This window comes from Spodoptera frugiperda, chromosome 30 (assembly GCF_023101765.2).
Source record: "Spodoptera frugiperda isolate SF20-4 chromosome 30, AGI-APGP_CSIRO_Sfru_2.0, whole genome shotgun sequence".
In the NCBI taxonomy this organism is placed as follows: Eukaryota; Metazoa; Arthropoda; class Insecta; order Lepidoptera; family Noctuidae; genus Spodoptera; species Spodoptera frugiperda.
In genome coordinates this window covers 262,016-406,194 of record NC_064241.1, presented here as the reverse complement: position 1 = coordinate 406,194, position 144,179 = coordinate 262,016, and the positions used below count along the sequence as shown (strand labels likewise).

At 36.4% G+C, this 144,179-nt stretch overlaps 6 protein-coding genes and 1 non-coding gene across 10 annotated transcripts in view; 5 read left to right on the top strand and 2 right to left on the bottom strand.

The window, feature by feature from the left end:
• The window catches only part of LOC118270140 (facilitated trehalose transporter Tret1), a 3,825-nt gene extending 2,775 nt beyond the window's left edge, over window positions 1–1,050 (bottom strand). The window contains exon 1 of the mRNA XM_035585598.2: window positions 615–1,050. Coding sequence (XP_035441491.2) covers window positions 615–707 — 93 coding nt within the window. The 5' untranslated portion in view covers window positions 708–1,050. The remainder of the gene's footprint in view (window positions 1–614) is intronic.
• Window positions 1,051–3,929: 2,879 nt separating this feature from the next.
• Window positions 3,930–8,113, top strand: LOC118270022 (facilitated trehalose transporter Tret1-like). The gene is made up of 3 exons (XM_035585436.2): window positions 3,930–4,105; window positions 6,446–6,584; window positions 6,717–8,113. The coding sequence occupies exons 1-3, from the start codon at window positions 4,013–4,015 to the stop codon at window positions 7,994–7,996; spliced, it is 1,512 nt and encodes a 503-aa protein (XP_035441329.2). The 5' UTR covers window positions 3,930–4,012; the 3' UTR covers window positions 7,997–8,113.
• Window positions 8,114–26,987: 18,874 nt separating this feature from the next.
• LOC118269941 (cadherin-89D) lies at window positions 26,988–88,697 on the bottom strand. 2 transcript variants are annotated; one of them, XM_050706951.1, is made up of 22 exons: window positions 88,472–88,697; window positions 78,586–78,723; window positions 58,910–59,009; window positions 43,239–43,425; window positions 39,882–39,990; window positions 38,935–39,137; window positions 38,551–38,679; window positions 37,830–38,022; window positions 37,583–37,741; window positions 37,363–37,496; window positions 36,655–37,252; window positions 36,420–36,578; window positions 36,152–36,332; window positions 35,903–36,066; window positions 33,667–35,822; window positions 33,216–33,425; window positions 32,873–33,042; window positions 32,721–32,789; window positions 32,110–32,313; window positions 30,705–31,013; window positions 28,509–28,628; window positions 26,988–28,171 (listed from the first exon to the last, which is right to left on the bottom strand). In XM_050706951.1, the coding sequence occupies exons 2-22, from the start codon at window positions 78,656–78,658 to the stop codon at window positions 27,649–27,651; spliced, it is 6,150 nt and encodes a 2,049-aa protein (XP_050562908.1). In that variant the 5' UTR covers window positions 78,659–78,723; window positions 88,472–88,697; the 3' UTR covers window positions 26,988–27,648. The 2 variants fall into 2 exon arrangements, with proteins under 2 accessions (XP_050562908.1, XP_050562909.1); XM_050706952.1 differs by having other exon boundaries at window positions 26,988–28,165.
• LOC126912823 (uncharacterized) lies at window positions 51,389–52,216 on the top strand. The gene has a single exon (XM_050706967.1). The coding sequence runs from the start codon at window positions 51,389–51,391 to the stop codon at window positions 52,214–52,216; it is 828 nt and encodes a 275-aa protein (XP_050562924.1).
• Window positions 60,121–60,255, top strand: LOC126912857 (small nucleolar RNA SNORA36 family). The gene has a single exon (XR_007707489.1). It is a non-coding gene; the product is annotated as a small nucleolar RNA SNORA36 family (small nucleolar RNA).
• Window positions 88,698–111,223: 22,526 nt separating the features above from the next.
• Window positions 111,224–115,018, top strand: LOC118270077 (uncharacterized). Its single transcript, XM_035585521.2, has 2 exons — window positions 111,224–111,330; window positions 111,769–115,018. The coding sequence occupies exons 1-2, from the start codon at window positions 111,298–111,300 to the stop codon at window positions 112,648–112,650; spliced, it is 915 nt and encodes a 304-aa protein (XP_035441414.2). The 5' UTR covers window positions 111,224–111,297; the 3' UTR covers window positions 112,651–115,018.
• Window positions 115,019–127,540: 12,522 nt separating this feature from the next.
• The window catches only part of LOC118270120 (collagen alpha chain CG42342), a 219,263-nt gene continuing 202,624 nt past the window's right edge, over window positions 127,541–144,179 (top strand). The window contains exon 1 of one of the 3 annotated variants that reach the window (XM_050706962.1): window positions 127,541–127,980. In XM_050706962.1, coding sequence (XP_050562919.1) covers window positions 127,722–127,980 — 259 coding nt within the window. In that variant the 5' untranslated portion in view covers window positions 127,541–127,721. The remainder of the gene's footprint in view (window positions 127,981–144,179) is intronic. The other 2 variants (XM_050706964.1, XM_050706963.1) reach the window with 2 other exon arrangements.

The following is a 144,179-nucleotide window of genomic DNA, read 5'->3' as shown; positions in this document are numbered from 1 at the left end:
AATTATTTAATTTATAGTTTGCAATTTGAAATTAATTGCGAGGGTTTTTTTGCTTTTTAGTTAGCTATAAGACTTGAACATAGCACTATAAATAGAATAGAAAAAGAATTTATATTTAGTACAGAAATCACTTTATATAGGTATGATACGTTTCGAGTAGTGACACATTTTATAACCCGGCCACTGCGCTAAGAGTGTCATTATCAAGATGTCCCCTGGTTTTTCAATATACATCATACATCAGTAACATTGACTTTATACCACGACGGCAGCAATAAGGCCCACGGTCCACCTGATGGTAAGTGGTTACCGTGGCCTATGAACGCATGCAATACTTGGGGCATTAAATGCGCTTTGGCTACCATTAAGAAACCTTTTCACTTCCTTTTTGAAGTATCCTACATTGTAGCCTACTGGGAAAACCTCAACAGGAAGCTCATTCCATAACCGGTGGGTCTATGGGAGGAAATTCCTTTGAATCCGAATTGTACGGGATCATTTGGGCTCCAATGTTTGAGCGTGAACTCTCTGTCGATGACGAGCGTTGCGAGCCTTTTTGTTCCCATTCGGTACCAAAGTAAGTAAATAATTATGCCAAATATAGAAAGACGCACCTGTTTCAAAAACGGTTTCCATGTAATTGTATTACTTAGCACTTCACTATCACAGTTGTTGGGTGGAGCTGCTTCATAATTGCGCTTCTCCATTATTTTAGGTGTATAATTTCACTTTATTAAATATTTATGTTATTAGATAATATCATCACTAATTTTGTTTATTATTTATTTATTATAATTGTTATGATATGTGAGATGCAGGCGCACAGTTTCGTGTGTACCCGCCCGGCGCTTGTTACGCGAGTATTTACCTGAGACCACCGTAACACATTGTTGTCATTTATTTTATATACATGTGTAGGTACAGTACATTTGTTTATATTGCAATAATTTTATATTATTTGCCAAACATATTATACAAATTATATCGTTAATTTATTGTTGTGTATCCTTGTAATTTGGATGTAGATCAGTAAAATGGTGGATCGCAGAAGACAAAATATGATTCAATAAATAATTTATCTGGACGATTCGTAATCTCCATGACATGACCTCTTATAATGTTTACAATGATATGTATTTTTTTCTTTTAATTAATCAGTTTATATTAATTTTATCTTAGAATAATACCTAGTTAGCAACGTAGGTGAACATCAACTTTGACATTTAAACGAATAGCGAATACTTTATTGTTTACCCTGTAAATATTTTGTACACAGCCTCCAGCTGGGATTGTTGTGATAAGCAGTGGCTAATAAGACAGCGATACAATTCATTTCATTTTTTAAATTTAATTTTATCCGGGTTAAATTCACCAAATGTTATCATGTAAATGATAAATAAAAGCTTTTTAAGCCAATTTTTGTTAAATATATACTTACTGATTGTTACTTGGAAGAAAATATCGATTAGGCTTGAACAGCGATTTATTTTAGAAATAATTATCATTGCTGTTAGGTAATAATGTCGTCTACTTTTATGATCATCGCCTATGAATAATTAACAATTATTAGTATCTAGAACTACTTGAGTTATTTCGAAAAACGCAGTTTTAATGTCCACACACAGATCAATGCAAACCTCAATTTGTTTTCATTACAACTGTTTTAATATCAGTAATTCATTCGACAACACTGATTAACATTAACCTTGTTATATATTTACTTATTGGAACCCGCGACTTTACCTGAAAAATGGCTTATACATGAATACTTATATGGCTTATACATAATCAAACATCTCAAGAACTCTGTTACTATGCGAAAGAACGTTAGTGAAATTCTCTTTCAGATTTATCATTTGAAGTGTAAGTGGCAGATAAACTAAATTGAACATGTTTAAGTATAGATAGGTCCAGAGCTGCGGGCAACCTAGCGGGTTACCGGGGCTCAGGCTCAAAGCAGGAGTAGGAACGGGGTAGATTTTAGTCAGTAAGAGTCTGGCATTCCCTCTCAATGATTTACCCCTTAAAAAAAGTAAATATGTCTACTAGTTAAACTTACAATCTACTTAATAAATTTTATCCGTTGCCATTTTTTCATGTTTTCTTTTGTACTCGTATATCGAGACTGAAAACTTCAGATAATAAAACGTATTATTTTTTTACTTTCACTGCTTTTAATTTTGGCCTTGATCCGACAAGATGTAAATTATAATGAACAGTTCAATAAACGGATAACCAATATGCATAATAATATCTCGTGTTATTATGATAAAATTATAGGTTCAAGTCCAATTTTAAAACATTTCACTTAAGTACGTACATCGATTAAGTTATCTCTATACGTGTAATATTTTACTTGTAAATTACTTATTTTAGTGTTAAGTGATCACGAATGTGAAGGGAATGTCTTCTTCTTAGAAATTACAAGCCCAAACTTCCTCATGATGTTTTCCTTCACCGTTTGTCATTGCTATATATAACTCGTAAAAAGTTAATGGCGTGATACTAGCTGCTAATTTCCTATATCGCCATTTTTTGAGCAAAAATACGACATTTAGTTTTAAATCAAAAATGCCTTAACTTATCTGAATCAGGCCATACAAAGCAATCTATCACCCCCAGGCTCACTACGGAACATTCCTCTAACAGTGAGGACATTAAATAGCCTATTAGGGATGTCATAAAATATTTCGCTTCCCACACTAAAAGAAAATAGAGCGTGAATCGTTCGCACGGCTTTAGGAAACACTTTAGGGGTTATATTTAAGTCGCTCCCATTAAGTGATAGTAGTAAACTATTGATAATATTGTGTATTTTTGTCAAAGGATTTATTGAGACTAATAATAGACCAATGACATCGACAGAGTCGCGGGGAGCCAAGGGAAACAGGAGGCGAGCTGTTGTTCAGCTTGGAGGACTGCTTTCATCCATCCTTGCTACATGTCCAAACCATCATAACATTCCATTTACAATCGTTGTCACTACATCGTCTTACAATGATAATTTATGTCCTAATAATCTAAACATACGACCTCCATGTGTAAAAATTTTCCGTCCATAAACGTCAAAAGAAATATCAATAATAGACCAGTTAAATACATTACTAAGCATCAGGTCACTCCCCCAGACAATATTTGCATGTTAATCCGTAGCCTCCGCCACCCACACTGCGTTCCACCTAAGCACGTGTAATCAGTGAATATTAAACATTTCACTATTTATTCACTCATTCACAGAATTCTGCACTTTAAAAGGAACTTTATTAATTTTCTTTTCCAACAATTTTTGTACGTTTTCTTTTCTTTGACCAATCATGCTTCCAATAAGAATTAATAAAATGTTTAGATTTTTCAAAGGATGTTGAAGGGTCTCGTGATATTATAAATATGTTGAGAACATGTATACAGCGATAAAACAATGAGTTGACCAATACGCTTTGGTTATAACCACGGCATAAGGCATCGACATTTTGTTTATGACGTCCAACAAAATCTTTTAGAATATTTTCTGCATGACTGGTGCAGTGGCTGGGCAACCGGTTGCCACGCAACGTGTAGAGGGTTCGATACACACACGAAACAGCTTTATGTGTGATCCACAAATTGTTGTTTTGGGTCGGGGTATCGTGTGTATATGACCTTATATGTTTGTAAACGCACCCGAAGAAAATACTAGTGTGGCGAAACGTTTTTTTTTTTTAATTCTTTGCGTTGTTTTGCAGTTTTCAGCAATCTTAAACTTATTTCATTACAAGTGTACTTGATAACTTAACTACAATATAAAATTATAAATTATCCCATGATCCATTGGTTCTTAAAATATTCAACTGGTATACTCAAACAGAGGTCAGTACGGTTCCTTGTAAACCAGTTGATATCATTTAAATGTATCCTTAGATAATATAATGTTCACTTAGATCTTACCAGTCTTTGAATGAGACGGGAGTCAGGGGAAATATATTTTCTTTTAATTGTATAAAAATTAATTGTATAACAAACTAATTTGTCAATCATGGATAAATGTAATTATAAAGAGATTCCAAACAACAATGAGCGGTTTGTTAAATTGAAAGGACAATCGGATTGGAAACCGTTTTTGAAACAGGTAAATAAGACTTATTTAATTATCTCTTTATAGTTGTAATAAAAAGTCTTTCTGCCTATCAATTACCTATTTAAAACAGTTCCAATAATACAGTTTTCACCTGATTTTGAAAGTACCTACATTTACATATACATAATATTATAGGGACCACCAATGCTTTAAACAAGTACACTCATTTGTTTATAATTCTTTATCTGTATTATTTCGATACCGTACTTCACTCAATTTCACTTCAAAAGTATGCTTAGTGAAGAAAATTAAGCCTGTATATATAATTATCTGTAAGCCTATATTATTAAAATTTCCAAAGTATTCTTCACGCTCTAATTATTTCACATCGATGCAGCCATACTTGCTTTAGTTGTGTGTTCAATAAGCATTCGTACTGTCACTGTCATAAGATATCAATTTCGATCTAGTTAATGTTATTGATTTACAACATTTAGTGGTAATTTATTTCCCATTTTAATACTGAAAGCGTGACAAAGAACGCCACCACCAACCAGCCGGTTGGTTTCATTATATGGTATTTAAAAATCCCGGACTCCCTAGTATTTCTCCCCAAAAAGCTAGCCGCCCATTGGAGGTTTCTTTACTTCTGTTAATTTAAATTTTGTAATCCCTAGCGTAGTTTGTGTGCATCACTATTTTCTTCATGATTCTAATCCACAAAAAATCATCTAGAAGTAATGTCTGTATCCGTGTGCGGAAAAAGTGATGATTTTGTTCCGAAAACAATTGCTAAGACCTGGTTTAAGTCACCATTAAATGACTCTGGGTACAATGGTAAGCCACTGATTTGTTATTGATGTAGTCAAACTGTAGTATCATCCACATTATTATTAACAGCCTATTTCCGTCCACTGCTGGACATAGGCTAACTAGGCCTATATTTTATCCTTTCTTTTTCATTTTCGATAAATCTGGTTTTGTATGCTAGCTCACTTTGTTTACTTCGAAATTGTCACCATTTACATAACGACACCCGCTAAGTATAAGTATGTATCTGCCAGATACACGAAATGGTTTTTATTGCATTTTTAGCTTCAACGTACCTGTATCTATCCAATAAAAAAATATCAAAAAAATTGTAACAGCCGAACATGGTTTTTTTTCAGACGCATAAGTATTTATCTGAATTAGCTAGGAAATAAATACAACGTACAAATATGGAAGTACCAGTTAAATAGTAGTACGCGGGGGGATCGAGACGCGGGGTGCGGGCATCTGCCGCTCGCTCAGTTCTTCGCGGTAACAGCGAGCGGCACGCGCGAGCGGTGCGTTATATTTTATTAATATAGTGAACGCTATAAATTCTTAGTATCGTTAAAGCAAAATGCAATTAAAAGGCGACAGAATCTCACCATGTCACCACCAAATGAGATTTAATCGTCACCTAGACAAGGTAAGTCCTAATGATAATTATTATGGAATTTTAGCCATTCCCGGTGCATAAGTGTGTATCTACGTAGTTACACATTTATACACTGGATTCAATTTTAATTGTAAAATGTATCTAGGCACTTAACTACTTATTCCATGGATATCGCGTAAAATATTCGATAAATATTCCATTGAAAAAGTGTGGATGTGGCAGTTAGAGTATTTTGATACATTCTAAGACCGGAGTAAAATTATCTATGTGTTATAAAACAAAACCATAAACCTTTACAAACAAAATTTCCTTGTAAACATAAACTGTACTTAATTTTAAACTCAGTTACCAAATTTCAAACCATAAATCCTTAAAATGACAAAGATATGACAATTTATAATTTTTGCAATCTTAAATTCGCTCTCCTGTAAAATTTAACTTTTTCAGTTACTTACTTATACTTAGGACGTGTCGATAATCACCACTTATTACCATAAAACCGATAACAAGTTTGTTGCGAACTTGTACTAATAATGTGTTTTTTGCTAGTACGAGTGAATTCAATAGATGACTAATTTTGGTACTTTCCATATTCTTACAGAGGTTTTGGTTGGGTAATATATTTTGTAACATTGGTAACCTTGAATCTGCTGTTATCTAAAAGAAAGTTTTATTTCTTGTTTGTGAATCTTTTCTGTAGATCTGTCGAAACATTATTTTACAAATGATGTGACATTTTGGCAGTTATTATTAAAATTCTAAGATAGAGCGGCTGAGCCTATTAATTACCATAAACTGGGCACACGAACACGTGCTAATATTTTTTTTTTTTATATAAGAAATCCAACAATCTAAAAATTATTATTTTTTTCACTTCAAAATTATAATTTAAACTAACGACTCATATCGACTTCATACGTAAAACTAATATGTAAAACAAATAAAGGTATTTTGTAAATTTCCAGCTGTTAATATGCAGTGGAGTATGGACGTCTGTGTTTCTGTACGGACTGTCGGTGGGCGCTCCCACTGTCTTCATCCCTCAGATCAGACGAGAGGCCAACAGCACTGAAGTTATCACAACCAACATGGCTTCTTGGTTGAGTAAGTTGTGCTTATTGTAAATATTCTTACTCAATTTTAACTTCTCCTTTTTAAATTACACATTGGTGTACCTAATCTCTATATGAAGTTGGTTCTTTCTCAATAATGTAATAATAATATTTTATTCCTCAGCTTCTGCGTTTGGGTTCAGCGGGTTCCCCTTCGTCCTGATCCTCTCGATACTCACCAAGTTCGTCGGCAGGAAGATACCCTTCGTGATCGCAGTCCTGGACTCCCTGGCTGCCTTCATCGTCCTCTACTGCAGCACCAGCGTCACACACATACTGATCAGCCAGATCATGCAAGGATTGTTCTGCGCCTCGCACACCACCATCACAATAATGATCATGACTGAATACATCTCACCAAAGTACAGAGGAATATTCCTCACAGCCAAAACTGCTACCTTCTACTGGGGAGTTTGGGCTTCCAATACTATAGGAACATTTTTTCACTGGAAAAATATCCCATTGTTTGGTATAATATGTTCAATGTACACTTTGCTGACATTAATGATCTGGCCGGAGTCTCCGTACTGGCTGGCTAGTAGAGGACGGTTCGAAGAGTGTGCAGCCTCACATAGATCACTAAAAGGTTGCGATGAAGAATCTGAGAAAGAATTAGAAGTGCTGATCAATTCTCAAAGGCAATATCTTGCTGGGTCCTTAGCAAACAAACAATCAGTAACAAAACGTATCTCTGGGTTCTTTAAAACAATTACTTCTAAGGGCTTTTGTAAACCTACAGCTTTATCTATTTTAACGGCTCTTCTATCATTTTGCTCCGGGAAATTAATATTTGCTTTGTATGCTGTGGATATTTTAAAGAAAGTTACAAATAGTGAGTCCACGGCTTACATTGCAATGTTGATCATTGACGGGTTTACTGTAGTCAGTATGTACGCAGGGTGTGCTTTAGCAAAACATTTGAAGAGACGTACTTTGTTGTTAGGAGCCTCTACTATAGGGGCAGCATTTCTATTTATTTTGTCAATTTACTTATACTGTATCAAATTACAACTGATTCCAGAAAACCAGTATGTTACAATAGCTTTATTTATTGCTTTCACTATTGCTGTCAGTTGTGGGCCATTGTCCGTGTCGATATCAGTGTACGGGGAATTGATTCCTATCAGATCGAGAAATTTATCAGTATGTATCATTGCACTGACTGGAAAATTAGTCACAGGACTGTCACTAAAATTGGCACCATTAATATTTAAAAACTTTGGTGTCCATGGAACTTGTCTTACGTTTGCCATTATCTCTGTAGTCACAATTGTGACATTGTATAAGTACTTGCCTGAAACTAAGGACAAGACGTTACAACAAATAAATGATTTAATAATGGGAGTGAAACCAAATACAGGACAAACAACTGTAAAATTGATAGTCGATGATAAAGATGTTTAAATGAAAATCGTATTAAGTAGTCATCCTGTAAATAATAAATAATTTATGAGACTTATCTTAATTAATATATTAATCATATTCAAGTAGTTTTGTTAATGCACCATTTATTTAGTTTATAGGGTTACTGGATTTCTATATAAAAAAGCAAATCTCCTTATTTTTAGTGACACGCAAAATAAATTAAAATGCTCATCACATTAAAAATTAGAAAAAATACTCGGAAGTATTTTATTACTAATATCAACCTGTTCTTGTTATTTTATACCTTTTTTAAGGATTTTATTAGTCGTATAATGTCACTTACAATACCTGCATACTAGGCAACAGCATTATTATTATTGAAGAATTGTTTAATTTTATTCACTCGTCACCAAAACATTTTCCTTGATATAATAACCAAATAAAAATATCTTCGTATCTAAATTAACTAAAAATCGCGGTTTACTCACATACATTAATGGAGAAAAGCTCTACTAGTTTCGAGTCACAGAGGGACTCTTCATTATGAGCAGGGTGCGCAGACGCGGCGACGTCGCGCAGCCTACTCATCTTTGCTCTACTGGCAAAATTGATAGTCCAACTAGTAAGGCTTTTCTCCATTAATGTACGTAAGTAAACCGTGATTTTTATTTAATTTAGTATGTCTCACGATAGTTATTATAAAAATATATCTTGTATCTATCAAACATAGAATAAGTAGGACATCAATACAACTGACCTAGGCCAAGGTATTCAGTATTAAGACATAATAACCGGGTCGGTTGGGGTCAACCCTGGCTAGGCCCCCAAAGGAAATAGCGCGGTGATACGGCCACGTGCTTCTGCTATCTGTTACCGGACACGCCGCCATCTTGGAATGTCGTCTGCAAACGCTCGCCACAACTGTTTTGTATACGATATTACCTTAGCTAGGTATAACTATGTAGGTGTTAATAATTAGGTTAAGTTATGTGTGTGGTAATGAAACTTATATGTATAAATATTTTTATCGACACTCTATTTTGTTGATGAGTTCTGTTTCTTTTCCTAAAGATTAGGCGACCTAGGCGTTACTTAACTGTACCAATGCATTTTGTATTATCTTTATGTCATTTGTTTATTACATAAGCAATTAATTAGTGTATTGAATGTGAAACCCAAATAAAATATAGAATTCAAAGATCAATACATTTCATTGCCCTTATCCCCCAAAAACCAAAAGAAGACACAATGGTGTCACAGAGTAAAAGAAACCGTCACGTTCCTAAAGACAAGTAAAAGAAAAGGCGACAAAAAGATAATTGTCTCGATACTTATGACCCGTTCGTTGTCTGTTTCCGATTGGATTCACAGCGATCCAGAATTACCCCACAGCCATCCATCATAAACGTTTTGGGGTAACGTCACGCAGGTCATTGTCCTTTGCCGAACATTCGCGTATCAGTTGTCACTGTTATACAGGGACGGACTCGGGATTAAAGGATGCATTTCTTGCAATCTCTGGTTGAGATTGTTTTTTGTAATCTTCTTTAAGAAATTTTCATCACGTCTTTTATCCCCGAAGGGATAGGAAGAGGTGCATATTACGGCACGTAATGCCGCAACATTGCCGTAACATTTTTGTGCAATAAAACCTGTACCTGAGTACCTGTACATTAACCAACTATTCAAAGTCTTATTACTGTAAATTAAATCAAAATTTGAATAGGAACTTAATTAATTCATACAATAAATAAAGTATGTACAAAAATATTAATGACTAGAAGAAATAAAATATGCAATTACTACATAAAGCAGACAATTTTAAAGAGAAGAGTCAAGAAAAGTCGTATAAAAGCTAAAAATAAACCGCTTTCCGATGAAAAATGACTTAAAGAACTCTTGGGACCTAAAAAAACCGGTTAAATCCGTCTCTTGGCAGGCCATCGTCGATTTTAATAAAGTCACTTGAGTCGTTAACCCCAGTAGAAGTTTAAATAAGGGCCACCAATGCCATCTTTGTTTCCACAAGTACTCCAACTAATTACCACTCGAGCTCACAGCGTTATGCTCGTTTACATTACAAATTGATAATAATGGATCTACAAAAACATTATAACTTTTGAATGGAAGTTTAGTTTCCGTAATTACCATTAGTGATTAGAGATATATATGTATATGTCGGATTTGAGTGGGATGGCAAATGATTAAGTAGATGTTGTTGACTTATTTTATTGTTTTAGTTGTTGCAAGTACCACCCTGTAGTTTTAGGGTCCTGACTGCAATTCTGAGTTTAGTATAATTTTATTGGAGCTACCAATTAATGAGTACACAGTAGTTATAGGTACGATGTGATGACTATTAACTATTTTAATGACAAGGAAAGGTTCATTAAAATGTAGGTAACCCATATTTTCCCAATTAAAACCTAAGTTCCACATTACGGAATCTTATACAGCTATTTATTTATATGAAACCGCAAAAATAGGCCTTGGAAAATATCACATATCTAATTAAAAACTCCTATAAATACAATGCAAAACACATTGAACTGTCCTGGGTGATTACCCTTGAGGTAAACAAAGAGGTTCCGGCCCTCTGAGAGTGACGACCTTATCATAATTATCTCGTATTGATATGCAAGCCGATGTTTTCACTCAACTTTTAATAGCGTTTACGCCTTTTCGTGGAAGCTACTGAACTAATTTAATGAAACTTGGCGCATACGCAATACTTTTGTTTCTTTACACATTTAACACTTAGATGGTAATCCAAAAGTTGCTTACGGACATTTTCGAAAAAGAGTAAAGAAAGACAGATATAGACAATTTAATGTTTCAACAGCCCATAAGTGATGTTGCGCAGAGAACACTGATAAAAGCTGCGGACAGCCTATCAGGTAACCTAGGCTTCGGCTCGAAAAGCAGGAGTTGGAACGGGGTGGCTTTTAGTCAGTAAGAGTCTGATGCTAGCTCTCGCCTCGTCTAAGGCGGGAGTAGTCATTGGATGATTTCCCTCCCTTATAATCCCATGAGTGGTCACTGCTAACCAAAGGCCTCTTCTTGCACGGAGAAGGTTTCAGCATTGATAACTACGCTCGCAACTACTAATGCGGTAACTGCTCAATTATAGAAAATTTTCGTGAGTGACTTTTTACATTTTGTGTAATTGTATTTTTTATTTTTTCTTATAAACTTTTTTGATAGTTCGTGCCATATACTAAAGGCTCTTAACAACATACTATAGTTTCCGCGTCTCGTTAGGTTTGTGTTACACTGACAATATGTCGATAATCTTTTGACCTTTAAAACAAAAGGTACTGTGATCCAAGATCCATTTCCTAGAGATGGCACAATAAAGCATTATTTTCCTAGTAAAGGAAATATAAACTTCTTACCGGAGCTAAGAGATAAACTGTTCGATTTGAAATTTTCCATAAATATTGGAAAGTTCCATTCTTAATTGGAAAAGGGTGAATTTATTAAATTATTAACTGGTTTTTCTTCTCTCTTAAGTTATTGTATACCTGATTGGTAGAGCAGTGTGAACGCCTACAAACGTGAAACATATCTGTAACGACGGAGTCACAATAAAAAAGCTTTGACTTTGATTTCATCATTTTTGTATACACTATTTCTACGCGCTACTCTTTGGAACGAGCACCTAGCTTCATTGACAGACAGACGGACGGACAACAATTTGACGTTGCAAAAGTGCCTAGTGTCTTTGACTTTTTCGGCTGTTAATAAGTAGAAGCTTGGATATAAGTGTGTGTCTAATTCTAATACTCACGAAATAATATTTTTTTCAGCCAGGGTATCTGTTATAACAAAGTATTGCTTGTACAAGATTCTGCTGCTGAACATAGGCCTCCCCCAATGACTTCCAGATATGCCGGTTATCTAACCGTATTTCATAAGCATCTGCTTATGAAATACTAATATTTAGTAAAATGAAAGTAAGAATAAAAGCTCTTCTATCCACCCTAACAAAAAGATTTCAACACAATATTAATTTTTGTATCTATTTTTAGTAGGTACCTAGTGAATGATTACGTACTAAAAGGTTTTTAAATTAATTATAAATTCTAAACATACATACGTTAGGGGTCTAGGAAAGGTGCGCCACCTGTCGGGAGCACTGGACATAAATCAGACGGTAAAGGTTTTATATCATGCGTGGGGTACTTGATAACGTCATTTCTGTATCCCTGGGAACACATTAGGTAAAATATTGAGTTTGCTAGAGAATTTTGGATAATATTGCTTGGTGAAGTATATTTACTTAGATACATACATAAGCAACTATAAACAGCTTCGTTGAGAGGACACAGAAATAACATTTTTTTTACCGCTGCTAAGCAAAAATTAGATTTTGTATTCTCTGCAACACAAAACTAAGAAACCCTAAAGAAGTAAATATTATAGCCATGAAGTAGCTTCTATTGCATGTTTCTAATAAATTAGAAAACAGAATCTTAGTAATATTATATATGCGAGTTTGTGTGTATTTTGTTACTCAACCACGTCAAAATGAATGAAGGGAAGAAATTAGGAACAGTGGTAGATTATGGTCTAGCTAGAATAACTCATGGGAAGAAGCTAGTTTATAATAATTAATTAACGATTGTAAGTTTACAACATGTTCAAATACTGTACAGGTAAATACAGGTATCAGGTTAATGAAAGTGGTTCAATTTTTTTTTTAAGTTAACACTATATATGTACGATTTTCAAACCTTCTAAATATTGCAAAAAATGCCTTAGTAACGTGAGGCTATTGACCTGCTAGCGAGGGTCCAAAATACCCGCGTTCATGCCTGACCGAATTATTCGACAAACAAAATGATATAGCCCTTTAATGGTTGAGAAAAAGTGCCGACATAGTTTTTACATTAGTCGCACGTGGATTATTTTTGTAAGAAAACAGTATTGTATTTATTTATACGAAAATTTTATTATTATTTTAGTTTGGGAAACAAACAGATATTATATATAGCCAACACTCAATCCGAAACAGTTTCCACACTTTTTTTGAGGGGGAAAATCATCCAATGACTTCTCCCGCCTTGAGCGAGGCGAGAGGGAGTGTCAGACTCTTACTGACTAAAAACCACCCCGTTCCTTCTCCTGCTTTTCGAGCCGGAGCCCCGGTAAACCCGCTAGGTAGTCCGCAGCTCCGGATCAGGCATCAGCCCTACTGGGCCCCATCTGTGGTGGTCTGATGGCTCTTTGAGTCTCGCACGGAACGCTACGCGCCGCACACACGGTTCTGGTTCTGTTCGGGCGGTGAGCTACCCTTGCTCACCGTCATATACATTTGCGCCAAGAACAAGGCTTAAACAGGTATGAAAAAAGGACAATATGTAAGTATCAAAAATAAAACAGTTATATCCATCTAATGCGTAGGACTAAATATAAAAATGTTTAAAAATAGTTTTGAAATGTCTAATGCAAGCTATCTCTATTAATAATTACCGTATCCAATTACAGATAACTCAACAACCCTGTTCAAAATAAATCTCCACTATAATACATGAAACCTCATAGTATAATTAACTCCTGAATGAAACTAGATAATGAGCGAAAAATAGAATTTTAATAACCTCGTCGGTCATCGCCCTTGGCTGTCCAAATACAAGTGGTTGGTCGGATGCAAGCCCTCGGCAAATTGAAAGTACATTTTTGGCATAATCCTCAACAAATTTCATGTTGCTGTAGACAACAACTGTCAATAAGAATGTGGTGCAAGATAGAAGAGTATTCGTTCTTTCAATTCTGAATAATATAAAAGTGTAGTTATAATGGGATAAGTGATCAACTAACACTTGTGACACCAGAGGGAGATTCCATCTTGTTGCGTTACGTTCTTGGCGATTACAACGTGAGTTTTATTTCACGCTGATTTTCTGTGAGGACGTGGTATCACTCCGATTTAGCTGGCCCATTCATGTCTGAGCATGGTACTCTTCTACCCATGCTTGGTTGGTATACAAAGACTTTTGAAATTCTCAATGTCATTTACTGGTGTTTCGAATTGCGATTTATAACGTCGTTTCTTATGTCTTACACCATATACAAATACAGTGTAAGTCCAGTAAGTCCAGATCAAACAACATCCTATCGAGCAGTGGCCATCACGGGCCACGGCGCACTATTTGCCCAGAGTACACACAACACAGCCTCTTATTAAATTTTCTCATAACTAGAGACACTCTTTTATTTTGTTAAGTTGGGCGAATAATTTTATCGAGGATGCTATACGAGATTGAATACTCCATTTAGTCGATTTATGTGAGGAACATGGCTTTTTAATTTTATCACTTTTTAAGAAAGTTAAGGTTTTTGTTAACTCTTTTTAAAAAACAGTTCGTCATTCTATGTTACATATTGACAAATAAAATGTACCTACCTATCTGCTATTTTCTCTTCATGTGGATAGAAATATCAAAGGCAAACAGCAGTACGTATAGAAAAGGGCAGGTATCTTCTTTGAAAGCAATACCTTACTCTATAACGATTGTTACTGTTTCCACGTTGTGTATGTTTATCGTTGAAAACAATATTTTGGTTCGAATTCTCGGAAACAGTGCTGCGATTTCTTTTTAACAGTCACATCAGTGTCAACAGCCCGTAAAGTTCACTGTTGGGCTATGACCCACCCTATTATGAGGGTTTGACAAAATCTTCACGCTTGACAAGCGAGTGAAGATTGCAGTTCAAAAAGAACTGGTTTATAAATTACTGCCGTGCTTTACTGACCGGTATCTGTCAATGTGTAGACCCTTAGTCACCGCTTAATATACGGACGTTCTTATGAACGTAAATTTCTGAAAGAAAATATTACGTAAAAGATCTTTTATAGAACCAAACACCAGCTAATAACTCGGGTTAAATTACAAGTGCTAAAGTAATTAATGAGTAGATTAGACCGCTGCCCAAATTATAATTATATTCTTCACAAAAAGCCCCAGAATAATATTACAAGGGAATGTAATTGGTTGCTGACATAGGATTACTCAGTGTTTGCCAATCTCCAGAGATGGCAGGCTCGCCTACAATTATAACACCAAATAAACGCTATCCCTAAAAAGATTCGCTTCCTTCGTCATAAAAAATTGGAGATTTAGGGTCGTCAACCTCGGCGGATTCGGTGATTGATTCAATTCTAGTGTCTGTTGTTGTTGTTGATAGAAAATTTGTTATTTTTAGAATGTTCTAGATGCCTGTAATGTTGGTAGTATGCTTAAAATATTTTTACTAATAGTACGTCAATTGTAATGTAGTTATTGTTAGCTCTACCTTGGAGTCTTAATCTCACGGCGACCTCTTGCGTCCGGCATCGGTTCAGGCTATGGTGCGAAATAAGGGGGAATGGAATGCGCTCTCCTAAAAATATACCACAAATATGTATGAAACATTTCCTTAAGTTTACTGATTGTTTTCTTATAATTAAACTGTAAAAACAATGATTTAAAATGGAATTAAGTTTTCATTCCGCGCCATTGGTACGAGTAAAACAATGTTCATTCAATGCTACCAACATGGCGGTTCCATTTTCTAAGTGTTTATTTACTCCCAGCGTCCAGTAGTTCCACTCAGTTCCAGTTTACCGCACACAAACCAAAAGTAATTAGAATTCATTCAAATAACATTTTTAATTAACACTTTTAGTTTTTACTGGAAAAAAAGTTGAATGTCACAGAGTAAAATATATTGGTAACCGTCTTCTCTACTTATGGATATCGTAAGACTTCAGTGAAGGCTTATTATTTAACAAATCACGGTCAAACAATTTACGGTCAGTAGTGATCTAGTAGTATCTGGTGGTTTCTGAAAATGTTGATCTTATCTTATTGAAGTACTCGTTTGCCAGGCGTAAAGATTATTGCATATTCTTCTTATGTGCAGTACCCTTAGTACGAGTTTGCTTTGCTACTATATGACTCATACTAAGGGTACTAGAGGTCTATAGTACGTAATACAAAGAGCGTTCATGAAATAATTTTGATTCCTGGAAATATATTATAAGGTCTATAGGCCTTAGTATCAAAGTATAAGTATTTATATAACATTACTTTGAACTAATTTTCTTTCGACTGTGTCGTTTTTTGGCACTTTCAATAGAATTAAAGGAACGGTCCCAGGTAACGGAATCCAAATTATTATAAATAAAGTCACCCAACAACTAGGCCCGCGGTCCTAGTTTATTCTGGGCCCACGCTACCTCTCATATTTTCTCGTGACTGTTCACATGAGAGTTGAATGAAATTTTCCTAATATTTTATGATAAACCATTTTCCGGTTTTGTAAACAAAATTCAACAGTTACCAAAACAGTAAGTTTTCGTTGACCCAAAGGTCAGTTACTGCTTACAGTAAGTTCTATCGATGGCGCCTACATACATAAATAAATGTGTCCTAAATAAACATGACTTTTCTGGAAACTGATCAAAGGGAACTGTTTAGTTACTAAGGACTTAAAAAATTGAGTCTTTTTTTGATGACAAATAATAATATTTCAGTATATAAATTTAGTTTCTCAATTTTGTTTTCTTATAATAAATAATAAAATATAACAATAAAAGAAACACCTTACACAATATTAATTACTGCAGGGAATTTTGGTACGGTACTTAATCACCCGAATAATTTATTATCGATAATATTTTGTGTGTGTTCCATCTTTGGCCACATCTTCGTTTTGCCGTTCTGGCAGTAGGCGGTTTAATGACCGAACACAGACTTATCAACGCTAAAAATAAATCTTTAAAGATAAATAAACAAAAAAATCTGTAAGAGATAGTAAAGAGAATAATTTGAACTCTGAACCATAAGTACCTTTTTTTAAGGGGGACTTCTCCCGCTTTGGTTAAGACGAGAAGGAGTGTCAAACTCATTCTACAAAGAAATAAAACCATCCCGTTCCTACTTCTGCATTTCGACCCGGAGCACCGATAACCTGCTAGGCAGTTCGTAGCAACCCTAAGTAGGTACCTTGCAGTCGTTGTTCTCAGACATTAAGTACGGTACTAATTTAGCGTTAAAGCCTTAATAGTCTTTATTACAATTAAATTTTGAATAGTTAGCCACAGATGTGTCTCAAACCAGACATATCATTAAATGACAGGAGTGTGAGAGTGCCTGCGACATATTTTGTTGTGAATTTCTTGCTGTGTCGGATTGTGGCTGTCGTTGATAGATGCCCATCTCTTGGAACTTATCACCTTCTACTGTTTGGAAGTTTGTAAAAGTTGTGTTTATTTTTAGCTACAGCTTTGAAAGTGACTCGAGGAATTGCTAAAATCCTATGTTTAATAGGTTTCGTGTCTTTATGGCTCTAGGTTGCTACATGTAGCACCTTACCTCTATAAAAAAGTCTTTATTTAGACTTTTTTATATACAAGTTTGTATAAAAAATAGTAGCCAACTGCCACACTCAGAGCCATTTGATACTTACTTAAACTATTCCTTAGTAATGATTTTGTTCTGAAATCAATAGCTAAGGATTGGGTTAAGCAATAATTAAATAACTCTGAGTACGGCAGTATGATTTTGTGTGAAAAATATGTAACGGGTAAGAAAAATATACCAAAATTGTTTTTCATACTTCTGAGTTGTTGATTGTTATTTTACTAAATAATAATAAATATCCAATGCTAGAAACTGCATCAACATCTCGTTTCCGTAAAGTATTGAATTCAAGCCAAAGTACTCACTTTCATTAGCATATTTATTTTTATGCAAACAGAAGTAGTTTTACCCTATTTCTTATCCAAAAATATGGTTTTATTTTTTAAATTGCAAACTCGTTTTTAACTGAGTTTTAAGTATTTTGAAGGTCAATTTGTTCAATGAGAACTAATCCAAAATTTGATTCACAACGGGTCACCTATATCTAAATTGTATAAATACTTGTTGTTGACTGCATGGTTGGCTGGGCAACCGGCTGCCGCGCAACGTGCAGCGGGTTCGATCCTTACAACTTTTGTGTGATCCACTAATAGTTTTTTTAAACGTTGCCCCACATTAGGATTTTCTCCTGTGTCGTGAGTGCGTTTACAAACATACAAGTTCACATACACATGACACCCAGACCCGAAACAACAATTTGTGGATCACACAAAGAGTTGCTCCGTGCAGGAATCGAACCCGCTACCCGTTCTGCGCGGCAGTCAGTTGCCCAGCCACCGCACCAACCGTGCAATCAATGCAATAGTTGTTTCGGGTCTGGGTGTCATGTGTATGTGAACGTGTATTTTTGTAAACGCACCCACGATACAGGAGAAAATCCTAGTGTGGGGCAACGTCTTACAAATAACTTTATAGTAAAAATATAAGTGTCTAGCGTAGAAAACTAATATATAATAGCTAGCTACTGAAGGTTATAGGCCATGATATTATACTCCGTATTAAATATATAAAAAATAAATAAAAGACATTGTTTTCACACCTCAAAGCTCGCTCACACTATTGACTGCGTGCTGTGTTAAGCGTAAAAAAGGGCAACAAAGGCGACACTTGATGCAGAAGAATTTCATACTTTTATTACTTTATAATAAAAGCGTATATTGCATGATATAAATATTGTTCTGGGCAAACCTGGTGATAATAGCAGAGAAAAATACTTTTGTCACCAATACTTCTACTCTTTGCGCGGTTGCTACAAGAGAGCAGGATTTATTGAAGGTAGAAAATCCTCCAATGACTTCTTCCGCCTTAGGTGAAGCGAAGGGGAGTGTCAGACTCTTACTCATTAAAAACCATCCCGTTCCTACTCCTTTTCAAGCCGGAGCCCTGGTACCCTGTTAGACAATCCGCAGCCAGAGACCAGGCTAGTGTGGTGAAGCTTTTAAATTGTAATCCCTAACCCGCCTCCAAGTGTGGAGATTATGGCCCATCCTCTTTTGTGGAGGAGACCCATTAGTCTACCAGTAAATTGGTACAAGATGTTGATAAAAACATAACAGTTTGTATATAATATGTTACCTACGTCAATGATATTTTTCTCGAACTGGAAAAGTAACTTTCTAACTGAGCAATTCTATTCTGTACATAAAATATTTATTTCATACAGGTAATAAATTACTTGAAAACATAATATTACTCATGAAATAACTGAAACTCGTAAAACAGGAACGTGGGCTGTGTTGACGTATGTCGACTAGACGCAACCTACAGCTTGTAATAAAGGAGTACGGTACCTATGTACCTATAGTGTGACGATGCTCACGATATTTTCGATAGTATATAAAAATAACCCCTCGTTGGTCGAGTGATCGCAAGTGCGATTGCAAAGGGGCGGTCTCGGGTTCGATTCCCGGGTCAGGAAAAGTATTACTAGATTTTTTTGCCGGGTTTTCGAAAAAAAATCAGTTGCACTGAGTTTGGAATTGTGCCCGGTACATGGTAATAGGCTCACCCCTTACATGGGTCTTATAACACAAATGGTAAAAAGTGGGTGTACATAAAAAACCTAATCTAAACCTTCGGGAATTAAAGGCGTGACGTTGCATAATATATAAAAATAAATTAAATACTAAACGAGAAGTACATATTGTTACACGAATACCAATATTAAGAAAGAAAACAATAACTTTTCCATAGTGGGCCGTAGCCCTAAATCCATTATAATGAACGAACACACACAAATTACAAGTAATATTCACTACTTAATACACGAAAATTAATTAAGAAGAACTTTATGTATCAGACAATAAGGACTCAAGATTTATCTTTACACAAACTTACACCTTAGCGTAATAAAACTACCGTATAAAAGTTTTCTAGTATTCCTATAAAGTGTGAACGTGTTACCAAACTCATAAACTAAGTTTGCGGTAACCGGGAAATAATATTGTGAGAATACCCACCATAGCGCACTACTGCTTCTATTGTTTCCAATGACACTTATGGACATAAGTGTCATTGGATTAGGAGAATAGATCTCATGTGGATCTCTGATTTTTTGCTGTCTGATAATTTTTCCCTATATTTACCGTACTCAGAGGCATGTGATGGTTACTTATCCCAATCCTTAGCAATTGTTTGCCAAGGCCATAGTTTAAGTAACCATTATATGTCTCTGAGCGCGGCAGTAAGTGTTTAACACAAATAAGCCTGTTAACTGGTATAGCGTCAATAAAAACGAGCTCCTTACCAATTACAAAAAAAAAAAACAAGCAAACTTCTGTGTCCTCTGGTCCAAGAGCGACGATAAATCGCTTATAGGAAATTGCTAAACTCATTTGTCCCTATCCCATAAAAAAAAAACATGACAGAGTGCACCTTACTACATATTTTGTAATACGGTAAATACATATATTAAGTAAAAAATATCCTAAAATATGAATTCCCTGCACAGAACAAACTTATTAACCAGTTGAGTGCTTCCCCGTCACATATTGACAGTAGCTCTACTCTAGTACAAACCCGTAATTCCGTAATCCGTACGAAACGGATGTTTGAGACGCGAGGCATCGAACCCGCGACAGTTTATTACACCCTGTGACCTCTCCGAGTGTTTTCCTGCCTTCATATTTACCTACATTTTGAGGAACTGTCTATTTTTTCTTTGGACCTTGTGTTAAAGGGTTACTGAAATACTGGAGTGCTTTCTTTTATCTGGTTGTGGGGATGATTTGTAGTTAATATTTGTGGATACTACCTAACCAAGAAATAATTACCTGGATATTTTATGTTTATAAACGCACCCACGATACAAGTAAATATCCTGGGGTTGGGTAACATTTTCACAAAAAAAGGGTCCTATATAATCGTCATTTTATAACTGTAAAAGTATACGGAAACAAAGCAAGCAAAATTAAACGGCAATAAAAATAAAAAACAAACGACACAGTCCCTTGTAAACCCGTGTGGGTAACAAGTGAGTTTAATTCTGAAGTGTGCGACGTGACGCTGGTCGTAGACAGCGGGACAGGGACGGGACAGAGACGTGACAAACAGCTGATGTCCGGCATAAAGTAGGGAAGGTTGTTCACCCCGAGACCATGGGGGTGACGTCACAGATCTCTGCTATTGGGGCACTGAGCTAGTGATATAAGATAGGCAATAGGTTTGGGGTTGATTTTTTATTAGTCTAGTCTAGGTGGTTTAGGAATTATTATGTGTTATAGTGTAGACTATGAATTTTAGATCGTTTTTCAAGTTAATTATTTAAAATTTAGACACCGCTTTTTTCTAATAATAGCATTTATTAGTGTTTCAGTGGTATTTCTGAACCGATACGATCTTCAAAACTTCAAGAAAAGAAATATTCCTTTTTAAAAGACCGACAACGCACCTGTGTCTCCTCTAGTGTTCCGGGTGTCAATGGGCACCCGTGGTTTCGTTTTTCCCCTATTCCATAAAAATGTTTCCAAACGATTGCAACACGTTACAAACATACATAAGTGTCTGATATTTTTTTATTATATTACAGACCCACAAAATACGTATATAATTGGCCCCTTTTTAGATATTATTAATATCGTCTGAGACTGTAGTAATGAAAGAATCCAATAACACAATAGAGTCCTAGAACGACAACCTGTCATGTCTATCAGTCTGCTCCACTTATAACGCGTCACAACACACAATGCTGATACATTCCAATAATAATGACAAGAGAACTGATGCGTGAAAATATGGTACCTATATTATTTTACGTATGTATGTACGTCAGGGAAAACGAAAAATGTATTAATCCTCCGGGCCAAGAATAGTTTTTTATCAATTCGAATGTAATTATTTTATCAATAAACTAAATGTGCACACAAGTTGACTGCCTCATTGGTCGAGTGGTCGCAAGTGCAATTGACGGAAAAGGAGAGTCTCCTTCGAAGGGTTCGATTCCCCGGTTGGGCAAAGTATTGCTAGGCTTTTTTCGGATTTTTGTAAATTTCTCAAAAGTAGCACGGAGTCTAGAATTGTACCTTGTATATAGCAATTACATAGGACTAATAACACAAATGGTGAAAAATGGGTGTACATTGTACAATGACATTAAGTGCACCACTGCCTACCCCTTCGGGGATAAAAGTCGTGACGTAGCGTGCCTAAGTGCACATGAGTTCTGTTATTAATTAGATGCATTTATCTTACTTTTCGTTTGATCCTTACATGTACACATCATGATCTATTTTCAGCATTGTAAACACGACATTGGCCTCATATATTGCATTCATCTCCTTTATGAAACCTGTGGGTGGATCTATTTTTATATCTCTCTCAATAGAACCGCCCACGATAATGCATCCTTTATTCTTCCTAACGGTGACAATGTATTTCCTTAGACTAGACAATCTATGTCGTATCAGTAAAGGTAAATGTTGGCCTTTGATGTGACATCATTCTCTGCTAGCTTTTAATGGATCTATTAATAGACTTGCATGCATGCACTTGCGTATATTTTACACTAGCATTTTTTTTCTAATTCAAGATTTAGGGCAAGGTTTATTCACTTTACGTTTACTTTTTTAACCCCCGACGCAAAAAGAGGGGTGTTATAAGTTTGACGTGTCTGTCTGTCTGTCTGTCTGTCTGTCTGTCTGTCTGTCTGTGGCATCATAACTCCCAAACGGATGCAGTGATTTCAATTACGTTTTTTTCGTATGAAAGGGGACTTACATGCGAGTGTTCTTAGACATGTTTGAGGAAAATCGGTTAAGCCGTTTTAAAGTTATGGGCGGTGAAAGTGAGGAGATTAGCCGAAGGTCTGCAAATATACTGGGATGAGGTCTCAAATTAAACCGCAATGAAAGAAGTTATTGAAAGATATTATTTTGTCTTATTAACATAAATAAAAAATTTAATAAAAATTAAAAAAAAAATTATTAAATTAAAAATTTAATAACAAAAATATAAAATTTTTAATCTAACGTTTTATTATAAACAAAAAATCTTGCACCAATGTAATCTTTAGCCTACTTATATGCAGAAACAAAAATTAGTAATTAATAAGTCAAAAAAAAAGCGAACGAGCTTGACCTCGAATGTAATCTTTACCTTAACAAGAATCGAAATTATAGTAAGTATATGTAATATACTAAGCCTAACTTAACCTAACCTACCTATAAAAAGTATAAAATAAAAAATTAAATTAAAAATTTAAAAAACCCCCGACATAAAAACTTAATTTCCCTTTAAAAAGTAAAAAATAATAAAAGAAACTTAATCTTAAAGTACCTAAGAATGTACTAATAATTCTAAAAAAAAAATACGTCTCGTTGGGGCACCGCATTCATACGGACTGTACACCGCCGCCGCGCCGCTATATTTCTATTTTCTGCCTTATAGTTAAGTACTTAAACATTAACACAAAGCATGTGATACTTATGAACAAATCTTAGATAAGTAAGAAATAATTAGGAGCGGTCCCCCAACGAGACGTATTTTTTTTTTAGAATTATTAGTACATTCTTAGGTACTTTAAGATTAAGTTTCTTTTATTATTTTTTACTTTTTCAGAATACCTAACAATTTCTTGGAAAAAAAGAACCTCAAGGATTCTTTAACCAAAATTATGTTGCTGAGCAATTTTGGTTGTGACTTGCCTTCCTTCTTTCGCTTCGATTCCCGAGTCGGGCAAAGTATTACTGAGCTTTGGCATTATGCCCATTTGACTTTTAATACGAATGGTGAAAAGTGGGTGTACATTGGCCTCTGCCTACCCCTTTGAAGATAAAAGGCGTGAGGATACAATCAATGTTTACAAAGCTCCCACATAAAACTCAAATCACAAAGCATTTCCAGCATTCAAATCTCATGAATGCAACATTCAATAGTTATTCTTTGCAAAGGAACCACGTTCAAGTACAAAAGTGCCAGCCAGTGCTCGGGTTGCGATAACACGAACACAGAAACTGCACCACACTCGGATGGGCACACACAATGACACCTGGGTATTATACACAATAGTCAATGCTGGTATTATTTTAAAAAGCCGTTTTCCTTTTAAACTATTGTGAGGAGCTGACTTGTCATAACCAGATTCGCTTTGCACCCAGACAAATTATTTATCTCTATTTTAGGTGTCCTTGAATGACCTCTCCGATTTGTATAGTCCTTATTCATTCACTTGACTAAAGTTTTTATAATAACTGTCGTGAAACATACTTACTAAATCCACTACAAAAATCTTTGCGGTGTACTCACTTAAATACATATTATAATGAAAAAAGCTCTACTAATTTCGCGTCTTATGACGCGACTCTTCGTCATGGTAAGCTGTGCGACGTTGTCGCGTCCACGAAAGCTGCTCGTGAGAGAGATTCCGATTTTTTTTTTAGTTAATTGCATAGAGTTGTAATTTAATTGACTTCTGGAGACATTTAGTGTCATAGTCCTGGTAATATTGATCACACACTTGAATTTCATATGAATTTAAATACAATTATTCCTTGATCAGACGCTTAAATTTCTCCAAGACATTGGTGTCGGTATCTACATCTTCCCTCGGGAGAAATAGACTTTATCATACGCTCGTTTGAATATTCTATGACCTTGAACACTTCGACATTGACATAACTTATTATCTAAGTAGGCCATGTTCCATCGCAGCAAAAATTTTATTCCTTTTACTAATGCGCTAAACTTTAGAAAAGTTTTTCTGCATCAGAAAGGCCATCGTGAAGTTTTTCATGTTTTTTCCTCTTAACAATTTTTATGTTTTAGCTATTATTTTATTTGAATGAACTGCCTCCTTGGCTGATTAGTTGCAAGTGCCACTGCCAGCTAGGGGTCTCGGGTTCGATTCCCGGGTCGGGCGACGTATTGCTGGGCTTTTTTCGGTTTTTCGAAAATACCGGGCACCATTACGTGGGACTTACAACATAAGTTGTGAAAAGTGGGCGCTATACATTTTACAGTGGCATAACGTGCCATAATGTGCACCTCTGCCTACCCCTACAGGCATGACGATATAAAAAAATGAATGAAAGTCCATCTAAGTATGTATTTACATATGTATGTAGGTAAAATGGTTCTTGTATTTCGAGATCCACCGTTCTATAATCATAAATCACTTGTTTAAATTAATTTTAAATTGCAAATATTTCGTAACTAAAACACTATGATTTGAAACTATGTTAGACAAACAGTAAAAGTTTAAATGTCAGGGAGTGAAGTTATTTTAGACAAGTAGTTATAGTTTGTAGTTTCAGTGCCTAACAACCACAGCTACGACTGTAACTATCTAGGAGTCAAAATAATGACTAATTGGCCCAGTTTTATACTCCTCCTAGGTAAGGCAGACAATTGATTGGTCTTGAAAGGAATTTGAAATGTATGTCAACTGAGATCTGGGGATTAATTTAAAGTTTAGAACTTAATTAAATAGATATAAAATTTGAAATCCTGTGTAGTCTGGTTATTTATTTGGTGAGGGCGAGACAAATTATCGTTTTGGGCTTACAATTTATAATTGTAAGTTTGAAATCGCCAACCCACAGTGAACGAGGGTGGTGATTAATGCTCATACCTTCACCGTGTGAGTTGAGGTTTTTGGTCATCAGTGGCCACTTATGGGCTGTTGGTGTCGATACACTAATAAGATCTTTTCACGTTTCCCACTTAGTAAGACAAAGAAACAATACTAGCTATTTAATCTTCACTTCTCAAGTAGTAATCTGCTTTGAAACAAACAATAAGTCGACACATCAATCCGTCATTCTAAAAATATCCCGAAACTGATACTAAAAAGTGGCATTAAAGTCGCGAGTCCAAATAAAATAACAAGTTCGTTGCCCCACCCGGGCGCGAGCATGAATGGACTGGGGTGACCACACGCCGGGATGTTCCGGCCTCACTTTGAACCGGGATTAACTTCTAGACGTAGATTAATTACGTCCAACGTCACCTATTTTGAATAAAATTTTCAAGTGAAAGTTACAAAGTCAAACTGCTGTTGAAAAGTCAATTATGTTGTGTTCTGAATGGCTGATGCGGGTTTCTTTGCTAAAAGATTGTAAAGAGCAAATGAAAATATATGTTTAAACAAATATGATTTGAGGATCCTTTATCTCAAAGGATTTTAATCTGATGCAAGGTAGGCTCTCAAAGTTTTAATATTAAATAATTTTTTTTTATGGAACACGCCTGTAACCCTGTCGCCTGATGGTAAGCAATCGCCGCCGCCCATACGAGATAGGATGGCTTTCTATATAGTATTTGAATATGTATCTAAAAGCCTATAATAATACATTTATACACACACGATCTGTCTACCATGGGGGTAAGCAGAGACAATGGAACGCCAAATACTACGAATCTTACATACCTCTTTCCCTTCAACAACAGTTATCAGTCTTTTCATGCATGCTCTTCAGTTAGGGGAATAATTACAATATTAAAAAAAATGTATATTCTAAGCTAAAAAATAAACCACAACATTAGTTACTCAGACAATTATATGTCCCAAAAAAAAACCTATAGAAAATTCCGTACAATACGCAGCCACCCTACCCACAAAGTATTACAATAACATTCAAGCAATACGTTTTCCTTTTGTTTTCTGAGTTTTTATTTATGTGCCAACATATTTCGCATGTTTTTCAAAGGGATCCGTTTACAGAGGGGGCACTTGTTATATTTCTGCAAGTATTGACATATTGCTGTCTATTGTATTTATCAAACTACATACACCAACTTAAGCTGACCTCTCTTGCCTTTCTCTTTATTTTAGACGGGAGGTCAATGTAGTCTGGTTGTATAGTTTAATGTGCAGTTGTCTGCTATCTGTGGACTTTGCCATTTTGTAAGAGGGTAACATCCGATTTATAGGTCTCGTGAAAAAACTTTTATAGTACGTAGTGTAGAATTGATTGTTCCAGTGATTTGGGATTGACAGTATTACATATTGATGTGGTTTGTTCGCAGTTTCCACTCACAAAAGTGCTGAGGGAAAATCGTCACTTCAGTAACTTTTCTTCTGGAAAAATACTTACTCGTTTTTATGTCTTTTACTATATCTATTCACAGATAAATGAAAGTCATCATAATTACTTAGATTTAGCGTCTAAAATAAAATGTGCAAGTAATTTTTTCAATCATTTATTTCTTACATCCTACGAGTATTTACAAAAATACAAATCGTCACTTTCGCAACACGACGTAACATCTTTATAAGGTGGTTACACAATAATCTTAGCAGACAGTAACAAACTCTACATTTCATAATCTCTACAAATGTGGAGACGTTCCCAAATGGCACTTAATATCAATCTACGTATTCTTTGGACACACCAAACTGTAAAGCTGACGAAGGCAAGATAATACAAAAATGTCCAAAATATTTTTAAACCCTACCTGTACGTATTTACATAAAATATACACTTAATTACATTTATAAATACAAATTGCACATTCATAAGTTAAGGATTGTTTTACATCTTATCACTCAATCATAATTTGTTATCATGATTGTATATATAGATATTATTATACAATGTTATCACTAATTATATTTTTGATGGTAATAGGAAGTTCGTAATAATTTTGTTTAAGTAAAATATCATAATAGACTGAGTATTTTGTAAACTTGAGCAATGTAATGACCATGATTAAAAACATACAAAAAATATTTCGTCTAAGTTTTGTTCAACGTTCATCCATCAAAGAATAAATTGATGAGAAATTTTCAATTAGATATTTTAAACCTACAAGAAAAACTAAGGGTTAATTTTAAAATGGCTTCTACTATAACGGTCTAGCGAACATAAGTCTCTCACTGCCCTGCCTCCTCATGATCTCAGCTGCTGCAGGAGTTGCCACGAACACAGCGGCTTGTCCTCCCAGCTCCATAAACTTCCCTCTCTTATGATTCCTCGCACTTGCCCTCCTCTCCATCCTGTGCGAGGTATCAAACACATCCTCTCCCTCACTATGATCATAGTCTATCATAGGTTCATTAAGAACCTCTTTTCTTCTAGCTTCCAATCGCTTCTTGCCAGTTAAAAAGTACGATTGTGTCACATTGGAGACATTTGGAGTGGAAATCTGTCTGGTGATCCTCGCTCCTGAACCGATTCTCTCAATGGGTGGGAAGTGCCTCTGCATGTTCTCTGAGAAGGATTGGCGTCTGAAGTTGAACTGCCGGGAGTCCAGGGGCTGGTGAGTGAAAGACGCTCGTCTAAGGAACCGAGGCTCAGTGTCCATCTGATACGGCTTGCTTCGACCGTCAGGGTTGCGTGTAGACTTCAGAGAATCTTCGTAACTGCACCTGGGAATTGGAATCTAGTTTTAAATTGTTTTTATTTTATAGGACGTAGATTTTTAACTGTTTTATGGTTAAATAGGGTGAGTGAGTTCCCAATCACTAATGGGACGGCAACGCATTTGTAAATCCTCTGGTGTTATTGGTGCATCATCATATAGGTAAACCGTATACACGTTGGTCACGCAACGTCATAAAAAAGTAGTTTACATATTAATGTGAGTTAAATATCTAAGAGGTGTTTAGTAACACTACGTTCGTTTACTGTTAAGTTTAATAGTCCATAGTACCCTAAGAAATCCCTCACCGATAGCCAAGAACCAGGTGTTCAGAGGATACCCACCCACTGCTTTCCTCAGACGTGTGGAGGCTGGACTGGCCGCAGGGACACCTGGTGGCCTCCGCGATGCCCGAGTCTTGTCCGCTGGAATTCACTGACGTTATCGATGTGTCCTGCCCCTTCCTATACGGTAAAGTGTTTTAGATGTGGCTCATGTGCTGTCAGTGTTAGTAAATCGGTGGAGTGTTAGTACGGAAGGAGCTGGAACAGGGTGTCTGACCCGTGTTGAGGGTCCAGGCTTGTGGTGAATGGATTGGTACATTATAATTAAAAACATATCAAAAACAATAAATAAAATTATTCATTTAGTGTCTAGAGGAAAATAGATATGAAGGTGTTGTCAGTCAGTCCTTAAACATAAAGACAAGGAAAAATATAAGTCTAAATATTACGGAATTTCATAAATTGACATCAGATTAATCTTTCCAATAAATTGATAGACGGTACCAAGTCATCGTTTGGAGGACTTTCTCACGTCACTGGCCAACGAAGCGTTTTTATAAAAAGTTTTATTTGAACAAACAAAAAAATCCAAGATCCTTCAACTCTCAGTGATTGATGGTCAGCGGACCGAAGTACAAGCCATTATTTTTACAAAGAGATTATTCTCTAAAGTAAATAAAGAAATATAATTTAATATAGTGAAGAAATATACACGTTGTAAGGACAATGGCCTCAACTCATGAGAGAATTGAAATTTCACAAGCATTTTGTTCCTCTTATTTAGTAACTACTTAATGTTTAGCGTTGTTGGATAAACCTTGATTTCCCAAGTTGAATTAAGTAAGGATAAGCTTAATTTCATATTGAGTTATTAAGCTTTATTATACTGTATACAAATTGTTGGGTTAAAAATATCTTATATATCTTTTCTGGCTGAAAAAAAATCTTACGATACAAATTATCCTCTAATCTGGATCAATTATGAGTAAAAGGAATGTTTATTATAAATAAACATGGACGATATTATTTCGAAAATCTCTTTAAGATATGATTCGCAGAAATGTTTATTTAGAAACAACGAATTTCCTTGTCTACGGTATATAAGGAAAACATGAAAATTATCTGATTCAACATTTCACATGAAACAGCAAAATGTATTCATTGTTACTTGTTTGTGTTAAAAGTCGTTAACAATCACTAATTTCTGAGTAATTTGTGTTTGTGCCAGTACTTCTGAGAATTATCTAAAATGTGGAATATTTAATTTTGTCAACTTGTGAGGCTAAATAGAAGTATTTCAAGTTTCAAGGTCACCGGTATCTCTTGTTTATTCGAAGTTGACATTTCATTTCGTATTGTTCCCAAATGTTTGTCATCCCTGTCTGTGTACAGGTGATACCGCCGTGTTTAGGCTTTATATGGAAGTTGGGAGGTGTTTATTGCTAACTTTATTCATTTGTCTAGGTTTTGCAAGACGTTGTTACATTTTGGGATAAAATAGGATCAGCTGAATAAACTATAATCAGTAATCTAAAATCTACCTACATTTTTAATACTTGTAAATCAAGTAAAGCTTTTTACCATAATTTCTTTTTACTATAACTAGTAAAGATGTTGGTAAATAATAAGTGGTTCATAGTGAAAAACTATTGGAAGAACAATTCTAATTTAAACAAATTTCCAATATTCTGAGCTATTAAATAAATAATCCTGTTCGGGACCTCAAATATAAATTAGATTTGAAGTCAATTTTCTGGAATAAGTACCTATCATCAATTTTTGTGTCTACCGTTATTGACTAGAGAGCAATTTGTGAGCTCCCAACCTGACCTTTGAATATTCCTGTTGACATAATGACACATTACCTGTAATATGTAATCTAATGTAATAATATTTTCAGGCATTATTTCTTTAGAGAGAGTTTAGTATGTAATGGCCTAAACAGATTTCATTCAAAATTACTAGACTTTTTAAAATTACTTATAACAACAACATGAAGCTTTAGCAAACTTTTTCTGAATTGATGATGAATTATCAAATATATCAAATGTTCCAAATCATGTCTGGATGTGTATCCAGAATCAGTATCTGAATTACATGAATAGCGGTTGGTACGGGAGATGAACCATTGACACATTGCGTAGCACTTTTAAGGGCGAAGTTGCTTCACTTGCACTCTTCGTAGCGCCTAGCAGTTTGCTGCTAAGCCATACGTAAAGTCAGATAAAACAAGCACAATTTTTAAAACACCCTCACCTCTTCTGCAACGGCCGCTGGTTAAACTTGATGCACATCCTCTCATGTTTCTGATTGAACATGTCATCTCCGAACTGCGTCTTCACACACTTCTGGTGTGCCTTCCCAAACTCCTCGACAGTGTTGCCGTGAGGGCAGATCTTCTTGCCATTGTGGTTGATCACGTCGATGTAGGAGTCAGCCTCGCTGTAGGACTGGTTCAGCTCCTGGCACTGGTTGCCGCCCGATGGGAAGAGGCCGCCGAATTTGGTTAGGTGCTCAGTTGAGAAAGCGTTAAGTCGTTGCTGGGAGTATGGCTTTTGGTGTCGTCTGTTAGGGCAAAAGTTTGAAGTGAGTGGTGTGTTAATGTGAGTGAGTGCCGCTTGGAATGGTACTTGTAATTTTTTATTGAGTATGAATTGTACTGATTTTGGTATTACATAACGAAACTGAGCCAATTTTTTTTTATTAAGTCATTTGCAGATCAGGCTTCAACGAATATAGTTCAGTCATGTCTTTTATTTAATCAAAACTGATTTCTATATAAGTTAGGAAACTCACAGAAATTAAAAATGTGGTAAATGTTCCGTTTTAAGTTCTAATGATATAACTTCTGTATGACATCCAACATTGATTTTCGTATACGGAAAGTTAAAACTGTTATCAAGGTCAGCATTATTGAGCTTTATTAAAATAGAAACATAAGTACTTCACGTACGTACTTCAACTTGAGTTCGTACAAATTGTGTGGTTTTACAACCTCAGCTTATATCAAAACTTCAACACAGAAAGTTATAAAAAGTTAAATTAAAAATACCAAAACCAGCGGCGGCGTACCAAAAGTAAAAATATACTCACTACGATACAATACTAAAAGTAAGGAGAAAACTAAGTTAAGTGCCAGGAAACGCTACGATTTTGATAGATTTCTTTATTTTTTCTAACAAATAGTATAAATACAAAGTATACAACAATTCTACAACATGCAAGAGAGAGGCCTCATATGAAGTAATGGATCATATGCTTTCGCCTGTGGTGATGGTGTTTTCTGAAAATGATAAGCGAAAACATATTGCTTACCATCTGATGTTAGACACAATACTAAATCTACAAAATATTTTTTTAAGAGGATAAAGATCTTCGAAAACATTCAATCTTAAGTACGCTGAAGTTTGAATGTTTAAGTAAAATGAAAATGAAAATAACAATAGTAATTTATTTATAATTTAATTTAACTTGTTTCTTTGATGTATTAGCTAGTACGTAGTAGCTTTGGTTAAAGTAATTACACTTTTTCTTTTTCGGCAGATTTTTAAAGTAATAAGAAAAATAACAAAACCTCATGAAATGATTGAATGAATGATTTGAAATACATGTTTAAATGAAATTGGTTAAAGTTTAAAAAGAATATAAAATAGATTATTACCTCCTACTCCTCCTAACGCACAGTATGCAGACGGCAGTGGTGCAGGCTCCGATGAAGACGATGCAGCCCAGAGCCACGACGCTGATCTCCATGGTGCTGAGCAGCCGGCCACTCCTCGCCTGCACCATGGCCGTGTCTCCCACCTCCAGCACTCGGAACCCGGCCAGGTCGTGCCGCAAGTCCGTGTCACGTTTCATTAGGGACCTGTTGAATTAGATAATGTTTATATAGTAACTTCTTCTCGTGTCTCAAATATTAAAAAAAGTTTCAACGTGACAATAAAGCCAGTTTCTCTAATGATGCGAAGCGGGCGAATTTTTGAATGCTTTTTTAAATAGTCAATATTTTTTAGTTGTCTTTTATTTTCTACTATTTTAGTTTACTTGTAGAATTGATTTATAAATAAAAAATGACAACTAAATACACTAACGAATAAATAAATATAACGGTTTATGAAAATATTTTAATGACTATCAGTTACTTACCAATAAAGGCCTAGCCTAACAATGAAGTACTGAGTTTTCAAAGATTACAATTAATATTAAAGAATGTTAAAATGTATATCGAATTCTGTTGTGTTAGATACTAATTACGTAAAAGGTGTTACTTACTTTTGAAGCACCTCCATGTCAATGATAGCATTCGACAGCGGATCGACACCGTAGATGTATAAGTCAGTCCTGGAAAGGGCAAGAAAAACATTAAATATATTACGTCCTATTGCATCTTTAAACCATATTAGAAAAAGTATTAACTATCTTACGCATATCCGTCCAAAGAAGCCTTGTTGTGCGCTTCTAGTCTTCTAACTCTGATGTCGTAGCCTGTCATGGCGGTCAGGGATTTGGTGATGTTTTCTACTTCTTTCTCCACCTCCATGGGTTTAGCTCCAACGACCAGCACCAGTTGCTTGTGCTCATCCAAGACGTACACCTACATCAAAACGATAAGGAAAAAATTAGATATGAAATCAAAAAGGCCTCTTTATTTTTCAGAATTAAAAGTTGATTATAATGCCAAAACTTACTTAACTCTCAACAAAAATTACAACACTAACAAACCCACGTAATTACTTATTCGTGCGTTTCAAAAGCTTTCATACTTACGAAAACGTTAGCAATGGCCGACTTCCCATCATCAGCCCCACGTTTGTCTGTCGCCTTGACATCGAACCCGAACACACGACCCGCGTCGCGAGTCAGAGCCGACACGACGCGGACCCGACCCGACACCGGGTCGATGGCGAATCGTGGCGCCTGCTCGTTTATGATCTGGTAACGGATGTCCGCGTTGATCCCAACATCCGCATCCGTCGCCTGCACGAATTAATGTTGCTTATTATTGTTTCAAGACAATAAAATGTAAATGTAATTTAAATTACGTTAATGTAACAACTGTGCCGGGTAGAATTTTGTGAAGCAAATAATTTGTTGATACAGTAAGGTTCACAAAGACTAATAATAGTTGTCAAATACACGAGTACGACGCTCTCATTGGTTGGTTCATTTGAGCCAGCCTATTACAGCGCTAAACGTAGTTGAAGTATTTTTGACTCACCTTTAATTGTATAACTTGGTACCCAAATGGAGCAGTCGTTGGAATAGCCGTGACCAATGGCCGTCCACCATTTGTGAATTTTGGAGCATTGTCATTCACATCCCTAATTCTCACGATAACTTTGACATCGTATTTAGTAAGTCCCTCCATCACATCATCAGCTACAGGATATATCATATGCGGTAGCTCTCTACTTATCTTCTGTCTTTCAGCTCTTACTACAATCTCATACACATCTCTCACTTCTCTGTCCGGACTCCTCACTAAGTACAATGTACCATTTCTAGGATCGATCACGAAAGTCTTCTTCACATCTTCATCATTCTCATTCAAAATGAAGTACTTCATCTTAAAGTTCTCATAATGTTCTGTTAAATTCAACGTAACCATCTCTACAGGCGTTTGCACATTCTCTTCAATCTCTAATTCATAATATCTTGAAATAAATACTGGTTTATCAGACACTTCTACGTCATCAGGAACATCTGTTACAGTCAACATTAGAATGGCTGTAGAACTCAAACTTGGAGATCCTAAGTCAGAAGCCACAATTGTGACATTGTGAACTGTCTGACTTTCATAATCAAGTCTTCCCGTTGTCGTAATTATACCTTCTTTAGAATCGATGGCGAAAAGATTCATTTGATTTTTACGTTGAGGTAGACTGTACAAAATGAGACCATTACCATTACCAACGAAATCGGAATCATTAGCAAAAACTTTTGTGACGACTGTCCCAACAGGAGCGTTTTCTTTTAGTGTGGCCTTGTAAATTGGCATCATCATAACCGATTCGAAGTTATGATTTGAAATTTCATCAGCTTCGGGGTGTTTCCACTCAAGTAACTCGTCATAAGCATAAAATTTAGGAGCGTTATCATTTACATCCAAAACTTGTACTTCGACACTGACAGAGGAGGAAAGTTTCTTATCATAGCCATTATCCTGTGCCACAACTGTTATCACATACTTGTCTTCCTTTTCTCTGTCCAATTCTCCATTAACACTGAATACTCCAGTCAATGGTGATATTTCAAAAGGCAAGTCTTCTGATTGAGGCTGGATAGAATATGTCAAGTTAGCATTTTGTCCAAAGTCGGCATCAGTAGCGTCTACTTTTCCTAAAACTCTTCTAGAGTACTGAGCTTCCTCTACATTGAAGCTATACCAGGACTTTTTGAACATCGGGAAATGATCATTTATATCTTTGATGAAGAATCTAATTGATAAGTGATCGCTTAATTCACCGCCATCTACTGCAGTAATGTTAAGTCTAAATTCTGCTTCTGGGGGTAATGTTCTTGCAACAATTACGTGACCATGTCTTTCATTGATGACAAAATATCGTTTTACCTGCATGCCTTTCGAAGACATACTATGAGGAGGAATAAAAACTTCAGAAACAAACTCGTATCTCACTTGACCGTTAATGCCAATATCCATATCCACAGCATTCACTTTCAATATTGTTGAGCCAATAGCAACATTTTCTGGTACCATAAACAGTGGTCCAGGTGCCTCTGTGCTCAAAGCGAATTTATTTTTCGGTATTGCTTCCGAATTCGATATACCCGTGGTGGAGTTATTTCTCCTTTCGCGATATATTTTTACTGGTGCCTTTTCATCTGCTTCAAGAAGTTCTATATTTTCTCCCAAGGGTATAACAATTTGATTAAATTTAGGAAGATTATCATTTTCATCTAATACTGTGATTGTTAGTTTTGCTTCTGAACTAAGTCCACCTCTGTCTCTTGCAACAATCTTTAATAAGTAGGAACTTTTCTCTTCTCTATCTAATCTGTTTCCTATGAAAGTAACAACTCCAGTGTTTTCGTCAACGTGGAACATCTCACGTCCATCACCAAATAGAGTGTACGTAAAGGAAGCGTTTGGTCCTACGTCAGCATCTTTAGCAATTATTTTATTTGTCATTTTAACCTCAGTATCCTGGGGTGAATTTTCAGCAATGAATCCTTCGTACATGGGATATTCAAAAAGAGGCGGGTTATCATTTTCATCCTCAACATGTATCGTCACTTGATATATGCCAGCTCCAGATATCACACCTTTAGTAAATTCAGCGATCACTGTCATTCGGTAGGTGTCCCGTTTTTCTCTGTCTAAAGGCTTCTGAGCGAAAATGGTACCGTCTTGTCCTGCAAAGTAAAGATGAATATTATTGTATGAACTATAATTTAAAAACGAATGAAATATTAGTAGGAGATATAGATCTTACCTATCGCAATGTCATCGGTAACATCTTGTTGATTTGCGATTATGAACCTTATATTTCCAGTGTTGTTAACGTGCAGTGTAGTAACATTAATTGGAAATATTTGACCTACTGTTGCACCTGCGACATTTTCTTTAACATAAAATTCTAATGGTGAATGTGCACCTCTGTAAGAAAAGCCAACAATAGCGTTAATAAAAAAATCTCTCATACTATATTTTCTACATATTGCAGAATTTTGTTTAGTTTTACCTCAACAGCACGCCTCTTTCATCATTCACATCAACCACGTGGACCGTTGCGTTTGTAGTTATACTGACGTTTGCATTTTCTTGTATTGCTACAGCTTCAAAATCATACATGGGTCTATTATATTTTGTAAGTTCATCAACCACTGTTATCACTCCTGATCTTTCTTCAACAGCAAATGGCACTGCAACAATCATAAACATACATCAATAAAAATATCCTCAGTTTGCTTACAATACCAAATTATGTATTAAAATCAAATTCTACGAACCTCCTTCTTCGTAACTATGCAATAGGTCATAAGATACATCGTTCTTTTCCATTGCATCATTTATTCTAATTTGACCAACACTAGTTCCAATTCCTACATTAGCTCCAACCCAAAATTCATATGGAGCACCAATGAAACCGGGCTTGTCTGCTTTGGAACCTGTAAGAAGATAAGTATAATTATTATCATTTAAGCATCCTGAAGTATCTTACTTAAGGCTTGTAAGCCAACTCACCTTTACTAGGACTGGTCACATCAATAGTAACAACAGCTAAGGAATATCTCCTCTCACTAGGATTGGCCGGTTGGTCTGAAGCCTCAATAAACAAGGCATGTCTCCCTTCAACAATAGGTGACTCAGCAACACTCACAACTCCAGTTTTAGCGTCAATTTGGAATGGTGATGTTATAGTCAAATTACTTGTTCTTTGCAGATCGTATAGCACCATACCATTTCTTCCCAAGTCAGGATCTACAGCTTTCACTTTACCAATAGACGTACCAATTTTAGCATTTGATTTGATTGTGAATTCGTACAAATTACTTGGTATGAAAACTGGGTTGTTGTCATTGGCGTCCAGGAGTGTGACTTCAACGTTGACGTAGGACATTAGCTGTTCGTCGACATATTCCATATTCTCACTTTTAGTACCTAACTTATCAGGGAAAATGTATGTCGTTCTATCTTTGACTGGTGTTCTAGGCGTAGTAGGAGTTCTGCGCCATTTAGATATCCGATTTTTGTCTAAGAACGTACCAACCACACTTGGATTCTTTTCTTTGGCATATACTTTCATTTTCAGTGAAGAATGTTCTTCTCTGTCCAGAATTGTCTGGAAATAAATGTCATAACGGTTATATTAGCTTTAGAACTAATTAATATTCATTTCATAGCATGGTAGCTATCTTAAGTGCAGTACTATAAATGAAACCAAACATGTACCTGATTTCTGACAGTAAGCCATCCAGTTCTAGGGTCAATGGTGAAAGCACCTTCGGGATCTTTCAACTGATACGTGAACTCTCCATTGTCTCCCTGATCTTTGTCTGTTGCCATCACTTGCAGAACACTGAAACCTGAGACCATCAAGTATGAGATTAGAAGATATTACTTAGAATCATCAGTGTAAGTGCTATAGACTTGAGACTTATTAAATGCGTACCATTTGGTAAATTCTCCACAATACTAATGTTGTAGAAGTCTACTTCAAACTCTGGAAGATTGTCATTCAGATCCAGTAATTCTATTTCAACTCTTGCCTGGGCTGTTTTCAATGGATTATCCAGTTGAGATGCCTGCACTTGGAGCACGAACGTATTGCCTGGAAATCCAGAATTGATTACATTGGTATGGTCTTTATTTTAAAAATCCGCTTGTATTTCATCAACTTAAATAATAAAGATTAATACCTGGTAAATTAGCCTCAGCATCCAAATCAATTTCTTTTTCTAGGAACAAAGTGCCATTTTGAGGGTCTAAAAAGAATAACTTCCTCTCATTTCCAGCTACCAGCTCATACTTCAAATCAGCATTTACTCCAATATCTTGATCAAATGCCTTGATTGGTTCCGGGAAGAGTAGCTCCTTGTGTATTCGCTTTCCCTAGAATTTCAAATGAAGTAATTTAAAGAATAAAATGTTGTAGTAATTTGTTATTTTATGTTCTTTATCTAAACTTTGACCGCAATTTTATAATTTTCACGTGTCTGCCAATCAAAGTTAGTCCCCAATTAAGGTCAACCCTTTTTATCACCTGGGTTCAGAGAGATTACTGGCTTAATTATTTAAGTCGGCCGATTTTGTTGATGTAAGCCTTGTAGGTAATATTTTACAAGTAACAATCTTAAAAGTGATAGAAATAAAAAGGGTTGAACGATAATAGGCTTAAAGTTCAAGTGTCAAGAACTACAATCCTGTCTATCTGAATAAAAGGTTTTATTTGCTTGAGGTCTTGTAAAATTGAGAGTTATCGATGTTCATTTTTATGATTTGCAGTTTAAATGTGGAGAAAGAATATCTTCTAGTAATATCTTGTAAGTTGAATAGTGCAAGTTCTCGTTTCATTTTTTATTTGATTTTACATCGTCTCTTTTAAGTGATATAATTTTATTTATCCATGATAATACTTACAAGTAACGGGTAGAACTCTGGTATTTGTGTTCGGTAGACGTCTGCAGTAAACTTGGGAGGCAGGTCATCATTGTCTTGCACCTCAACGTAAACTGTCGCGTTGGAGCTGCGTGGTGGGGAGCCACGATCCTGTAACATTTAGTAGCAAAATAAACTTTCAGTTTCAACATGGATTTTGGATACAATCTTATTAGAATCAAGTATTCTTTGTATAACAAGTATCAAATTAGTGTTTTAATTCACGCTTATGTTGAAGTGAGAGATTCTTAAGTGGCTCTTATTTAGGAACTAATTACATTTAAGACAATAATAGATCTTGTTTATTTCATTAAACACTTCTCACCTCATTTGAAGTACCTCATCTTATTGGAAAATGTTACTTACCGAAGCAGTAACAACCAAGGAAAAGTCTTTGTCTCCAGCGTCGTAATCCAGAGGTTTCTTCAGTATAAGGATTGGTTTGTGTGAGCTCTCCAGACCGAAGTGACCGTCGGGATCTCCTGAGATGATGCTGTACTGGACATCGGAATTAGGGGTGTTCGGCTTGTCACGGTCGAAGGCGTGGATCCCCTTGAATATAGTCAGCCCTGTAAAATTAAAGTAGTAATTTAACACCCACAAAATATTAGACGCATCAGTCTTCTTAGACATGAAAAAGGTCTTGAATGTTATTCTAAAAATAGTTGAAGATATTTTAAGTAAAGAAATAATGTAGAAAATGTTTCGTTAAAATTAATTTCGCGCAAAACATTTTTCAACAAACCTTTGACCATCTCGTTAAAATATCCATTGGACGGTCTATTGAATATGTGGCGTCGATATAAAATTGTTGAATTTCTTGAAGATCTATGAGAAAATATAATATTTGTTGGACGGCCGCAGACAACAATGTCTTTGACCTTTGTTTATATTGCAGGAGAAACTTCCTTTGAAGAGCACATTGTGAGGAGACACTTTGTGAGGACTTTTGTTCACAAAGCTATCATATTGGTCTCGAGAAATCTTTGCCCTAAGACATAGATCAGGCGCTGCCATTAATATTAAGTGCTTGGATAACTTTTTCATTACGGACAAAATGTTTACCAACTGAGACGAAACAATCTTCTGCAAAACAAATGCGAACAGTTTACGAACTACTTTTATAGTTCAACCGTAAGTATACGGCAACACATCGAGCTACCATAACTATTTTATCATGGTCTTGTTTTATATGATCTTTCTACACATTCGACAGTCAGTTTATAGTGGTTTTCCAGCTTATAGTAAAGCCATGTGTAAAGTGGCACTTTAGCATCTGAAGTAGATACACTCGTGTGTGGAGTGGTACCCACCTGTTGGTGTCAGTTCGTCCACGGTGACATGATACGGCGTGTTGAGGAACTTCGGCACGTTGTCGTTCACATCCTCTATGTACACTGTCACCGACAGGTAGGCTGATATCTGAAATTATTTAATAAGGATTTTATTATAGTTTGTTCATAAAAGCTTTCGTGCATACCGAAGGTTAGGTAGGAAGGTCATTAGGCTTATAAGTTTAGGAATCGAACCCAAGTTTCCTTGTAAAGTAGTCTGCTATATTACTTAATAATCTTAATAAATTCTCAACAACCCCAAAATTCCTAAGACCGAAAAGGCCGGCAACGCACTTGTTTCGAGTGTCTATTGATGGCGGCGATTGCTTGCTATCAGGTGATCAGTGTATGCTCGTTTACCGACTTATACAAAAAAAACCTATCTCGAAAAATGGACAATAGCAACTTAACTCCAGAAATCACACACATAAAATAGTTTAGATACCACTCGTTCAGAGTACTTTAGATATATTATTTCCAACTTTTTCCAACCGTAGAAAGAAAAACCTAGTACCTACCTATAAAAAAATGAAGTTCAACCACTCATACAATTTGATATGACTGTCATGTGTATGAATGTAGTTGTTTGTAATCCAATACATGACACGTCTCACGAAATATGTTGAGTACTTGTCTTACTTGTATGATTTGATGCGTACATTTGTTATTCAGATGTGAACATCTTCTACCTTCACGACGAGTCATCTGGCTCAGTACACTTAATATGAGTTTGCTTTACGCTGAACGGAAACGAAACGAGAGCGAGTTCGGCGCTGTGATTGGCTGGCTCGAATAAACCAACCAATCAGAGCGCCGAACACACTCTAGTTTCTATTACTTTAAACATAAAGCAAACTCGTATTAAGATAACTGAAAACATATTCCTTGTAAATAGCTAGCTATGTTCGTTTGTTTCGGTTTAATTATTTTATACCAATTTACGATAGTTGCCTTATCTTCACGCGGAAAAACGAATTGTGTGATACATAGACTGTTGTTTTGAACCTTTGTTTAGAAAAAAGACTTTGATACAGAAAATTTAGTAATGTATTTTTTTAATTAATACATGGAAATTAAATCGGTATGTTCTATTTTAGATTATTTTTATAGTTTCTGAACGGTGAATAAATTAAAAAAAATGGTGTAAATCCATACTTAAAGTAGGTATATCAAAATAAACCATAATACATTTTTTTATAAACACTAAAAAACCCATTCAATGACATAAAACAACACATTCTAAATAAAAAATACATAGAAAACGAATACGTCTCCAAGTGGTTCACGTTCCTTCACTTACTACTGGGGAACATTTCTACGTTTACTTTTACTATCTAACATCGTTAACGTGAAACATGTGTTGAGGTGTCAATGAACTGAATACAGGAAAAAAATATTTGAAACATATTCAGTACCCTTAGTACGAGTTTGCTTTACGTTGAATGAGATCGAAACGAGAGCGGGTTCAGCGCTCAAATTTGGTTGGTTGGTTCATTCGAGCCGGCCAATCAGAGCACTAGTCGCGCTCTCGTTTCAATCTTGTTGAACGTAAAGCAAACTCGTAGTAAGGGTATAGAGGTTCGATTGTAACGAGTTACTATCTGAGGTTAAGGCAAGTTAATATTATCAAAGGAAATATTATTAAAGGAAAAACCAAATAACCCATTCAATAGGTAATCTTATTTCATTCATGGTAATAAGTGTATTCTTGCCATTCAAAGAGATTTTTTATTCATAAATACATTTTGAACCCATTCATTAATCACCCGTCAAAAGTGTTAACAGCGCCACGATAAAAACAAATACCAAACCACGATGTTAACTCGATACAGTTAAGTAAACAAGCCTAAACTCTCCCAGATGACTTCCAAAAATGGAGGAATAAGATTAAAAACGTTATTTTATCTCCATGGCTAAATTAAGGCCGGATCGCGATCCCGAGGGTGGGATCCCATCACAAGTATGGGAAGTGATCCGTCGGCAACTGGGTGAAGGACGAACGTCTATTGGAGGTGACTGGCTTAACCCTGACAACTTCCAGCCGCATTGTTCCATAGGCATTTTTAATATGCACCCAAAACAATCCTTAACCTCATCACAATAAGAACCATTTTCCCTATTTCAGCTGCAAGTGTAAGTTTGCAATAACGCTGCAAATCTTTCGAAAATCCTTGCAAGCTTGGGTTTAAATTCAAAGCAGGGTAAGTCTCCATTAATTTCTCTTTTAACGTCTCATTAAAATTGAGTTTTGTGAAATGAGAAAAATTATTCCTTCGACTTGTAACTTTGTGACCTTGTTGTGTCATGAGTTATACTTATTTCAGTTTTGAAGTTGTAATCTCCTTTCACTGTCCTTGGAAGGTTGGAAACTTTTAAGGAGTCGGGTTTATTCCGCAGGTCAAGAAAAGCTAAATATATCTGCTATTTTAGGTTTTTAGATTTCAAACTAACTTTATGGAACATTATTTTAGATTTCAGAGTGCGCAGAGAGCTTAGAACGATAGTATTTAGACAAAATACCCATCTTCAATTATAATTTAACTAAACACGTGATCCTGTACTAAACAGCTATTATATTCTATTCCTAGTACACCATCCATGAAACTAACCTTGCTACAAGGTTAGTTCCACAAAATTATTGTTACTATAAAATTAATATCTAAATTGTGTACCAAAGCTCTCGTGAAATATTCCAACACAATTCGGAGTGACAAGCGAGTGAGATATTAAATGTAGTCAAAGGGCCACATACACATGCGGCTCATTACTGGCCTACTTTGGATTGTTACATAAAGTGAAATGTTTTGAGGCACCTCTTTGTGGGGAAATGAGGAAATTAAATATACGGTATGTACGCAGTAAGGGTGTAATGTGTTGGGTTCGTGAATAAGCATAATAATTTAGGTTCGGTCTTTTTGATTGACTTGGAACCGATATTTGCTGTTTGTGTGTTTTAAATGAATTAAAAGTGATACTTAAATTAGGATCTCAATAATTATGCTGCCTCGTTTGTCGAGTGGTCGCAGACATGAGGTCTTGGGTTCGATTCCCGGGTCGGGCAAAGCATTACTGTGCATTTTTCGTTTTTTTTTTTTCGGAAATTTCTCAGTAGTAACACGGATTCTGGAATTGTACCCAGTATATGGCAATAGGTTCACCCCCTATTACATGGGTCTTATAATACAAATGGTGAAAAGTGGGTGTACATTGTATAACAGCATTACGCGCTATAATGTGCAGCTTTGTCAACCCTTTCGGGGATAAAAGGCATGACGTTACTATAATTAAAGGTTAGATACAATTAAATGTACCATCTTTATAAATTGTCAGACTTACCAAGTCATCCCCGGCATCGAAGTCGCACCCCAGTCGGAACTTGACGACGTTCTGTGGCGAGTCGCTGTCGACCAGCGCGTCCACACTCTGCGCCAGCACGACCGACACGTGTGTGCGGTTCACGTCCCGGTACGTGAACAGGTGGGCGTCTTCTTCCCGGTCTACTGGCTGCAGGCTTAGGTTCTTTCTGGAAAGAATGGAAAGTGAGAGTGAGTATGGGTTTAAGAAGTAACTTAGTTTTTTATCATAGCATTGCGTCTTTTAATCCCCAATCAGTTAGACAGAGATGAACATATTATGTTCGTATATTAGTACAATTTTGAACTTTTGCTTTGATTCAATAACTAAGCAGAAATCTTAAATAAAATACATGAAGGATAGTAAAAATTAAATAAGATTTGTATAAGAGTATTGGTAAAAGCGACATCTACGTGTTCATCACAAAACCCGGTCACAATCGAGCCTCGAGGCAGAACCTATTGCTTCTAAAGGCTTCTTTAGATTTCGCGATGTTTCACAATGATGCCACTAGATGGCATTTAACTATATTCGAAATTAATTTAGACAAAATGTTAATTCTGTCTTAAAGCTAAATGTTATTAAAACATTCTCCTAATAGTTTGAGTAACAAAATATTTAAGTTAATGACGTAATAAAAACGGTAATGTCTTTTAATCTAGTGTTTCCGCGTCTAAAACTGAGATAAACTAACTAATAGTCCAAATAACAGCCCGAAAAGTGTTATAATGACATAATAAATGAGAAAATAACATTAATTCGTGTAATTATGAGTGAATTAGTGTAAATTCTCACGGCGTGCGTCCGGAAGCACAATGGCGGATGTAAAGATATAAATCTTCTTTAAACTGTGCCACCCATTGTGTTAAAATGTTATTTACTATAATTAGTGATGCAATCGATATTCATGTTTGTTTAAAAGCTTTTTGATCGTGAGAAGCCATCTTGTGTTAGACGAATATGGTTTGGATGGAAGGTAGCCAATTCTGAGAGATGCAGATAGGTATATTTAATTAATGGTAGTTTTTGCATGGTTGGCGTTTTTAATTAATGTTACGTATTGTTTTAAAGTTCTGAATGAATGGAATCGTTAAATTTCTCTGCTTCAGCACTTTAAGATAGTAAGAAATAAATTTTATTGTAAAACAATAACAATGCAGTATGGCTTTTGGCTTATACAACGAATACTTTTGCAGACGGTAAGCAATCGCTGCCGCCCATAGACAACCGCAACATCAGAGGCGTTACAAAAGCGCTGCCGGCCTTTTGGAGGTTTTAGGAATTTAGGGCTTTTTGAGGGAATGGGGATTGGGCAGATAGGGAAGGGGGTATTGGACCTTGTGTTAAGTACATGTATTTCATAATAATATAATATTTGGTCCCTACTCACACGTTCTCATAAGTTCTTTTAAATAGTAAGGAAGTTTGAGTCTGGACTGATTTATAACTATCTAATATCTAAATTGATTTTGAAGCTTTTATAGATACCTTGACATACAAATATTCAATTTAACTATTTGTATAGACAGATTTGTGCCATGAACTGTCATAATGATGAATTCAGAGCAATCAATACCTAATCAGTTATGCATAGAATTGTTCTCAAAATTTGCAACTTAGTAATTATTTTGTAATTCTATGGATTAAACTTATTTGTACGATGGTTAGTTGTTATCCTTGAATTGTATTTATATCCTGTCGATATTGTAAATATATTTCAGCTGATCGTTATATGACTGTATTGACATTGTGATGATAGCCAATTGAATACCTATCGTATTACATAAGTGATTTATGATAACGCGACCTTACAAGCTTGCCAAGATCCTGCCCATTCACTAGGATTTTTGACTGACACTGACACTAAAATTAAAACGAAATAACTTTAACTTATTGAAATTAATTTGTGGTAGTGTAGTAAGTGGTAGTAAGTGTGGGAGTGCCATGCTTTGGCACGAATCGGTCGGCTCGACCAGAGTGATACCACGGTCTCACAGAAAACTGTCGTGAAACAACCCTTGCGTTGTGGGAGTGAAGTTACCGGATGCCCATTAACCCCTCTTTCCAATCATTCCAATTCTCGATTCCCCAAAAACACCTTAATTCCTAACCCCCAAAAGGCCGGCAACCCACGCCGCACATGGACACCCGTTACGCCTCTCTCTGGTGTTTGGGGTGTCCAAGTGCGGCGGCGGTTGCTTACCATCAAGTGATCCGTTTGCTCGTTTACCAGCTTATACCGTAAATAATACTTTATTGTATTACATATCAAATTAATAAATGCTAAATATTACAATCCTTTTATCAGATAGCATTTCTATTTACTAAAGACATTTTATGACGATAACTTAAAGATAGTTAAACAGTTTACTAAACTACAAACCTTCATCTAATAATTTAAACCTAAGCATGCAAGTGGCATCGTAACTCTCCTATAATGTATAGAATCAGCCATGAACCGGTGTTCCTGACCGACTAGCGAAGAACTCGTCTCCAGCGGCCACCAGCTGCCGCGGCCAGGAAGATTACCATGCAACGGTACTTGAAATGGATCACTCGACTGATGTGTCTGTATGTATAGTGATTTAAAAAAATGTCGATGTTTATAGTGATATTGTAGAATAATAAATAGTTCTTTATTTTGAGGTGGTCACTGATTCCTTCAGAGCCTTTTCATCTGTGTAGTCTTGCTGTTGTCTGCAGCGCCATTATATTTAATTTCGACAACGTCATTTTTTTTTTGAGAAAAAGAAAAATATTGTCGTTTGCTATTCTTACCACATCTATAGAATAGCTAATTCCATATGCTTAGATCATCAATATACCTAATTTTTAATAAACGCACAGTTTATAATTAAACACTACATACTACATAAAAACTACATTACTGGACTCCATACTATTATTGAAAATTCTAAAATCTTGAATTAAACTTTATCTGGATATCCAGGAATATTACCCGTTTCACGAGGTTGTCAAAGAAAACCGTACTTCATTTGCTATCAATTACGAGAAAAACTACCGGTACAGTCACGAAGAAGACTTCCTTACTGTTAACGGTGAAAGAATTACGTAAAACGGACGAGCAGTTTAGTAGATCACAACATAATGTTTGACGTATACATACAAACACGCAACACTTGTGAAATTAGCAAAATGTTGCCAGATTAAAATTAATACTAAATAATAAATACTAATGACTGTATTTAAATAAGATGATCTTTCTAAATTGATCTAAAACTATAAACCTAGTTTCATAGGCAATTCTAGATGTTTAGTATTCCTAAATATTGCAAAAAATCTCGTGCGTCAATATTTTATATAAGAAATCGTTAAATATTATGAGATTTGGGTTAATTAATATTTGTTTTCCTTTCACTCATAATAAATATTAGTATTATTTTATTATGAAATAAGTATTTCAAGTATAAATTATTAATTTATTGCATATACAAAACAATGGTTTACACACGTAGGTCAATATATTGAAAAACGCTTTACTAGATTCGCGTCACAAAAAGGCCCTTTATCATGTGACGTCACGTAGGCAAAATATCGTAGAGTTTTTCTCAATATTTTTAGATCAGTAACTCGTTTTTTTTTTTGTTATTTCTTAACATAACATAACATCAAAAAAAATAAAATTTTAAAATAAGAGTTAATACAATTTTCAAAATCAAAATCAGTCAAATTCATTATCTTTAGTTTACAGAAAAATGCAGGCCATTTTAAAATCAGCACATATAATAATTTCCTTCCACACATATTGACCCAGTAACGCGCAAACTATTGTTGAACCAGCTGTCAGGTCCCACGTGGTAAAAGTCGAGCTTGGGAACCGAACCGCGGCATTCATACACCGCTGCTAATCTGTCATTACCACTGCGGCACTGCGATCTTTATCCTTTTATGGTTTATAGCTGGGAATTATATTCTCGTTGATAAGGTGGTTTTATGTGTTAGTGTATTAATCGGAGAGGACAGGGGGCGCTTGGAGGAGGGTCGTAGATCAAGTGACGCATGCACCAGACTAGACACGATACCAAGTAGGAATGAGTTCAATTTGGCATATAATTATTAATTTCATCTTTTGAAAATGAACCTGGCTGTAGTCTTAGATTCATATACGATGCCAACGGCTTTGCTCGCAGTTCCATGGGATAAAAAGTATTATTCCAGACCATACCCATCACCTATATCTACCCCTGTTCCAAATTTTATCCCGATCCCTTCAGCCATTTTGACGTGATTGAGTAACAAACATACATACAAACTCACAAGCCTTCGCATTTGTGATATTAGTAAGATACTATGTTACAATAGCCTACAAACATAAATAAAGTCTAGTATTAGCAATACAAATTATGCTAATCAGAATAACATTAGCCCATTCAGAACATTAGTTCATCTGCAGTCGATTGCTATAATATTACTGCTACTGCTAAACTGAAATAAATATTAGAATGTGTTGTCCTTGCGACATTACTGCTCACCTGTCTTCATTATGTCGTTACGATGATATGTAAATTGCAGCTGTCGACAGCAGCGGCAATTATTTCGTTAGTGAAAGATGATCTGAGTGTGGTCTCGTTTCTTGTGTTATTACTATTTAGAAACGTTTAATCTTCGAAAATGAGATTGGTTCAAAATTAGTTTGACGAATGGTGTTTTAAAAACATTGACTAATTAGGTTATGTATAATTCTGACAATAGGTGGTGATTTATGAATTTGAAGACATTTTCAGAAATTATCAAGAAAATTCATGACATTCAAAAGGTAAGACTAAACAATCAGGCACACCTTCAGTAAATCATACGTAATACATTTTATTTGCATGCAAAATGTTTTATTTTGTATTAACAAAAGTATTTTATATATACCATACCCAAAAACACTATCCACGTAGTTATCTAATCGAACTCAACATTCACCAAAATGTACCTAAATTATCGTAATAATCACTAACATGATATAAGTACGTATTAAATAATAGATACCTAATACATAAACTCAAAAAAGTCACACATGCAAACATACCTCACGCGATATCCTCACAAACAACACTTTTTATTATAAACGGAAATATACACATAATGACGCAAAACAAATTGATTACCAACTGTTTAAAGATAATGGAAAAATAGCGAATCCTTAGTAAATAGACATTATTTAACAAACCTCTAAACTTATATAAGAATATCGAATAGAAAGTAATAGAGAAGGCATTAGAACTTACTTTTATTACCTACAGATAGATTTCCCTTGGAAAATTACTTAAACGCGAAACCGCAGACTCCGGGCTTATCCTACTTTACAAGTTAATAGTTAATGCTGATGACAAAACGATAAAGGTTTTGTTTATATAACTTCAATGGAAACTTAGAATTCTGTGTCGCCGTTTCCATTCCCGCTGGAATTATTTGTGAGAGAAAAGTAATCAAACGTTTCATTCAATATTTCTAATAAAATAAATTGGTACTGAAAATCTTCAAAACATTTTATTGATACTATATAATGTATGTTTTAATCGATAAATGGTTGGGTAAGTATTAAACTGGCAAATAAAAAAGTATGATCAGTTTATTTGGTAAGTTATCGACCTATTGGCATTTATTTTATCTTCGACATCTATAACTGAATTAAGAATTAAGAAAAGAATTATATTTCAAATTTTATTCCATTTATGGGACAAAAATTATTCATTGACTTTTCTCGCCTTGGGTGAGTCAAGAGGGATGGTCAGACTCTTACTGACTAAAAACCACCCCGTTCCTATTCCTGCTTTTGAGCCGCAGCCCGGGTAATCCGCTAGGCAGTCTACAGCTCAACGTTACTTATGCAGTCTTATGACATGTTTAGTTAAACGTTAAACAAACATTTTTTTGTCGAAACCTATCTACTGCTTGATCAACGCAAAAATACAATCTCTTTAGCTTTATTCTTCAGACTTTTATTGCCAAAACTTTGCAAGCTTTTGTATTACAAAATTAGCAAAAGATGTAATTTATTGATACACGTAATACTGTTTACGTAACCTCAAACTAAACTTTTACTAAGATGCAGTTTGTAGCAACGAAATGGTGACTATGGATAGATTCATATCTTCTTTATAAAATATTATGGATAAGATTATCGATTTATATCTTTTTTCTGATATTTGACCTCTTAGAGATTATTAGAAACGTAAGGATCATAGTTCACTATAAATAATTTTTTTTTCAAATCAGATGCTTTCGTGAGATGACATAACATTTTTAATTTCATTATAGTCATTTATTTATTTATGAAATGTCATGTCATTAAGTATGTATAAATTAATTCATTTCATAACCCGTTGTATGCCGGAACGCAGATCTTTTTTTTTTAAGAAAAACGTTGCTCTAGGATTTTCTCCTGTGTCGTGGGTGCGTTTACAAATACAAGTTCAAATACACATCACACCCAGATCCGAAACATCAATTTGTGGATCGAACAAACAGTTGCTCCGCGCGGGAATCGCATGATATCAGCATCCTTAGACTATACGCTTCGTGTGCATTAGTTTTTAAGTTATTTTTATATAAAACTAGCAAACCTGGCGAACTCCGTTTCGCCACCAATGATTATTCCTGTTTTCCTATTTTTCTCTTGAATTTTTTCCTGTTTTTTTTTGCTATAAACCTCACGGAGCTTGAGACCTTTCCAACGAATGCAAAATCGTGCAAATCGGTTCGTGCGTTCTGGAGTTATAGCGTCAGGAAGGAAAACCCGACTTATTTTTATATAATAGACTAGCAAACCTGGCGAACTCCGTTTCGCCACCAATGATTATTCCTGTTTTCCTATTTTTCTCTTGAATTTTTTCCTGTTTTTTTTTTGCTATAAACCTCACGGAGCTTGAGACCTTTCCAACGAATGTAAAATCGTGCAAATCGGTTCGTGCGTTCTGGAGTTATAGCGTCAGGAAGGAAAACCCGACTTATTTTTATATAATAGATAAGTATTAGTATATAATTCAATTGTATGTAATATTTATGTATAGTATTTTTCTATGGGCCTTAGATGCCTGAAGCAAATAAATAAATAAATAAAATATCCAGTTTAAAAGATCAAACTTGGTTACATACACAAGTAGTATAAAGAAATCTACTCTAAAAAATCTTAAATTTTTATAACATGGAAAGATACGATTATCTGCAGATACTTAACCCGACAAGTGAAGGTCACGCCATCATCACACCTCCACACAAATCTAATACTTTCACTATAATTCATTCCTTTTGTCATAACTATCTTTTTCCTACATTCAGTGTGAAATATTCGCTAAACTGTCGATGTAACTAGCAGTTTAACCTTATTCCATTATCATTTTAACTATGGTAGACTTGTACTTAGTTAGCTGACTCATCTCTCTAAGTAATGAGTTTGTACTGTTTTTTTTTTTCGAAGTACGCGTGCCTTCTCTTAGAGTACACGAGCGGTTGGAACGCTGGCGTTTAAACGCTGATCTTTGACCTCTGTTAAATTCAGTAACATGTATGTATGTTATTTTTTAAGGGCTGTCTAACTGTCGCACTCATAAACATTGAATGATTTCTTAAACTATTCTTTAGTAACGATATTGTTCCGGAAACAATTGCTAAGGACTGGGTTAAGTAACAATTAAATCACTCTGAGTACGGCGGTAATAGACGTTACTACCAATTAAATATGATCTTAATTAATTTAACATAAATATTGGGGTTTGTTAAAGCATTGAACTTTAAAGCTCCAGCTTTCAATAGAAATTACATTCATTTTCATTGCCAAGTAAAAGTTGTACAAATATCAAAACGTTCAGATAATAAAATTCTAATAAAGTGAAATTATTCATAGCACACCATGTTATATCAGATAGAAAACTGTCTGACTGTTGTGCCGTGGGCACATAACTATCTATTGTATTAGTCTATGCGAATGTATCGATTCTTAACTATCGCATCTATAATGTATCTACTCATTGTCTCTAACGCCATATAATAAATAGTGTTAATCGTACCAATTAAGCCAGTGTGTATCAGTACTTCACAATAAATGGTTGACATATCGGAGTTTCATTAATTATACAACCCTGACGGAACAAGTGGTGACCCCTACGTGATTCTGAAGTACAATGGCCACTCAACCAAAGCCGCAACCTGAGGTCGTGGAACTAGCCACTGTGACTGTATCATCCAGAATCCCTGAATTTTGGAGCGACCAGCCTCGCCTTTGGTTTGTGCAGTGTGAGGCAGTCCTAGGCCCACAGAAACTTAGCGACGAAGCACGTTTCAACCTCGTTGTTACAAAACTCGGGAAGGAAGTAGTGCAACAAGTCAGTGACATTCTGTTGAAACCACCTGAAACAAAAAAGTTCGAAGCGCTGAAGACCCGTCTTTTGTCTGTGTATGAGGAGTCTGAAACACGGCAATTCCAGAAGCTTCTCGGTGAGATGGAGTTAGGCGACCAGAAGCCTTCGCAGCTTTTGCGCCGCATGAAAGATCTCGCGCGTGACAAAGTTCCGGATGAGACGCTGCGTTTGATGTGGCAAGGTCATCTTCCATCACCAGTCAGAGCCGTACTCGCTGTCACCGAGGTCACAAATTTGGATAATCTCGCCGTGATTGCCGATAAGGTAATAGAAACTTCAAAACCGCTGCAAGTATCGGAAGTTCAAACTGCGTCCAATACGAACAATGACCAATCTTATATTATAGCTGAATTAGCTAAACTCAGCATGAAGATCAGGGACATGGAGAGAGGCAGAAATAGAGTTCGAAATTTTAATAGACCATTTAATCGGAGACAGTCTCGATCAATGTCACGCGGACGTAACCTGAGCCGTCGTACACCTGACTCGCCGGATTGGTTGTGTTATTATCATTTTAAATTTCATAATCGAGCAAGGAAATGCGTAGAGCCGTGCGCATGGAAAAAGAATGAACAAAACAAGGGAAACTGAAACAGGCACAACTGCAGGCGGAAGTATGTGCTATCAATCCAGTTAGCCGCCTATGTATTATGGACAATAACAGCGGGATGCAATTTTTAGTAGACACTGGTGCTAATATATCTGTGCTACCCGTGACAAAAAGACCATATTATCACGTTAAGTGTAGTGAATATAAACTTTACGCTGCAAATGGTAGCGAAATTCGGACATACGGTACTAAAACACTGGTATTAGACTTTAAATTACGCCGACCGTACAGCTGGTCATTCGTAATTGCGGATGTACAACAACCGATCCTCGGTGCGGACTTTTTAACTCACCACAGAATACTAGTTGACATATATAATAAGAAACTTATAGACTCAGTGACAAATATGTGTTCCGTAGCTTCACTATCGGTATCAAATCAGCCATCAGTTCGGACAATAGATCTCAATAGTGAATATAGTGACCTTTTAACACAATTTCCGAACATTACCAAGCCGTTGTGTTTTAAAGACTCTCCACGCCACTCTATAGTCCATCATATCGAAACGACGGGTGCTCCCGTACACGCGCGACCTAGACCTTTACCGCCGGATAAGTACAAGAAAGTAAAGGCCGAATTTCATCGCATGCAGGAGATGGGTATATGCCGACCATCGAAAAGTTGCTGGGCAAGTCCACTGCATGTCGTAAATAAGAAAAACGGGGAGATTAGACCCTGTGGTGACTATCGTCGCCTCAACGCTATAACAACGCCCGATAGATATCCAATGCCTCGAATACAGGATTGCACTTATTTGTTGTGTGGAAAAACCATGTTTTCGCGCATTGATCTTCAACGTGCATACCACAATATCGCTATCGCGGAAGAAGATATAGAGAAAACCGCCATAACGACTCCTTTTGGCCTATACGAGTTCACTAGAATGACATTCGGTTTGAGAAACGCAGGACAAACATTCCAACGTTTTCTCAACGATGTTGTCCTACGAGACATGGATTTTATTTACGTGTATGTCGATGACGTAATAATTGCTACGTCAGGTGATGCCGACGACCATAAAGAGCATGTAAAGAAAGTATTCGAGCGCCTGAATGAATTTGGAATCACAATTAATTTAGCTAAATGCGAATTCGGCAAGTGTGAACTAGATTTTCTAGGGTTTCATGTATCCCAGGCAGGGCTACGACCCTTAGACAAGCAACTTAAAGTAATATCAGAATTCCCGAGACCGAAAACCGTCGACGAGCTACGACGTTTTCTCGGCATGGCTAATTTTTATCGAAGACATCTCCCGCGAGCAGCAGATATTTTTAGAACCTTAAATGCGCATTTGATCAACGCCAAGAAAAAAGACAAGAGTTTAATTCAATGGACTGAAGAGAGTATCGAAGCTTTCGAACAAAGTAAACAGTGCCTGCTAAAAGCAGTTACTTTGTCATTCCCGTCGACCGAGGCGCCTATTGCCATGATGACTGACTGTTCCAATACATGCGCTGGCGCAGTCCTACAACAACGAGAAGGTGATACCTGGAAACCCTTAGGGTTCTTTTCTACTAAATTAAGCGAAGCACAACAACGGTACAGTACTTTTGATCGAGAACTATTGGCAATATACATGGCAATTAAACACTTTAGATACCTGATTGAAGGGAGACCTCTAACGATCTATACCGACCATAAACCTATAGTACATGCGTTGAAGAAAAATACCATCGGCAAAAATGACACTCCAAGACGCATTCGACACCTCGATTTTATCATGCAATTCTGTACAGAAATCCAGCACATAAGCGGCGCAGATAACATAGTGGCGGATACTTTATCCCGGATCTCAACAGTAAAGGCGTTGTCACCTCTTGACTATGAGAGGATAGCAACAGCACAACAAAATGACATAGAATTGAAAGAGCTGATGCAGACGAAAACATTGGTATTCAAAAAGATATACCTACCACATTGTAACATACCCATATATTGCGAGATGTCACGGGGCACAGCCAGGCCTTATTTGCCCGAAGAATTTCGCGTATCAGCTTTCAAAGCTATACACGAAATTAGTCATCCGAGCATACGCGCAACCCGAAATATGATTCGAGAGCGATTCTTTTGGAAATGTATGAATAAGGACGTTACCATCTGGACTAAGACTTGCCTTAATTGTCAGAAGTCCAAAGTGCAACGACATACAATCGCGCCACATGGAAAGTTCATTAACAGCAACAGATTTGAACATCTACATATGGACATAGTAGGTCCTTTGAGCTACTGTGAAGGGTATCGATACGTTGTAACCATGATGGACAGAAGTACAGGTTGGCCAGAAGCGTATCCAGTAAAAGACATCACATCCGAAACGATAGCAGATATCATTTACACTGGGTGGATATGTAGATTCGGATGTCCTGTTCGATTAACAACTGACCAAGGTCGTCAATTCGAGTCTAACCTATTTAGTCATCTTACAAAGAAAATGGGTATTTCAAGAATAAGAACCTGCGCCTATCATCCTCAATCTAATGGGTTAATAGAAAGATGGCATCGTACACTAAAGTCAGCTCTAATGTGCAGAGGTAACACTACGAAATGGGTTTCGGAATTACCATCTGTACTACTCGGTTTAAGGGCAAGCCTACGAGATGACACACAAGTAAGCGCCGCAGAGCTAGTTTATGGAGAAGTAATAAGATTACCGAGCGATTTCTTTCAACCGACCACGGAAACCACTTCAGATAGCGAGTTATTTGTTCAAGGGTTGCGAAAAAGAATACAAAAATTAGCCGCCGTGCCTCGGAGGGACGCAAGACAAGGCAATATTTTTATCCATGCAGATTTGAAGAGTTGCACTCATGTGTTTATACGTGATGACAAGGTAAAGAAACCTTTGTCGCCACCCTATTTGGGTCCATTCAAGGTGATAGAAAGAAATGAAAAATATTTCAAAATATTAAAGACAGATACAGAAAAATATGTTAGTATAGATCGCCTTAAGCCGGCCTATATATTAACCGACGAAGAATGCAAAGAAGCGCCTAATAAGGAATCAGCGAATGTAAACAACGGGCCGATAGTAACGAGATCGGGACGCGTTGTCAAACCTGTTGTGCGCTTCACAGTATAATTACGTATCTATCACCTCAATTAATTTAATAACGTTATCTAAATTCAATCAAAATGGGAAAGTCACAAAGCACCTTGAATAAAGAAACCGTCGTGGTCGCTCAAAATGGTGCTGGTAACAGCGCCACTGCATCAGCTGCGGTGGAATGGAGAGACAGAGTCGAAACTTACTCTTTACTAATTCTGTCATGTATCCTGGCAATCGCGGTTTACTTTCTCTGGAAGAGCTGTAAGACTAGATATGGCCGATACATGAGAAGAGAACTACAGGAGCTACCAACAATGGCTGTGTATCGCCGGGGCGATCAGGGTCCTAACGGCCCGACCACCCAGCAAATCATCGCTTAAGTGTTATTGTGTACCACTGGTAAAAAAAGTGCATATATAATCAGTGATATGTAAAGTATTAAGTAACAAAGTGACCGTATCGTTTCAATGGACTGTTCAATACTTATGGACCGTTTTATAGTTACCGTATACACTGTGTAATTCTTTAGTGAGAAATACCTAGATTTTTGGTTTGTTGTCACGAGATTTTTTTTTACTAATGTTTAATATTATATTTTGTATATACCTTTTATTTTATATACCTTTTATATTTCACTTTATATACCTTTTTATATCTCAGTAGATGAATTTTATTACATTTTTTTATTTTTTTGAAGGGGAAGTAATGTGCCGTAGGCACATAACTATCTATTGTATTAGTCTATGCGAATGTATCGATTCTTAACTATCGCATCTATAATGTATCTACTCATTGTCTCTAACGCCATATAATAAATAGTGTTAATCGTACCAATTAAGCCAGTGTGTATCAGTACTTCACAATAAATGGTTGACATATCGGAGTTTCATTAATTATACAACCCTGACGGAACACTGTCTTCTATGGAAAAGTTTATAGATTCTGAAATTACATGCATATTCATAAACTTTCAATAGTGTTACGATTACAGATTGACATTTTACGAAAATTTTAATTATTTAGTAATGTATTGAGACAGCTGCATTTTATGTAATTTTCTTACTTAATTAGTAAAATTATCATACGATTAGTGAAACGATAGGTTCAATGAAGCCTGACATTTGGCACTAGAGTTAGTTTGACCTAATTAGTAATGCATTAATTTGCGTGCAAATGTCAAACGCTACGTGTTAGGTCACAGCATCGATACTAATGACTTAAGTAAACCTTTCCTAATAAAAAAGGCTGTTTTTTTTCTAATTTACATAGGTACTTAAAAGTTTTATTGTTCTGTAAGCATCATTAAACATCGCATGATATTCTTGGAGTTTTATAATCAAATAAATAAACAAAAAACATTGCTCAATAAAGTCAGACAAAGTCATCTTTTTCCACTGATTATATTCCTGGTTATGCTGCTTTCAGATTAGTTGTGATGATATTGTGTGCTTTTCACAAAATTAACCGTTATGGTACTACAAATAGGACTGTCGAGCACCTAAAGCGTGATATGAATTAAATAAAAAAATGGGAAAGTCTAATTTAAAGTTATCAACGGTTGAGAACAAGGGTCGATAATATAGACATCTTTATCTCAGTACCACTGACCCTCTTATTACAAAATCCATTAAAATCTCTACACACAAATATATTACTACGATATACTTATAGGCATATAATATATGCCTATATTTAATATATAATATAACACATTCAGAAGACACATAGGACGCTTCACTAAAACCGCTCGCCTGTAACGGTACTCAGAAGTCGGCGCAGCACTTTTACTGCATTGCGCAACATAGCACCTTGTTCGTTATAACATAAAGTGTATAATATAATGCACCCAATAAATTCTTTATTCACCACTTATGTAACGCGAATGATGTGTCTCATTAAAATTATATTCCGATCAATGATCTGTCTGTTTGTTATTTCCGGAAAAGTCTTGGATTTTGAGACGGATATTGGAATTAGTAAGCTTGAAGTCTTGGATTAAAAAGTCTTGGATTTTGAGACGGATATTGGAATTAGTTAGGCCTTATCAGCATCAACATCTACGAGACCACTCAGGTCTCGTAGATGTTAGTTCTGATAAGGCTTGTCTAACAAGTTTTATTACATGTTTGATTTTCATTGAAAACGGAGTCTCTATTATGTATTAATTACATGACACGTGTTACTTCTCGACCACCCTGTCAGGTGATGATATAGATAGCAATTTCATTATTTAATATTATTTAAAAACCACTGACACTTTATTAACTAAATATCACGGTATTAATAGAGAAAAAATGTCTGCGCACGCTGCTCATGATGAAGAGTCCTTCTGTGACTTGGAACAATTAGAACTCTTTTCATTAATGTACGTGAGTATACCGTGTGTTTTTAGTTAATTTAGTATGTCTCACAATAGTTATTATAAAAATACTAATAAACGCGTAAGTACTCAATAAAAGCATAATAAAACACTTTACCTAAGAAAACAATAGCAATGCATTACTGAATATAATTGTACGAGTATTAAGTCATATTACTTAAGTTAAAAATCTTCTTTTTAAGTTACACGTAACATATTATTGGGCTAAGACATACTTTCTTTTAATTCACAGTTTTTGTAAAAAAAATGACCCTAATTCAAAAATTGCTGGTAAACGTCGCAACTAATGTACTTCACATACTTTTTACAAGTGGATATTACAAAAAAATTATCGATATGACCGGTCGGTTATACAACATTACATTACTCGATTATTATCAATCGATTCGCGCTATTTCACCGACACACGATACTTTACACACGAATGTGGGGAATGGGTTGAGTTATTGTAGAGTTTTTAACCACAGAACATAAAGTATTAGGAGCCTACAGATATACCTACATACAAATATCGGATGCCTTACTTGTCTACATTAACCAAATTAAATTTATGTTATTAATAAAAAAAACCTTTTGGGCAATTTCATTTTAAACTCTCCGAATCTCAATTTAAATCTCATTCTGTTCACAACCTAAATAAATACATACCTACACATACATGTCATAAAATTATTGAGAAATCAAATAATAGACACTCACAGAGCTAAAGATACAATTTAGTCAACATTTTCAATAAAAACAAACATAAACGTTCGATATTGACAGTAATAAATAACTTGAGGACAGCTGCACAGGCTAATATTGCAATAAATCGTGTTTGATTAATTGTATCTATCGAGTGGTGCAGGTCACAATAAATCTCATTCACGCGTCACCCTGTTTATGCATCGTCTCCTTGCTAATTGATTGAGAACTAGTTTTAACATAAGTAGGTAACTGTCGTAAGCAGATCGCTTAATAATATTCGTGTAGTTTTAGTTTAATAAACACGTAGTTTAGTTCTGAAATTATTCATGTGAATTTGTAACTTTTATACCAAACGTTGACCCGCACTAGTATTTTCTCCTGTATCATGCGTGCGTTTACAAACATACAAGTTCACATACACATGACATCCAGACCCGAAACAATAATTTTTGAATCGCACAAAGAGTTGATCTGTATGACAATCGATCTCGCTACACAATGCACAGTAGCGAACAGTCATTAAAATGTTTATTGTACAATGAAAAAAAAAAGTTTTCTTACCTTGGATGTACTTCTACTCTGAGCACTTCATCACCAACTTGCAGGTTCTCTGGTATCCTCACGAATCTTAAGTATTCACCCACTGGATAGAAATTACAACCTAAAACAAACAAATACAAATTTAATTATTGTTGACACCTGAAACTATTGATATAAAAATTTAAAGAATCCCCTGCTATTTAAACAATCTAATGATTATGTACAGTCATGCATACTATTCAAAACAATTCACAACAAACGCATATTATTAGAATGCCAGTAGATCCAACAATAGATCCTAACCATTATGCGCAAATATTTTAAACATAGCTCCGAAACAATAAAGCAAAAAGCAGACAGACTCCCGAAGACAATCAGACTAGTGGCAAGACTAATTATTCTGCTTACGACATTGTCCCACAAGTGGACCCTATTCAATATGTGGCGAGCTATTGTTGGGAAGGGAAAAACTGTCTGTGATAGCTGATCAACTGATACTATTTGGTAATCTCGGATTTGTAATAGTGCCTTTGGAAATGGGATCAAAATATTTCCACTCGGATTAACGAGGGATCAAATTATTACAAAATTAAAAGTATTGCAATATAAGTTTGCCATGCGTATAATGGGATCTTATTGTATTGTAAACAAAGGAAAGTCATGGTTAAACATAGATAAAAAACAATAACCTCGAAAATCTACTTAATTCATAGCTAAAAAAATCTCAAAGGATTGCGAACTGTTTTAGACATTACCCAAGCTGTAACAAACTGATCCAAAAAACTTCATCATTGATTTCCATCAGATCGACAATGAAGTTGCGACTCCGCGACAAATCGCATCTTGCAGCTGTTATGGAGTATTTTCCCATAGATCGACAGTTTCACAATCGCATCGCTTGAGTAGAAACTGATGGCTTACAATCCACCCGTGAAATCCGCAATCTTTTGTCGCATGTGATTTGAAATATATTTTTTATGGTTTGTCTGTCTGTTCGAGTCCATTGTATGTCGTAATGTGATTGGTGTTTATTTGTCATGACCCATTTTCCTTTGATAAGGGTTATTTAAGAAGAATATATTAGATATAGGTTTTGAAGATGTAGTCTGAGCTTTAAGTGACAATGGTTATTTTTTTATTGGAATTGGGAGCAAACGAGCAGATTGGTCACACCAGAGTAGCCACAAGTGTGTTGCCCGTCTTTTAAGAAGGAATACGCTCTTTTCTTGAAGGTTATGGGTATAACTAACAGAGCACGGGTATAAACCCGTGCTCTGTTAGTTATACCCATATATATAGATTTTGGCAGAAGTTAAAATAAAAAAAAACTTTATAGTTTTTTTTTATTTTAACTTCTGTCAAAAACTCTCTACCAAGTTACAAGAGCGTGAAATATCGTACCTAACATAAAACCATAACATTTACTCTTACTTTACTCGCAGTTTTTGTTCTATTTTTATTTAAATCCACCCAGTACACGTGAAAGGCGTCTGTGCGTCAAAAAGCAAAAAACAACAATCTCACGGCTAATAAAACGCATTAAGTGATAACTTACATAACTGCGGCTAATCCATTAAAACCACTTTGACAAGTATCCCACTAAGGTGAGGGAAATTACATTGAAATTCAATTGTTTTGCTCATGTTTTAACTAGACTCGTGACATTGCCTTGCATTTGATAGAATTACTTAAAACATAAATAATCACCTATCACCCAAATCAGCTCATGCCAATTTTCATTATAATCCATTCAGTAGTTTCAGCGTGATCGACGGATACACATTCAAACAAACTTTCACATTTATAATATTAGTATGATAATATTTATCCGTGTAGTGTAGGTTTTTAAGAGACAAGGCCAATTAAACAGATAATATGTATTTATAAAATGCATGATCATCTTGTTCTTGTAAATATCATAATATTATGTTTATGAGATTAACATCCTACAATGTTATTGATTCACAGATTCACAGGCTACAATTAGCCACTCGTCAATGAAGCGTGTGATCGCCATATCGCAGCTTGTTCTCATACGTGCAGAGTGTATAGATCTTCCGATAAAACACCGTAAACTATGGGACCCGGCGGCTAGCGGGACCAAATTGGGTCCCTAACAATGTGCCTTAGGGTTTATTATCATAACTATGTGTATACATTGTGGTTTTAGTACAAAAACTGAGACATCAAACAAGTCTCGGGCGGTGCTGATCGCTTACCATTAGGTGACACGTCTGCTCGTTTGTGCTCTATTCCATAAAAATGGTATAAACTTTGTGTATATCTATTAATTACCCGACTGCCAAGGAAGGATGGGAAGGGAAGTTATGTTTTTCGCGCGTATCTTGTATGTATGAGCCTAATATTCTTTATTACCTCATTTTTTGTTCTATAAACATTTTATTCCAAAAAATATATTAAATGTGTATCCCTCGTGACCTAATAGGACCGTAAAATACTTTTTTATTTCATACGAAATACAAATTAAACAAATCAGATCGTAAACAAACCAGGCGATTTGTTTATGTTTACAAAGAGTCATTAAACTCGTCCGAGGCAGTCATCCACAACAATCAGAGACAGGCCACCATCTTAACTCACGCAAAAAATCAAACAATAATATGCAATTTGGTTCGATTCCGATCTAAATAACTTCTGTGGGAACCCAGTTATGACTGCCATTGAGGAGATGAGACAGAAGAATCATCTCGAATATACATATTATATTATAACTGCAAACTAAAGCATAAAATAATCTTGCTAACATTATAAATGCAAATGTTTGTGTGTGTTTGTTACTCAATCACGTCACAATGTAGAGATCCGATCTCTACGACCGATCTCTACGATACACATAAGATACTTTTTATGCCATAAGCTAGTTAGAGAATAATGGTTAGTTTAGTGTATGTATTCTTATCGCAGTCCTAGTAACCAAGGGATACTGGTTTTTTTGCATATATTATAAGGAAAACTTTGAAAAGAAAACACAATGATTAGTAATCACAGATACCCTTTCCACAATACTCTTTATTTGATTAAAAAAATATTGTACTATAATAACATTTCGTTATTCTGTAAGCCTTCTGTATACAAGTGCATAGTGCTTTCAATACAAAGTCAGTCAATCTCTCAAGGTGGCGGAACATCTTACTTCCTCGCCCATTGTTTCTTTATGGGTTAAAATAGCGGGTTTTAGTGTTCCTATGTATTAAACATCGTCATTTTTCTGATACTAAATTGCATGGGAATTCTTGTTAAAATGATGTACAATGATCCTTTGAAACGTGATGATCAGTAGATAAGTGATACAAAACATGAGATGGATAAGTAACCGCTAATTTGAGTCGTTAACTTCCATGTTTTTCTTTGTAAAGCTCATTATAAGTTCGTTAACTTTTTGATGAAGTCATATTTCTCTTTATGGTTTAATGTTTAAGTATTAAATTACTACATAGTATCACTAATTAATTGACTACTAAAACAGCACTAAAGCAGTGATTTCAATGCTAATTGCGCACATTAAATTGTCTACACTAAAATAAATTGAAGAAAAATTTACTTCAATGCGAGATGGTACCTATCATAATTTCTATTTCTACCAAAAAAGGTACCGAAAACAAAACATTAGTATATTACAAAATAAGCTAAACATAACATAACTTTCTCAACGTAACTACGATACACATCGGACCCTAAAACAATGACATAGGATAAAGAACTCAGATAACTTTATATCATCATCAAATCTTCCAAATAGGGTGCTACCACATCTACAGCTACTACAGCGTTGCGTGTGTCCGTCTGTCCGTACTACAGTTAGCATTCTTCACGCATTACAACATAATGGCGGCATTCTTAAAGATATCATCGCTCACAGCACAATACTGGATAGTGAATACTTATAAATAGTTGTCGTGCGAGATTGTGATCGCGGTGAATGATCCGCTTGCTACTTCTAGGTACCTACTGTTGGCTAGCTTGACCATTTTTGGTTGAAATATTCTTTATATTTTGGTGACTGAAACTATGATCCTTTAGTCGTATGCGGAATTATGGCGAACTCAATCTTAAGAGAGAGTTCTATGATCATTTGTCAGAATCAAGCGGGTATCAAGCTGATATTAATTTTAAAAACATCACACATCACATCAACAGCCTATAAGTGGCCACTGATGTCCAAACTTTCAGTGAATAGGGTTGACCTTTAATCAATTTTAAACTCATAATTAAAAATTATTAACCCAGGTTTCCTCACGATGTTTTCAGTATGGCAATACTGTAACAATGAAACTAAAGAGTATTTGAAGCTCAGTGTACAACATAAACAACAAAAAATAACAAATGAGTGCATCTTCTCATCTTGATCACGAGTAATGAGACAGAATTACAGAACCTTGAATCGAATTGACACAAATCAAGTTACATACAATTTGTCGAATTATTTCGCAATCCAACACTACAATTGTACTTATGTTCATTGCAACGTTTAAATCGAATGTGCAGTTGCAACATCTAGTGTTTGGTTTGGAAGAAATTGGTACTTAACACAGGAGCACTATTTTGTAACTAATTTGATCTAAGCAATAGCGGATATGTGGTCAGATTATGTCCATTTTTTTGTATTACTTATCCTGTTAATATTATAATCGCGAAGTTTTGTGATAATTTACTTTGTTATTGATGAAGCGAAAGAGGTATGAAAGATTCGAAGCAATTGACATTCCATAGCGTGACATTTCACAGGCGTGAGATTATGTATGTATGTATTTTTTTAGTATATACGCCGTCGCAGAAACTACTGTCTTGCACGGAAATAGAGTAGAGTCTGAAATAATATAAAGGTTAGTTTCCTCCAGCCTTACGTGCGAAGTAACATAATTAACTTGTTGGATCAAAAAGTAAAAATAATAATAATCATAATTATTATAATGGGTAGATGTTAAACCGAGCAGCAATGCCCGATTAATTGTCAGTCCCTGGCGAGAGCTAACTAATTCTGACATGACGTGACTACTGACTTCCACCAACTCCGACAGTTCTCAGGGAAACACACGTTACTATTTATTTACCTTTTACAGAAACCATGTTACTTTGTAACACGACATGTTTTTTCTTGACATGTACGAGTAACATTGTAAATAACATCAACAAAAAGGTGGTGTTCGGCAATCGTAACTAGTTACCATTCTAGATTTGTGTAATCGTGTGATTGCCCTACCCATGTAGTAACAAATGACTCCTTAATAAAAGTTAAATAATTTATTTCAATTAGACCAAAAAAGCATTTTTGAATATCTAGCAATCTAAAAGTGTATACCGATCATTCAGTCTCCTAGTGAAGCTAAATATATAGAATAGAATAAAGCATTACTTTGCTGAAATCCATGTTACACTAACAATACAATAAATATTTAGTTTTCATTCCGCTTGTTGATGCATTTTCAGCATACGCCCTTCCACCCGCAATTAAATTCTCATGCAGCAGAGGTGCAATACAAAACACACTCACGACATGCAATATACCACTCGACATATGTTTCGCTCCTCCACGGAGTATCCTCAGGAGGTGTTGACTCGGTTGCTCCCGCAGCTCGAAACATTCGAACATCTATTCTATTGTTAGTGTACATAGTATCTATAGCCAATATAATACATTATACAGAAAACACTAGCCCATAATTGCGAGTACGGTACTAAATTGAAAAACCTTCGCCAATAAACCTGCAGTACTTGTCCTATATTTAAGATCACAGTGTTGTCCCATACAATCAGTTAAATAGAGCCTTAGCATTATAACAGGCTTAGTCTAGTCTAACGGAGAGTAAAGGGAGGCTTTCACTCATTCATTATAGATGGCTATCGGAGAATCAGTTACTTTCATGTCCTTTCCAATACAGATCCGTTAGTTTTTTAGTTATAGTTCTATCAATGGATGCTTTGTTCTTTTCTAGTAATTGAGTAATGAGTTTGAGTTGATTAAAGTCTTTAATTCTGTCTTTTGATAGGATATTATAATTTCAAAAAACCTATTTATGGTTTAATTGGAATAAATGATTTGACTTTGACTTTAGTGTTGAGGTGAATGAGTTTTCGCACTGTACGGTCATATAAACGTAATTTTCATTTTATGAGTTATAAGATTTTAATTGAAATGTCGCTAATGTCACTAACTTGTATGAAATATTGGTTGTAGGGAACTAGCCACGTTTAAACTAACCTCTAAAGATACATATGTTAACGTTTAAGAATCTGACCGTACTAAATGCACAGAACTCTAAAGCAATAATTAAAATAAAATTTATCAACCTTAATCAGGAAAATTATTTATACATTCAACCATGTAATACATTTCATCTGCACGGTTGTAAGTAAGTACGGCCGCGCGGCGCTTCGGCTCGGTCCGGTCAAGTCACTTTCGTTTTTTCTCGGTTCTCTGTGTAATTAACGATAGCTCTGCTAATTTCCGTTATTATGTCACCGATGTGTGTTTTTCTTCCGACCTGACGTGCGTACACACGTGCTTCCTTCACAACCAGTTGCGGCAGGATTCCTGTATGCCACTCTTATCTTAAAATAGCTGGTCGTATGTTTTATGGCTGATTGAACGTCGTGGGAGTTGATGTGGTTTTATAACTTATCAATACTAATTACTTATTAATATTAAACTGTCTTTAGTCGCACGTCCGACTGCTAGGCAAGAGGTTTCGGTTTAGATTACCGGGTCGGACAAAGTATTACCGGGCTTTTTTCGATTTTTGGAAAATTTATCAGTATAGCACGGATTCTGCTATTCTGTCCGATATATGACAATAGACTCACCCCCTTTACATTGAACTTGTAACAGATTGGTTAAAAGTGGGTGTACGTTATACAGTGGTATTACGTGTCGTAACAGGCAGAGGCCTACCCCTTCGGGGATAAAAAGGCGTGACAATACAATACAATACCGAAGGTTAATTGTATTTGTATTGTAAATAAATTGTGCTACAAATTCAACAATTGTGTTTATAGTTCACACTATTAAGTTTGTACCAATATAAACTCTTTTGTTTTATATAATAAGAACAGTTTATTGTAATAAAGTAATTATTAGGAATGCGGAAAGATAATAATGTATTTTAAAGACATGGAATTTACGCATAAACTACAAACATTCATTATATGAATTAAATTCCAATCAAATAAACAAACAGATTGACATTTTTCAAATAGATACGGAACTATTGATCCGTGTAAACTGGGAAATGACTTGAAATACCTCGGATTACGGTCTGCTGGTCTGCGATGTTCCATCACCAATCACAGTGGTTTATGGACGACAGTTATAATAAACAAATTGTGGTTTACTTTGATACTTCGTCTTTCTTACATAAAAATACGTACATATATACAAATCCGATCTCACTCGCGCTATGTGGTCTGCATCTTGATCAACTACCTCGTCAACTGAATCGCATATTTCCGCTATTTGTGCAAATCTGCTCATTTCATATACTTCCTTGGACCAATAATATCTAGCATTACTGTAATGACACTAGAAATGTAATATAATGTAAAACATTTGAAATGAAAAGTAATCAAGGCGGTGATCAAGAGTTTGGTATAACGGGTTCCGGTAGAAATCGAAACGTAGGTCACCTCCGTTATTATATCATCATGAGGTTCTTGACCTTGTGTCAGCGCTCGAGAAGTCATCAGGGAAATGTAACATACTGTACTTTTACTTTTTTTTCTGAGGTTTTCATTTGTGTTGCTTTAATGATGTGGTGGTGATCTTTATAAAAATTGTATATTATGTACTTTGAAAATTATCTTTTCAATTTGTCATTACAGTTAGTGTGTTAACTGACTTAAAAAAAGGAGCGTATGTTTAAACACGATTATCTCACGTTTGACTGAAAAGATTTTGATGCAAATTCAGACCTGAGAAAAGGTTTTAGGAATATTACTTGGGTTTACAAAACTGGAAACGGTAATGAAATTTGAAGGCGGTTCCCCTTTTTTTTAAGTTATTAGTATTTCTATTAGTATAGGAATGCTATAGATAACTATGATTACATGTAGATAGGTAGTAGTTGGAGGCATGGCATTGCCCCAGCGAAGTTAAGTCTAAGATTTCTTATAAAAAAATATAAAATTATTTGATGAAATGAGAAATATGACGTTACTTTTTGCAGATATTTTTATATTGTTCCAAACCTGTTCCTTAGGTAACAGGTTGCTGGCATAAATAACGCGACTCGGCTCACTAGTGATGTAGCTGTACATTTCTTTACACTTACATTTAGAAAAGTCGCAAGTCACAAAGCTTACAGTATTGCCATTATTATGCAATAGTTTTGACCTGGGTTCAATAGTCAATACTGCTAATATTAGGGAGGTACAAACCTAATATTATTGTAAGAATGGTGTGAGGAAATTATAGAGTAATACTTTATGTTGTAGTATTATTGTTTTCACACAATAGAATGGTGATAGATTTAAGTTGTCAAAATATAACGTTATTTTTTTACAGATAAACAGAAATGAAATTATAACTAAAGTTAAGATTTTACAGCTAGTTTCAACAAATAGTTGATTGATTTTTCTAGAGACTTTGAATATATTTCAGGTGTCGCTTAGTAGAATTTTTGTGTTTTAAGCAGCCAAAATTATTTAGATTTCCTTCATTAAAATTATTAAAAGTATATAAAGCAAGTATCTTCTAACAAAGACTTTGATTTGTATAACAGCCAAGATGGGAAAGTATTTAGTAATAAATGTTGCCATTGCAATAACTGCCGATGTATAAATTATGGATTCTAGTCGAGGAACTCAATATTTTTTTGTTTTGCTGTAAGAGTTTCACACGCTTTCTCAAAGGCTTTCGTTTGCATATTTCGCCATTAATTCACTTCGGCAGGCATAAAACTCTTCTGAATTTCCTGATTTTTTCTAAGTTTAGTGTTTGATTAAAATTAACTTAACTCAATTTTGATGGAAATAGCTATTTAGTATCTATTTAAAATAATACTATATTTTAAAATTCTCATAAATAGTACGAAACATCGAGTCTTTTCATGTCTCCTTAGAGGTAAACAGACAATAAATCTTACTGTCTATTGCTATCCATTTTTGCAAAACGGAAAATGCATCACCCCGACAAGAAATCGAATCTGACCCCTTTGGGCCCTGTAGCTAAAACAATAACTTTCGAAATGCCTCCCATCCTCTCCTACTCATTGAACATAGCCGAAACACATAACTTATGGTGTCAAAGGCCATAAAGAAGCTGTAATGATACCCCATCAAGACCAACACTGAGTCATGATCCCGCGCAGGTTGGCAACAACTCTTGCGCAATAGATCTTGAACTTTCAACCAGTTTGATGCGCATGCGATTACCTGCCGCTTTCTTTGGAAATCAGTAGATTATATTATCGTTGTCAAATGAGGGAAAAGTTTTCATTAATAGAATATTTTATCTGAATATGAGCCTATAGCGTGGCTTGAAACTAGTCGAGTTTCTCGTCAAATAGTTACGTGAATAAGGTGGAAAACATAATAATTAATTTACTATGTCTCACGAAAGTTATAATGTAAACATAAAATATTTAAGTGGATAACTGTGTAAATTGAGTGCTTTTCATAATTTTATATAGCAATATGTATTTATTTGAATGGTATTATCATGGAAAGGACGAGGGCGACCAAAGAAATCATGTATTGATGGTATATGAATAACTGATATGAAGGAAAGATACGTTTGTGATAGTATAAAGTTCAGATAAGGCAGATGTTAAAAGGAGACATTTTGTACTGAGTTGACCACTCTATTCTTATGTTGTGAGAGTACATTTTACACTAAATATTTTTTTCATCCAGCTTCGCCTTTTATTCTACAGGATTCTTTCATCCCGCAGAAAGCTTGTGAGATAAAAGTCAACTCGTACCCTGTATACCAAATTTCATCAAAACCTTTCAGTAGTTTCAGCGTAATTGACGGACATACTTACATCCAAACTTTAACATTAATAATATTAATGTGATCATTGTATTACATAAACCATCTTTCATCTTTCAAATTGTATCATTTAGCATCCGACATTCCAATGTGTAAAACAGTTCACGATCAGTATTACAGCACACGCTACATGACCGCATGACGTGCGCCGGAGCAGTATCGTCACGGTTCCGATCCGATGTTCCGATGAATGTATAATCGTATAATCGTACGTCCACGGTTCAATACGATAGCATCGCAAGAACAAAGTGCTCGTACTTTGTCAGATTATATTGTGGTGATGTTGCTATTGTTACTAAGTTGTTACTACATTGCAACGCATACACGTTTTAAAGTTAACATATTTATATTATAGAATAGAGTCTGGAGTTACTTTGCGGAAATCCATGCTACACTAACTATAGGTACAATACATTTTTAGTTTTAATTTAGGTTGTAGATGTAATTTCAGCATGGGTGCTGCACCACTTTCCCGCCCAATACAATGCAACGGATGCAATGGTGCAACACAATAAACATACGAAAATTTTGTATTATTCGTGACTATTTATAAATTTATTAGTCCGTCATTAGAACTCAAAATGGGATATTTTAGTTTTTTCGAGTTTCCGATATTTCGGCACTGTTGCAAGCGCCATGGTCACGGATGAATATCCCGTTTATACGTTTATATTTTAAAACTAAAAAAACATGGTAAATGTCCCGTTTTGAGTTTTAATAATGTTACTAGTGACCATGTCAGTTTAAAAAAATATGACTCACACACACACTCTATCATTTTAAATTTCGATGATCCTTAAATCTTCCCAACAAAACAAACAAACAAATAAGCACTATTAAAAGTACGGCACGCACTCAATCAGTTCGGGAATGCGGACGTTTCGTACTTTTTCATCACAATCAGCTGTTTCTCAAGTTATTACGAGCACACGCTCGCGCCTGCGCACTGCAGGTGTATTTCCTCAGTTTTTGCGACGCACCGTAGATGCCATCGACCTGATCGAGTGCTCCCTTGAGCTTTGCACACACTACTGCACTCGGATGCAATTGATACATATTTACTAGGGGTTATGATGTTTCACATAATATGGAGTTTTAAAAGTGTGGTTTGTTGTAGCAGTCCACACGAGTCAAGCTCACAGAATCACAATTAGGTCATGGACATTGTGTTATCTGTCCATTAGTGATTGTCTGAAGTTCTACCTTCCCTCATATATGTTGGTGATGATTTAGAAATACTTCTCTTGATGCCTGCCCTTACACAATACGCACGAGATTGAGGAAATGTGACAAAGTGCCACCTACTGGGAAACTAGAGTTACGACCATCTGTCGCCATGATTGATGAGCCCATTGACACGTCACGTCACTGCCGCGCCTCGCATCGTGCATGAGGAAGTGCAACACTAGGGAATTTCTATCTCCGGGCTTCGTGTTTTGTAAGAGGACAATATTTGCATGTATATTTTATGTATGTGTAGTATTAAATTTATTATAGATCCTGGCGTACAGGTGGTCTGAGAAGCTGAGATGGTCTTGTCCCAACTTGTCCAGAAATATATTTTTTTGTGGCGATGTGTCGCAAAAAGCATTCATCTGAAGTAGTTTTATGTGTATCTTTTCATAATTTTAAGTACAATTACTTTACAAACATAAATGCTTGCTCCCGTTGTAGGTATATATTATGAAGATACGAGTATTTTTGGTTCTTGGTTTTACAACAAAAAGTAAAAGTCAAAGTTGTCATTACCACATTTCTCTTTCTTATAGGAAATTGCTTGATTTAATATACTTACATGAGTATGTTTTAGGAAATGAACCCAACAAAGACGCTATAAGCGTTTGGAATGTAGTATTTCCGATGAATGTATTAAATATTTATTTTAAATTTACTTTCATCTTCGTTAGAATATGTATGTAATAAGTACCTATTTGATTATGTATCACAAGTTTTCTTGTTTGATAAATAGTACCTACTAGGCTTTTATTGATACGAAAATTGATTAAGACAATAGAATGTTTATAATAATAAAATTAGTGACAGGTCTGAAAGTAAACTGTCACCATAGCCTTTGTACACTTGCAACATCTTATGTTATTCTTTACATGACAAAAGTACAACACCATTAGGACTCGTATAACAATCTCTTAGTCTTAAACACAACACATGCAAACAATGGGTATCGACTCCAAACAAGATTTACAACGACTAACAAAAACGATATAATAACTATAAAGATAATAAATATCTTAAACCGTTGCGGTTCCCAACCTCGTTTACTCGACAACTTGACAAACAAATTGCAGTTGTGTATTAATATGTATATGCATACATATTGGGAACAGGTCACTAACACCATGCTACCGTATAAACGTAGATTAAAAGCGTTTACGTGAAGATTTCATACAAAAATTCAAGTCAAGAATCATGGAAACTACTAAAGCGATATTAATGAAACTTACTTACAATGGTACTTAAATATTCTTTAAGGGAACACTTATACGTGGTTTAATGTTATAACCTGAATGTCTTCAAGGCCCGAGTGAATAGTTCGCTTATGGGCAGACGTGCTCCATCGTAGGCTGCATCATCACTTACCATCAGGTGTGATAGCGGCCAATCGTCGACCCATTAAATGTAAAAAAAGTTAGTACGGAAACAGAAATCTGGCTTTCTTTCTCTTTCTGTCCGTCCACCTCTCTAAACTATTTTTCGAAAATGTCAGATGATCCAATGAACAATGGATATCCAGAATTCAGAGTCTTTATTAACAACATTTTTTGCATGTAAGTATCAAATTTCATTCAGCAGTTTCAACGATTCTTTACTTGGCAGATTGTATAAAAACTCGTGCCGCGTATATAATCTTAACTTGGCAACACGTTCTAACCCAATGTTTAAGATTAATGAATAGTTTTTTGTCACGAAGTCTCTCGTTAAGCTAACAACTTGACTTTTCCTCGCTAAGGCGGCTAATGTGTTTATGCGACATGTTTTAATTGTTTATTGTGTATTACTTAGTTAAAAACTATTTATGTATGTAGTAGTGAATACATATAGACCAGGACATAAATACGTTTTGCTTGAGGCATTCAAGTTACATTAATGAGCAAAATTTAACCTGAAACCACGTGCTTGGCACTTGGGTAGGTCACATGAAATAATTGTTGCAAATTTATAAAATGTTCAACAGACATCATATTGTAACAATATTAGACTGTTTCAATGAGTAGTACTGTAGACATGTCAATTAATAGAATACATTTCTATCAATGAGAAGATAGTTGTTTTGCACGTGTCATTCGTAATAATGAACTTATGAATGTCTAGAACTTTTTCAACCATCTGCGCTCTATAGTAAGTAGATTTCTATGCGATGCCGATGTTTAACATACACACGTGTTAAATGCTTATTTAGTTGAAACATTATGTCGCAAATTAGTACAACGTCTTCGAGTTAATGGGCGAAGAGTAAAGTCATTATAATTAACTTAATCACTGTAGTACTGCAGAAGGTTCCCTCGAGTGACATCAATAAAAATATTAAATGTCCATCTCACAACTTTATGAACTTACGATGAGGCATTAGGTGTTAAGTAAGAGCCTTCTGAAAGATGACACTTCCCTACTTCCAGTAGGAAATGTTTGTACAACAAAACAAACGTAAAATGCTTGAAACGGAACAATAACTAGACGGCATTTCTATATTGTTATACGCTAAGTAAGCCGTGTCCCACGAGTGTGCAACCACTTTCATTTTACCACCAACACAATCTTTATATCAACTGCATAAGATTGAAAATCATTAATATCGACTGCATTCTATCTTATTAGAGTTGGACAATTTATCTTGCGGTCACTGTCGTTTGTATCTCAAGGGTGTAAGGTTGAAAATGGCCAGTTCGGATAATAAGTGTAACATGGCAAATTCATAGCCCACTTTTGTTTAGCTTATGGCATAATGGCGATGACACGCCGCCTCCTTTCTTTGCTAATTAATTTGCTGAGCTTAGAGAAATCTATGGGAGTGGATGAGGTATTTTTCCTCAGAATTAGAGCTATGTTGTAGGTAAGGGCATTGAAATTAATAAATTTAATTAAGCCCCAATTACACCTTAAACTCCCATACTTTTTTCTAAATAGAAAACAAACAATTAAATGTTTGACAATAAAAATTGGACCTTAATTCTTATGTAATAGAGATTTTCTCACGGATTTTAGTCGTTTTTTGGATTATCCCGCAGACTGGTGTAGACCGTCACGGTTTTAAGATTATCGTGATGGGGTAATTAGACCTTGAAGAAGTAAGACAGACACTCAGACAGACAAGCTGTAGACAATTGTAGTCGAGTGGGTTAAGCATATTGTTGGAGACGAAGATTATAGTAATGAGATTATGGTCTAGTTATGGAGTTAAGGTCAACACTTTTGTTTGAATATTGATGAATTGGGTGAACATGATTGTCGTGGAAAGCAAAAGATAAAAATCCCCAAATTTCATTACTAATTCTATCATCGATTACTTTTTCTTTTTTAAAAAACGTTGCGTCACACTAGGGACTTTTTCATGTCCATTTTCATGGGTGCTTTTACAAACATACAAATTCAATACACATGACATCCAGACCCGAAACAACAATTTGTGGATCACAAAAGAGTTGCTCCGTGTGGAGCCGAACTCACCAACCACCGCACCAACCGTGCAGACAAATAATTCGTTAATAAATATCTTATGTTTATAGTATTATGTGCCAGGATACTATTAACTAGTTAAGAATGAACGTAGTAAACATGAGTAAATGTAATATTTATAGTTTATAGAATATTAACTTTCTCTAACGGAGTTTGTTCCTTCCTGTGGCCGAGAACCTCTCATTACGGTGGACAACCAGCTCCGTAGTTAATATGAAAAGGATTGTGGTCGTTTCCTCTTTAAATGGTGACTAGATGTAAAAGTGAATGTGGAATATTAATTATTTTGCGAATTGTTATGGATATAGCCGTCGTCGGTTTTAGCAATTGGTGGAAGAATTTCAATGCGATCAATAAATTTTTTAATGTTTTTATTTTATAGTTTTTGTATGATGATTTATGATGAGACAGGTGATTCCATTTAAAAAAAAAAAAACACATAAGTTGCATTTTTTTAACATATTAAAAAGTTTTAAAGAATAAGACGAGGCCGTCTTTCTATTTTCTTTTCCGACTCATTTTTTTTTAAGTCAGGCAACATCCCTAAAATCGCCCGCTAAGTCTCAAAAACATTATGCTGAAAACCTAGAAAAATCACGCACTAACATCAAACTGTGAACCTCCTTTTTTAAAGTTGGCTAAAAATTGCAAATCCAAATCAAAGCCGTTAACAGCATAACAAGCGTAGCATAATGTTAAGTAACATCACCAAAATTACAAAAAAAGATCATTTTGTTCTGACCTAACATGAAAATCATTGATCAACAGCCTGTCAAATTATATCGACCATCGATTACGATGATAATTTTGCGGCAACCGCCCTGAACGTTACCTCGTTGTTTTACAGTCCTCTACAGTTTCACAATAACTTCTTACACAAGGGCTGAGCCGACTAAGGCATAAATAATTATCTGATGAAACTATGATTAACTTTTTGTTTGTAAGGGATTATGTTTACTCGGACGTTGGTGTATTTTTAATAGAATCTGTTCGTTCGTTCGTTCGTTTGTTTGTTTCTGATATTTGAAGCGTTAATAATGATTTAATTAGATTTTGAGGTCAATAGATTTAATGTAACATTTAGATTGTTTTTTTTTTGTTCATCACATGTTTCGAGATAAAATATTAGGTACGTCTTTTTTGCAATAATGCGATTTTTTTTCACTGAACAATATTAAAATGTCATGACTGATGACGTAGTTGGGCAAGTGACGCGAAACATATAGGTTCGATTACCGGGAGAAATATTTCTTTCCACAAATTTGTATCCTGCATCTCAGTGTGATGTGTTTGTTAACTCATGTCGTGAATCGTGACGCAGGAGAACATCCTAGTGTGTGGTTAACGTTTTTATTTTTTAAATCCTTCATCTTCTAATTACCTCACGCGTCATTATATTTCTCTTCACATTAAACGTCTTTCGTAATTTCCTCGTAAGGTTAGTAATATAAATGTTGGAAAGTATTCGTTTAAATGGTTTACATCTCAGTCGAGGCATGTGGAGTAATTTAATTAAGGGTAAGTATCTGATTGCGTGGTCTAAGTGAATTTCCTGTATTGCACGTCTTGTCAACGTTCTCGAAATATACAGCTTAAGGCTCTATGCAGTCGGCAGGCTGTAGTAACACAGGAACTGGGAGTGTTCGAGGTATTATGAATCGAGTAGATTGGATTCAGATTATCTTGTCATACTGGTCTAGGAATAAATTTCAATAATTAATAGATAATATTATCTGGTAGGGAATGCCCATGACATTACATTTAGCATGCCATGTGTAATAATAATATAATAAATAACACTATTATATAATAGTAGATAATTACCGAAATACTTTCATTAAAAATAAATCAAAGTCCTCAATTCTATACTGAATCCAATACTCGACAGAAGCTTAGTCATTAGATTACAAAACCCACCAAATTCAGTTCAAACCTAATCCAAACGAACTCTGACATTCAGTTTACTTTCCCATCGGACAACTGACAAACAAAATAGATTGGAGAACGGTTAGCCAGTTACATTTTACGACATTGGACGCGTAATTTTATTAAGACGTTCTTTATATTACGACAGCAGTTATGACTTATTGTTATTACTCATTTAATTGTATATTATAAAACTGTTTGTTGAGTTTCAATCGATGCTCGTAAATTGGTCAAATGTCAGATTGTCTAATCGATAAACGTGTAAAGGATGTTGCTCAATTGACAATGTAACTAGAATTGAATAGTACTTATGTGGCTCTGTGTGGTCGCTCTAGTGCTAATATTAACAGTTCAGGTTTATTAGAGAGCGCTGCTGCCCAGTTTCTGTTAAATGTGTCTTCCTCAGGTACTAAAGACATCCGTGGGAAGAGTAGGACCTTTTTACGCATTGGATGAGGCAGGAGGAAGTGTCAAACTCTTACAGAGTAAAAACCACCCCGTTCGGAGCTCCGGTTACCCCCAGGCAGTCTACAAATTACTTGTGTTTTATTTGTTTCATAAACATGACTCATGTTGCTGACATCTGACTTAAAGCGTTCATACAGTTCACAGGTTAATTTGCTAACACGCTGTTAACTTTTAAGGCTTTAGAGCTATTAAGGTTATAACCAAGAACATAGGAGTTTCTTGAGGCATATTTTATTTTGGTGCTATTTTTGTGTAGAATTTGCATTATTATGTTAGTACTGTTATTAGTTATTCAACATTTCATAATAAATAGTTTTACAGAATATTAACGCCAAATTGTAATTTATTAATTTCATGTAAGTAATGAATTAGCACATGTTATAAAAGTCTAATTTTATCGTCCTGATAACATAACAGTAATACATTACGATGTTGTTATACTTGTTGTAATTGAGTTTTATGTTTATTTTTAGAAATTGACGTAATTAGCAAGTAAGTTGACAGGTTTATTGTTTCGTTCGTTTACAACATAAATCACTTTTATTAATGTTTTCACTAATCAGATTATCAGTGAAGTTGTAATTTACTGCTCGTTGGTATATTTACTGCGATTTTAACGTTGCTTTTTTTTCATTTAGCACAACTTTTTTGTTTTATTTTTTCACTAAACCTACTTAATCCGTCATTTATTTGAATAAAATCCCAATAAAAAAACCCATTCACAAAACCACACGACAAAAAAAAGTTCATCATTCACAGATGCACAAAACATTTCTACGAAATATAATTCATTTCTATTGAGCGTATTCTCACACAAGTTGTAGGAAAACAATAGTTTGGGCATTAAAACAACTTTCGTTTTCACCTTGACAGAGTGGCCCAGATCCAGTGGCTGGCTGGTGCACGAGATCAGATCTGGTCGTGCTCCACATGTTTCTGATAGCCAGCGAGCAGTACTGTACACAAGGGAACATATCAAGCTATAACAAACCAGTATAAACTGACCCTTGAATGTGCGACAATATTATGCAAAGCGAGATCATGATAAACTGGTTTTGTATCGGTTGACGTGTAGTGTAGCAGATGTGTGTAGTGTAATGTGTGCAATTTACTTTCAATCTGTTTTGACTGAGGAGCGACTGTACGGGCTACGTGATGTGACGGATGGAAGTAGATTATTAGAATGAGGTGATTTACTTTTGAGAATGTTGTAGAAATTACGAATGTATTTGTTGTATTATTTTGGAATTGTATGATAATTTGGTTTAATTATCTATGAAATGGGAATCATCAAAGAAAGGTCTCGCTCTTGGTAATAACTTCAATCTAAAATCTAATTTTAATTTAAAATCTTAAGGCAAACATGTACGGTACCGTATTATTCAACCTGCGCGTTTACAAATTCCTTTGACCGACTTACTCTACGATACCATTCAACTGTGCAAATTTTTCTTTTTCTATCTTGTTTCGGTATTTCATTCAAGTCCAACTTCAAAACAAACTGATGGCTGAGCACGTTTTACTCAAGTCACAGATCAAATCAAATTAACTAAATATAATCTTATTTAGAGCAGCACCGACACGGTCGGTTGCCGCATTAGTTTATCGATAAGATCGTGAACTGCACCGAAATTGTACGAGCAAGGTGTACACTACTCAGTAGTAAAGATAATTTATTGTTGGTGAGTTTGTTTATTTTTGTAATGGAAACAAACAAAGGAAATTGTTTATCGTAGTTCTTTCATGTAAATAGATGTTACTACATGAATGTAATAGGAAGAGGAGGCGGAGGAGGTATAAGGACGCACGTGCTAATTTTGCTTGTTATTGGTTTACGTATGTATGTATGTATAGACTGATATGTTTTTGCCTCATGAAAATTTACTTAAACTACATTATTGTACCAATGAGTATAATCCTAACATATTCATTTCATATCCTATTCTGGTCTCATATTTCTCCTACATCTTTCTCACATGGGGATACGCAGAGGTTTTAGAACGCTTTCTCCTCATTTTTATTATCATCCTTATTCCTCCACTTTGAAATTATTTTATCTTCTAAAAAAATCTACTCTAATAGGTCTATTATTACAAAACAATATATTCCATCTACTCTATCAGCGGATCCGACGAAGGCTCGAGATTTATCGCAAAGTAAATCGTTTTAAAACAAAATCGCCGCGAAGAGAAAGTTGGAAAGCGGCCAAACAAACTTTGTTTGTAATTAAGCGAATAATTTTGTCATAAAAATAACTATTTAGTTTTAGTTACGTGCGCTATGGAGTTATGATTTTATATTATTAAAGTTATTGTCAGTGGTAAGTTATGGTGTAACTCTGTGTGCCATTGTGTGATGGAAAGATGTGGAAAGTTCGTGACTGAACCATAAAATTGTAGATACATAAATATTCACTCATAAAATGGTAGTAGCGTAGCATATAATGGAGACTTGACACCCACTAAAGTTCAATTTTCTTTACCGTAGGAAATAATACCTCTATAAACAATATAAGGGTAGACTAGCATTAGCTAATCTATTCGGTCATTTAGGCTTCCCATATGTCATAAAGTTTCAATAAATAAACAAAAGCATCGGTACTTACAGGTCGTCTGCCTCGCCAGCACGGCGACGGCCGCCACGAACAGAACAGTCTTGGTATACATGGTGGTCACCATCACACACTGCCTACCATCTTGTCACTAGTCACGCACTGATACACCCTCACTGGCTCATTGTTCACCTGCAAACAAAATTATACATTGTTTATTCAGAATATACAGCATAACCCTATTGTCTAAAGTAACATTTTCAATCATTTCTAAATATAAAGTTGTTCTCAAGCGAGTATCGTAAACGCCGATTAATTTAACTCCAATTTACTACTTTCTTATTCGAAATTACCAAGCTATCAGATCGATGTAACTATCTTTTAATAATTGATGTACAATAAGGCGAGTAATTGATTAATCAAACAAATTGATTTTCTTTTAAATCTTTAATGATGTAATGATTCAACAACGAAAGGCAACAGTGGTGGTGCGCGTTGATGTCTTTTGTTCAGAAAATTTTGTTCGCAACAAGCCTACAGGTAATAACTGTTTTACAAATGGTGAATGTATGAATAAAGGAACGTAATACTTAAAACAAACAATAAATAACTTAAATGCGTTATGTATACCTAAAATTCTGTGAAAAAGACGGTTCCTTTGAAAACGCCGCATAATACTAAAATAAGAAATTACATGAGTTTCAGTCATTCTAAGATTTACAGTTAAAACTAATTTAGTATGTACTTAACCGCTAAGTTCATGGCCATTAGAATATAATATGGAGCCGAGAAAGTTAGCAGCAAAGCCTCCCGCAGGCTTACAAATGTGGCATACCGTTACCAACTGTACGTGGTGCAGCCGTGGCCGTGGGGGAACCACTCGTGGGAGATGGTATCAGGGAGGCTCTATTTATATGAACTAGTTCAGGTGAAATATTATAGACGTATGACTCTTGATTCAGTCTGTTTAGCAGGTGCACAATAAAGATATAAATAAGCTTGAACATACTTTACCTCAAGCTAATATCGAACTTAGTATAGCTCAGTACACATTTTCGAGTAAGTCACTATACATAAAATTATTAGATTTCGTGTTCATGAGCACTGAATATGCATTTGTACAATATATTATTGCAAAATGACGTAACCGATATATTTGTGTGTAAATGCCCGAAGGAGGCTTTAACGGCACGCAGTATGGAGCGCGTGCGTTGAACGGTACTGAGACGCGGTTCATCAAGGATTGATTATACGATGCTTATAATATCGATCTATTTCAACTGACTTTAAACAAGGAGGTTCTGTATTCGATAAGCTTGAAGGACATTGTTTGTATGTGTGTGTGTGTGGGGGGGGAGGGGGGTATTTTCAAAAACTACCGGTCTAGCTTTGATCACGTTTCGTTTATTAAATGTATAGTTTTTAAATCTTTAGAATTGAAATTCAGTACATACCGTAAGTATTAGAAAACAAACTAGTCCTAATAACGAGGTTCCTCTCGTGTCTCTATCAGTTTAAGTTATGATAAGTTAGTTGATCCCACAAGTTAACTAGCAAGTTAAAGTAACTGCACTTGGATCTGAACCGCTCGCTCGCAGTTATTAATGTTATCGTGTTAAAGCTAAAACTTGATTTACTCGGTTCTGGTTACTGCTAGATATTATGATGTCCTAACTCTAAACATATTTTCTGCAAAGATCTTTATTATGACCATCTTGTTAGTTAACGTGCAATTACCGAGCTTTGTGTCGAGAGGTCCAATTCCCGGGTCAGACAAATGATAATGAGGTTTTTGGTTTTTCTAAAATTACTCTGTAATGCCCCAGGTTCGAATTGACATCGGTGTATACCTATTACACTTGAAAAGAATTTTCGTTGGATTTATATTACACCTTGTCAGTGGCTCAACCGACCGATTATTAATTACTAAAAGTATATCTGTGCAGACAGACTTTTAGTAATTAATAAAAAAATACAAATTATAGAAATTTGTACAAATTAATAATAAACTTTATTAAGTACACACTTGAATCAGTACGGTACCTATTAGTATAAATTACCTTACAAATCTCCTTACTAGCGTGTGGCGGAAATGATTACAATGAACAAATATTTCTTTCATTTCTATGTAAGGAGTACGGACAAACAATGGGTTGGACAGCGGTTGATTGTTTAATTTTGTATGTGTTAGAGTTCTTTAACTCTTCTTTATATTTTAATTAACTAAATAAAAAATATGGTGCATGTGGTTATGATTTGCTATACACAAAGGCAAATATTAATTTTAAGTAAACGAACTTAAAATAAAATAATCGCTTTAGCAAATAAGTGTATGTAAAAAATATTATCGTCCTCTCTTTGAAAAAATGTAGAGGGATTTAAAGGCGTTTCCATATAATTAATCTACAGTCCATTAATTTATCTAGCTACGGAACCACGCATTAAACCCAATGGTTCCGCAAAAAGTGGCCACATAATGTTAATAACAAATAGTAACCGTTGCGCAAGTCGAGCAAAGAGATATGAATAATTCACGAACGACGCTAACTGTTCACTAATAACTATGCGAAGCCTATTTATACGCAAAACTATGCAATCTATTGAAGTCTTCACATGTAAAAATAACGACTTATATATTAAGAAATTTCTTTTCCTTTTAACTGTTTCGTAACCATATTTTCTCTGAATGTCTGTCTGTTCGTATGTAAATTATATTTGAATATATAAATGTCATTGATATTTATGAGCGATGCTCAGCTTTTGATGTTCAGTTGAAGAGAAACAAAGTATGTGTTGCATGGAGGCTTTTGTGTGATCGATGTATGACTACTTAAGTTGTTGTGAAGCTTTATATGTCAGTTACTATTATACAAGGTTCAAAGAGCTACCGCAAAGGTACCATGGTGACATATTTGCTTTGTAGGCTGGTTAGGAGTGGTGACTGGCAATTAGTTGGCGAGGCGAGGAAAGTCGCCAAAGAGGCGAGGAAGCGCCGCAAGAAAGCGCAGCGGCTGCGGCGCCAGCAGCAGCGCAAGGAGAAGCGCGCTGCGGCCTTGCTTCTCGCCCCTAAGACCGCGGCTGTAGTTATTACGCTACAGCCCGATGCGGTCCAGAAGGGCGTAACGTATGGCGACGTCCTCGCCAAATTGAAGGGGCGGTGACTCCCGCGGAGTTCGGGGCCCCTGACGGGTTCTCAATGAAGGTGACGGCAACTGGAGCCCGTCTACTTGAGGTCCCCGGCGCGGCCAGCGGCTCCTCCGCCGACGCCCTAGCCGAAAGGATTAGGGCGTGTCTCGGTGCGGAAGAGGTCCGCGTGTCCAGGCCCATCAAGTGCCTAGACGTACGAATATTGGGCCTGGACGACTCCGTGACGGAGCACGAAGTGGTGGCCGCTGTCGCCAGGACGGGAGGGTGCCCTGTTGACCAGGTCAAGGCAGGCACCATCCGTCCGGACAACTCGGGGCTGCGCACGGTGGTGGTAAGCTGCCCCGTGACAGCGGCCAAAAAGATTAAGGAGGGCAGAAGGCTCCTGGTGGGGTGGGTCTCGGCGCAGGTCAAGCTGCTCGAGGCCCGGCCTCTGAGGTGCTACCGCTGCCACGTGGGCCACCACGTGAGCGTTAAATGCACCTCGGAGGTTGACCGCAGCGACCGCTGCTTCCGCTGCGGTCAGCCCGGTCATAGGGCCGGCTCGTGCACCGCCCCGCTGCACTGCGACGCATGTGCGGCGGCTGGCAAGCCGGCCAATCACCGGGCCGGGAGCAAGGCCTGCTCCCCGCCTACCAAACCCAGGGGTAAGGGTAGGCCCTCCGCCGCCCCCGTCGTTTCCGCCACCGCCGCCGCCGCAGTCGCCACTGCTACCGCCGCCGCGGCCACCGCCAACCGTAATGCCGCCAGGGAGGAGGTCGTGATGGATTGTCAGTAATGACTCCATTCCGCCTCCTCCAGGCGAATATCAACCACTGCGCCGCCGCTCAGGACCTTCTACTCCAGAGCATGGCGCAGTGGTCAATAAATGTCGCTGTGGTCTCCGAGCCGTATTTCGTCCCGCCCAGGGATCACTGGGTTGCGGACTTGGACGGCTCGGTGACCATCATCTCGTCGGCCGCCGCCGGTACCCCGACTCTCGAGAGCGCTCAGAGAGGCCGGGGTTGTGTCGCAGCACGGTTCGGAGAGATCGCTGTGGTGGGCGTGTATTTCTCTCCGAACCGAACTCTCGTCGAGTTCCACAACTCCCTGAGGGAGTTGGTTGACGTCGTCGTCGGGTTCCGTTCCCTCCCCGTGCTTGTCCTCGGGGACTTCAATGCCAAGAACTTGGCTTGGGGTTCCCGGTTGACCGACGTTCGGGGTAGGATGGTGGAAGACTGGGCTCTGGAGACAGGCCTAGTCGTCCTGAACCGGGGTTCTGTCCCCACGTGTGTGCGGATGCAGGGTGAGTCGGTGGTGGATATCTCGTTCGCCAGCCCCGCTCTGTCACCGCGTGTTGTTGACTGGCGCGTTATGGAGGAGGTGGAGACGTTTTCTGACCACCGGTACATCCGGTTCAACGTCTCCGCCGACTCCGTGGACCCGCCAGTCAGACAGGCCCCATGTGGCCCGCGTTGGGCGCTAAGACAGCTGGACCGGGAGCTTTTCCTGGAAGCCGCAATCGTGCAGGATTGGGTGATACCACCAGACAGGCCTGCCGACGTCGATGAGGAAGCAAGATGGCTCCAGGACGCCATGTCCAAAATATGTGACGTGGCGATGCCCCGGGTCCGGCCAGGTCAGCGCAAGCGCCAGGTGTACTGGTGGTCGCAAGAGTTGGCTGCTCTACGCAGTACGTGCGTTACTGCGCGACGCCGGTACACCAGGCACCGCAGGCTCCGTATCCGCCCTCCAGACGCGGAGGTAAGAGAGGCGGAGTTGTACGAGGGGTACAAGGCGGCAAAGGCCGCCCTAAAAGCGGAGATTTGGCGGGCTAAAGAGGAAGCCCGCCGGGAGATGCTGGAGACTCTGAACAGAGATCCATGGGGGCGCCCCTATCGGATGGTGCGCGATAAGCTCCGCACCTGGGCTCCCCCGCTGACTCAGAGTCTCCGGCCAGAAATCGTGGAAGAGGTGGTCGGCGCCTTGTTCCCCCGACTATGGAGGGGCTTCACCCCTCCATCCATGACTCCGCCCCCTGCGGTGCCCAATGCGGGCCACAGCGACGACGACGACGACATCGTTCCGGAGGTGACCGAGGCAGAAATGAGAGCGGCGGTGCGCCGGATGGGCGCCAAGAACACCGCCCCAGGACCCGATGGCCTGCATGGCAAGGCGTGGGTCCTGGCCTCAGAGGCTCTCGGGCCTCGATTATTAGGTCTCTACAGCGCATGCTTGGAGAGGGGCCAGTTCCCACTTCAGTGGAAGACGGGAAAACTGGTCCTCGTGAAGAAGCCGGGGCGCCCTGCGGACTCTCCATCCGCATACCGGCCCATTGTGCTGCTCGACGAGGTGGGAAAAGTCTTCGAAAGGATCATTTCAAACCGCCTCGTCGCGCACCTGTCTGGACTTGGGCCGGACCTCGCGGATGGACAGTTCGGCTTCCGCAGAGGGCGCTCCACGGTGGACGCCATCATGCGCGTAAGAGACCTCACGACGGGGAATGCAGTGTCCAGGGGTGGGGTCGTTGTGGCGGTGTCTCTGGACATCGCCAACGCTTTCAATTCCCTACCCTGGAGCTCCATACTGGAGGCACTCCGGTACCACCGGGTGCCTACCTATCTCCGTCGTGTTATCGAGGCCTACCTGACGGATAGGTTCGTCACCTACCCCGGTCACCAAGGTGTGTGGAACCGGCGAGAGATGTCGCGCGGTGTTCCACAGGGTTCGGTTTTGGGGCCGCTCCTGTGGAACATCGGTTACGACTGGGTGCTGCGCACCGACCTCCCGAACGGTGTCAGCGTAGTCTGCTACGCCGACGACACGCTGGTGCTAGCGCACGGGAGGTCGCACCAGGCGGCGGCCAATTTAATGGCGAGAGCGGTTGCGACGGTCGTTGCAAGGATCCGGCAATTGGGACTCGAGGTGGCGCTCCACAAGTCCGAGGCCATGTGCTTTCATGGCCGCGGAAACGCGCCACCTCCGGATGGGTCCCAAATAACGGCAGGAGGGGTTACCATCGGCGTCGAGACGACGATGAAGTACCTAGGACTCGTCCTCGACAGTCGATGGAACTTCGTGGAGCATTTCCGACGTTTGGCTCCTAAGTTGGAACGGACGGGGGCTGCGCTTAAGCGGCTCCTGCCCAACCTCGGGGGCCAAATGCCTCCTGCCGGAGGTTGTACGCGGGGATCGTGCGGTCCATGGCCCTCTACGGAGCCCCTGTGTGGGCGCCGAACCTGATGCGGCGGCCAGCTCGGGCGCTGCTCACGTCCCAGAGGGTCATGGCCATTCGAGTGATCCGCGGATATCGCACGATCTCCGGAGAGGCGGCCAACCTCCTTGCCGGACTCCCGCCGTGGGATTTGGAGGCGAAGGTGCTCGCGCGCGTCTTTAGTTTGCGCGCCGACGCGCGTCGCCGGGGCGAAACTCCACTGCCGCGCCAGATTAATGCGTGGCGGGATGAGCTCCGGCGCGATCTCATGGCGGAATGGCAGCAGCGACTGTCGCAACCAAGGGCTGGGCTCGCTGTCATTGCAGCGGTAAGTCCCCTCTTTGAGGAGTGGCTAGAGAGGCGCCACGGCGTCCTCACCTACCGCCTGACGCAGGTGCTTACCGGACATGGAAGCTTCGGTAGGTTCCTGTTTCTGATTGGGCGGGAGGAAACGCCCGGGTGTCATCACTGCGAAGACCGCCCGGAGGACACGGTGGAACATACGCTTGCGGTCTGCCCTGCGTGGGCTGAGCACCGCCGTGTCCTCAGGGATGTGGTCGGCGACGGCGCCCTCTCGCGTCCGGCACTGATACAAGCCATGGTGCGGAGCGAGGGGGACTGGGATGCTGTCTCCTCCTTCTGCGAAGCAGTCATGCTAGCTAAGGAGGAGGCGGGGCGCGTGAGAGAACGAACCTCCTCACGCCCCAGCCGTCGCGAGAGACACTCCGGGCGTCGGGGATCGCGCGACGATCTCCGGCCACCGTAAGTGCGGGTCTGCGGACGGTGAGCAAGGGTAGCTCGCCGCCCGACCAGAACCAGACCCGTGCGTGCGGCGCGTCGCGTTCTGCGCGCGCCTCAAAGAGCCATCAGACCACCACAGATGGGGCCCAGTAGGGCTGATGCCTAATCCGGAGCTGCGGACTACCTAGCGGGTTTACCGGGGCTCCGGCTCGACGGGCAGGAGTAGGAACGGGGTGGTTTTTAGTCAGTAAGAGTCTGACACTCCCTCTCGCCTCGCCCAAGGCGGGAGAAGTCATTGGATGATTTTCCACCCTCAAAAAAAAAAAAAAAAAAAAAAGGCTGGTTAGGAAATAAATATTAATTCAGCACCTATAAAGATTTGGATACGTTACGAAGCATAAAACTGAACATTACTATAGCTACTGTCTCTTTTGTAATATTAAAGGTACAGGTGATATAAATCCTAGAGTTGCGGACAACCTAGCAGGTTACAGGCTACTGAAATGGCATGGTTTTTAGTCAGTAAGAGTCTAATGCACAGTTGTAGCCCCACACAACACGGGAAAAGTCATTGAATGAATTTCCCCCCTCGAAAAAAAGGTAATATAACACGCATCTTCCATGTAGTGAAAAATACAAGTACTAAGAAAATTTTCTTCGTCAATAAATTCCAATAATAATAGATTATAAAATATTTAACATTGTATCGTGGGATTTGATACAAAAACTACTATAAAATATATCTAGTGAAGGTTTCAGATTACTTTCTTTGTCTATTTGTGTTTATTATAGCATTTGTCTTGTGGCTGCACTTTCTTCAGATAAGTACCTCCTTGCTTTCCCTTACTCCAGGGTATTTGTTAACAAGTTCTTTGTGATTCATAGATAAATGAACTAGGTTTATTGTAGGTCTAGACTTAAGACTACTATAGAATTACTGGAGGTTGTAGAAAGGAAATCCTACGTTGAGTACGAGAAATACAGTGTATTAGTCTTTAAGTACTGACAGCTTTGTAAGTGTGTGTGTGTAGGATCTTAGTTTGATTTTTCTGTTTATGGAAAGACAATAATTTTTCTAATTAATTTTCTTAATGTTTACTGTTTTTTTGATAGAGGTCTTTGTATGAGAAGTTGTTAAGTAAAAATAATTACAGAAGCCATTATTTTCATGTTCAAGTCGGCACCAAGACTAAAGAAATTAATATTACTTAACATTAACACTAAGATGTTTATTGCAGACTTGAAAACTTTGAACATTCATTACGACCTCAAAACTGTAAAAGAACATTATACAACATCATTATATGGACATTACTTTATGTAGGTAATATTTATTTTCAATTTATTAGTTACAAGTGCATTGACCTTTAATCAATAACCTACTACGTATAGCAATACCTACGTACATAGGTATATAGGTATACATACGTATAGAACATCAACCACACCAAAATTTTAGGAAAGCCTCCAAAGCCTAACCACTAAGATAAATTGTATCAAACGACATTTTAAGTAAGGGGTTAGTTTAGATGCTACGCAACGCTAAAATGACTTAGACTTGTATTGCCGTACTTAGAGTCATTTAATGATTACTTAAACTATTCCTTAGTAACATATTAATTATTATGTTATCGGCTTACTCACGTAATGTTTTGACGAGGAACTCGACTAGTTTCAAGCCCTGCTAGAGGCTCATATTCATGAGCAGCATTACGCGACACACGACGCGGCGATTGTCGCACTGTTACTAACATTACGTGAGTAAGCCGATAACATAATAATTAATTTAGTATGTCTCACGAAAGTTACAATAAAATCATAGTAACATATTAATATTATATCGAAAACAATTGCTAAGGACTGGGTTAAATAATCATTAAATGACTCTGAGTACGGCGGTTAGTTAAGTGATAGTTTAGGGCTTATTGGTGGAAACTGTCTTGAAAGTTTAAATTACATTTTACGCAGTGTAATTATAACACCTTAATTAATTGCTACACTAACAGAGAAATCAAATCAGTAAAGCCTCTATCGGAGCTTTCCCACATGATCGACGCGCGCGTCATTTCTCTCTACGTATAAAATTAAAACTTTAACTTATGACTGTAATTATGTACATAGTATATCGTTAACTCTAATGTATCATAATAAGGAGGCAAATTACATTCATGTTGATATTTATTTTCTCCTAGAAACTGACAAAATGTCAATACTCAAACTGAAGTTTTCTACATAACCTTTTATGTTATAAAAATTGTAATTAATTTAAATTAGTTGCTTTTAACCTATCTCAATAGAAAAAAATCTAGTCAAATTTGTGTGTAGGTTAGTTATATATGCATGTACGTGTAAATGTGCCACCTATATTTTGAATGATACACTCAATGACAGCATATTTGTGTACGCTGTATTACTACTGTCTAGTAGAAAATCTTATTGAAGAAGTTTCCATAAGTTATTACCTAATTGAAATAAAGTAACTACAAGTTTCTGCTTGTAGATATATATCAGCGATTGCAATGTACGCGTGAAAATATTGCAGCGAGTGCTTCTAACATTTTAATTACAGATACCATCTAGTCTTACAGTTATAACACATTTCTGGTTCGCAGGCTTCATGCATTTTACACGATCTCTAAACATAGTTATTATAATGTAAGATGAGGCCGCCTTATCTCTACTTCTATTTATAAAGCTTTTGTAAATTGAAAATTACTTGGCTTTGTCGGGCATGAGAGAAAATACGTGTCTACAAAATCTATTAAAATAATAGTGGGTTTATGTATAAGTCATGTATTATTGTAAAATAATAAATTACAAAAATAAAAGCATATAACAATAAAAAAAATAAACAACACTCACCTCTATCCAGAAAGAGCATCCAAAATAGTATTCTTATATCAAAATAAATATAAAAAACACAATCACGTTACACTCTTACAAATAAGTCAAATAATAAAAAGAACAAAATTCAAAATATTTGACATAAAATTTCCGCGTGACAGAAAGCGTCAAATCTTTTTTGAAATTTGGAACACCGGCACGTCGTGCGCCGACGTCGAACGGACCGCGACTGGGTTGGTGAACTCCCGCGCAACAAAACCAATATGTCTGATGTAACTCTTTGAATGTCATATTAACGTGATTTTTATGTAATGGATGAAAGGTGAAGATGAGTGCTAGCGTATGTTAGGGGTTCGAATTCGCGAATTTGTGCTGCGGCGAGAAATGGCAGCTGAACATTGACTTGTTAATGTTGTTAACAGAGCATTTTAGGCTTTTGGTATTATGAGTACTAGCTTTTTAAACATTTTATTTAATTTTGAATCTTAGCTAATAAGACAATCCAATTTCAATCCATTTTTAAAAAGGGATCAAAAATAAATTATGTAATTGTGTTCCGGAAAAAATAATTTACTTTTACGTTTCATTTATTGCATTTAATCTGGTCATTACCCAAAGCTACTGGTTGAAAATTTCTCCAATTAAGTAAAACATAACCAAGGAGAATCAATTATAGATATTGAGTAATCTAGTCTGTTTAGCAAATTATTGCTCTAGGTGCCTATAGAAATAAATTTTATTTAAATTGTCTTCAATCGACTTAATTATTATAATCGCAGCACTTACAGACTAAAACCTAATATTTATAAATATTTTTTATTAATGCAACGTCACGTCTTTTATCCCCGAAGGAGTAAGCAGAGGTGCACATTACGGCACGTAATGCCGCTATACACTTTTCACCATTTTTGTATAAGTCCCATGTAATACATGTCCAATTTGGGTTTTCGTATATTTCTGCCAGAAATTTTCGAAAAACCGAAAAAAACCCAGCAATACTCTGCCTGACCCGGGAATCGAACCCGAGACCTATCCGGCAGTCGCACTTACGACGACTCGACCACCGAAGTAATCCTATATATTATTATATAGATTTCTTATTAACTAAATTAAAAACAAACGTAAACATAAAAAATCTAGATTTTACTTAAGAATATAAATTGCACTAGCACGTGCATACCACGCATGCATGTAATTTCTCTATGCATAAAAACTTTTCATTCAGTTTGTAAGTCATTGTGCTGTCGTTTACTTTTGTATAAAACAAGTTATTAATAATATTAGTACTTACGTTAACGAGAGTGAGCAGAATAATAGTAACTATGTATAAACAATTGTCTAATAAAGAATTTTGTTGGACCGTATAATGTGTATAAATATGTGTGCTATTTATTGTGTATTATGTATATATTGTAAAATTTATTCTACGTATTGTGTGTTAAGAATGTATACATATAATTACAAATAGATCAAACTTTTATACCTACTGTTGTGTCTCTGCATCACCCTAAGGTTGACTGTTAGAGAATACCAAATTGGCATTAAGTCCACCATTGTATCAATGTACATAAAGTGTAAAATAAATAAATGTATGCATACGACTATTAAGTATATCAATTTGTTTTTTTGCTTTCTCCTAGCATATTCCCAATTAGTTCTGTGATCTGCACTGATTATTTACTAAGCAAATTAACTACCAATATTTAAAACAAAACAACTGCCATTTACCTACATTTTTAATGAAGACTATCATAATGTCACTCATTTGCGCTATGTACCGTATATTACACGTCCTATTTTGTCCGGATGGAAAACCATCGAAAAGCTTTTCCCGCCCTGAACATGTACACACCTGGCATTGGCTCAATCCATTGCCAAGCCAAACTATTACAAAGTAATTAATATGTTCATTAAAGCCTCACTTTCGCCATCCCTACAGTAACGCATGCTCATTAGAAAGCGCACGCTTGTTTGACGTTTGCCCAAGTTTGCGCGCTTCGAGTCACGATCATGCGCTTTATTACTGCTAATGCTCGTGCGATATACGCGCTCGTGCGGTTTTCGTGGATTTTCACATTTCTTCCAGTACATGGTACAGTAGGTTGTAGCTGTTTGTATGGTCGACGAAGTTAATTCATGACTCGCTTTGACGATGAATCGTTTGACGTAGTCATAATAAAAGGACCATGTGTTGTGATGTAGGTAAACTATTATAAATACCTTTTTTAAGGGGGAAAATTATCCAACTACTTTTCCCGTCTTGGGTGAGGCGACAGGGAGTGTTAGACTCTTGCGGACTAAAAACCACCCCGTTCCTGTTTTTCGAGCCGGAGCCCTGGTAACTCGTTAGGCAGTCCACAGCTCCGGAGTTATACATAGCCTACGATGATAGTCTACCATCAGATTGCTCTTAACTTTTATTGTTACCCTGAATAGTGGTATATAAAAATCAAGAGTATCATGAAAAATATTCCTTTACATGACTTTCGATTGCAAATGTCGAAATGTCTGTAACAAACATAGGTAAGTTTGGTGGGTCATAATTAAAATTCGTCGATTGTACCGACCGGCAATCTAGTCGGGTAAACACAAAAGATTGTATAGAATTTGTTAATCTACAGAAGCGATTGTGCAGTATGAAGACTTATGTAACAGTGGGTGTATATCGGATATTGTAACTTATTTTCTTAATTAAATTATTAGAAATCTCGTTTTTAACTGTATTGTTTGAATATGCTGTGTTATGTAGTGATTTCGCCAACAAAAATGTCGCAAACAAATTCAGTTCAAGAGTTGAAGACATTGTTTTGTATTTAGTTTACTAATATTATGGTCGATGTCTATCATATTAGAACTGTTGAAAAGCACTCATAAATATTGTTAAATATTGAGTCCTACTTACTTATTTAAGAATAAGACAACTAATTCATAATTTAACTCAGTGATGTTTCTACTTCATAATAAAAAGTGACGTTGATATGAAACGTTTACATACCACTTAAATAAGATTATCAAAATTAATTAACAATTTTAAATTGAAATGAGCAAAATATTATTTATTTCAATGCTTATACATAGCTTATTTGCATGAAGTGAGTTTGGAGGAAAACAAACTGGTCTTACATAAAGTGTAACAAATTATTATGCATAAGTAAAAAGTTTCGGGTGCATTATGTTTATGCATTAGCTTGCATAATATTGTATTATGATGCGAATTACGACCACTGCATTATAAACAGCCAAAAAAACTCGTTTTATATTGTCATTAAAAATATTTTCTACTTTCTCTATAAAATTTTAATGGGCCTAATAGGTTGTCTTTAAATGTCAAACGTTTTAGCTGATGTGGTTTATCTCACCAGTCATTATTGATTTAGGATAAGTACTTGGGAGTATAAGCCATAGTGCCAATAAAATGCTAAATAGAATCATGTGGGTCAAAACGTTAATTCTCAACATTAAAATAATAATGATGAATGTTTCTATTATCCCTGTGTTTCATTGTAGTAGTTATTCTACCTACCACTTTCGATACCATCCATATATTAAACATGTACATTATAATAGCTACACAACTGCGTAACCATTTTTCTGAACAAAAACTTTTATGAACAAGAACATACTTTCCATAGGCACACGATATCGAAAAGCCAATAAATCTAGAAACAAAAGAAGCAACACTAACAACGGTTTAGGTCACGCGAAGAACTCCAAAACAATAAGGTTTCTCAACAGAATACATATGAAAAACAAACAAATTAATCAAAGTATCGCGCACTCGCTCCAAACAGGTTTTGTCACACACCGCTGGCCGTTCAACCTAATGAACTACTCGTACATATGTAGATTAATATACTATGTGTTTGAGTTTCGACAATATTGGACACGCTAACTTTGTAGAGGCAGGTCAGGTATGATACTGCAAAAAAGATTCGAGAAAGGCTCTTCTAGTTTTAAGTTACACCGGGACTCTTATTGATCTACTACATTTGGTAGGACATTTTCTACATAACATTAAACCTTATTTTAAGCATAAACGATTGTGTATATGGAATATGATGTCCTAAAACTCCACATAGATGTTAAACTAAATTGTAGTATCTACTTTAGATCAGGAAAAAGTAGATGTAGGGAACAAATAATCTGATCCGGAGCTGCGGACTACCTAGCGGATTTACCGGGGCTCCGGTTGGAAAAGCAGGAGTAGGAACGGGGTGGTTTTTAGTCAGTAAGAGTCTGACACTCCCTCTCGCCTCACGCAAGGCGAGAGAAATCATTGGATGATTTTCCACCCTCAAAAAAAAAGGCACCAATTATAGAGCTCTCGGGCACTTAGGAATATAACTACTTAATAAATAACTAACACCAGAAATGATGTTACGTTTTTTCTATCTTGACAACTAGTTGTTTAAAACAGAGTTGTATACTAGGAAATGGACTGGCAGCGCACAATTTCATGGGCCGGCGACATCCTCGTTGTAATGTTGTGTTACTACATATTCTTTAACGATAGGGCTTTGTTGTACAATTGTACTCCTGTCGAGGACATGCTATAGAGATGATAAAATGCTTAAGTAAATAAACGAAGTACCTATATAACAATGTAAAAATATATGACTTTTTAAAGGGTTAATTAAAATTTTACTGTTCTTCATTATTAGCCACAATACATACACTGCTGATTGGCCAATTGCACCCAGTGGCTTATTATTTATTTATAACTTTCTCGCAAATAAAGTGACTGTGTGAATTTAACATTTTTTATAGGCCTACCTGAACATGAAATGAACTAGATAATTTGCATTTTTTATAGTTTAACTTTCATGATACACATTAAATTAATTCATTATTTCTATCGACTTACATAACTATAGGTTCATATTCATGGGCACCATTTGTATATTTTTACATGAATTAGTTTAGGGTTATTGATCACTTTCTAAATCACCATATATGGTGAAATTGAAGATATGGTGAAAAATTACAATTATTACAATGTTAACGTATTTAATTATATTATGTCACAACGACGACCCTCTAACCTACAAACGTGTGATGATTGGCAAGTCTATAACAAGCTGCGTCATGCTACCTACCAACATAATCTGTATATAATGAGCAGTAATTAGAGAATTATTCAATCAGGCGCGTCATACTGATGGATAAATGATATATCAATGTTTCTAACACACATAGAAATAAAGATGTTGGCCCACTTCTTGCTCAAACCTCAACACTTTAATTACTTAAACCACAAAGTAGGCATATCAAGTTTCACCAAAAAATCATTCATTCATAACAAAATAATCAGTTTGTCAAACATTTGCTAACAAAATATTAACTCTCTTGAACTGACACCTCTATACAAATACGCATGACCGCAAACTCACGCGCATACCGCGCATGCGTAACACGCATTTCATTCTAGTAATAGCAAAACAAATATTTACTGACAGAAGATCCACTTTATATCTCACCATACCAGGTTTAGTTGTAAACAAACAACTTAAGAAATGTGTTCTTTGTTTTAATTGCAATAATTTTTTTCTTACATTTTATTTTGTTTTAGGTGCTGTATACTTCAACTGGCAATAAATTTCTATTTATGTAATTTATGATATCATTTTTTTTATAAAAAAATTAATGAGTATCACCTTTTAAAATTCTATGTTGCAGTAAAAATCTTTTGCTATGTAACAACTAAATATTTATTGTTAGTCTAATTGAAGTCTCAGATTTTCTAAGTCTCTTCTGTAAACAAGTAATACTAGTGTGTTAATTTACAATAAGATTGATACTAACCAAAAGAATGTGAATTATTTACGTGTTCCTCTACTACGAACACACAACATTAGACTATTGTTCTTAACTTTAGTATTGCCAAGAGTTGCAGAGTAGCATAATGCTCGATCGCATCTGCGTTTTCCTATATTTGTTCACTGTCGGGCCATTTTTCATTGTAGGCCATTCTGTACGAGTGTGACGTAACTACATCTATGTATGAGTTATCTTAATCTGTACACGACATACATATATAGCTATACCGACATGCCGATTTTTGTGAGATAAATACGATATGCATCTAGTTGGTACAATGTTGATTTTAAAATGATGATAAAGTAAATGCGTAGGAAATTTTTTCTATTTCCTCACGAACCTAAAGCCTTTAAATTCACATTTGGTTTAAGATCTCGATAAATCTAGACAATTTCATAAAATTGAAGACATTTTCCATAGTAAAACAACACTATTACATAAGTAGAATCCCACCCAAAACATAAATGTGAAAGGATGCCAAGTTCGATAATATTGGAATGCTTCGCCTATAAAAGAAGTGAGATCTAAATAAGTACCAAGTTCCATACACAGACCTCAGTTAAAAATGATATAACAAGTTGGCAAGTTTTCACACACTTTGTTATAAACCTACTAAACGCAATGAGTCAAGTATATAATTTTCTATTAAAACTTGCCAAGTTATATCATTTTTAACTGAAGTCTGTGTATGGAACTTGGTACTTATTTAGATCTCACTTCTTTTATAGGCGAAGCATTCCAATATTATCGAACTTGGCATCCTTTCACATTTATGTTTTGGGTGGGATTTCATTTATTTTTGTAAGGTTTATTTTCTTTTTTTCTTATTTTACTTTACTTTGACTAAATACAAACCTTCGTAACGAATTTTAGGTCGGTACGACCATTGGAAGATATAATATAAATTTTTTGTTTTAGTTCCTTAGGGGTATGAATTTACACCTTCATTATTTTTAAAACCGACTCACACTTGGCCATTTTCAGATTTTTTCCTTTACCTTGACCTAAAGACCTACCTCCATGCCAAATTTCAAGTCAATACGACCATTGGAAGTGGTCTAGGTTTTTGATGAGTGAGTCAGTCAGTGAGTGTATAGTAAAAATAGCGATTTTCTGACGTCAATATCTCAAGACCTACAATAGGTACATTAATGAAATTTTGTATTTTAGATAAGTAAGTAGATCTCGACAGATACTAGAAATTTCATATGCGTAGATAAAATAGATTTTGAGTTATAGGTGGGTCGAACTTGGCCCGAAATGGTTCGTGTAATATAACCCACGGCCGGTGTGTCGGTTTTTTTGCTCGAACTTGGCGGACACACTGCCGTGTGTCTAGATAAAATGGACAACAATCGAACAATTCCATGATGCGCCAATTATGTTTAGACATCCACTACACCGCCCCTTGCTTACTCAATAAGGCGCTATATTTTCACAATAACAACCTATTCTCGCCTGCAACGCATGATTTAAGCAACTACTACACATTTTCGTTCAAAATCAGATAAAGTTGTTATCTAGCAAAACCTGCTATAAGCATCCTTAGTTGCAAAAATATAGCCCTCAGGTGCAAAGAGGCGTAATAGCATATTTCACACTTTATACTTTGGAAGATAGTATCTTTGTAATGATATAGAGGTGTTACGTCGAATTGAGCTTGTGGTCGTGGTTATATCTTCGATAGGTCGGGAGCATCACTACGATAAGTGATGTGTACTGTATTTGTACAATGGATTGTAAAAGTGATTCTATAATTTAGATGTGATTGATTGTCGCTTTGTTTGGTAACTTTTGTTATTGTGATCGATTTTGGTATGTTGTTTATAGTATTGTATAGTAATGATGAGACGGTGTCGATTGAGAAATCAAATATGGTTTGATTTTATTTGATTGACTTTTGTATAGACATGTATTATGTACCTTATGTGTATTCTTATAATTTATTGTGGTGTAACTTCTCACTTTGGCTCTTTTGAAACTTACTTGGTTTTGTCTAAAATGTATACTTAACGTATTACGCTAGGGGCTAAAAACGATTAACTTCTATGGTGCAGTAATAAATAATTACATATTGTTAAGTACAGGTATTCTTCCCGAAACATTAGCGGTATACGCACAAAATTATTGATGAACAGCAATGTAAACGTCGAACAGTAAATCCCCCGTTGTTCTGTAAGACAAACCACGGGATGCGACGCGCGACCACAAGCAACGCCGCGCGGCATTATTGTATTACGTGCCCGCTACGGCCGCAGGGACTAACGGTACTGGCTCTGTGCTCTATCGAGACAAATTACTCAAGTTTTACGCCTGGATTCACTTGTGGGGTGATCGATGGTGATATTTTTATATAGGTTACTATAAACGTAGTAAAAACGAGGCTGGGAACCCAAACCACCCATTTATCGTCTAGTTATACGAGCGATGCTATTGTAGCGATCCAATAGCAGAACGTCTTTCAACCTAACTTACATATACAATTTCTTGTTTTACTTGCCTAGCATAATGCCTAATGTGGACCCAGGATTACCCACACAGCACCATTAATAATATATCGTTCTTCACACACACAAGCTTTAACTTCGAATTAAATTAAGAATTTCTACATAAAATCATTCGAGTTCTCATTTCGCTTAAATGCATCAGCGAGGCTTGTAAACTTTTTATTATATCTTAATTGTATTTTTATTTCAATTATCCAATATGGTACACTATATAGTTTTCGCTCTACAAATTATTTGATTAATGCAATATGTACAGTTGCATACAGCTATATATGTATTGCATTATATGTCTGTGATAGCCACCCATACGTGAAGAACATTTGAATTTATTCAATCGAAAATTCCAATCTAAACAGAATGATATTAATCAAGAGTTTGCAAAGCAATTAATCTAGAAACGACCTTGTATATAGTAGCAATCGAAGTTGATATATTTTATAGCTTTTTAAGACTGGCCTGTAATTGCCACTGTAATAGTGTGGGAAGATTATGAGTGCGTCCTATACGTGTTTAGTTGTATAAAATATTTCTTTGTAACTGCAAGAGTTGGTGTTTTGATTGTGCACTTATTTAAATGAATAGAAGTTCTCGATTTAAACTGTGTGTATGTTTGTAAGCGGTTATCTCGCGTTTGTTTGGACCAATTTTGATGTGGTTTTCAGGATAGTAGTTTTTAGACTTTTCGAAAATGTTTTGGGGATATCACTTGATATAGAAATGGAGGCTGTAAAGAAAATTGAAGACGGTTCCCTTTAAAAAAAATAGTTACGAGATAAAGATACACAACACATCCATTCAAATGCTGAAAATATTGAAAAAACCAAACGACTTTTCCAATCCAGGTTTTGAGACACCATACAACGCAACTTCTAGACTAATAGGCAGTTTGTACGCAGCTTGCAATTATATAAAAACCCTAAACGCAATGCGATTCAGAGAAAATTGGCAAATACATAGCATAGTATCGGTGATTGCAAGACATCTGACACCTCGTCAAACTGGAGCGCATCTTTTGCAATTATGGCGCAGCATGCGTTGCATTGCGTAACATGAGCCGTGTTGCGGCGTCAATATTAATGCATGGCCTAGGTATTTACTAAACATTTAGAATTAGATAGATAGGTATATTAGTATTCAGTAGTAGCGGGTCATTAGCCACGCCTCATGTAGTGCAATCAATGAGCTTATTATAGTAATTTAAAATAATTACCTATGTGAGACTAGTATAGCTTTATTGATTTTTTTCAATTATATTAAAATTGATACAACTGATTCGTAATAGTATAGATGTTTGGTAATGATATTAGGATTGAGAAATTATAAATCTACGGTAAGACGACTACAGTTACAGTTATTATTTATACATATAAGGAGCTTTAAGGGAGGTAGTATTGTGTTTGAATACTACAATAGTAAATATTAATGATTGATTATGAGTAATTTCTTTTACATACAAAAACATCTACGTATGAGTTTGTTATGGAAGAGCTATCTCTTTCACTGTCTCTGTGGAGTGGAGTCAATGTTTATTTAACCTCTTGAGAACATAATTCTCAAATTGAATTTACCCAGGCGTTGTAATACACGTATTAGTCAAAATTCATTTTCTATCATCAATATTTACCAAGTATATAAGCTATGTTGAAAAAGTCCATTAATTTATATGTTTATATAGAATGTAATAACAATATAGCCAATAACTTTCTATCAGAAAGATCAATAGGTTAATAGTAAAAATATACATATTACGAGTATATACATAATGTCAATATATTCACATTTTATATTAATTTCGTCATCACTGCAGCCAGAACAAACAAATTGGCAAATCCTTTACTCAATAGAATTAATTTAAAACTATGTGATTATTTAAATCAGTGCAAAACGCAGTTGTTATGTAACAATGTAGGATATAATGTAATAAAATGTTGTTATGTACAAAACTGGAAATCGTCATCTTAGTCTAAATTTGAAGATTTTGCTAATTGATTGCCTGATTGGTTTCCTTTAATCATTAGTTACATCAAATTAGCACTAATTTTATATTTTGTATTGAGTAAGTTTTATCAAGTGTGTGTACAATGTACACACATTTTTCATCACTCGTGTTATAATTCTCATGTAATACGGTGGTGAGCCTATTACCATATACTGGGTACAATTCTAGACTACGTGTTACTACTGAGAAATTATTGAAAAATTGAGATAAGTCTAGCAATACATTTGCCGACCTGGGAATCGAACCTAAGACGCCTTGCCTGGCAGTCACACTTGCGACCGCACGCCAACAAGGCAGTCGTTCATTTCGAAGTGTATAGCAATTATTGAGCAATTACCACCAACTGTCAATAAACTTCTATATATCCAAAATTTGATAAAATAAAAGATAAGAAATTAAAGGATATGCCATAATCACTAATCAATCATAATTAAATTGAACCTCTACGTTTCAATCAATTGGATATCGATTACAAGTGTTCAATATAGTGTATGATATTAAGAAACTACTCGATACGTATTATCTACTCGTACTTTCAAACAGGATCTCGTCAATCATTCAATCCAAGCTATACTATGTATACTATGTGTACTATGTTACACTTCTCGAGACAATCCCATATACGGAGTGATACATTAACCGCCCACTTACAAAAACTAATACAATTTGTTAGAAGCTAACAGCCGTAACTATACATTTCCCGTGAGTAATTGTGATTCCTACAAATACTGGTCGGAACATAAGAAAGAAATCGAATATTTTTAATATTAAATAATTAATGACTGCACGGTTGGTGCGGTGGCTTGGTAACCGGCTGCTCCGCAGCATGTAGCGGGTTCGATTCCCGCAGGGAGCAACTCTTTGTGTGATCCATAAATTGTTGTTTCAGGTCTGGGTGTCATGTGTATTTTAACTTGTATGTTTGTAAACGCACCCACGACACAGGAGAAAATTCTAAATCCTTGTAACGGAAAGTCGAAAAGTCTAAGTCCTTGTAACGGAAATGTCATATATAAAAGAAAATTAACTCTTAGTGAAAGTGCATGTTCACCTACTAGGAAAACACAACATCACGCTCGTTTTCCTTGCAAGAGTACTTGAATACATTAATGAGATCTTTGATCATACACACATGTGATCATTCATACATACATATGACAATAAATATAACCCAAATAGTTTCTGGATACTAAATTTATTGCAATATCACGCTTTTTATCCTCGAAAGGTACACAGAGATGAACATTACAGCACGTAATGCCACTGTACAATGTACACTCAGTTTTTACTAATTGTTTTATAAGTCCCATGTAATAGGGGGTGAGCCTATTGCCGTATACTGGGCACAATTCCAGATTCCGTGCTGAGAAATTTTCGAAAAACCGAAAAAAGCCTAGTAATACTTTGCCCGACACGGGAATCGAACCCGAGACCCTTGCCCAGCAGTCGCAATTGCGACCACACGACCAACGAGGCAGTCACTAGACACTAAGTTGACGATAGAAATTCCCCAGTCCATGTATAATTTATGGAAACTGCATGCAAAAGTTATGCGAAAATTATTCAATATCTGCGAGTTCCTGAGACGGAGACGAAGAAAGTTGTAATTTGATAAAGTTGCTCAATCGCCTGCAAAGGTCGTTTACCTTATACCTTACCTAGTATGATTGGTTCTGTATCGGAATTAAATAGAGCTAATGTTGTTTGTAAATATTGCATACATTATATTACCGCATATTTACATATCTTGTTTTGGCAGTGGAATTTGGACTCGTTGCCAGATTTGGCAGTTAATTATATTGTGTCATTTACTTTTAGTATTTACTAATGCTTACGCTGGGCTTGCTTTGTAGTATAAAATCTGTACATATTATGTTTTTGTTTACACCACAACGGTGGCAAGAAAGCACATGGTTACCTGTATAATTTAGTTCTTGTAAAAAGAACATTAATCTTTTTCCGTAAATTTCTTTATTTCACACAGGAAATTAACCAATATAAATGCTGCCTATGTAATTATAAGAATAATTACCATTCGGCGATGATCAATCTCCCTTCACTATTTGCGCATATTATGGTGGGATAATGGTGGTTACGTCAGCATTAGTGATGCTTTCTACAGCACCCGAGGTGCTAGCCACCGTGGCGGATGCGTGCGGAACTTGGTGGCTAGCTCGCGATTTTAGATGAGGTACCACAAGAAGATGATAAGTATGATGTAATTGTAGCTAAATAAGCCAGTAGGTTATGGTATATCTTCGCAGTTACTGTACCTAAATAAAGCCTTTAGTTTACGAAGTTTTCCGAAACATATGAATTATGCATTGTATAACGTCTAAAGACAAACGCATTTAATCATCTCTTCTTCTTAGTCATCTGCATTTTTGAAAGAAAAGTACGCTAATATTTAGGTATAGTTAAGTCACACTTTGATAAGAAAATGGAACGCAATGTAAAACATAACAGTAATAAAACTGCCTTTATTATATCGGTTATTTAAAAATGTTATGGAAAATTGTGTGTTAGTAAGGTTATATCATCATTTGATGGCACTTGTTATAGCGCTATTACCACCATGAAATAAACCTAGAACCCGTAACCAAACTCTTAAATTAAACGGTATAAATAATGTACCTACCTACACTGTTTGTTTATGATAATACTATGGTGGCTAACTCTCTCTATGATAAATGGCTACTTTGATTGACATTAACACTCTATGAGTAACGCCTCTTTAACATTTGAATAATTCATAGTTTTTATTAATGTAATATTTTTCTCTGACATATTCATAGGCTACCGTTTAGCTAATTTCTCTTTGACCAACGTAACAAAGTTACCGCGCAAAGCCGTCCTGAGTATACTGTGAAGTATATAGGTAATAGTTAGTATTTTAAGGTTTCAGTTTTCTTGTAATCAGTCAATTCTAAATGCAGAACAAAGGGCACGAATGCAAGAATCCTCCTTTCACAAGGACGTTAGAAGACGGTGCCCATACAAAACACCTGATTAGAATTATGAAAAGTGTGTGAGGGTCCAATTAGTCAGTCAGTTTCCCCATCAGTTGGCACTGAGATCATCAAGCCGGCATTTAGTGACACTTTCTAAATGATAATTAATTGGCGATCAATACTAAGTCACTAAGAAATTAGGAAAGTCACTCAAAAGTTAAATAAATTAAAATCTAGATCAAACCGGACACTGCCTGCTGTTTGATCGCATTATAATGTTTTAAGCATTGTTGTTTTTCAGTATTCGAACAAATTAAGAACAAACAACACCTATTTACACCACTTATTATAAACGTATATATAAAAGTCGCGTGATAATAATTATGAGATCAACACTTATGAACACACTAGCTTCTGCCAACAGTATCGCCCGCGTTTTCCTCAGATAAAAAATATCCTATCACTCAAGTCAGCCTATACCAAATTTCATCAAAATCCCTTCAATATTTTCAACGTGATTGACGGACAAACATCAAAACAAACAAACTTTCACATTTATAATAATAATATTACAGTGTGATTTAGACATCATCCTCATCATTGCAATTTTCCTAACACATGACAAATGATACAATTTCCACGCTCCAAGCCGAGCCTATTGCCCAGTAGCGTCACGGTGCAATATTATAATTGTACGCCGTATCGGCCATTACAGTGTTAAACCCGTGAATATTCGAATATTACGAGTTATGCAACCACTAGGGTGATTTGTAACCGCCGTCTGAACTAGGCGGGGACCGTTTTAAAACGATATCTTCGTAATTACTACATTGGTAATTTATTTATTGTCCAAGTTACAGAATGATTCAATCGATCGATGCTAAGTAACTTCTCAAATTAATAATTGACCAATATTGTTTTGCATGGTATTGGAAAATGGTTGCTGGAGATGTAACGTTTTACCAAACTGTTATTATTTAAGTAGTACTGTTTTGTAAAGACTTACTAAATGGTAGCATTTGTGTGCTAATCACTAAATTATGTGATAACGGATCTGTGATTTTAAACTGCCATTTTGACTTAGACTTTGATCAATTTAGAAACTTTTTGACATAACCAAAAAAGAAATTGTCAAAAAATTCGAAAACGTTAGGTGTGGGTCAAAAGAAAAGAAAGCAAACGCTAAATTACTAGTGCGATGACGCGATGTGTACTACAAAAAGCGTAAAAGTCTAAAGATTTTTCTAAACAGTCAACAACAAATAAGTTTGTAGGTACTAGAAAACACGACATCAATCAGTGCAATGTGCCTAATTAATATAATTGTAACAGAAGGGAGCTGGGTTCTAGTTCCGGGCTGGCTATCAGCTCGTGTTCCCGGATATTCTGACACTTCCCCCGCTTAACGCTTGCCAACCGCCGCCGGCGCCGGTGTTGTGACGCGCGCCGCTCATTTCCCGCGATACACTTTACTGTAAACTGTTTTACGTTAGGTTCCGTAGCTGTACAAAAAAAAATTCATAGAAATAAACATGTTTTTAATGTATTGTAGTTTTTAATTAGGTACGAGTAGTAGACCTAAATACTTATTCATCTGTTTTGTTGCTTTGGAATTTAAATAAAGAAATAACTCAATACTTTATCCAATGTAGCTACGCAAAAATACTAGAATACCTATCAGCCTTAGGTATAAGTTTTTAAACTGATAGATTCACTAACAATATCATTAGAATGTTACGAAACATGGTAAATATCCCGTTTTAAGAGCCTTAGATAGCTCTTCAGCTTTCATCACATTAACGCATTTCATCATTATTATAAGCATACCGTAGGTATACGCTTATTGACATAAGAAACTGCAATAGGTAGATTTAGATTTATGAAAATTTAACTTTCGATTGACGAAAGAAAAGTTATCCACGGCCCGTGGAACTCTAAACCTGCTTGAAGGTGAGGAAGCGTTTTGGACTCCAGTCATAGATTGACTGAGCTAAGTGACCAATTTGTATCTTATATACATTATAACTAGATACATTATGTATTGGTGCTGGTTCACTACTGTCCACTAGTGACGTAACTAGCGATTGAGATCGCGGATATAAAGAGATATGACAAATGTCATGACATTTGGACTCACGACCTAGGTGACACAATAAGTGCTAAAATTACTAAATATACTTTTACTATTAGTTTTAGTAGCTAGTGACTGGCTACTTTGGTATCGTTGCCTTCTAATGTTTATTGTAATAGCCGCATATTTTCAGCTTATTACCACCACCAGAAGCGTTACAAGTGAGTTGCCTTTTTGAGGTTCAGGGTTCTTAGCCAATCGGCAAGATTGGGAAGGGCGGTAATTGGGCTTCTGGTAACCTCACTTACATAACAAAACACAACGCAAGCGTTGTTTCACGTCGGTTTTGTATAAGGCCGTGGTATCACTCTGGTCGAGCCGGCCACTCGTGCCGTATGGCTCTCCCACACTTAAACAGTTTTGTAAAAATAAGGGACGTAAGACTGCTAATTACACAAAAAACCTCATCAGATTTGCAGTACGGTAGCACTTTAGTTGGATAAGATGGCTTTGAATAGTGTTCCAAATACTCTAATACATTGGTATTAATATTAATAACAAGTGTAGTCATGTGTGTGTGGGTGTGTACTACTAACATTTCTCATAACAGATCTAAATACATTTTATTATAATAACCTCGTAAACGATCAATTAACATGATATGATAGAGACAAACAAACTCGACACAAATGACACAGCTACTATTTATATGTATGTATAACTACATGTATGTTTACCATGTATAAGTTCATACATCACGTAGATTACTACATACTAGTAGTAGCGATTTTAGAGCTCCATAAACGTAAACAAATCACATGTAAGAGTTACGAATATTATTTATGATATGGGTAAGTAAAGAATAAAATAGATTCTACCACATGTTTTATCATTATACTATACAATACAATTTCCAAGAAAATTAAAACATATCTATCCGCCCTCGAGCTGGAAATCGAGCTAAGTACAAACTCAAACTCAAACTCAATACTTTATTGCTTTCCACATGTAAGACTTAGGTGGTAAACTTAACTATGACACAATGTGGACCCTGTCGGGCACAACAATACAAGTTTAGGAGGAACACACTTTTATATGACACTAAAAAATTAAGTACATCAAATGAATAATTACAGTTATTAAATTAATCAAATTATCAAATTAATCTAAGTAATTAGGTGTCATAATCATTGTTGAAATTAAAAATAATCAAAATTAAAATTAAATACAAAGTCACTATCTTAATAACAGTCAACATAAATTATAATCGTAAACAAAAATAAAATTAGAATCAGTCAAAATAAATACAAAGAACAGTCAAATTATAAAAACAAATGTAAGCACAAAACTTACACTAAAGTCCAAATTAAACCGACTAGGATATTATAATTAAAATAACAAATTACCCACCGATAGTTTCTACTAAAACTATTGGCCTATGAATTTATCATCAAGGTATTCGTCCACCGAGTAGTATATTTTGTCAATCAAGAATTTCTTTAACTTTCCCATAAATATACTAAATTTCTCTTCACTTTTAATGACTGTGGGTAGTTTGTTGTACAATTTAATGGACATTACGTAGGGACCTGTAGAGTGCATTTTTAAACGTGAATTCGGTAAGTTTAGCCTGGAACGGTGTCTAAGTTGAAAGCGGGTTTGGATATCTTCGCGTTTTGTGTAAAATTCCTGATGTTTCCGTACAAATTTGCATGTTTCTAATATGTATATACAGGGAAGTGTCAGAATATTTTGTTTTTGGAAGAATGGTTTGCAACTGTCTGTTTGTTCAATGTTTCCTAAGATTCTAATTAATTTCTTTTGTTGTATGAAGAGACTTTGTGCATCCGTACTGTATCCCCAAAGGGTAACCCCATAGCTAAGCCACGCGTAAGCATAGGCATAGTAGGTGGTGAGAGCTGTTTGTAGGTTTGTGGTCTTTTTTATCTCACGGAGCGCGTAAGAGAATTTTGCAATCTTTGAGTGAGTTTTCTGTATGTGTGCTTTCCAGTTTAAATGCGTGTCTATAACTAATCCGAGTAAGGTGAATTCACTGACAGTTTCTAGCGTTGAACCTTCAAATTCAAAATCTAAGTTTAATGGTGACCTTTGATAAGGATGGAACGTCATTAATTTTGTTTTGGTATAGTTTATTTCGAGGTTATGGTCGTTCATCCAATTTTTAGTTTTAGTTAGCACTGATTTAAGGGTTTCTTCTATATTTTCATTTTTTTGGCAAGAAGCTAATATTGAAATATCATCCGCGAATAAGACACATGGACCTTCTATGATTTTGGGTAAGTCGTTGATGTAAATCAGAAACAAGAGACAACCTATGACGCTTCCTTGAGGAATTGAGGCGTTGATTATTTTACTATGTGATCGGATCTTTTCTATTTCGTTATTTTTATAATTAAAATATTCAATTTCTACTAATTGTTCCCTATTCTTTAGATAAGATTTTAACCAATCATAAGCCTTTCCGCGTATGCCTATTCCGTATAGTTTGTTTAACAATGTTCCAAATTGTACTTTGTCGTACGCTTTGGTCATGTCTAGTAGCAAGCCTACTGCGTATTTTTTATTGTTTATTATGTTAAGTGCTTCTTGGATATATTTATATACGGCTAGGGTTGTGGAGCGGTTTTTTCGAAAGCCATTCTGACAGTCGTGGAATATTTTATATTTTTCACAAAACGTGTAGATGCGATCGCACATAACTTTCTCATATATTTTTGAGGAAGATGGTAAGAGTGCTATTGGACGATAATTGTTTGGGTCTGTTTTTGTATTCTTTTTGTAAATTGGTTTTATTATAGATTTTTTTAGTAGATCAGGGAAGATACCTTCGTGGAACGATTGATTTATTTTGAGTAACACGTTATTTGAAAAACCTACACCCAGCAGTGGACAAAAAATAGGTTAATGATAAGTTAAAACTAATAACATTTTTTTAAAAAAGGAACCGCCTCCAATTTTCACACCTCCTAAATCTATAATATGCCTTCAAAAACGGTTCAGCCAATCGCGAAATAATCACGCACAAACATACATACATATGTACAAGTCAATCGAAAGGTCCCGTTTTTTTGAAGTTGGTTATAAACAATAACCATTTAATGTAAGTATATCTGCACCCAGAACCCAAATATCTGCCTCGACATAACATCCGTAACATCTCTTCATTACCAGATTATGTATGAACTGTAACGTGTGGTCATTGGTCAGGTAACAGTGACCGCGGCCGGCGCGCGCGCAGCCCGCCACTTCATTTGCACATGTTCCACAGTTTTTACTTTCACTAGCAACGAGATTAGAACCACTTTCCGAATGGATGTGGCAATTTTTATTTTAAAAGGTCGAGCTACGAAATTTAAATGTTTTAGGCAATTTCCTGGGTGTGTTGTTAAAGTGTTATGGCGCTAGGTATTAGGTGTATAGCTGTTCTAAATAAAAGTGTTTCATTTTATCTCATATCTAAAAGATGTAAGTATCAATTGTTGATAAAGTAAAGGTCCCGGGTCGAGCAGAGTATCTATTCTATTGCTGGGCTTTTTGGGTTTTTCAAACATTTCTCAGTAGTAGCAAAGTGTCTGGAATTGAGCCCAGTATATGGCAAGCTTCAGGCTTTTTCAGGCTTCAGGCTTCAGGGATAAAAGGTGTGATGTTGAAAAAAAATATAGATAGTCTCACCCACGACCTACAGAAAATTGCAAAAAATGCAATATCGGCAGACCAAAGATGCCACATCCAAACAACACTAGCTTCACGTCTACATCAATGGACGTCCGCGTCCGCCAGATATATCCAACGTCGGTATTTATTATAATCCGTCCATTAAGAAGTCACATAAAATCACTTTCTCACATATTGTTACTGCATACTTGTAACTTTTGCTCGCTCTTCTCCAATATGGAAATTTCAAGTTTCTAAACGGTAAGGTATTTCGCCTTCCGTTTCATGAATTAGTGTGTGATGTAAGATTTTAATCAATGGGGAACTGGTTATTAGAGATAATTGTTTTCTTTATGTTGATAATTTATCTCTTTTGGATATAGGTGTCTATCTACCTATTATTGGCAGTAGTGTATGTACCTACTCGCAGAACTTTTATCTTTCCTAGCTCTCTTTTGAATACTAATTTAGCGTAATATAAATAAGAATAAATCACAGCACTTTCTTACTAGCAAAAAGACCACCTTCTCAATCAAATCAATTGACCAAATCCTTGTCGGACCTGTGGTTTCTGTTTACTTAATTCTTATTAATTTTTATAATCTCTGATCTAAAAATCTTATTTGTGACAAGTGACCACTTACTTAATAACAAAATTAAAACTTTAAATATGTGAGCCAATACAACGCCATCTATTGCCGTTTTTGTATACTAATACACGTCTCAACAAAATGGACATACCACGGTGAGAGTGTACCGTTGGTTATACTAGTTCAACGTCACTATCATAGATGGCGTTGTTTTAAGTTAGTTCATAATATTTCTACTAGATGTCACTTTCCTATGATGTCACGATTTTAAATCGCGCTATCATTATGTACACTGCAATATACTAATAATATCATGTATTCTTTATAATGTCTTCAGTCTGGATTGGACTTCAATAAGCGAAACATGTCCATGCAAAGGTCTACTATGAAAGAGCTCAGCAAATTAATTGATGAGTCTGCTGGAAGGTATAAACATATGAACATAATTAAGTATATTAATCATATTCACATATGAATTTAAAAATGTAGTAGTAGGTGTACACGAAGAAGGGTAGGATGAAATGGCATTACCATACTTTTCATCAGTAATTTTCATAGATTCATATTGTACGCAATAGGTAGTAGCTTATTATCACCAAAAACGTTTTTGGACCCATTACTAAGAAAGAATTATAAAAATTATAACAACATTCTGTTTGACCCGAGAACCAAATCCGACACCTTGTGCTTCGTATTTAGACTTAGAATTGTTACAACAGAATGACTACCTAGAGAAATATCTTTAATTATTGCGTTATTCGTATTTTAGACAAATAACTTTTAATTTATTTCCAGAACTAAAACTTCCCATCCAGTGAACCATTCGTCTGTGGGAAGCAAACCTTTGCCTGCCTTTAAAGACACCATGGAGGTTGTATCGCCTGATAATAATGAAGTCAATTATAAAGCTCCAAACCATCGCAGGAAGTTTCACTGTTTGGAGATTATCGACGCTAAGAATAAGGACGCCATTATTGATTTAACTAAAGATTAAGAAATAATAAATGAAGAGATTTTTAAAGATTTATTTTGAAACATTACCCCACACCAGAATTTCCATGACACCCAGACCCAAAACAACAATTTGTGGATCACATAAAGAGTTGCTCCGTGCGGGAATCAAACCCGCTACACGTTACGCGGCAGCCCAGCTACCCCGCCAACCGTGCAGTAAATGTTTATGAACTGAATTTCTTCTTTGTGTTACTTGCAACTTTGATTGATTCACGCAATACGTGTAAATGTAATTTCTATAGCAAATCCAACCACACATTGACCAACCAGTTGCTGATATCTAAGACCTCGTATTAAATTTAATTGCAACTAAGACACCAACTTCAAAATAAATCCAGCCATCATACAAAGTCATGGAAAACACGGCGATCAACCTTAAACCGCAAACAAATCAAAATCTGATCTGAGTTAACGAGAAAAATATGAAAAGTGAATATATTTACGTCATCAATCTTAGTCGGCGGAGATTAATGATAATGACGTGGCAGCAAGGTGGCCTGGATGACGAGTGTTATGAGGCGGGCTGCCAGGTGTCGCGTCTCCTGATCATATCGTTACAAGTGCCATAGATCACACGAGCCCGCGCCACTAAGGACCAGATTCATAATTTTAGACGCTGATGCTATCGCTCAATGTTCATGCTTCCTGAGATTAACGCTTTATGAGCAGTTGGGATGTTATACGGTGATCCATTTGTTGCAAGTTATCTTTGGAGAATCTTCTGAAATTATTTATTAACCGTATAAGATGAGTATGATGTAACAAACGATGAAACTAAGGACCTAGGCGAAAGATAAAAATAAACACATATCCTAAATTGTCAACGAGTTTCTTTTTGCTAAAATGTTCCCAGTATTATGACGACAAGCGTACCTCAAGGTAAATGAGACAAATAACGTTAGGCGAAAAATATGTCTAGTGGAAGCACTTTACTTTGTCACGTTATGTGGAATTCTTGAGACATCTTGTTAAGTGTAATGTATTTAGCAAAACGTAACACAGACATTACTTAGAACACAACACATAAAGACGAACGACTTCAAAAGCCCAATGTTCCAAGTTGCTCACTTAAAGCAGGTACTAATAATTTGTTCAAATTAAGAGATTTCACTTAGATCTGTTGAACGCATAATTGAAGTCTGCAAGAGAGTTTTAACGGTCGGTAATTAGATAAATTTGTGTATCCGCACGCCCTCTGTCGTCGACCGCAGCTAACAAAAATTTACAGAGCGCTTCGAATTTTATCTGCAAGTTAATTGGGCTAGAAGTTTTGGGATTTTAGAGGTTTACGAGGTGATTTTATAACATATGGCGCTAATGTGTGCTATTAACGTATGTTTTCATATCGAAATAAGGACGAGATTAAAAAATATTACTTTTGCTAGATACAAAATAAAATTTCAGTGATAACGTACAAAATGTATACTTGTCAAGAATATAGGTAATGTTAAGAAAAAAAGATAATACAAGTGACGCACACCCATTAGCGTAATTCCTTCAACAAACAAAGCGACACAGTAAACCTTTTTGCCGAAACTATGCCAACTTTAGCTATCGCGATAAATATAAAGAAAACAACGTTAACCATTTTATCGTTAAGAAAGTAAAAAAGTCTTTAGAGTTAATAAAGTAAAACAAACAGACAGACAATGTAAACGTAGGTGCGATTGCGGCTTGCGCTTGAAAGCAATTCCTTGTCCCACTGAGTGGCGCAAAGAAGCAATTAAGATGAGAAAACGCTTGTACACGCCCAGCGCTGTAGTCGGTTAAGCTGCGTCCATGATATGATTCCAACACAGACACAATACACTGCAACAAATATTTTCCTTCACAAAGTGCTCTCAGAGCTAACGTTTTGACTTTGTTTGTTGAACTTTGTCCAATTTATATATGAGTATTCTTTTTAAGTAGGTAACGTAGCTAACATTTCCAACTGGAACTAAGTTTTCTATCATGTTATAAAATCAATTTCAGTATTCACTAATGCTTTCATTTCTATCAAACTTCTTTTAAGAATTGTAATATGTAAATCTTTTTACTTAGTTTTCAACCGATCATAAGAACTAATCCTAACATTCCAAAACTAACGACAATGGCCCATAAAATTGTCGCTTTCTCATGTAACTTAGCTTTACTTATGCGTGCACGTGCATCCACTATCCTGGCGAGCTGTCATAGTTCCTCGAGAGCTGGCTGCGAGCACTCGTCCTAAGTGGTGACATGCTGAGGCACCGGGCCTTCGTCTTACTTACTGTGAGTCGCTTTTTATTGTTTGCAAAGTGTTTTCTTTGGTGGAAAGCTTGTCTCAAACTTCACAGTTGGCAGTTGGCGTCTTTTGTTTTAAAGTGACTCCGTATCTGCTTGGTTGTTTCATTTGAAGGCTCGTTGAAAATATTTTGCTTTTCTTTGTTATTTGTGATTACCAGATTAACTGCTGATTAGTTTGATTTTACATTGGATTTCTGGGAACGTATTACTCGTGTAGTTTTTAACGTAAACTAGATTCCTAACTACAGTTTGAACTATTTTAATTTTTTTCTGAAATCACTCTATTCTGTATTCGTAGGTACTTATAATTGTAGGTACGTATAGGGTGCTTATACCTATACAAATGATGTGAGGGCTTCATTTGACAATTCATCAACATTCATAAAGACCAAAAGATAATAATCCGTATTTTATTCTTTGTAGGTCATCAATTTCGCCATTCAAATATCAGCGGAACAAACAATATACTCCGATGGCTGGATTCCGATGTCACACAATGATATTTATGAACAAATAAGAAGAGGAGCAATAACAACAACTGACTATCCTGTTTACCTCCCTACAAAGACACGGGATGATTTTAATAACAACTTGAATTATAAACAGAGGTCAATTACTGAAAAAGAAAATGAAAATTTTAAAGAGACTGCTGCAATGTTTATGGATCCTGAACCAGATACCATTAAAATAGACAAACTCGATCAAATCACAGTTCACACTAAAGAAAATGTAAGGAAAGCTAAAAAGGTATGGAATCCCAATGTTGATACTAGTGTCGACAGTGTTTTGGAGTTTCCAGATGTTGATTCCAAGACCGATGTGTCAACAGAGAAGACCGTCGATGTTATAACAGCTGCAACATCAAATACTTACGAAGTGACTGAACATATTGATACATCGCCTGCCGAAGTAGACACAACAGAAAGCGCCGGCTACCAATATAATCCGCCCACTGACGAAAACCAAAATCTTACATCCACATTCTACCGAATCCTGTCCAAATACAATATCAAAACAGAGGATAAACTGCCAAACTATGAATTATCACTGCAGCGTAAAGTTCAAAATCCCTCACGAGGTACGGATAGGGTGCTTGTACCGTATAGATATAACAGTTTAAATCACTTGCCTGCAGACCCATTGCTCGCCGTTTTCCTATCCAACTATGGGTTCTATTTGCCAAGTTTGTATGGGATCAAAGCTAATTACAATAATTTGTACGGTTATCTGGCCTCTAATAACATTCATAATAACAGACCCTTCGGTTTGTATAAAGTTTTCTCTGATACTGATTCATGGAATTAGCAGTTCATCAGTTTATGTTGTGCTTTCGTCATTATTATTATTTGTTTTGTTGATGCTAAAATTAGTTTTGAAATGTTTGTTGTACAAACACTTAAACTAACTTATTTTTATCACAGTTGTGTTTGTGTTAGTGTACAATGTTATTGTGTTACCAAAAATAATTGTTTTAGTTTAGTACTATCCAAAGTTGTGCGGCTTATTACTAAGTCCTATTCCCAGAAGGAGTTCATATAGCAAGTAGCAACACATATTACTATGATATTTTTCTATTTCGAAACTTTCTGTAGTAGCCCGAAGCATAGATAACTCGTTTTATTGGTTAAATGGGATTAAAGACATAACCGACAAAAGGGGGGTAACCTGTCCCACATCGGAGCCAAACAGACAGGAACTTATTATGTTGTCGACCTCATTTCTGATGTTGAATCACTGTTTCAATATTATCTGTTCTTATACAGAACATTAATATTTACATTGTCGAAGTTATGAATAACGGGCAGGAACATTATTTATTAAAAAGTATTTAATAGGCAAACTTACCGTAGTTTACAACTTTTAATCAGCGAAGATAACTAACCCAACATAAAGCCTTTAAAATCCTTCACCATTACAGAATAACAAAAAATTGGCAAAAGGACATTTTTAAAAAAGCAAACCGAGTACCGCATCCACTGCATAAAGCGCGTCCAGTCAACAATGGACGTTATGTGTGATATCTTAAGATTGTAATTAGATCGGGCTCGGTTAAATAGAGGCTGGGAGCTTGGAGTAGTTCCAACAGCCACAGGCGTGACAGTTTCATAGCGCGCTGTGAGAAGTTGCCTTTGTACAGGAGCCAGTTTGCACCACTTTTTATAATGCTTTTTACTCGTTAAACGTCCCGGATTTTGTTTCTGAGACTTTAAATCTTGTTAATTTTGGATTGTTTGTAAACTTTACCCGGCCATATTAAAGTTTAGCGAAATTATAGGACACTTTTGTTCGCCGCTGCAGTTATTACGTGTTCTGTTGTTAGTACCGAGACTTGAATTGTAATTACCTCCTTTGTCATGTAAATGTACGTACAATTCGACACAAATTGTAAAATAACACTGAAACCTATTCAATTTGCGGCGCGCAATTGTATTTTTTATTACAATCTTGTTGTGTTTGCATTTGTTATAATAATACTGAGTGAAATATTTCGTCATTACAATATTTCGTTTCTATTTGAAGTAAGCAATTTAGGTAAGAATACATCTCATCAAGACATCACTTCAAACTTAATGTTGGAGTTGACGAGGGGGGGAGGGCTCGGGGCATGCCTCCGTCAAGGCGTCGATCGGTTCGCAATCAGGCGGCACATTCTTATAAACATATTTTCCGCATGGAAGCCTCCAATGAAGGAAACTTAATAGAATTGATCGTAGAAATTTATTCCGTGATTTAGTTTAATATCTCTCACGACGTACTTCGTTAATAAACATGTCTTGGTATTTTAGTATTGTAATAAATTAACCGACGGAACACGTTTACGGTTCAATTAAACCACTTCATTCATTGCGTGTAATGGTTATGTTAACGTTCTAGTACAAAAGCAATTTTCGTATTCATAACTCATAATACAGACATGTTGGCACCTAGCTCGTTGGCTTTCATTTAAAAATTGAGCTATAAAAACTGTGACTGCATTTCAAGAAAATCGTATTGGATATTTTGGAACTGGTTCGTGATTTAGCAATGCAGTGTTTTACGGAATGCAAGTAGCTTTAGTTGGAAAGATTTCTGTGTGGAATGTATTGTTAGAGAGGCACAGTTGTGTCCAATGTCCATGTCCGGGGAGTAACTCAGTACTTGTGAATATTGTGCCCGCTGCGCTGCCACGCACACAGCGCGGCGCTGGAATCACTCCAAGCCAATAAAATGGTGGCCGTGCACAATTTGTTACTTCATACGAGAATACGAGAACTGCACACTTTTAATATAGTTCGCATGCGTGCGTTCTTTGTTCGCAAAGTTTATGCGAGACACAGGATAACGGCGGCGTAGAAAACAATGTTGTTTTCGAATGGAACTACGTTTCAGCGGAATTAAATTAATTTCACTACGATATTACAGAGTTGTTTGGTTTACACTCTTGTTAAATACGTAAATACATTATTCAAACATTTGTTATTTGTATAGTAGTTCAAGATGGTAATACGAATTTAACGTTATTATGTGTATTACTGCCGCACTCAGAGACATTAAGGGATTATTTAAACAATTCTTTTATAACGATTTTATCGAAAACGATTGCTAAGGACCGGGTTAAACCATTAACCAAATGATTCTGAATACCGCGGTAAGCACTTAACCGTAAGATTTTTTTAAGAGAAACAAAAAACAAAAAAGTCTAATATCAAAATTATAAGTAAAAAAATATAGTAATGTACAATGAAAACACAGTTCTTGTGTAGAAGTTAGTATATAAGTTAGTGCAACTAGTTGAGTACAAGAGCTGGCGGTTATTGTGCGTAGTGACCGGAAAAGTTGTATATTTTCCGCGCTCCGGACAAATGCCGCAAATGTGTTCCATTTCCGAGCTGACACTGTTGCGCCGGGGATTGTTCACTACATTACTTATTGTAACCAATTACATTTTAACGCATATAATAATATGTGTAGTGTGCGTTTTTGTGAAGGAAAACTTGTGGTATAAATTACTTTAATGTTAATTAGTATGTTACTAAACTTACCATTAATATCTTCCTCAAAAATTAGCACCAACATTTCTTTCTTCGTTAAAATTCTTTAATCAATTATATAACAACTGTTACTTCGAAACTTAACCACAAATATTATGTCTATATTTGGAATTTCATTTTAAGTTCTCTTTCAGCAGTACGTCAATTCACAAAAAGTATAAGTAACTGAAGTAAAAGTATATTAGTAACTGAAGGTATCAGTAAAATAACTATAATCATTTTCTATATTCGGGTAAAATACTGAACAAAGAAGAAAGTTTTTAAATCCTTCCCCATACTGTCCTACTAGAAATGGTTCCACAGATTTTGTATTTTATGTTCTTTTTTCAAAACAGCAGCACACTGCATGCATAAACCTGGCTGTGTAGTAGTAGGTGCCTCCATATATGTTGCAATGTATCGACTATACATACCTACATACATATAGTATCGAGTGGGTTGGTGCTGGTGTAGTGGAAGGAATGTTTGTCTCCAATACGTAGTGGTTTATTCATTAGACCGGCATCGTTGGGAGTGCGCCCAATAAACTGCTGATAAAACTCCAACTGGACCAACCACACTTTGTTTCCACGGAACCCGCGGCTGGTGGAAGTCATAGGAACCATACACACTTGCTAGAAGTATTATGTTGGTTGATTTTGCCATGTTGCATTACAGTTACATTTTTATGCCAGCTTACCAAAAGCCTTCGTTTATACGTCCAATGTATAATTTTCCTTAATAACTCATTTTAAAGATGTCATATTTTAAAACAATTAATTAATGTTTGCAATAGGTACAGCCACCATTCAACAGGTTACAGTGACAAAGTTCCATCAAAATGCCTGCTATTCCTCATTCAAATTTGCCGCGCAATTCTCCGAGCGCGGCCGGTCGACCAATCAGCGCGCGGGACGCTTGCGAACCCCGCGCCAGTGTGTGAAAAAACGTGAACAATGGCCGCTTGAATTTCGGCGCGTGTGTGTAAATATTAATATTTTCATGAAATAAAACCTCGTTAGTTGCTCACTGACTGTTCTAGTCTTCGATCTATACCCGCCTGACTAGTGGAAACAATAGAAAGTGCGAATTGTGTGTTAGTTCGTGAAAAGACTGACCGGCCGGCGTCCTCCCTAGAAGCGCCCCCGTCGTTGGTGATTCCCAGGTTAGTTTGTGCTTTTCTACCACTGATAGGCACGGGATTTCGTCAAGACTGGTATCGGGGAAATGCAGTGGCATCTCCAGTGAGGTTCACACACACTTATTTTTAATTTTTTTACAAAATTCAATACTTTCGACGATACATTGATTTCAAATATCGTGTGACGTCACGATTTTCTATATTTTATAGGGTAACGTGACGTAACGACCTCCCACTCCTAAACTTAACTCCGTTTATTTGGTTGTATAAAAAATATCAATCTATTATTTTTTAATTGAACAACAGAACGGACTAATTTGATTTTTAATTTTTATACCTTCTATTGTCTCCTAAAGTGCGTGGCATATTTGTTGCTAAATTAGGTTTCACACATTTAGTTATCTTTGCAGAAAATATTAGGTATTTCCACAACCATTGAAAACGATGAAATCGCTTCAGTTCCTCACCTTGGACCACAGTAACAAACTTATTGCTTCTCTCGATGTGAAAACTTCAGATTTACTTCTTTTTATTTTGTTCCCAACTTGGTTTACCGACTTTAATGAGCCTGATGAATCGTTTATACTTAGTATTACTTAGTGGAACTACTCAACTAAATCAATACTCGCTGCAGGACGCGTTTCGCTTCAACTTTCCACCAGATTCTTCAAGAAAATAAATTACTCGACTTTGTTTAGCTATCTGTATTCGATGTTTATTTTATATGCGTTATGTTCTCGTTTTTCACGTCGTGCAAATTAAATATTTCATTATCGTCACGTTAAAAACGGTCAATATATTGGTGTTTACTGGACACATTGTCTCTGAAATGTAATAGTAATTCACTGTAATAGTAAGGACATGAACTCGATCACTTATCAAGTAAAAAATAATATGCTTTTTTTTAATTTATTATATTTTATATTTACACTAGAATTCTCTCCTACATCGTGGGTCCGTTCACAAACATACAATTTCCCAAACCCGGAACAACAATTTGTGAATCACACAAAGAGTTGTTCCGTGAATTAAAATGTCAAGAAAGAACTTCAGTGATATATTCACAAGTTTCCATAAAATTCAGAACAGAAGACAGAGGACGATAAATTCAGTAGTCGCAGTACATCATAATCCCGCCTCAGTTAGCGGCTCGGCATGCAGACCACGCGCCTCCGTCCAAGCCCTGCCATTTGTCACACGAATGTTAGCATTTAGCCGACGGATCGTATGTGCAAGTTTAACCTAACTACACATCAGGACAGACCCTATTTTTATATCTTTTACTAGCTTTCCGCACACAGCTTCGCATGGGTATTTTTATAGGGTTGAGAACAGATTAAAATTATGCGGTATTTTTTTTTAGTTACAAATAGTCCTACCCTGAAAATTACGAAATGCTCCATACCAATTTCCACTCTCCATTTTAGGGCAATAGCAGTTAGAAAGAGACAAAAAATATCTGATGTCACTTTGCACCCCTTTAACTATTTCTCCACTTAATCAAGTCAATTTCCCGCTCCGCTTTGCCGTGAAAGACGGACAAATAAACAGACACACGTTTCCATTTATGATATTAGTACCATCTTCCTACATTTACAATTCATAACGTCACTGAAGAAATGTATCAGTTTCATGTATATTGTATGCTTATGTGCTACATTAAGATTCCTTTTATCGTCGCTTGTAATATCGAGGCGTATTATTTTTATTATAAAAAGGCTTTTAGTAGTCTTCTGCTAAGAATTTATAGACAAAATAGCTGTTTGAATATGTCAGATAATATTCATTTTGTATATTTTGAGTGTTGCTACTGTAAATCTTAAGAATAGTATTACATAGCATGTTATATAGGAGTACGTATATATGGGAATTCCGTTCCTGATGTGTCTACACTATTTTATGTATTAAATAATCTAGTTTCTGATCACGACATGTCCTGTCTCAGAGAACATGAATATTAAATTATATATGTCAATGTTTATTCTCAAAGCGAACAACTACGGAGCAAACAGGTAAAATAAACAATATATTTATTTGGAAATATTCCCTAACTAAACTTAATAAACTACGTAGAATAAACGATGACGTATTTCATCATAAAAAGGAACATATTGATTCGTAACGAAACATTTCACTCCACATACAACACAATGAAAATATTTTGTCCTCAATTTATTGCTTTACCAGAAACGTACTTAAAATTGAAATAAAATAAATACACAGTGAGTATTTACAAGGACAGCAGTATAACGTATAGGTTTACGTTTCGCCGGAATGCAACTAGAGCCGCGTGTCCCGGCGCGGTGCGCGGCGGCCCGGAAAATGTAGTTTGCGCTACACTTTTTGCGCTTTTTTCGCTCACGAGTTGAGCGCAACGAGCAATGGTTTGGAGTGATGCCATGTACGATAAAAATCACCATTTTAGCCTTAAATGGATGGATGGCTTTGTTCTGTCGCAGTTAACTTGTTTAGCCGTGACGTCACTCGATTAATAAATAGATTATCCCCATACAGAGTTATGTCAGGGATACAAAGGATTATTAAGTCGCATGAAATGGAAATATGCGCGGAACTAGTGCAGTGCCGATACTTTAACAAAGAATAAAGCGTGCATTAAGCTAACGTCCAAGTTTCGAGCTGCGCGATATTTCATCCATTGTTTCAGCATTTTAACTGTGAACATCAACAGCAAGAACAACTGTTCCTAAACATTTACAGTTAACTGATGAATTTTTAAAACAGTTTTAATGGCATTTCTAAAGAACTTAAGTCAGGGCCCCATTTTAAAACCATCAAAGGTAACATTTAGCATAACTTAGCAGGCTCGTTTTATTTGTAAGCCTCCGTTTGTATTTGTAACAAGACGTAATCTCTTGTACCGCCGTGTTCTACATCTCGCCAACTTTAATATTTCCCCTATAAATATTCAATGGGGATTTTTCATTAAGATTTTTTGTATCATTAGCCAGGTTTATTATTTAGAGAGGAGGGCAGCCCTCGGGTCCTCTCTCAGAGGGTCGGCTAAGTTCACTCATAAAATTCAAATTTAACGCTAATACTTTTCTTATTTGGACTTTTTCTCGTCGTAAACATTGGGCAATGCATAATTTAGTACTTCCTGTCGGTCGCTGTAGTTATTATTACACTCATTTGTTATTTAAGAGCATAACCTTTACAGATCAGGAATATTTTAACTTTGAAAGGAACATAAGTATTATCATCACCCTCGCAGAAACTGATAGCTTAAATTCGTCTGCTTCATTATAGTTGTTCTCATATTGTTTTTTGTATAGGGCCTCTTAGATATTAGATGCTACACAAAGACATGCATTTTATATAGTTACACAGACAGCATTTCGTACCTTTATTTAAACTTTTGTGTTTCAATACACTTAAACAAAACAGTATAAACAACCACAACTCCACAATATTTCGCCACCAAAACAATGCACAAATATTTAGCCCATCTAATAACATCCGCGTCTAAAGCAGACAGCCATAAGACTCGCGAGGGATTTGAAGATGCTTTAAAAAAGGGGAGTGTCAAGGGAATGATACAAAACAAAGCGATGCAGGCTCCGCAGCAATAATCTTTGAGTACTTATACATTCACCAGTTACTTTATTACTCTGCTCTCGGTCCTCTCCCTCGACTGACACCCATTTTAGAGAGTGCCTCGGATTATGCACAAGTACCCTTCGCGGTTCTTAACGACTTGAACTCTAAACAGATTTATTTTATGCACTAAATAAGCGCTTTCTTTACGTTTTTATTACTTCCCGTTTGTGTCTATGAAGATATTACTTTTGTTGAGAATATGGCTGTTTTATATTTTAGTGTTTAAAATGAAGTTTTAAACCTATTTTACACTTCAATAGGATGTTTAATAGCTTGTGTATTCATCAGCTGGCCTTTGATTTATTCAGAGAAGCATTCTGATAAATTATAAAGTCCAAGAAATTCACAAGCTTTGAAAGCGTTATCAAAGTCAAAGCATTTATTTCAATTAATCCTTAATTAGGCACTTTTGAAACGTCAAATTGAATTGTCCGTCAATGTGTCTGTCAGTGAAGCTAGGTGCTCGTTCCCAAATTTTGGTTTGAATAGGAAAGGCCGAGCAAGAAAGCATTTTTTATTGATCATACAACATTATATGCGTGTGAGTTCCATTCATTGAATAATATCGAAGTTGTCAGTACTTACTCAATGAGAGTAACCAGTATGCAGATATTTCACTGCATACAATTTCATTCAGACTACAATATAAACTGCATTGCAATAATATCCCTCCGTAGTCGCTATGAATATACATTCATCTCTAATTTGAAAACTTTGCTCGATAAATGAACAGTCTGAAACAAAACCGAACTATTATCACAAGTTAAAGTTTAATTCAGTTACGAGCAACTTTCCTGGCAGTAGTCTCCCTAATATACTTATTGACTTAATAAAGCGAAGCAGAGTCTAAGTGAGTTAAGATAATGTCATCTTATAGCGATGCCATTACGAAGCGGCTGGTTCGCACTCAATCGACTAATTAGTAAATTAATTGCTTAGGCGACAGATATTAGCTGGTAACGGCAGCTCCCAAATGAGATCCATTTGCGAGAGTGCTTCGGATTACTCTGAGGTGTCTCCAGTCTGTTCCTGACAACTCCGAGCATGCCAAATACGACCGCCGCGCCGTCTGGTGGCTGTGGCGAGAAACTATTATGGTTATTTCCTCTTTCCATTGCTGGCGGTGTTACATGGCAATGTGGTGCTATTAGGTGCCAATTAGAGCCTCTTTTGGGAGTGTCTCACATTTTTGTGTTCTTTTATATTCATTCGTGGCATTAACATAATGCGTTTCTTTATTAAAGGATTATAACGGTGACTTGAGTTCCCAGTACTAGCTTTATAAGGTAGAGTATTTTGTGAAGATTCTATACTCATTTATATCCTTCATGATTTAGTTTATTCAGAGCACGATTTGTATAACCTTTTTAAATTAGCTACATAACAAGGAGTAAAATTGTGAGTAGGAACGAATCACAAAATCGTTAGACGAAAATAACCCAATGCAAAATTTTTAATCCATCTCAAAAATTACCATAATAATACATTAAAATTATTGTATCTATACATCAATGCCAAACTAAACTCAGATGTTATTAAAATAAGGCACAAAGTGCAATACTACTAACGAAACACAAACCAGGTGTCCTGTCGACATTCGTTCCGCATAAGAGAATTTTATTTCTTAACTGTAGATTATGGGAGGTTGAATTGTTAGTTCCATTATCATTAAATCATTTAGACCAAATGAAGAATATTGTTATTGTTAGAGAATGTCTTTAAAATATACCTTACCCAGATGTATTATTTTTTTATTACAACAATTCTTGGTTTGTAACAATTTAATCTATTCACATCTTTATCGTCCTCTTTTACTGCGTCATTAGTTTCTAAAATACGGCCCATAATATATTTGTCCAAGAGATAGGTGGGAGTTCATCGAAATTCGTCTCAACACTCGTCATAATGTGTGATATTAAATTGAAATTATTATTACTCTCAAAGTAACGGGAAACACTTACAATTAATGAATTCTAAAGAAACTCGGAAAGTCAGAACGAGGTTGATCAAGAACTGTTCATTTGTTCAGATTATTTGTTTTCCTTGTGACAAAAACTATTTGGTCACATATTACGAACTCACCCAAGTCTCACACTCCATTGACTAATTATTCTAAATTGTCTATGGTTAATCAACTTGACGTTACCATCACCAATGCAGCCGAGGAGGATTTATTATGTTTCCTCGACCTAATCATTGCACTATGCACATTGATAATATGTTGAAGAACTATACACAGCTGCAGCTGGAACAAACTCATAACGATAACGATGAGATATCATCTTAATCGAACCCCGTATCTACGACACAGGACAATCCGCTCGTATATCACACGATAACGGTAACTATAGTCCAATCGATCTCCTCCTACTAAGACCAGTCTCAGCAGTACTGGGATAAAGAGCATTCATAAATTTCCAGTTAAAATCACATTTAAATTTAATTATACGCCTATTGCACTAATAGGAGGTCCAGTCACAGTTGGCAATAAATCTATGGAATGATTGAGACATTGCCTCTCGCGGCCAATTACATCGACAGTGGACACTGCGTTGGGTAAGGAACGAAACAGTTTCCGTCAGATAACCTATTTTAATTGTGCAGGAAACATTTAAGTGTAGCGTTGAAGACGGTTACATTTTTGTAGCTTAATTGCATCAAAACATTGCTCTGATTACAGTACAGAAAAGTCTAGAGTTTTATCGGATATTGATCTGCAAGCATGTTGGCAAATATATCTACTTTAACTTATTTCATAATTAATAAATTGGCCACAAACAACACCACCACTTACATTAAAATTGATTAGTGTTTAAATATAGTCATGGCTCATAATGTATTACTGTCCAATCTGCGATTAGCATAATCTTTGACATAGCATAATGTTCAAAGATTAATAATAATAATGGGGGACAAGACAATTATAGATTATTAGAGCCGGGCCGTGTATCCATTACGTACACAAGCACAGGGCACCTACACGGAGGTACCGAGCTAGTCAATTAACAACTAGTCCAGTGCTCACAATAACTCACAATTGCACTAGATTAATGCCAGCACTCCGCCTGTCGTTACAGGAATTACAAGCGCCATTAACATGCCATAAATTCATATTAAAACAACGTGCATTTTGATTTACATGTTGTTTTGCAACGGCCGAAATTCGTGTGGGAGGCACGCAGATAAGATTCTGATGTAAATATCCGCAGGACTCGATTGTTGATGTGGTTCACTTGATGTTACTTTATCTTTTGATTTTCTTATCCTTTAAGCCGTGGTCTGATATTGTATATGTTGCTGAGTTGTTAAAGTTCGACGATATATTGCTGTTAAAATATTCAAACATTTAGGCAGTATGTAGTTTCTACTTTACCAATTGCTTTTATTTGACATGATTGTATAAATCACTAGCTTCTACCAGCTTCGCTCGCGTTCTTGTGGGATAAAAAGTGACCTATTTTTTACTCTAGACCATATTCTACTCCTTGGTCCAAACTTCATCCTGATCCCTTTAGCATTTTTTGAGATGATTGAGTAACAAAAATATATAAATAACACAAACTATTACTAAGATAAACACTCTCAATATATTTTTCCCAAACTGAACCAATATATACACAACTAGTCCTCACCTACTACCAGACTAAATACAAATTATAAATTAGCATTCAAACCGCACCGAATCAGAAATCACATTTGCCCAAAACGAACAATCTACGAGACATGCTATTTGCAGCGCGCACGTACTCATCTCATCTCATACCGTGTAGCTGTAGCTGTAGCTAGGGAAGCCACTACAGGTGTCCGCCGTGTCCACCAGACCAGCTAATACCGATTAACTCGGATCCTTTTTTCTCCCGTTTTAAATCGGATCGGTTTGAGCTGCTCTTCGGCGTTTGTTACTCATTATCCTGTCTCCCAAACCCCTCGCAACCCCCAAAAGAGCTTAATTGAATTTTTGAATGAAGTTTGTTAGATTTCGTGCCTTTCTGGCCTTTGCTGTGTTTTGCCCTGTTTTTTGTGTGTTTCTGGGAGCGTCCCGGAGGATGTGGCCCAGGGTTTAATTAAAATTATTCGTCTTCATTGTTTGTTGATTTTGCGCTCGTTTCGTGATAGTATTTGCTTGTAAATATTTTATGTGTTTACTTTGCAACATTAAAGTTTTCTAATTAGGTTACGGGAAAATGTATTAAATTAGTTTATGGCATATTGTGTTGAAAGACCTTATAAACGATATATCAGTCTCCGTTGAATATAAATACTGACACAATAAATGCTGAGACATTTTCTTAATATTTAGTAGGACGACGTTTGGCCACTCACTCGCCTGGTGGTAACTTTAATTATGATACTTTGGCTCCATCATAAACTTTCACACAAAAGTACCAATTTACGGAACATTTCAAAGCAGAAATATAATTTAAATTCAAAAGGAAATATAATAATCATAATCGTTAAGTAAGTACGTTTATAGAATATTCAGTGGTCATCACTAAAGCCATTTAATAAACATAAAACTCGGAGTCATTTTGCATTTAATTGTCAGCGAAATTACGACCTTACACCCAAAGGAAAATAAACTTCAAGACTTGAGTCATAAAAATTAATTCCAAGATTTGTGGAGTTCCTGCTCAACAGCCTCTCGTGCCGCTCCTCGGAGGGACTCGACCTGAAAACAATACTTAATTATAAACATAAACCTTCGGAGGTGCTTAGGAAATTAAACAAGTGTGTAATAATATCGCAGCGTCCCAGGTACCGCATAAATAACGTGCACACCTCACTCTCTGTCAACGCACGTGGTTAACATAGTGTACAGCAACGACACACACAACATACAATGCTGCTACAACACAAAGAGAACATTAGATTGAGTCAGAAAACAATCGATGGATTCTAAAGTTGTTAGAAGGGTCGACACTAACTAAGTTTGTGCAGAGATATTTGCTTGAAAACAAGGGTGACCCCACTGCGTATAAAGCGGGAAGGAATTTTAATTTACCCTTGTTAGTCGTGTTGGGAGACACCCTGCACTGCGTGTCGTATTACTGCCGGTGTAATGTGCTACAATAATGTCCGGATTGCAGCGACAGCCCAACTCTACCGGATCCAAGGAATTCTTTAACTTTGTTTCGTTTAAATGTCGACTGTTTTATGCGTTTTTTAAGTAATGGAGGGCGGAGTGACAGAGGAACGAGAGGAATGTTTCCCAGCAGAAACCTAAAGTGTGTAATGAAATTAAATTGGTTCAATGCTTTCGTTGAAACCACGCAGTACTAAAACTTTTATCCAGACCATAGTGAATATGTACACTCCCAAAATAGAAATGCACGCGGATATATTATTCGGTTTGAAATATCCCATTGAAAAGACCATCAATATCAGTCGATAACGGGAAACGTCGGGCAGTGTAGGAACGTTTTATCATACCCGCTTCCATATTTCACATCTAAATCCACAATCCAAGATTGGGCCATCCTAAACGCACAGAGATTCACCTGTCGCCGTACCATTTATCACTTCGCTAACACTCGCAAACACTATCAGGACAGAAAGGGGGCTCCTTAGACCGTCTTCTAGATTCGGAAGATTTATTCGTCCCAACAGGGGAAATGAAAAATTCCAAGTCCCCTGACAGTTGGCAGAACTAATACGGCGCGTAGGTTGACTTGAACATTTACATTTTTATCAGCGTCACCCCGGGACGTCGGGACATTAGCCGTGATGTAAAACAAAAGGGACCCAAAATGCCCTTAATTGCGGGCGTCGCGATTGGAGAACAATTTATATGCAATATATATGCAAATCATTTACATCGTAGTTACATCTTATTGACACGGTAATGGGGTCGCGGATTTCTAATTTTATGACATTCATGTTTACTGCCGTAGTAAAGGGTGTAGGTGCGGTTTGTTTGGTGTTCACGAGGCATTATGATACCCGCGAACCTTAAATTGTGCCCGCAATTATTGCTAAAACTTTCTCGAAGAACGAGCTCCATAATTTCATTAGTTTGTACAAGTCCTAACAACTAGGCCGTTGTAATTTACTGCCGTCCTCAGGATTATTGTGTTTTACGTTTGTAATTTAATAATAGTTGTAATAGTTAAGTGTCTTGATTAGTTTAATGTTTAGTGGCATTTAAACTGGTATATTATTATTTTATTACTTATCGCTATCGTCATAGTTCAAAATTATCATACAGGATGCCGTTACCAGGACAACGTATCTAATATTCTTGTCGTATCCATACAAAAAAACACTATAAAAAGTTTTTGAAAAAAATAATTACAGGCAAGGTGTCCTTTAGAATGTCTTTACATTTAAATATACTTTGATATACGACTATAAGTTCACACCGAGTCTGATATACAACTAACTATTGGTTCACACCGACTCTGATATTCGACTATTGGTTCACACCGACTCTGATATTCGACTATTGGTTCACACCGATTCTGATATTCGACAAAAGGTTCATACCAACACTGATTATATTACTCTAATACAGATATGCAGCTATAGGTTCATACGTACTGCAATGTCTACGATATACTGCAATAGGTTCACTCTGAGTCTGATATGCGGCTATAGCTTCTCCCTTACTCTGATATAATGCTCCAGGTTAACGCTTACTACTCCGGTTCATTCCTACTCTGATATATACGACTATTAGGTTCAAATGCCTTAAAGAGTAGACTTTAGTGGTATTAACAGTGATCTTAATTTTCCCCAAATCATCACATGTTCGGTGAAAGATTTGGATTTTGATTACTTCCTATATAGAGTTAAAACTTACCAAGAAATTAGTACACTGTTACATTCAGTTTGCGATCATTAATACTTTTGAAAACACAAATACATAATACCTATATTATTTAAATCGAACTACTAATGGGATTAATTTAGATGTGAGATGTCGTGGACGACAACATAAGCGCTTCGAAGACTAGCTGAAACTTACTGCGAGTCCCAAATGGAGAACAGTTACTCAAGACCGGAAACGGTGGAAAACATTGGAAGAGGCCTTTGTCAACAGGCACACTGAGCTGAGAGATATCTTATAACAAATTTAATAGTCTCTAAAGATCAATTCTCTCATGCAGTTCAAACGTCTTAAAAAATAAATAAATAAATAGTATTCATTTATACTCATTGACGGATTTATGATGTCTAAAGAAGAGTTAAAATGTTGTTAAACACAGTCAGCAACAACATGATGCTAAATCACAGTTCTTACATGGCGGATTAAAACACTCCATTGGTAAGTACATGTCGCGTTGTGTCGGACACGACACATAAATAATGGAAGAGATAAGATCGACAATGTAACCTCAGCATCCGGAACACATGTATGTAACACGTCCATCAAAGTTTGGTAGGGTACTCGAGCGGTAATCGACACAACTAGAAGGGCAGTTAACGATGGACGGGCCGCTTCCTTTCCCGAGGGAGCCGCGCGCGCCCGCCGGAGCCCCAGTGCCAACCCACCGGCGCACCAGGCCACACCGAACCAATTGATCCATACACGCCTGACCTTACGAATAGTCCATACCGATCTTGACAATGATCCTTTGCACTCCGATCATTAATCACTGAGCTCGAACATGGCTAATCCTAATTTCAGACAGGACGGTGACAAGAATGTCCTGAACACTGTAGTGTTGTGGTGTTGTTGTGGCTTCTTCTTCATAATCTGTGGCTACGGCTTGTACCGCCAGCACACGCTGGAGCAGCGAGTGCTAGTGTTGGAGCAGCACTTCCAGGAGCTACGCCGAGCGGCGCAGGAGCAGGAGCCGGCGCTGGCTGCAGGACCCGAGCTCTCCAGGAAGGAGCGAGATGTAGGAGACTGCATCTGTCCCCCAGGTTAGTGAAACTCAATATTTCTAGAGGCTGTTCAAAGTCACAAGACCTTTTCTATTAATTTATAAATGTATGAAAATATACTTTTGTTTACATCCTTCCTTTAACATTTTGTGAAACCTCATCAAAATACATAATTTACCAAAAGCCTTTTAAACGTAAGAGGAAATTGTAAAATATTGCACGTACACAAGACAAACGCAAGTGTTTCGGGTTGAGATTGCTTAATTTTGAGGAAATTTAATTAACGCCTCAATCGGCCTCTACATAATACCATAAGCTGTGGAGTGTACCCATCAAATTAATTTTAGTACAGTCCCGAACACAATCGGAGGCCGCAAGCGTGCCGCAAGCCCGTCAATGCCTACCGACACATTGTGCCGACTAACTACGACCATTTTACAATATCCGGTGATAAACTCAATTGGAACATCTCTTGTATCCACCCGAAAAAGAACCTTCCCACAATAAAGATAAGATCTACATTGTCTTCCGACAGCAATCGTCCACTTGTGCTCGTCTGGCACCCGAGCTTCACTCGACGAGACAAATTTGTAATGCTCTATTGTCACAGCCATTAGACATAATGGTTCAATAAGGAGTATTGAAAACGTTCTTTCAGGCCTACAAATCAACCTTTATTCAATTTAATATGATACATAGAGCGGCGGGAAGGGCCGTGCGAAGGGAAGGATGTTGACCTCGAGCGGATATTAAAAATGGCCCTTTAAATTGCCCCAAAGATTTGTTATCTACAGCATATTGGTTGTTTCCGTCGCGCCTCGCGCCTGGCCGATAGATTCAATAGCTTCAATAAAACATCGGAGCGTCGTCGCCCGTTAATAAGATTCCCGTCGGGGTCAGCGCGGAGTTTGATGAAAATTTACGAACAATAGGAGGGTATTTTGAAAAGTTCCCTTTACAAAAAATGCCGGAATCGTCAAGCACTCCGCTAATTACTTCTCATTGTTGGAAGCGCGAAATAAAGGCTTAATTGTTTGAAGTTCTCGCATCGGAAAGTTACTTCGATCTACTTCTTATCTGAGACGCCATGGACTGGAATTAAAGAAGGCCTCGCGGAGTTCCGACGCCGCGCCGAGTTTGGCCACTTCTCAAAGTGCACTGGAGCGAGCGCTATATTGTTAACATTAACTCTACCATTTCGCATCGGAAAGTCAACATTTTGTATATTTCTGTAGGTACAGTAAGACCGTGGATTTCAATCAGTCGTTGCAAATTATCTTAGTATAATTATGAAATACTAAAAGCTGATAAACGAAAACAGATATAATTTAATATTACGTCTAGTTTATTACGAGAACAGGTGTCAACTGCAAACATTAAACTGTTTGGGAACGCAAAAGTAATTTGCATTACGATAATTTTATTTCAACACCGATTAAATTGCAAACGAATATTAAACGACTGCCCGGAGATACTATCAGTGGTTGTTAATACTCATGATCATTTAAATTAAACGTGTATTTCAGCGAAAACATTGTCTTTATTTGTTTTCCACAGCTTATAGGTCAAGTAATGAATATTTAATCTTATTCCAATACATATAAACAATTTTAAAGCTTTGATAGCGGCACTATTATCAGACATTTCACTTATAATTATCTTTTCAATTCTTAGTCACTCACAAAATCTCGTTCAAATATCGATACAAACATTGAATCATTTTATAACCCCTAAAGTATCTATCATTATACACAATACCTACATAATATATAAATATGTATCAGAACATAGCCTCTCTTCGCCCGCGGCTCCGGTATCCTCGGAGGAGTACTTGGAGGGAAGTTCCACTTCCACTCCATAACAGTTACTCCGTCTGCTACAAGACGACGGGGAGACGTCCATAATTGTTACATGGCCCGTTATGCGCCTTTATTGCCTTACTTCAGCAATATTAGTGGAAACTTTTCTTCACCAAGTCTCCTCACAAAACGCCTTTATTTTTATTTTCGCATTTTTATTGACTATTCGTTCTGCAGCGCTGCGTTCATTGTTGTTTCATATGTTTCATCATCTACTGTTAGCTTTGGAGAGTTGAAGTTGATGACAGTTTAATCTGTTTTTGAATTAGATTGAAAACTTGACACTAAGTATGTAAATATAAAGTCACAGGTACACAATCTCATTAAAAAGTATAAAGGTGAACGAGATAATTTTAACAATAAAATGTTTGTAGGAAAATGGATGGAAATCGTCATATTGTCGGTATTTATTTTTCCACCTTTCCACATCCGGTCTCTACAAACCGAACGATTAACCGTAGAGACCAGTACGCATAAAATTATGCGCTCAATAAATTTATACCAACAAAGAACCATGTAAGGGTCCGGTTACGGTTAACCGGGTGTAACCGAAGCCGAGTGTATCAACCCGTGCGGCCGGGTATACCCGGGGCGGTGTGTACAGACAAGTTATAAAGTAAACGAGCGTATAATTTGCTTAACCCGACGTTTGATTTTGGAAAAATATGTTAATTACTGTTTGTTTGATATTTGTACGACGCATGTATACAAGTATATGTACGGTAACGAGCTCGGGAATTGATTTTAATCTAAAATGTTTGTTTACGAATAAAGTTATCTGTTTGAATTTTGAACTCGAGATAAATCAACATTATATTCGGAGACCTCAAGGATTCCAATAAGGATAAGGATCTGCGAAACCCTTTCAGAGGGAAATAATACAACGGAGCTGTAACTTGAAGTACTTCTATTTAAGACTGTTGATATTCAAATTAACTATAATTTCAAGAAATCAAGTGATAGAAATTATAGATCTTAAGCAAATATTTAACGAACAAACTGCGCGGTTGGCGCGATAGCTGGGCAACCGGCTGCCACGCAACGTGTAGCGGGTTCGATTCCCGCACGGAACAACTCTTTATGAGATTCACATAATATTGTTTCGGATCTGGGTGTCATGTGTATGTGAACTTGTGTGTTTGTAAACGCACCCACGACACAGGAGAAAATCCTAGTGTAGGGGCAACGTTTAAAAAAACTCTTCTTACATTCCTAAAAAGGTATAATTTTAAGTTCCACCTCTTAAACCAAACGCGTCACGGCTAAACCATCCACGAGCGTCTTCAAACAACACATTATTATCCCTAACACAAGCACAAATAATATGAAGCAGTAACATGCACACAACACTCATTCCTATTTTAATATCAACCTAATGAACCATTAACATACGAAAACAGACTTCAAAAACCTCGCCACGGATTTGGCTCGCAGCAGCAATACGGCACAATTTACGAGCCACCCTGACAAATGAGATGTGCACAAGATGGCCGCGCTTATAAATTCGTCTGTCAACCGGAGAGTAATGAGCCGCTGCCTCGATGATTAGTTGACTGAGAACTGCCTGCTACCACTCAATCCTACATGAGTATGGCGGGTTTTGGTTAAAAGGGTGCTTAGTTGTAATATTTGATGTTAATGTAGTAAGTTGATGGCCCCTGACATGTTGAGAACGTTTTCATTTCTTTAATACTAGCTTTTATCCGGTGGCTTCGGTTGCAGGAATCTTGAGAAGGTCCAATCTTTTAGACACATTTAGTTTTCCAATGGCGACGACTAAAGATTTTTCCAAATTGGTCTAGTAGTTTTGAAGCTTTCGGAGAATGTTCAATGCAAATAAACAATCAAACCTTTCCTCTTTATATATTAGTACAAAAGTGTTTACAGAATTTATACTGATGACATGTTCCGTAAATACTTATAACTAACATCTGCCAGCGGTTTCACCCGCGTACCTGTGGAATAAAAAGTATCCTATATTCAAGTCAGCTCATACCTTATCTGTATACCAAACTTCATAAAAATCCGTTCAGTAGTTTCTGCGTGATTGACGGACAAACATCCAAACAAACAAACTTTCACATTTATAATATTAGTGCGAAATGTGATATAAATGTAATTTATTATTCTAAAATAAGTTCTGTAAATTAACATGAAGCCTGAAATCACGCAAACGTTCTACGGACCAATCAAGAAACAATTACTTCGAAACAAATTGTTTGATTATTCTATTTTAAAACATTACCGTATTGCAATGTTTTTTGATATAATAAATGTAGAAAATTCACAAGTGTACGTTCGCTACATTGCGTCCAGTTTAGTTCGGCTGCAGAACATCGCCGCCCGAGACCGGTGCGGAGTGCGGTCACAATCTCCATTCGCTTAACTTGAACTCGCCAGAGACCAAACTTATGTTCCTACACACTCTGTACTTACACAGTTTACTTACTGAGTATTTTCAGCTGTATTGCTGAACTAAGAAAAGCAAAATGAAACTTCTTAACATAGCTTTTTGTTGAGGGAGAAAAATTATCCAAAGACTTTTCTACCTTGGGTGAGGAGAGAGGAAGTGTCAAGACTCTCACTAACTAAAAACCACCCCATTTTTGCTCCTACTTTTAGCCGGAGCCCCGGTAACCTGTTACCTTATCCGCAGCGCCGTGTCGGTCATCAGCTCAGTAGCCTCATCTGTGGTGGTCTAGAGCTGCTTCTTTCGTGGTGCCTCTCAGGTTAGACTCCTGGGTCAAACAAAGGTTTATATTACTTTCAGTGTTGTCGAAAATTTCTTAGCACTGAAATTATGTCTAATATATGGGTATATTCTCATGCTAACTCTCTATTATATGGGACTAATAATAACATAACTAGTGAAAACTGGGTGTTGTATTGTTACAGATTTTATTTTTAAACCAAATAAAGAATTTTCCAAAGCTATGCGGTCCTATATACCTATGTACATATATGTATGTACATGCGTAAGGCACGCAACTAACTCGGGCTTATGTATATATTACATGTACGTGCGTGTGGGAAGTTGTATTTAAGAAATAAATTGACTCCAGTTATAAGTCGCTGAGGGACGCTTTCAAAACCTTCCCTTTACTATTTTTCCGCTCCAAAGTTTGCGCAAACTGTTCAGATTTATAGCTGTATGTTGTATGGGTGAAATGTTACTTGATTCTGATTACAATTTTACTTGAAACTATTTTGTATGGGAGGGTTGAAATCGAATAGTGACTTGGTTATTTATGTTCCACTTGTGACTAAGTTATCAGTAACCTTAGTACGAGTTTGCTTTACGTTGAATAAAAGCAAAACGAGAGCGCGTTCGGCCCTCTGATTGGCCGGCACGAATGAACCAACCAATCAAAGGGCTGAACGTGCTCTCGTTTCATTTTCGTTCAACGTTAAGCAAACATGTACTAAGTCCTCACATTTGATTTATTGATGACATAAATTCATTGAACTTTGGTTTTATGTTACTGCAGACGACTTCAACCGTCAAAAAATATGTGATTTATCGTGTGATATAAAAAAATAAATAGTCAGAATACACAAGTTCAATTCATAATTTTAGCTGCTGAGCTAGCTGCAACCCAGCTGAAATAACATGAATCATAGGATTCTGAATGTTCCAAGTCTGCTACATCTATAACAGTTTACCATAACGAAATAGCCAATTAGCAACTCCTTACTTAGACCCGACCACCGGCAGATTAATATGAAACCTAATTTCAAATCTTAGAATGTCTAAACAAGATTCTAAATAAACATAAAATGAACTTAAACATATTCGACAAATCCGTAATTCGCAAGTTACATGTCAACATTAATAACGCGATGTAATACGATTCATCATGGAAAAGCAGCAATGTAGTCGCGTCGCTGCGTTTGTGTCGTTCACAAATCACATTAAACATGCAATTTGTTAGCGTTTACCAACGTGCCAGTAATATGACAGTGGTGTCATAGCGTACTCTAATATTTTTACATGTTAAGCACTCTACACACGAGGCGGTGCGTGGTCGCTGCGATTTAAAAGAAGATACAATACTTCTTCTTTACTTTCATGTTTGTTCTCATCACCTTAAATACCTCTTATACTCATTAAGCTGACGTGCAGTGCTAAGCTTAAATACGAATTATTTTATTACCATTATTTACATTCTAAAGGGAAAACAAAAAGTTATAAGGCAACTACAGCACAGTGTAATACTGAGTAAGATTACACGTTATTTTTGCCCCAATCTTTGTACACAAGTATTGTTAATAAATATTTAAGAAAATAAATTGTGTAAATCAGTGTAATCAGATCCCGAAGAATCTGAAGTACTTTAAAATAACATTTTATCTGCACTAGCAAAATCTTATGTGAAAGGTCTTTAAACCGAAGACTGAATAACATCGCGACAAGTGTCAAAGCCAGTAGCAGAAACATGTACAGAACATATTTTACAATACATTTGCTATCTCGAAAATGGTCCTTGTAGCCGTTGGTATAAGGACCAAAATGGATGCAAAACAGAATCCAGTGGTTTTGCACACACGTCCCGCGGAATTTTCAATATTTCATTCTGCGCAACATGCATTGCTTTGCTTGTAAATACTTTTTATTTTCAAACAAATTTGAGCTCTAATTTCACACAATTATAATTTATTTTGTACTGCAGGAATTCAGTCAGATATTTATTTAAAGCTTAGCTCTTAAACCGTTTTTAAAATGTCGGAATGTTTTGAACGTTTTTAAGAGTATTTTCGCGATAAAAATGCAGATGCGGATTTTCTACTTTGATAATAATTTGTAAAAGCTGCGCCATGTTTTTTTGTAAACGTGGTCAACATTATTGTTAGTTGGGAATATATTTTTGCTAATACGAGTACACGTTCTCATTATCTTAGTATTCTCATTACAAGTTGCAGTAAACAAGGGTCGCTTTGTTGTGTTAGTAAAGTTGAATAAAAGAGTTGCTCTAAGTGATGAAGTTAAATATCAGAGATAACAGTTGGCCATTATATCCATTGTGTGCAAGTTCCCCGCTCCGTACAAATTTCCCGCCCAATGGCGTTAACATCTTTTGTCCTTATGCAAATGCACAACTTGTAGAAAAGCAATCCAATTTGACGCTAAATCCCTCGAGATATAAGTGCACACCGCAGTTTTAAATTAAATTTCAAGAAAATATACGAATATGTACCTTACACGCGAGTGAATTGGGTTTAGAATTAATTCATTGGAATTTCTAAGAGGTTGCTTAGTTTTGCGCTATTCCGAGTTTCGGTTGTAAAGCTTATGATACATGAATTGTAAAAATCAGAATGTTATGCGGAGCAGTCGGGAAGTGAGTCGTAAAGGTGGTGTTAGAACAAGCCGGGGCTAAATCACCGAGTGACGTCACAGCTATGCGCCGCAGTATGCTGTAAAGTAGACAGTATGACAGGACTCATTACTTTCTATCGCTGTTGGGGTTGTGTATTGCAAATAGCGGCGCGCGCGGTGTTCGCTGCTGATTAAAACATAACGTAGGTAACATATTATTATGCACGTCATTTGTGGAACGTCTCAAATAATTCAACATAGTAAAGATCATAATATATTAATTTAAAATTGAAATAAAGTTCTGTAGTCTACGTGAAGACATAGCTTTATATGAAGTCTAGTCAGATAATATTCGGCTGCAGACAGATCGCTCGATTCATCATTCGTAAGATATTATTGAAGAACATTAGAAACAATTGCTGATCGTAAAACTACCCTAGTCTCCGAGACGAGGTGATTACCAGCACTCTTCACAAGCCGTGGTCTTCAAGGACTAACTTAAGTGCCATTGAAGCTCCCTAGAGAACATTCCAGCACTTACTAATATTTTTTTCTTCGTAATAAAAACTAAAGAGCACTGAAAACCATACGGTTAATTCGTTTACATAAAAAGAAAAAAGGAATCCTAGGATATAACAGTTATCGTTGAAATAATTTTCATAATTCTAGCGTTAGTGGACACCGCGGAACTGCTCATTATTTGCAACAACTACCCAGGAGTTAAGTACGAAATAAATAGCAGCTTTTACTAATAAAAGTAACACCGGAGAAAAATCTTAATGACTTGGTTTAGCCGTGTCTAAATCACATGGCCAAATTATATACTTAGTGTTAGTTCATATCTGACGTAAAATACGTCGAGCGTATCATCGGTTGAGTGTGAACGGTCAATTGTTTTTCTATAGGTACATTTGCCTGTTCTGGCGTCACGCGACCGATGATACGCGACTCATATTCCGTCAGATATGAACCGACCATTGAAAAGACAAGGTGACTGAAAAGAAAAATGTCTTAAGATGCCCGGTCCATCAGCATTGTCGCAAATGTGGTTGCAGAACAATGGGTCACAATTTTAATATTCGTTGTTATATATTGTGTATTTCGATATAATTCGTAGTCTCGAACGTATGATCGCTGCATGGAAATAAGCTGGTACTTATTAACTAGCAATACTTTTTAAAATTTCATTACTGTCTTTACGAGTAAAAAGCCGACGCTCAGCGAAAAAAATCCACAGACACTCCTAGTTACTGTATCTATGTGGGTCTAGGTAGTTAAGTTACCAAAATTCGGGAGGAGTCGGGTGTCGCACTAGCACCTAGCTGCCGAATATGAACAGCGTTACAAGTGCATTGTTCTCCAGATAAGCCAACCGCTCCACAATGCATACTAATTCCCCAAGTTATGCTGTTTTAACTTGCCACTTAATTTATGGAGAGCGCTGGGTGCAACGCTCACAGATATTTCACCACTACTATTGTTGAATTCTTTAGCTTAGGATAAAAAGAGACATTATGCTGTCTCATTATACCTAATGTTATATGAAGTGTTTTTTTTTCGAAGTTCGATTCCAGGTTCGGGTAGAGTATTTATTATTGAGATTTTTCGTACTTTTTAGTATTAGAATCTACCTTTTAGGAAAATATGTTTTACTGGAATGAAATACTTATAAGGTGTTGAAATATTAAAGCAAAACATTTTTATGCCCTTCCATGACTTCCAAGAATTAATAAATTGTTCTGTAGATTGGGTACACGCACATTCCTGTAATGTGGATCTGATCCATTATCGCACGTACTTAAAACTAATAGGTTTATTGCCGCTCATTGAACACCGCCATTAGCTCGGCACTGAATAAATTCCTGAAAGAAAACCTCATTAATTTCGTTGGCTATGGGAAAAGCATTGGCTTTTTGTAGGTAACGTTAGAATGAATACAGGTGCTATGGAAGCCATGGTGTTTTTATTCCTTTAGCCAACAAGCAATGATTTTTTACGTAAGACTACTAACCGTAACCCTTATAAATGTGTAAGACTAAAATAGTTTACGTAATATTCGGTACCTAATATCTCAAATTTCCCTACGTAGGTATCAGACCAGATGGTGGGTGTTCAATAAACCCTTAGAAATACGATCAAAGGCCGGTTCACATTCAATATTTTGAAACTATAAAGTAGGCTATTGTTAAATTCTGTGAAAAAATATACACAACCCTCCGTTGATCGCTTTATTTAATTTCTATGCAGATATATAAACTGTGGAAAACGCAGCCGCACTCACACCCCCTGTGACACAACGAATTTAATCCGAGAGCTATATTGTTGCAGCGCCCTCGTAACTAACACATATCTGTGCACATTGTTATGTACGAATAGTGCACAATATGTGCACAGTGACCCGCGTTATCTTGTCTCAACTAGTTGCCGAGCTGTCCAACTGTGGGCCACTGTGGGATAACTAGCATGCACGATGTAACGACCATACTACATACTCGTACTGCTTTCTGTGGTTTAACAATCAGACGTCAGCTAGCAAACTCTGTATGTACACTTGTCTAAACATTATGTTTATATGTACATACATATCTATTCTAGACATGAAACCATCTTAGTATACATTTGCTTAATAATTACCAATTCTCTATAAACGACCCCCTACTTAAATATAAATCTACCTATTTCTTTGTGTTATCTTTGCTCCTGTCTATAGACAGTACATTAAAACTTTGAGTATAGACATTAAAACCACCTCAACTAACTAACTCACAACTTTACGTAGCTGTATCTAAGCATTCTATGCTCCTGGCTGCTCTCCAAAGTCTTGACTTCAGCTCCAAATAGTTCAATCAAAGACCAAGAGCATGTTATCCCATTAACGAGTATTGTATCATGGCCAACCGGCGGCCATAAGTCTTGGAGAATATTCCATGGATTTGGCCGAGCTGTGTGGATCCAAATGGTTATCGACTGGGAGATGAACTCCCGATATGCTGGTTATTGGCGGTGTGTTGGCACCCCGCCATCCGATGTGTTATGGTCACACGTTGGCTTCGGCTGCGGCCAGTCGAGCTGTTCTATTTGTCATTTTCATTTTATATTTTAAGTTCATAACATGACATCTGATTAATCAACAGTTGATTTACACATTATTTAACAAAATAACATTACTTACTTAGCTTTTAAATATTATACAAGGACAAAATAAACCTAAATACAAAAAAAATACAGTTTAAAATACCTAGTTAGCTACTTATAATTTTAAACAAAATGTTATATAAAATTTATCAAAACTTAAACGAAAGCAGTTAAGCCAAAACAATAACAATAAAAATATGACATATAAATAATGTCACAATTTATTTGTCACTATTGAAGTTATTATCGTTAAACACCGGTTAATAGGTGCGTGTAAATAACCACACGATTCGGACAGCACTAGCTCGTAAAGTTTACAGCTGCGAGTAAAGCGGGGCTGAGCAGCGGCTGATATACTTGTAGTGGGGTGTTTAGTAGGCAGACACCAATAAAGCATACATAAACTTCAATGACACTCGACGAGCCCTTATCTTACAGAACTTTGTCCAACGTTCACACGTTTATGACACCTCATAAACAACGTTAAAAACGTTGCGTTGTCTTGATTTTTCTTCAAAATGAAAACTAGTTTTATGATATTTTCAAATACAGTCATTAAACGCAATCAAAGTATATCTCAGCATACTATTATTGTCCCGCGTGGGTGCTTCGTTGACAATTAAGTAAATCGATATTCGAAATCGATGCTTTTAACGTTACTATCTTTATCATAAATCGTGATATAACGTTATGAATATTTTATCGAGATACTCCATCTCTAAATGTTTATAGTTTACATTAGAACAGTTTAGAATATCAAATGAAGCAGGTGAGCTGTGAGTTGGCGTTAACTTTATCAGGATTGTCACAGCGGGTTAAGAGATTAGGGCACAAGTTATGTTTTGGTTTATTATGTGGTTATTGCTATATTTATGTTAATTAGTCTACTCTGTACCGCAGTTTAAGTTTAGTGAGTTGGTAATTTGAATTAACGATATGAGTTTAAAACTAAATTACGTTAGATAAACACGTGGAACTGGTATTTTTGTAACTGTTTACCGTAGCTGGTTACTGGTTAGTATCCATTGTATAATTAACGAATGTTAAATAGCTGTTTTAGAACATTAAGATTTACATCTTAAGTTGTTGTCTTATGTTTATGTTGTTTATTTTATCAAAGGAAGAACTTCGTATAAACAAAAACATTTCCTATAAAAACATCAATAAACAATTTACTTGCTTGAGCTACGATTCTATTAACTTTATATTATTTTCCTTGTTGTATTTATTTCCATGAGATCGCAATTACATCGCGTCCGTTCAGTTTATTCACGCGTGCATTTCTCTCGATGCTCGAGTTGCTCGACTAGTGATGGACTTGTATCGATACACACGCGTGGCTTAATTCGAGCAAAACTATCCGAGACCCGCAGAATAAAAAGATACCACACTCTCAGCCAATAAAACTGGGTCACTCGCGAAAAACTTATTCTGTCTAAAATTCAACGAATGAAGACTATATTTCTGTAGCTTCAGCGGATTTTACTTCTTTATTTTTCTTGCAATAACATTTCATAACTTATAGATGAGTTTTAGATGTTTTCTATTACGAACACGCTTGAGCAAGGATACGTGATTGATTGAATCTCGCGTCCGATACGAAGTCTGCCAATAAATATTTCAGATGCACGTAGTTTCATTCGTCAAGTAACGTTTTTCAATCGAATTAAGGATTCATAAGCATATAAGTTTCTCAACTGATTTCATCATAACGACCTTATAAAGATAAACTTAGCACTGTTCGTATCATCCCTTAATTCAAAATTTTCATTTATTTCCCTACAATAAAAACAATACCTACGTAGTTAGTACACACTACACACTACACAGGGTGTCTGCAAGTAGACTAATAAAGCAATTAAATAAAATCCCAACAGCTCGGTACAAGCAAGCGGTTATCTCGTACGAGGGGCAGACAGAGATGTAACATTGGGCAAACGGATGGAGTAATTAAAAACTTCCTTCCTACGTATCGCGGGGCGCAGCGATGTGCTGCCACTGCCGGGACGCGGACGCGGGACCACTAACGATTATGACCGTCGTCTGTATAGCGCAGTGCTTCGAGTAGGTTCAATTTGAACAATTTTTCTGGAATATATGGATAGTTGTATAACGTGATTCTTACGAATTATAATTATTTAGCGCGTGCCATCTTCGCGTATAGTCGGTTCGACATCCAACTGTACACTCAATACCATAAAAATTGTCTTGTATGATATTTACAAAGAAACGGGAAAATATGTTTCTAAGGGATTCTTGCAATTTTTTATTAAATTAACCAAATCTAAGAACCGCCATGACACAAGAACTCCATCCATAATTGAACCGCACGTAATGTATAAAGCCCCATAATGTAAACAAGACATGTGCTGAACACTGTAAACGTCAGCCGCAGCTGATTATAAATGACGCTAAATTACTCCGAGGGACAGAATTGAGTTGATCTGAACAAAATATTCGTTACTTTCAGGGACTTTAGGGGTAAAAGGATGTATCCTCGCCGTATCGCGGCCTGCAGCTCCATGGCGGGACCACTAACGATTATGACTGCCGCATACGTCACTGGAACGGGGTTACAAAAGGTTGAGTCTGGACAAAGATAAATATAAAAAACGCCTAGTACTTAATACGCATGTATCATACAAGTTGAATAATTAGTAAGTAGTAGATTTTTGACCAAAACTTGGGAAAAATAAATAGCTACACAGCTACTACAGCTTCATCAATAGTAAACCAAATTGTATTGTGCACAATGTTTTAAAACCGAATTTAATAAGTAAAATATACTCAGCAATATTACCCGTATAATGAACCCAATTGCTCGTTTGCCACCTATTCGATAAAACACACAGACCGCTATAAGAAACACCCAACGCAACAGAAGCCTTCCCGAAACCGCTGCAAACAATGATACACAAACCTCCCAAAATACATTTTTGCAAAATCTCGCAGTTCCAATAAATTGTGAATCAAAGAGCGACCCTTCTGGTTCACCTCGCGGGGAGCTCGTCAATACACCAGTTTAAATGTCCGTCACGCTGTCGGCACGTGTTGCGGGTCGATACCCGTGCCGAACAGCTGAACCCTTCTGGAATTTTTATACCTCTGTCGGGTCCCAACCACTCATACTGTTTGTTTAAGGTAGCTTTTATTTCAGGACCTTTTGATGTGTTGTGCGCAACCATTCTGAATCGTTTGTGGGAGTACGAACTTGTACGGCTTACAAATCGACATATTTTCCTCTACTTTTATCTTAGTACGGGAACACCGTTTGATTACTAATTTAATTTGAACTTTAGTACAATTTATCGGTGTTTCGATTCTTGGATTCCGATATTGGTGGACTGGCAAGTTCTGTCTACGGTTTACTGTTAGCAATTAGCACTTAATTTTGTGATTCCAACTAACAGACTCCGCAATCAAGTTTACCAATAACGCTGGACATGGAGCAACCACTGTTACGGGGAAAACTAAATAAACTTTCAGTTGAATTCCGTGCTGCGATTTATGAGTAATTCTTTAGTGAGCTCAGTACTGATGAACAAAACTCTAGCGAACAATAATCATTCTTATGTGCGAGTACAGTTGTTGCTATACGAACTACTCATAAAGTAGCAACGTCATTTTCCGTTGAAATTACATCGACCCATCAGTCTATAAATCAAGCAAGGATTGCCTATAAACATGTATTCTCTAAAATAGCCTATTCTCTGAAACTTGTTTAGCCCGAGGAACTATTTTTTTCAACGTGAGAAGGGTCGAGAGAGCTCGATAATATTTTATTTTGAAGATTATGTTAGCGGTAGTAACTTTCAGATATTCAACGAAGTTTTTCTTATTTCAGCAAGGAGGGTCAATGTACTAAGAATTAAACACATTTCACAAATTACTTGTACGCTCACAGTAAGTATAATTAGAAATGAACAATAGAAGCATTAATTAACAAAGTTAATTATGAGTATGGTATCCCGGGAGCTAGTCTTATTTATTAGCGAGAAAATCATTTTCTCCGCTTCCAATGTCTAGCACAACACCACAGACTTGATGAAACACAACTCTGCAATTTACATTATAATGCGGATAATTGACGCTACACACACATACATACAACAATATATTATAATGCCATGCTCTGATAGACACAATAATATTTCATCCAAGTTCTACACAAAGTTATAGGAAATGAAACCTCGATAAAAACGAGATTTATATTCATAAATTTTCAGACTGTTTTATTACTCATGAAAGTCGAGTCTGCTATTTATTGATTCGGTTTGTTTTTCGCTCTTACTACACATATTATTGCAAAAATATATGTAACATTTGCTGGTGATTTTGAGCCCATTGTCGGGTGTAGAAACTATATCATCAAAAATATGAAATAAATGTGAGCTCGGAGGTCACGCGTCGTATAAAAGGCACTAAACCAATATCACACATGTTTTTTATATATGGTGTAAAAATCGAGGGGCAGTCTGAGGGTCCCAGGATATATGGTCCAATAAAGCAGGGCTCGAGCCATAAACGTCTACCCGCCACCATCGACCAACTTCACGGTAAATTGCGGAGGGGGATGCTCAGATTTTCCCCTTGAACCGTTAATAGTTTGTATTATGAAACGTTTTTAGATGTTTATATTTAACGTCGAGGGTTGACGGACTGACCGATTGGGCTGTTGCTCCAGGGGGCCACTGAGTTAATTTGAGTAGCTTTTCTCTGCAAATATACATCATATTTTGGTATAAGATATTTATAAAATGTTAGCTACATACATACGTATACAACATGGACAAGGAAACAAACTTTACTCATGTAGCCACAAAATGGAAAACAGAATAGAGTTTCTTAGAACAAACATACATGATACAAATAAAAATATTCAATTATACGAAGATAATAGCACCGTAAAATGACTGCATTAAAATGATACGAATATTGAGTCATCAGAACAGTGTTGCCTCCACTTTACTGCGATATTCGCAACAATAAAAAGTATTTCATTTCCCTTGAAATATGACATCACGGATTGTAGTCCGGGAGTCCTCGACTGCACTTTATGACTTCATAAAAATAGTTTTATTTTTTTATTACCTGTGTAACTACATTTGAATTTCAAATGTTATGATCGGATTCGTTGAAATGATGTGTCGTGTGAATGAACCCTGTACACTGAATGGTAACAGTCTTATTATATTCGTTCATTGAACATTAGTTCGTTTTATGGTCGTGTAATAACCAAACGTTAAAAGTCAGGTATATTGTATTATTTTTCTTAAGTGGCTGCAGGTGTTGTCTTCCACTAACGCCGAGGTTGCATAAAACAAAATATCGCATTTCCTACGTTTTATTTTCATCTGACTGTTGAGTTTAAGTGCAGGATCAATACATAAAAGTATATTATTATTTGTTCCCGTTCGGATAACGTTAAAGATAATACGTATTTCATTTGAAGTAATCTCTACGTAACGTGGGATCTGTACCCGGGGCGGGGAATAAGGTCGTACGGTTAGATGGATCGATGCAATTTGCTGGAAGACCTTCGATGTTCATGTTTCCATTAATTTATTACTCTCATAACATTTTTAGACGACAAAATGAAAAATGTCGACTCCGACATAAATTGTGGCGAGCGCCAATTTGGATAGCCTTGAAAACCCAAGCCCGGTATTTGGTAGTAAATAAAGACGTTATTAATAAATTAAACTTTATCTATGCTTGACGTTTACGACTAAACTAAATAATGTTAAGCTACGAGAAATGAAATTCTTCGCTGAAATGAGAAGATAGGGTCCAGTACATACAAGGCGGACGGCGGCCGGGAGCTATTTCCTCGTCCAAGGAAACTTGTTCAGACAAAGCAATACACAGACCGGAGATACGAAAGAAACGTAAAATTATTGTATCTTAACGAAATAAATGGGGCAAGT

What these genes read in the sequence shown, in the direction of transcription:
- LOC118270022 (XM_035585436.2), top strand. Translation starts at nt 4,013, where the DNA reads ATGGATAAATGTAATTATAAAGAGATTCCAAACAACAATGAGCGGTTT. An exon ending in GGAAACCGTTTTTGAAACAG is followed by an intron (nt 4,106 to 6,445) that starts GTAAATAAGACT and finishes GTAAATTTCCAG; the next exon opens with CTGTTAATATGCAGTGGAGT. An exon ending in CAACATGGCTTCTTGGTTGA is followed by an intron (nt 6,585 to 6,716) that starts GTAAGTTGTGCT and finishes TTTATTCCTCAG; the next exon opens with CTTCTGCGTTTGGGTTCAGC.
- LOC126912823 (XM_050706967.1), top strand. Translation starts at nt 51,389, where the DNA reads ATGGCCACTCAACCAAAGCCGCAACCTGAGGTCGTGGAACTAGCCACT.
- LOC118269941 (XM_050706951.1), bottom strand. Translation starts at nt 78,658, where the DNA reads ATGGTGACCACCATGTATACCAAGACTGTTCTGTTCGTGGCGGCCGTC. An exon ending in CCTTGGTTGTTACTGCTTCG is followed by an intron (nt 38,680 to 38,934) that starts GTAAGTAACATT and finishes TAAATGTTACAG; the next exon opens with GATCGTGGCTCCCCACCACG. An exon ending in TGTGGAGAATTTACCAAATG is followed by an intron (nt 37,497 to 37,582) that starts GTACGCATTTAA and finishes TGATGGTCTCAG; the next exon opens with GTTTCAGTGTTCTGCAAGTG.
- LOC118270077 (XM_035585521.2), top strand. Translation starts at nt 111,298, where the DNA reads ATGCTGAGGCACCGGGCCTTCGTCTTACTTACT. An exon ending in GGGCCTTCGTCTTACTTACT is followed by an intron (nt 111,331 to 111,768) that starts GTGAGTCGCTTT and finishes TATTCTTTGTAG; the next exon opens with GTCATCAATTTCGCCATTCA.